Below are 122582 nucleotides of genomic sequence, written 5' to 3'. Positions count from 1 at the left end.
GATAATAGTACAATAATCATAAAATAAGATAATATACTCAATTTGATAGTTTATTGTTATATTTTTAATAAAACATCTTAATAGTGTTTTTTTAATGTTCGCTAGATTTCTTATTAATATTTTTCAAATTATATATATCTTAAGAAACAATTAAATCATTACTTATTTTTAATACTCTCCAATAATATCGAAGATTATATATATGTTATGAATATATTTACTTTTGACTACGCATTCTACTTAAAGAATTGGAAGAATATAATTAAGTTTCCATTGAAGAGGAAAGAGCAACGATTAAAACACGACATTACCACTCTTTCTCAAGACGGCTTCATCTCTAATTTCGTACAGTCAAGACGACTTTATCACTCAAATTAAACGTACCAATCACGTATTCAAAAAGTAAATAAATAAATGAATAGGAGTTTGAACGTCAATTACTATATAGTACAAGAAGAAGCTGCAAATAAACCCTTTCTTTTAACAATAATTAAATCCCTTATATAATATATATATATATATGTAATAATATAAAGACTATATAGCAGTCAATGTTTATTGTTTTATGCACCAGTAACAATACAAGGAAGGTTCCTCCAATAACCAAAAAACAAACCTACTCCTATCAGACAACTTTTAATAAACAAAGAATTACATTTATATAATTATTTAATTCTTATATTATACATGCCAATAGAATCTAGGTTAGATGCTCATGCTAAAAATTTCAACATGATATCAGAACAAGAGTTGCCTCTCTTCTTGTTGCCCCCGCCATGACAGGTTGCCAGATAAAAAAAAAAAATTTCTTATATTATACATTGTAATTCTGTTTTCTTCTTTTAAGTAAGTTTAAGAATCCAGAAAGTTAAGCTACTGTCCGTACCAAAAAATGTAGAAATTGTCAAGGAGGAACTACACGGAATGTAGACATTGGATGTTGACATGCCGTGTGTTTTTTTCTTTTGGTTTCTTTCCTTTTAGAAGCGAATTAATGGTCTGATTTTCATTCAAATTCTCATCACCCACCAAGTACAGGAATGTACGCAGCAGCCGCGTCATATTGATTTCATATCTGTGAAAAGATGTTGGTAATTTTCCAACCCAAGCTAAGTATCAGGGTCAGAATAGAAGTGAAGAAACAAGAGCAGAAAGAGAAGGAGAAAGCCAAAGAAGAGAAGAAGAAGAAGAAAGAAGAAGAATGTGAGAGGAGGAAAGTGGAAGAGAGGAAGAGAAGAGAAGAAAAGGAAAAGAAGAGAAAGAAAACGGAAGAGAGGAGAAGGAGAGAAGAGAAAGAGAAGGAAATGAAGAAGAAACAAGCAATGGAAGAACAGAAGAAGAAACAAGGAAGAAACATGAGATAAGCTTACAAGAATGGAGACTAAGAAATGATCAAGAACAAACAAAGTGCAGATATTGGTCGAAGAAACTGAAGTTTATATATTTGTATTTTCTTTTGTGAAGGTCTTTCTCAATTTGTCATGTCAATAACAAACAATTTAGGATTTGTGAGAGTTAATTTAAATTAAATGCTGTTATTTCTCACATACATATATATTTACTTTAATGTTAGTCCTGAAATGAGTCTTGACTGTGATGTTTACTTTGAGTAGATGGGATTGCTGTTGGGCCAATAGAACATTCGAACCTGGAGTACATACAAGTTACAACGTAAGAATAGATTACAAGGAAGAGAAGAAAACATGCATTGTGAATTATCTTTTACATGAGAGGGAAAAAGTCTAGGCCATCTACGTCCCCAACAACTACAAAGGAGACTTAAGCAACGGCCAATTTAGAAGGGGGACAAAAACGTATGTATTAGACAAGTGGTGCAACAATATAACTAAAAGACCTAAAATTACAATTACTTCGAAAGAGAACTATATATAACTATTTTCATGAACAATTGGCACACCAGTTGACAAGTTGAATTCGGAAGAGCAAGACCATTTCTCTGTCAAAACCAAACCCATGCTAGTTGTTGACTGATCGATAGTTTTTATTGGATATTTTGCTGTCTAGACCTTTTTTTTCTTCTTAAATTTTATGGTAATGGCAATAATATAGATGGTAGAAGTGTAGGAATCTTAACGCGGAGGGACAAGGACTGAAGCATCGACGTTGACATACCGTGGACTTAGACTTTTATTTGTTCAAGTTTTGGAAACAAATTAATGAAGTGAAACCTTATATATTCAGATGATTAGTGAAAAGAAACACATACCAAAATTTGATTCATCTTTGAAATAGTAAGATAAGATGTTGCTGTGTCTCCAACCCACACTGTCTATCAATTTCGGAATATATATTCAGAAACGAGAGCAGAAAGTGGAGGAAAAGGAGAAAAAGATGAAAGCCAAAGAGTTAGAGAGGAGGAAGAAAGAAGAAGGGGAGAGAAGGAAAATGGAAGAGAAAAGAAGAAAAAGAGAAGAAAAGGAGAAGGAGAAGAAGAAGAAGAGACAAGAGGAGGTTGAGAGGAAACGAGCACAAGAAGAGACGAAGACAAGAAAAATGGAAGAGAGGAGGAAAGAGAAGGAGAAGAAGAAGAGACAAGAAGAGGTTGAGAAGAAACGAGCCCAAGAACAGATGATGAAGAAGAAAGAAGACGCTGAGAGAAGGAAAAGGGAAGAGACGAAGAAAAAACAAGCAATGGCAGAGCAGAAGAAGAAACAAGGAAGAAAGAAGAAATGACGAAGAAACAGCGGGTTGAATGAAGAACAAAACAAAATGAGATGTTCTTCTCACTCTTGTCAATTGTAATATTTAGGATTTGCATGTCCCTTCTGCCCATATTTCTCTACGTATATAGTTTGAACATTTTTATTTTCAGTTTCATTATTTTATGTTTCATATTCTAACTTTCAATTATATATATATATATATATATATATATATATATATATATTTTATAAACCTTAAACAAGAATAATCAATCTCAAGAGTTGAAAATGTTAAATTTTTATTTTGCAAAATTAAAGTGTGAACTTATGTTATTTATTTTTTGTATTTTATGAAAATCAGGATAAAATAATTTGATTTTGATTAAGACAATATTGTAATGCATAATATAATATAATAAAATGAATTAAACTTAACATTGTGAATTTAAAAGTGTAAATTTTTATTGTAAACCCTAAATCATATAATAAGCGATAGTAAGAACTCACTATATAAAAGTACCTCTATTATTTACAACAACATTAAAATCACAGTCATTGAAAAGTATGTAAAGAAGATAAAAGAAAAAATCTAGTGCACTGAATCTAATCAGTATTATTTTCGTTCATAAATCATGTATGTTCTAAATTTCTTTTATATTAAATCTTGAATTAGTATAAATTTATTATAAGTAAAAAGTCTAACAGAAAACAGAATTGTGGTACCAAAATGTTCTATTTGCTGAAGCACTTGAAATAAAACAAACCCGTCCTAGAAAAATATTTGGAGAAACAGGGGGGAAATGAGCCGAATATTTCTTGGTATCTTACTTTGGATGCAAAGCCTCCTCCAATCCAAACCTCCTAGGCTGAATTTCTTCATTTATAAAAGTAGCCTTTCAACTCTTAGAAGGATATTCTTCTTATCTTTGACTTAGACAAAATGGCTTCATCCTTTACAACAAAATAAAGCACAAAGCTGTGCCAATATGTACTCTATATATATTGCTATACCTTTCAGTAATCGAAGTATGAAACTGTCAGTACTTTGCTACCAAAATGTTTTTCAACGTGAAAAGAGGATTAATGAAGGAAGCATGAAAGAGAAAGAAGGAAGAAGTAGAGCCAAGTTAAAAGAAAGGGAGAGGAAGGCCAAAGAAAAGGGTAGAAAGGAAAGAGGAGAACCCAAGAAGAAAGAGGTCAGGAAGTGGGGGAGAGAAGTAAGAGGTAAGAAGCAAGCCCCTACGGAAAGGAAAAGAAAAGAAGAGAGAAAGAAAGGCAGTTTATGGAAGAAATTTATGAGTGTTATGAAATTATTTCAAATCTCTTTGGAACTTTCCATGGATTTGTAATTTCTCTTTCTCTCCTTTTTTCTTTCTTATTAAGGTAAAATACTTTCATTCTCTAACTTTTAATCTTAATTCTTCGTAAGTTCATTAGTTTTCGAAATAAATAATAAAATTTAAAAATATAAACACAGTTAATAAAAAATATGAAAAAATTAAAATATTTTTTCTTTCTTTTTTCTATAAACAATATGACTAGCCAGCTGCTTTCCTATTCGCCAACCAACTACTCCCCAAGCACCCAAAAAGGAGCACCAACTCGGTGCTCTTCTATCTTGGGGAGAGAAATTTTTTTTAAGAGAAAAAAAAATTTTAAAACATAAAAATTTACAATTTATATAGAAATAATTTTTAAAATTAATGAAATATAAAATTATATTTTTAATATTGTTAGATCATCAAAAAAACTGTCCATTTCAAAAAGTAATAAATCTATGCGAAATTATAATTAAAAGTTAAGAGAGAGAGTATTCTACTCTTTCACTTAACAATTTTTTTTTTCATTTTATCTCTAAGAACAACAAATTGAAATAGATTGTTAATAAACCACCTTCCACTTTAAAAAATAATATTTCAATATTACATTTCAACTGGTGAAGGATGAATGTGAAATGGGCAAGAATAGGAACATTTACTTGCCAAACTTATTGTCTATGATACAACATGTCACAGCCAAATCAGCAAGGATAGGGAACAACCCATTAGCACACTATTCCCTCAAAAGACTAATGAATTTGCATTCACAAGTAGAATGATTTATCCTTCCCTAGACATTATTACAAAAATTAGTAATAGAAGCAAAGTTTCATGAGATTTGCACCAAACCCATCAAATTGGGCTCTGCCAATGCCTATTGACTACCTAGTAGCACTAAAAATCTAATACTCTTACCAACCTGGACCAGCTCTAATTTACACGTTCAAGAAAGCTACAGATTAGGCCGGGAGTCTGCCTCCAGCCACACTTCTCATGCAGCTTCAGGTAGCTGACAGAATCACTGCAAATAGTAGGTGAATTCTTGCAGAATTTCCGTGCCAGGTATGGTTCCATGATCAACACGCTTCACGTTACCAAAATTTTAATGTAAGCAGCACAAGAGTGAGAAATGTAGGACCTTATTCTCATGGAATACCAACCTCTCAATCATCCAAGCACCTTACGAAGTTCGTTAACTATTTGTGTCCTGCTTGATGGCTCCATCTGCATTGGATTAAAATAATCATCTACAGGTTCCTTGAGATATAGACAAGAATGCTGTAAAAGCAAGAAAGGATAGTTGGATGGTTTACCTTGCTTAGAAGGGCAGCAAGACCTTGAGGTAGAGCTTGCATATCTGAAGCTGAATTGCCAATATTTGTAAGCTGAAGCAATACCTTTTGGACCCGCAGCTCTTGTAGCTTCTCACTGTAATTTCTCTGATCATCCTTCCATGAAAAGAAAGCTTCATCGTTCACCCAAGCATCCTCGCTTCCCTTTGCAATATTTGAATCCAAAAACCATTTCTTGATCAAGTCCATTGCAGATTTATGTGACAGTTGGTCACCAGCAGCATCTTTTACAATTTTGACCAGAGAACTCTCTGCAATTCTCCGGCAGAGCCTTCTATAGAAGAAAGAGCGTGAACGATCCCAGTCCACAACTTCTTTTATTACCCCTTTTGCAGCCATCCTTAAAGAAGTATCATGAAGTTCTGCAAATTTAGTGGCTATTTGGGTGTATACTGGCAAAAGCTGTTTCTCACGTGTTCTTATTTGCTGCTGCAGAGATTCCATCTTTGCATAGGCTCCACTGATCTTGGCTTCCTGAAGGTTTGCCTTCAAACTTATAAGCTGTTGATCAAGCCTTCCCATGCATTCCAGTAGCTCCTTGGTCCTAAACTTGATTTCAATCATTCCTTCTGGCTCAAGTACATTACCCTTAGCAGTGCGCTCAGCATACATTTCAATATGGTCAGCATTGATCCGGCTGTCCACAACAACCCATGCCCCACCACGAAGCTCACCCATCATAGGAATGTACACAAAAACAGGTTGTTTGTACGTTCTAAGATTCTCAACAATGGTTGACCCTGCCTGAAGGATACCCTCAAAAAGGTCCCTTTGTCCACCTGAAAAGCCTCTCCAGTTGGCAAGAATGAAAAGTGGAAGCTCTTCCCTATTGAAATCCATTATTGCTTGAGCCGTCTTTGTAGCAGAATCTGGAAACCATACCTGTCCAGCTTGAGGGACAACCCTCTCATGGGAATCAAGTTGTCCTGGATCAGCTGGGATAACCTGCATCACCGTCTGTGTCTCAACAGCAACTACTCCTACAGGGATTCCTCCAAGCTTTGCCCTTCCTGTCACAACTGTTCTTGCCCAACCTTCCAGTGTTTCCACAAAGCTATCCCTGTCAAAGATACCCCCCTTCCAGTTCCCACTACTTTCTAAAGCGCCACAAATAGCAGCACGAGGATCACATGAATTTTCTGGGAAGTACTCCACAGGTCTTTCTGGAGGATCTGACGGATTTAAAATGGGAAGTGGGCCACCTATATGAGTAGGAATGCAACTTAGCCAGTTCAAAATAGCTGACACCCCTTCGAGATCATCTGAGACTGTAAGATGGACAACCCCATTCGTTGCCATGATTTTTGGTCCACCAAGTTGCATGTGGGAGCTGTAAACCTCACGACCAAGAAGTTTGTTCAATGCAGAGAAACCAGTCAAAATAATTGGTTGATCAAGTCTCTGTATGCACCGCATGCCAAGACGAGCAAGATAAGCACCAATTCCCACAGTTCTACCAGTCACATATGTTAAGGTAAAGGTTTCCTTGTATGCCCTAGAATATGCACCAGCAATGGCCCCACTACCTGTTAAGTTTTCAACCCCCAAACCATCCTCCTTCCCAACAATAGTATCTATCACCCATCTGCACTCTCCACTTGCCAGCTTAATCTCATGTGCAATCACAGATGATCCAATCCTAGCATAATCCTCAGGAGTCAAGTAAACATATTGAAAACCACGCTCAGGGCTGGATTCATCAGACCAACCAACTTTAAAGCAGGCTTTCACTTCCTCAGCTACCCCAATACGGGCACCAGAATTAGCAGCCAAATAAATTAAAGGTAGTTTCTTAGTGCAAGCAAGATCAGTTACACCAAGAAAGAATGCATCCTCTCTTGGGCCAAAAGAACCAGCTTTGAAGGTCACATCATTTGCAACTATCAAAATTGTTCTTCCAGAAGGGAACTCGGGTGTAGACATTTCCATGCACCAGGCTACCATACCAACATCATTGAGTCCAGGCTGGCGCTCAACAGGAACAAGAGGAGTTCCCCAGTTACCTTTTTGGTCAGCAAATATGAGCTCCGTGACCTTAGGAAGAAGTTTATCTTTGGGTTTTTTAATTCCTGGGAACTGGGATGCCCATGATTGTTGCAAGGCTGTCTCAAATGCCTGCAAGTAGTGTCATTCTGAGTAATATAGCTTTATCTGCAATATATTGTTGAGCACAGAAAAGCAAAAGAACAAGCAAATAGCAACATGGTTGTATGCCCCTAGCACTGTACTTACCAATGGAAAGTCATAGCAGTAAGTTGTATTGTTTTTCCTCGCCAGTAGACGTTTCCGGTCAAGAACACCCAAAGTCTGATAGTGAGCATTAACTGGTACACCATGCAGAGGACCCCTTACAGAAAGCGAATGGTATACAACTCTGTGTTTGCTTGTATCCTCTAGTTCTCGGTATATCTGAAAGTACAACAAAGCCATATTTATTTGACCTATATTCATCAAGATTACATTTTCATTGAGCTTAAGGGGTAAACTGGTTCTATTTGGATAGTTATATATAGTTCTAAGTTCTGACACCGTACAGCAGGATATCTTTTGGCAAAATGCAGTGGCATTCTGCTAATCATATTAGGGAAAAAAGACTGATGCATTCAATTTTTTTCTAAAAACTACATATCTCAAAATGTAACTAAGTCGACAAGAGCTCTACATTAAAAAAAAAATCAAAAGACAAATAACACTTTTGGGTCTATGGTTCCTCTCAATGGAACCATTTTTGGTAGTTATAAAGATTTGTATGATATATGATCTCTCTACAAACCAAAAATGTCGCTGGTTGGAGAAAGTTTTTCCCTTTTTCCTCAGTTCCAGAGGAAAGCACTACAGCTAGATCCTGGTGGGAGAATTTTTATAGCACTACTATGTATCAAATAGAAACTTACATGTACAGTGCAGGTCTGACCAGTCACATTTGTCACCACAACTCTCCAAGCACCATTTGCTTGTCCAGAAGATGCCATCCAGAGCTTCACTTCCCACTCACAAACACCTAACTTATGCATTCTTACACCAACAAATGCATGAATTTCCTGAGCCAATTCTTCTAAGATTGACTCTGCTGCCGCTTCTTCTTGTCTGGCATCTAGGTCAACTCTCCTGGTGAAATATATCAAATGCATGAAGATATATACAAAGTCCACTGACTATGCAGAAAGGAGAGGAGGAAAAAAAGATGAAAACAAAAACAAGAATATAGACTTAATTACTTGGGATAAGGCACAAGATCATTTATCTGTTGCTCTCGTAAGATACAAAGATACATCTGAGCATGGTCAGATTTTAGAGTAGCATTGTGCACGTTTAGTTCCAACTCCTCCATTGCAGCCATTAAGGACCTCAAAATGCTCCTTGAAGTAAAAGATATAGCCCATTGACTACGAATCATGTCAACGTCAAGTCCCCGATATGCTGTAAGCCCATCATCTGTTGTTGGCTGCCTGACAAGCGTTCTGAGGAACATCCTCTGGATTGGCAGTGGCTTGTCCACAACAGTGTATAAGTGCCATTGACGGTCACGTGAAGGGGTATACTGTATATTCTCATATCCTTTAAGCTTATCCTGGATTAAGAAATAATAAATATCAGGTCAAAGGTGCATAGTAATTTTTTTTTTAGAAGGAAATCAATGGAGCAGCAGTTAAAACAACAGACCAATTCAAGGTATATGGACAGAGGAGGTTCCAGATGACGCAAAAAAGGTTCTTCCTCATAATAGAGCTTTTCAGCTGACCAATGAAACGAGTGCCTCATAGGAGTTCGTCCTTCATCTCTCTGTATGATACAACTAATGACCCCAACACCTGCAGAGCGTAGACTTGACCCTACCTCTTTATCTTTTAGTATTTTTGCTAACTTATTAATTCTCTCTTGAGCTTGATCCTCATCTCCACTGCAAAGAGTAATTGCCTTTGGATTATCAGTAGTTTGAATTTATATAAAACCAAAATTCAACCCATCCAAGTATAATGAGATTTGAGTTTAAATAGATTTATAATTGCCTCTGAAGTTTAAATAAGTTGTATAATTTTATGCACTATATATGACATTGAAAGTTCAAACTTTCACAGGAAGGATTGTCTTCAGCTACAGATTTCAACATAAGCAAAAGTTCAGAAGCATATACCTATCCTGAAGTAAACTCATCTGATTGTTGATGCCCACCAGTGCAATATGCATCATATTACCAAAGCTACTTGGTTCTGCACATCCATTTGGAGTTGCTTCATGAAGGTTATGAGTTGTTTCCCTTAATGCTGCATTTATAATTGCAGGCAAAAATTGGAGAGATTTTATTATAACCATGGCTCCCCATTTCTTCTCACCGTGTTTCTCAACTAATGGTTTATCAGACATTTTTTCTTCAGACCCATTCTTTCTCTCAATATGCTCTTCCAAGAACTCCCATGAAGCAATAAGACCAGATCTGTGCCACTGCATCCGGACACTCCCCTTTACAAGATAGGGCTGATGACAAATACAAACAGTTAAATGAGGAAATGACAGTCCCAAAATAAAATAAGCTGAAGGTTATGAGAGTTAAGCACTAATACCTGGTATAGCCTACGAACATAAGTCTCCACAACCCGCCTCTGAAGGGTGTGATCACTATGATCAAACAGACCTACAAGAGCATCTTCAACAGCTAAAGGAGCACTAACAAGATCCTCCATTCTTTCATTAATGGCACTTTTCCTCTTCGGAGTATCCATACTTTCACCATCCTCAGTAAACATTTCTAATTCAGAAAGGCTTCTAGCAATGGTAGAGCGAAGTTCGCTCAATTTGGTTTGTTCCAGTAATTGACTTGCCTTCAGTGCCAACTACAGACACACATTCAAAAATAAGCCTTAAAGACAAAAGAGCAAATATCCTCCTTCCAAGGCAGAGAGAATGAATTTTGGAAAGCCAAAAAGAGGTATATGAACAACAGAATACTAAAAACTTGTTATTAATTATAGATGCAGAAATGAGTAACATAATGCAGTAGCAAACCTCGGAATAACTTGTATGGTTCAGTGCAGAGAATCGGATTAGTTGATCTCTATATGCAGCAGGGTTAGGATAAACCAATTGTTCCAAGAGTCTGAGTATCAATTTATTTTTACTTTTGACACCCTGCAAGCCAAAAAAGTCATGTTATATGAACATAGAATAATTACAATAGGAAAAACTGAAAAGAACAAAGAACAAAAAACAAGCCAGTGTTACAAGTTTGATACCTGATGAGATAGCACAATGTCCACAACCTTCAATAGATCTTTCTTATACTGAAGTCGAAGACGTTCAATCACATCAGCCTGATAGCATTGAAACAAAAGACTCGTTCAAGCAAACAAAATAACAATCATTCGAAAATTTGAAGACTGCAACTGGACTTAGAGTTGTAAGTATAATGTTCAAGATTTGCATCTCAATTGATGTCTTAACACTTTCGAAAAGGGAAAATCAGATTGATCTTACCAATACAAATAATCATGACATAAATACCTGGATGTTGTCACTAAATAACTCTTCAACGGATAGATACTCTTCAAAAAGGGACCGCACAATAACACGGGCATGACTTTCTCTTCCACCCTCATAAGACTTAACAAGACTCATCAAAGGTTCAATAAGCCTTTCTAGGGATCCTCTTTCTTTCTCAGGACAGGAGGATAGATGGGACTGTAAACAAAGTAGGTTCCCCAAGTATTTAACTTTCCAGAGGAACAAAAATAGACACAAAAAATGAACTTCAAAATGAGGATTATGGGATGAGGAAACTCACTTCTAGGACTCCCTTCAATAACTTGGCAGGAAAGTCAACATTCTGGGAGCTTGAAATCGCTTCAAACCCCTTGTGATTTGATTCCAACTGATACAATGGCAATAATATAAGTAAAAGGAGATCAAAAGATTCAAGTCTAAAGTCACTATCAGAACAGAAAGAAGAGATAAAATCCGGATTATGAACATTTACCTCATTTTTAAGATTTTTGGGAAGCCTAGTTGCCAAAACAGATAAGCATTCTTGCCATTGAAGGAAAGGCAGCTCAGGACTGTCAAGACAAGTTAGCAGGCTTTGCACTACCTGTAACACATGTGAAACCAATTGATATCAGGATTCAAATTTCAAGAATATCTAACAAAAGGCTCGGACACAGAAAAGCTGAGCCTTTGCAATGTGTTTTGTGTGAGAAGAAAAATGCGCTGAGACACCATTTATCTTTCCTTGAACTTTTTAAGTCTTTCTTTGTATTTTTAAAGACATCATTAAGACCTTTCAACTGTTTCTTATCTTTTCTAATTTCTTTAATTTAATTTTCATTATGCTTACTAAAAATTGTTGGAAGCATATAATAAAATTCCAAATTAAAATTTATTGATGTATAAAGTATAAAGATTATCTCTCCACAAGCGTCAAATGTATTGATAGATATTATAGCATATCAATTATTGATGTATAAATTTTCATTTTGAATTCTATAGTTTCATTTTATTTTCCATATAATATATGACACTTGCAAAAACTTAAGAGTTGAAAACGTAGATCTCATGGTTTCAGAGCTACGAAATTAAGGGCACTTCTTAATTGTTTACAACAGAAACTACTGAAGAAGAGATTTGCTGATTTGCAGTGTAGTTTAATCCCCATGATGAGATTACTATGGTATAGAGAAATACTTACTTCATCAATATTATGCTCATAACCAGCAAGAATCATGCAGGCTGTATTTAAACTTGCAGCACATTTCTGGTGAACTTTACCAGAAATTGCAGTTGGAGGCCCCAGTACAGGGAAGCTCCCATGGAATGGTTCAGCTTTCCTAACAGCCGAAGGATCATCCAGATCAAGCCTAGCGATAAGCTCACCAGCCTGCCAGAAAAACGACTTCCTAAGTTTTCGCAGAAATATAGCACTTGTATTTCTCATATAGACCATATTTACCTGCATTGCTTGACCTTCAGACATTTTGAATTGAATAACTCCCGAAGCAGGTGAAAGAAGAGGCATGCACATTTTCATAACCTCAACCTCTGCATATGGTGTGTCAGCATCTACATGACTACCATCAGAAACCAAAAACCTCAGCAGTTTGCATGGTGTTTCTGCCACTAATTTTGATGGGTCATGATCATTCTGGATAAAGAAAAAAAAAAACATAAATAACCTTATACCTTAATTTAGTGGATAGAAAGAAATGGATGAGTTTTTTTTTTTTCTTTGGGTTTGAGAAGGGGAGTCAGAGCCTAGGAAAGAAAGGAATAACTGGCACCTGTAGCAGGCAAGTCCTTCCATCAATTAGAAGGCGTGTACCAGCAGCTTCTTCCTCTGCATAAATGACATGACTGTTTCCATCCAACTGCAACAAATTCAAACTAACCATTATGAAGAGTCAAAAAAAGAAGAGGAAAAAAACAGTTGTGATTTACAAGGCTAGCAATAGAGAGGTTCAAAGAACAGGGAACAAAGAAATAAAAAAAAAAAAGCAAAAGTCAAACATGTCGAACAATATTTCTGAATATGTTAGGCTAAAATTTCTTGCCTGCATCAATAAACCACCATCTCGTAGTGTGTGTATCTCTGCCTCAATCTCTGACTCATTCATTTTCAACCTATAACTTCCTGGTCCACCCCTAACCATGTCGATCTGAGAACATATTTTTAAAATTGTTTGATGCAGAATCAATCAACATGATAGCCCAAATCTCCAAAAGTTCTTGAGAATTAGAAAAGAAGCCATTACAATAATGGTAAAGTGACATTATCAAAAGCCCATACCGTATATTTGCTTCCTTCAATGTTCAAAGACACTTGAGAATGTACAAGTGATATGTGCTGCAATCAAGATCAACAGACATCAGTATCTTCACAATGACCCACATAACAGAAGCAGCTCAGGCTTAGCGCTATACCTTGGGAGGGATTTGACCCTTTTCAAGATAACCAACATAATCTGAAACCATAGCTGCACTGCTGGCTGCTGCTTTCTGAGATAAACAGAGCGTAAAACACATATTCTCTTACCAGTAAAATAAATTTTGATGCATGAGAACTTACATAGAGAGCTCCTCCAACAACTGAGAGATACCAAGGAGGCCTTTCTGCTCTAACTCGCATAGCAATTCTACTATCCAACCAACCTGTGTGGATTTTATTTTCCCTGTAATCTGAAGCCTGTAGAACATTTTAGCTGTTAGTAGGCAGTATTCTTAAGTCATTAATTTCTATAAAGATAAACAAAGACGGTCCATGTGGAAAACCTACATGTAAAAGGTCAATAGTGTAATCAACATTTGTACGAATTTCTCCCCGGATTTGAATTTCTTTCAACCCAAGAACCATATTTGCGATAGCTAGAGCTCTGGATTCCCCAAAGGCAAAGACATGTCCTGAGGTAAGATTTTGCTCTTATCAGAAATTGTAATGATTCTTGTAAGAAATAACTTGTGTGCATAGAGGCTGTATGTCCAAAAATATTCACAGATTAGTATAATACTTACCAAATTGAGAATCTGAAAATTCATGAATGCCTCCTCCTGACTGCCAAGAATTATTGCAATCATTATATTATAAATTTTGACTTTAAGATTCTGTCAACCAATAGTTTTTCCCAAAAATAAAAGTTTACCTTAACAGAGAAGTAAGCCCAGACATTTGGCTTGCTTTTAAAACTCAACTCCTGTACAAAATCATGTAACTCAATACAAACTTAAGAGAAGAACAGAAAAAAGGAAGTGAAAAAAGAAATGATACTTCAAGTACAATGTTCGTGAACCTAGTTAGTCTAACCTGAACTTTTCCACTTGTAGGCTTAAAACCATCATCTGGATCCTCACTTGTCACGCGCACAGCTACACAGTGACCTTTTGGTCTTGTTGACTCTGCCTTGTCAAAATCAAAAGAAGTGGTAACTACTGACGTTTTTCTCCAAGAATCATACCCTCCACCATGTTCCATTCCATAGAATCGCCGTATTTCTACTCAAATGAAGCACACAAACACATAAATACCATTGCATGAATTAGATGACAATAAAAAAAGTTTTGGAGAGATACTGGATGTTGACATCATACCAGGAATTTGCCAGAGAGGAATACCCATCCCAACTGCAACTTGGGCAGCTGGCAGATTTACTTCAGCAATCCACTCAGTGACAGGGTGCTCCACCTGTTGGAATTGATTTTTTAGATGTTGACGATGTACAGAGTATGATGGGGAAAAAATCTTAAATGGGAATGACTCTGCCATGCAAATCACAAGATTCCTTCTAACAGGTTCACACCGAAAGAAGGTGAGAAACAACCAACCATGTCTTAGAAATGCTAAATTATCCAGCATTTCGTGGTCATGAAGCTAAATGTTTTTATAAACGGACCAATCAGCCAAATACTGTTTCTTAAATGAGCTAGCATTTCTACTTTACATCCACTTCAAATGCAGATATGATTAATATATTACACAACCACAGTAAATTTAAAAAGAAAAAGAGAGCATAAATATGATTGCATGAATGTGACAGCTTAATCCATATGACATGTTCCAGAACTGAGGATAGAATCATCATGACATACCTGTAACCGAGGGTTGAGCTCTAGAAAGTAGTACTCGCCAGTGTCCATACCGTACAGATATTCAACAGTAGCTGCTCCAACATAATTGACACATTTAGCTAACCTTCTAGCTGCCTGCTCTAGTTTTTTGACCGTCTCCAATGGAGCTACGGTGATTGGACCCTCCTCAATAATCTATTTCACCAGGACCATGATGTTAGATCTTGTAGGGAAACTTTCGTCAAATATGATGCAACTGAAGGATAAAACTCATTTTGGCTGGGGGTTCCTATTTGTTCCAGAAAACTAACATTTAAATAGAGCCTCTGAGTAACAAACTTACTTTCTGGTGCCGCCTCTGAACACTACAGTCACGGCTATGCAAAGCTGCAACATTTCCATACTGATCACAGAGTAACTGGACCTCTAAATGCCGACTCTAGTGAGGGTAAAAAATATACCAAACGGTTTGTCAGACTAAGAGCTATACTCCACCCACTTCATTGAAATCAATTGTAGCAAATAATCTCACCTGTGAAGCAACTTTCATTATAAATATAGGTGAACCTGGAACTTCACCCTGCACTTGCTTGAACAGTGCCCTAACTTCATCATCATTGTGAACCTAGAAAATCAAACAGCACTAGGCGTGAAAAAGTTTCCAACCAATTCAGATGATATGAAAAGTATTTAAATCAATCTTACTTTTACCAAAATATGCAAAGTAACTTTAAAGGGGGATTAGCTTAAAGCATTGGATAAGTAAATATTGCTATGGTCAGAAATCACTTTTCAGGAATGAAGCAAACCTTTCTTATGCCTTTACCACCACCACCCCAAGATGCCTTGATCATTGCAGGATAACCAACAACTTGACAACTTAAAATTGCTTCCTCTGTTGTATAAACACATGCTTTACTATATATTTCATCAGGAATAGCAACTAGGCAACTTTCTGCAGGAATTTTCACCTGGAAAACAGGAAGGTAGTATTGTGCATGAGAAACTGCCATGGAAAAGGATCATTTTTAACATTCGAAAGAAAGATAATTACATGAGAACCACTCCATGGAAGGGTGGGCACTTCTGCTGCTTGAGCAATCAATGATGAACCAATCTTATCTCCCAATGCGGCCATAGATACTGCTGGTGGCCCAAGAAAAATGATTCCCTTTGCATTCAGTGCATCTGGCAACGCAGGGCTTTCTGATGCATGACCCCAGCCAGGCCAAACTGCGTCAACATGTGTTATCTCTGCCATCTGAGGTAACCACATAATATAATTTGTCAAAATATATAGAATTTGCAGAATGTTTCATATAATTAATCATAACTACATTGGGGATTAGCTCCAATAAACCATAAGTAGAAAGAACGAGAACAGACCCTCTCTACTTATCAATTTTCTTTTATTGTCCTAGGACTCCACACTAATGCAGTGATGTGCAGCTTATAAAGCACTTGACAAGCAAACTTCTTTTATTGAGCTAATACCCTGTGTTAACTCTAATGTTTCAGAACTTTCTGGACTAAAATTAATTATGTACAGCAAGAACATAGTAAGAGTAATCAAATTCCATTGTAACTGAAAAGAAAAAAAAAACTTCTTGAAAGGGAAATTCGTAAATAAAAGAACAATTCGGAAGCAAGTAAATGCTACAGGAGTTTACTGTACAAACCTCTACAATAAGCTGCACATTGGCATAGTTATTATTATTTGTCCCACCAGGAACTTCCACAAACTGATCAGCAATTCTAATATGCTCTGCATTGATTCTCATGTCCTCAGGAGTAGCCATGGCCACCAACAAGATTGCCTTTTCTGTGCCAAATGTCTCATAAGCCCATGTCCTAATACTACGTATAAATTTGACAGCTGCCATTCCATTGTTTGCAATTAAAATACTATGGATCGGCTTCTTCCCTCCTAGTGCAAAACAGAATTCATCTACTTGAGATATTGTAGCAGGACTCCTCATCAGCAATACCCCATTCGTGTACCCATTGTTTGCACGCCCTACACCAGCCATAGCTGACTTTCTTTGGGCCTCTGACATGCTGCATATCAAGAAATCAAATAATTAACAAGGATGAGGATTCAAATATTAATCAATAATGAAATAAAGTTGTACTCATTCAGTGTGTTCTTAACAAATTCAAGTGGATAACGTTTGAATAGTAGCAGTCTAATTCTGAACTGAGACTTTAAAAATAGGCGTATTTCCTTAAACCTGTAAATCAATCAATAGCTTAATCAAGCAACTCCTTCAAGTTGAACCCCGGCCAAAAAGAAATAGTAATAGGATTAGCTGCACAAACGCACCGTATCTGTACCAAAGCCCTGTTTCGTTGCACATAACTGAATATGATATGACTTATTTTAAAATTTTTCCTGATACTCTTAACTTAGTTTAGATGACATGGTACCGAAAGAATCAGACTTTAGAACAAAAATTTATTAGTTTATTCATTGGTGATTCCAATTCCAGTTCCAAAAAACCAAACATGGCCTACGAGTAAAATTCCCCAGATGCAAGATCAGAAAAACATTTGATTTCAACAAAAGCACTACTTTAGAAAGCAAAAAATAATCATTAAAAACCCTCCAAAAGTTCAAAATTATTGTTTTGAAATCCTTACCAAACCGAAACCTCAATCAACAGAATTACAAGCCCACCCTCAAAAACAAAAACCATAACTTTTCAAACTTCATAAAACAACAAAACCTTTTTCAAAAAGAAAAACGTAGTTCCCAGCTAGAATATCACTTCTTGGCTTCAAAAGAAAACAATGCTCAATTCTGTAAAGAACCCACAAAAAAATATGACATACCTCACAAAAAGAAGAACTTTTTAATCCAGGACGGTTGGGATCAAAACAAAGTCTTCAATTTGATATATGGGAATGAAGCATACTTTTCTAATTTCTTGGTAAAAGAAAACAGAACAGAGAGAAAGAGAGATGAAGAGGGATCACAAGACACAGCCAGGAAGTGCAGAACGTGTGTTTTCGAGTGCACATGCAAAGCAATGTTAGAAATCCTTAATAGTAGAAGTTATGTGTTAGCAGAGAGTTAGGTTTGGGGTAGCGGAAGGGTGGGTCTTTTTTATGAGGTTTTAACGGCCTTTTTAATGACGACCTGCACGTGGTAGCTGCCCCTGCCACACCACCCCTCAAACCCCTTTACCCCTTCGTTTTTCCTTCTTTTTTGTTTGCTGTGACACAGGTTGTAGTAGTTCCCAGCTACCCCAGTCTCTTGCCTTCTTGCTTTCTATTGCTACAATTCTTTTGGAATAATTCGCCATCTTTTCTTTCCGGTTAACCAAAGAGTCTTCTTTGGCTAAAAGACAAAAAATTTGTAGATATGTTTTAAGGCTCTGTTAACGCATTTTCCATGGATACACATATTGGAGGTGGCGTGCCTTGACTGTGCGTTGGGTATTTGGTGGTGTAGTCGACCAACCCTTCTCTTCTAAGATTTTCATTAGATTAGCTGTGCTTTTGTTTATTATTATACTATTATTTGGGTGGAATCATGTTTGTTGTTTTTATTAAATTTTTTTTAGCACCCAACTATTTTTAAATTATTTCTTAATCTAATTTTCGATCTTAAAATAACACTTTGCTCAGAGGTGTTTATGGACCAAAGAGGGTCGAGTCTATCAAGCTTTTTCATTAAAAAATAAATCAAATTCAAACTCAGACTCATTCTTTTAATTATAATATTTTTTAAAAAAAAATTTACACTCAAATATTTAATTTATTAGTTGATACATTATCTCTCTACTTAAATAGTAGAGTTTGAATTTTTTTAATTAAAAAAATAAAAAAAATTTATATTAATTTTTTAATATTAAATTTTAATAAAAATATAATAATTATTAACAAAATAATTTAATCAATTGAGATTAAATTTGGATTAAACATTAGTGTTACGAGTTCACATTTTTTACCTAAAAAATATACCTGTTAAGCAAAAGTCTAAATCTATTCAATTTTTTATTAATATGAATTCCATTACAAGTAATCTAATCTATCAAAATCTCAACTCATGCCTTTTTTTTCTTTGTTTCATTTTATCTCTATTTTGAAGTTGTGGTGCGGAATGCATCCTTGTTGTCAATATATTTTGTTAATTAAATGTGATGAGGTGTACAGGTGCAAGATGAATTGGATTATTCATGAAGAAAACGTGTGGGGAGACATTAATTTTGCATGGAGCTTATGGCTGGTGGTTAGGTCCATCCATGCACTCCTTTGTCACTTCTACCTTTCTATGACATCTCTTCATCTTGGGTTATACTCAGCATTTAATCAATACGATAAAAAGCCCACATCGTTAATATATGATTATCAGTTTTTATTCAGAAACTTATATGGAAGAAAATGGATGGTGAGATTGACTAGTTAATCATGGCGTAAACGAAATTATCAAATTATATTAAAATTCTTAAAAGGAGGGTTTGGTGCTTTAAGTTAATTATTCAAGAACTAGTTATTAATTGCTTATATGTATGTAAGTATAAGTTAAGACGAAAGGTAAAATCTAGCTTGAATAATTAACTTCCATGTAGCATGGGATTATAGATATTATGCGTATCATCGGAAAGGATAATGGTGGCTGTTGATATTTCTTGTACGTTCAAGTTTTCCCAAAAAATAAATATTCTTGGATTTCATTGGTGATATGGTCAATGATTCTTGTATTATCGTGTTTATATATTTTAGAATATTTTGATCGATTGTGCCATATGCTCTGGATTATATTCTTTTATGATTTATCATTATGATCTACGGTATAAGTCCTATAATACATTATGAAATTAACAAAAAAAAAATATGGGTCAATATGTTTACCATATTATCAAATATCAAAAGTGAATCATAAGACACATTATAATAGATATCATAATTGAGGGTCCATTTGTTTTGCAGTAAAATATTTGTCAAAAAATGTTTTCAGGACTTACACTTGTTTAGAAAATAGAAATTAATTCCAGATGTAAAACATTTTACGAGTCAACAGGGTTAATCACGAAAAATGTCTTACACTTTTGAAGAGCGTAAGACATTTTTTAGATAACAAAAAAAAGCACTTGTATACTAAGTTTATTAGTATAAATTTGATGAATATTAATATTTAATTTAAAATATTAATATTTAAATTATACAACACTATTAAAATTAAAAAAATATTTTTTTAACGAAACCATTCAATACAATTAATTTTTTTATTTATAAATAGAATAAACTTTACTAATAATTATAATAAAAAATATTTTAATAATCATCATTTGATAAATACACATTTATAATAGGTTTAAATCTTATTAATAATTATAATAAAAAATATTTCAATGATCGATATTTAATGAATATATATTTATAAGTATAGGTTTTGGATATCTTACACAATCAATAAATATTTGTATTTTTATAGTAATGATAAAAAAGTAATAAGATTGAATTTTTTTTTAAATTAGAGTTTATTTTCATTACAGATATATGATTAAATGCTTTGAAAAATATCATTATTGATTTTGCCCATTTTCATTTCCATTCTTAATTGTAATCCCACATAAGTGAAAATCAAATATCAATATTGTTTTGTAATCAACTCCTATTTATTATTTTTAACACAATAACTTCACCATGATGAAAAATAATTTTTATAAAATGATCTAAACAACAAAAAATATTTTCGACAGATTATCTAAACAACAAAAAATGTTAAATTTTTCTGTAAAACATTTTACACAAATTTTTTTTTTCGAACAAATCATTTTTCGATTACCAAACGGACATTTAAAATCATCACACTTATCATGATAAATATACTTTTAATCTCATTACGAATTCTTCTGTACGAAGGTTGATTTGTTTGTTATTATTATTATTGTTTCCATGGCTTGGATTTTCTTAACAGAATTATGCAAGATTTGCTTCGATTTGTGCAGAGTTAACTAAAGTTTTATAAAACAAATAAAAGGTAGCTAGAATATCAATCCTTTAAAGTTTGAAGTGCATTAAAAACTCAATCAATAGATAATATAAACACTTGAAATTGACTCATAATTAAAAGATTCTTTAGCCATTGAAATGTTTCTTAAATTTTAAAAGAAGGAATGAGCAATAAGGCTTGTGCTTTTATTATTTTTGTTTGTTGAAATTCTTCTTGTCTTCAGTGCATTCTTTTTTCTAGCCAATTGCAAGAAATTGATGGCCACCCAATATAAATCCTCCTTAAATATATAAAATGTTAATAATTTACTTTACATTATATGTAACACAGTAATATATATCACTTGCATTGTTACGTGAACAAAGCATAATTTGATGAGTCCACAAATTTCTTTGGAAAAAAACCAACAAGAAGACTTCTTTCAGAAGAAAGTTTCATTATTAAATTTCTTCTGCATTAATTTTGTACATGAAAAATACTAATAATCCAATAGTTTTAATCTATTTTTCTTAAAGGCATATTAATTTTATTGGGAATTAAAGAAAGATGAAAGATAAAATTCCACAAGTAACAGTAAAAAAGAAACAAAGAAGGAACAATTACTAAATAGCATACCTTTTTTACAAAAAGGATACATACATACTTTATACTTTTAAGAGGTATGTGAATAATCTCCGGAGCTCATCTCTCGAGATTACGAGAATAAATAAACTTGTAAGATCTGACTTACAATCTTAAGATATAGATTAATTAATTCAAATTCATTTATGAAAAAACACTATTCTTATTGGTAAAAGAAATGAATGTTAAAACAATCTTTTATCACCATAGCAGGGTTCTAGTTAATGCTAGCACATGTCTGTCACATTTTTCATGTGATTTAAGATCTCCAAACCTCCAACTTATTAAAAAAGTGATAAAAAGAATTTACACCTTTTAAGTTGAGTATTTTAAATAAATAAATACAATAAAAATCACTTCACCGATTGTCAATTGATTTTGAATTGAATATTCGTTTTAAAAATTTAATATAGTATTAAGCAGGTATTTTCTCTTGTTGTTGACCTCATGCAATGAGTTATCTCGTGTTAAATTCATTTTTTTAAAAAAATACTAAAATAATGATAAAAAATTATATTTATTAAATTAAAAATTATTTCTTAAACATATAAATATAACATGGGTTGCTCAAATTTATTATATAACTTAATCCGTAATGATTCTTGACAGTTCTAGTTACAAGTTGCGTGGCCCAATCAAAAGAAGAAAACGAAGTGATGATAAAGCGTTGGTATGGTATGGCCACAAACTATGGCTTTATAATTTCGTGAGGTCTCAAATGCTTAGGAATTAATACCACTGGCGCTGTGTGCCTTTATTAATCAGTGCAACCTACCTCCCATCCCAACACCTACTTCCAAAGTCAAATTCAATATGCTAAGCTGGAAACTACCTTTGCCATCAATCACCTTCACCTTTGTTAAGGGAGGGGACTGGATTTTTCATTTTCTGTTTCTTTGTTCAGATACTTGGACCATATTTGGACATGGGTTGGTTTACCAAACTTCCTTCCTCTTGTGTACTAAAATTCCAGATTTCTGGAGTGGGAATGTACTCGATGTAGTAACTTCATTTATCATCCTTGATTTATGGTTAAGGTTATGAAATCTTGATTGTTAGGATTAATTCCTGAGGGCGTGAAATGCTATTCAGAGCTATGATATACTAGCAGCACATACCAGATGGCAAAGAGTAGCACAATAAATAAATTGACCCAACACACTTTTATAGAGGCCACAATTTTCTTCCCTTCCAACGGTTCAACCCCCAACGCCCTTTCCATGCTTAATGATGAGCCATGAGCATAACAATGACAGAAAACGATGCACTTTTCGTTGACTCTGACTATCGAACTCATAAGAATTTTCTCACCATTCTGAGCAAATACCTGTCATAGCAAATGCTTTTATCTCTTTCATATGGTCCAGTAGGATGGGGGGGGGGGGGGGAACCAAACCACCCTAGTATTTTGTGGGAATTATGAGCATTTTAATAAAAATAAATAAATTACGAGCAACAAGATAAATGTCTTGATCTAATTTTATAAAGTCAAACTATACTTTTTGGAAGAAGTTAATATTGGCATTAACTTTTTTTGAACATTAAAAGACGAATTTATTATATGAATTAGTTCATAAAATCATTTGCCCTTCTACCTACCATTCTTAGACCTATAAAACAGGCCTCGCCTAACCCATTCGAAACCCTTCCTTACACATTATTCCTACACATGCATGTTCTACATCTTTATACGTTCAACCTTTTTCTTGCATGTTTCTCTTATACTACATTGTTATTACTTTTATGAAAGATATTAAATAATAATACGTGGAGAAAAGGTATTGTACAAGAGCTATTTAACCTTTTAGGCAATGCAGACCTTTAGAATGTACCATAGAGGCACATGTTGGGCTATTGTATCCTGGAGGCGACAGGCTAGCGAAATACACATGTCTCAATCTAAACACTGTGGTCATATTTATGGTATGCATATATTTTTGAGTTATTATTAATCTACTATTTTTGGTATATAACCAACATATTTGACATGGGTTGTTAAGCTCTAAGAGAGAAAAGTGATATTATAATATATTTATATCTTTCCAGCATAATGAAGAGCCCAAATTGTTATCAGTCTCAAGGAAAAATACTGTTAATTATGCATCAGAGAAAATCTAGTATAAATTTGCAGTTGGTAAGTAGGCAATAAGTGAACACTGATCAACGCTTGATTCTAAGGGAATATAATTAATTCCATTTTTATATGGCTGGGTGATGATTTATATGTCATATGGTTTAGGGAATTCAAATCGAGGCCAGGGCTTATCAGTTTAGATGAAGCCATTGTCCAAGAAACAACGACCCAGAAAAGCTTGAAGCTCCAGACTTCGTACTCTTATATTGCGATTTATGAGAACAAATAAATAATTACTACTTTCAAACAAAACTGAAAATATTAAAAACGGCAGGAAATTTATAGACAAAAAAGGGAAACGAAGGGAACTTCGTTTGAGTTCAAAACCTAAAAGACAAAGCAATGAGCTACAGCGCTAGAGAAGTAGACACCACTTAAACCTAAGGATCGATCATCCTGCCAAGTTCAAAACTAACTAGCCTAAGAAACAAAGCAAAGAGAAAGGAAATTAGACTGAAACATAAGAGAAAGAAACCATTAGCATGCTAATGACTGCAAAGAAACTAGCTGATAGAGAGTAGGTTCCTGACAGGGCCGGCGCCGGAGCTTGTTTAGCAACGTCATCACCGTCGTCGGTTGATGGTGCTGGGGTAATTGATGTGCCTGGATCGGCAGGCGCCTCTGGTGTGCTGGGGGATGGAGCTCCATCGGATGGTGGTGGTGGAGGGTTAACTGCAGTAGTATAGCAAAGAAAATATGAGTTCTTTTAAACGAAATATTAATCCTTAATATACTACATTTTGATGCAACATATATAGCAGTAATTAATTTAGCTTAATCAAACTTCGTATTCATGTACTCCTACATGTTAAGCCTCAATGTAGTTCTCAGTATGATAAATTTGATTGATTGTCACAATCTCAATCTTTTTTCAGTCTGCAATATTCTCTCCTTGTAATCTTAATAGGAAGAATGTAACCATCATAATCTGATTTTCAAATCCATCAGTTCTAATCATAATGAAAAGTAAAACTGATCAATTAACAGAAAGATGAAAAGTTGAAAATATATGTCGCATGGAGAAGAATGAGCACGTACCGGGAGCTGTATCAGGAGCTGTACCAGGAGCCGCACCAGGAGCTGTACCTGGTGCCGTACCAGGAGCTGTACCAGGAGACAAAGAAACTGCATTGGCATTGGCAACAGTCCATTGTTATCAAAAAAAGTAATAGATTAAAAACATTTTATGATAATGGAAACTTTTAAATAGGTGATCATTTAGTATTTACCGTTACAGTTGCTAATAGGAGGAGCAGAAACCCCACAAGCAGAAGGCAGAGTGGCAGCCCTTTTAAGATCCACGTCGATACCCAATTCAGCACTGCTCTTCAATGCTTCACAAATGCACTTGGGATCAGTATTCAGCACTGTTTCAAAGCCAGAGCAACACGAAGGTGATGGTTTCTTGTCCTTGCTGCCAACGCTCAAGAACGAGACACAATCCACCATGTCATATATGATTGTGGAGCAACCCGCTGAGGGCGATGGAGCTGATGAAGGTGACGTATTGGGCTCTGCCACCGCAAGGCAGGCCACAAAAATGCCAATGGCAATCGCAAATCTCACCATTTTGTTTTCTTGGATTTGAAGAAAGTAGCTTGGAGTCTAAAGATTGAATAGTATGAAATGATCAACAATGACTGAAAAATTCTAACCCTACTAAGCTCTACTGGGTAAGTTTTAAATAAGGATTAGAAGATAAGAAATCTTGGATTTGAAATTTCCCTGTATTTCTCTTGGTAGTTAATATAATATCCGTTTTAAATGGTGATCTTGTTGATTCTTTCCAACCATTATCTCTAAACTAAATTGTTAATTTTGAAAAATGGTTGCAAAGAAGAGAGTGTTTAATCTTAGCTAGAACTTCTGAAAAGAAGATATCTTTTAGATTATAAAAAGAAAAAAGAAAAAATGAAATTGGGCCGACGTTGAAAAGATATTTGATTTGGCTCAACTGAACAATCCTAACAAATATTCATATCGGGCTTGTGTTTTGGATTTGCTTGAATGCTGATCTGCTAGAATGCCATTGGAAACACTTCCCTCTTCTTTCGGTTGCAGCCATTTGTAAGATTCATTTTACCCCGAGGCCTGGCCTATAGACGACTTATGATGGGACAATCTCAATTCTTAGGCCTCATTCAAGCATAAATAAAATATCTCTACCAAGAGGGAGATAGAATTACCCTTCCATATTGAATTGGAGAAATCTTAAAACAAAGGCTTCTTCTACTCCTTGAAAGATTATAAAGGAGCCAAACCCAAGTGGTACAAGTTTAGATAATTGAATTCAATTGAGTAACAAAGAAAATGCAAAATAAGAGCAAAATTACTTTATATATATATATTTTAGATTACACAAATTAGAGATAATCTTCTCTTATTTTACAGATTTTATCTGTGTATCTCAAAATTCGAATAAATAATTTCCAAATTCTAATATCCACACAAGTCTTATAATAAAATGTCACATTGAAGACAAATGCTTTTTTTTTTTTTTTCAATATATGAAAAGTGCAAAAAGGGAAAGCTGGTGAGGCTCAAACTTGTGCAGCAACAAATCCCAAGCTGTAGTTTCCATAACTTTTTCTTTTTCTTTTATTTTATGAGTGGTCATTGTGGACCAATGGCTCAGCTCACCTGTAGTGATTTGGACATATGGGGACAGCAAGTGTCCTGACATGGCTTGGACTGCCCTGTATATAAGACATGGGCCCTGTCATCAAATTTATGGACTTGTATGTTGGCTGGGGCCTCTTTTGTTTTATAGGAACCATCCACCAATTTCAATAAATTTGTTTCAGCTCCTAGCTCCCCGTTTATTTCTCTGTCCTCCAAAATTTTCTCCCTCCGCCAGTTATGCTATGTAACTCTTATTCCACCTATTTACGTAACTCCTCAAGTTGCTTCACCTACCTGATTGTACCCTAACAAATCCTTATTGGCTTCCTACATGCGGGAAACCAAAATCACCACCAAGGTTATTCTGGTTGCGCTTCCATCATTAATAGTATACTATTATTATTATTATTATTATATAAAAAAACAAGGACTTTCAAAGTTGAAATCTCTTCTTTAAAAGACCTCAGTGTGTATAAACTGTTAAGTGTTTAAGGTTTCTTCAGAACTACTTGACCTTGAGATGAGGTGGACCAATACTAGCAGTGTGCAAATTCAAACCTAATTGAAGAACCAATTTGAATCAAATTGAGTTTGATTTTTCGGTTTGTTTAGTTTGGTGTTTAGTTACAACAGTTTAATTAGTTTGGTTTTTTATTGAGAAAATTTGTAATTGAACTAATCGAAGTGAAAAATGCTTTTATAAAGAGGGATAATTTTATTGATTACACAAGTCTTTCTCCACAAAAATTCTAATTTTTATTATAGCTAAGTTAAGGTGTGAATCATGTGGATTTGAACTCAAGCAAGTAAATCAAACGTTATTTGATATCTAATATATATATATATATAATTTTAGCATATTTTTCATAAATTCAAACCGAACCAATCGAAATAGTTCAATTTTTAGTTTTTCAATCATCAATATTTTTCAATTCGATTTCAAATTTAAAAAAATAAATAAATTTTTCGATTTTGAAAAATCTAAAATCGAACAAACCGTTGTAGGCGTCCGCACACCCCTAACCAATACCATGCCCAATTTCCTCTGATGGGCATAACCTAACTGGCTTGAAAAATTAAGTTCAGAGTTAAGGTGAAATTATAGATTCAATCATGGCGGTTAGGTTTGGTCTGTGGCCATTAAAATCCCTACTCAATCATTGTAGGGGGCCAATGAATGGGCATTGGCATTCATAAAAAGAGCCCTCTTGGAGACAAAAGAAAAATAATGAAAGACACTTGAAACCTACTATTAAAGAAAAAGTAAAGACACATACATCGGAACCCTTTTTTTTCATATTTGCGATTTTCTAATCAGGCAGGCTCCTCGATCCCCATCCATTGAAATAATTAGTGGTTTTAAATCCTGAACATCTTCTTTTAAAGTCTCTCAGCGACAAACATTTTTCTTAAGTGTCCCTTTGCTTCGTGATGGGACTCCTTTCTACCTTAGGAAGGGAAACAAATTTGTTAAAACGGTAAGCACCATTTCAAAGTCATTAACATTGATTAGGGCTTGGCTGTGAAGTGGGGAGTCGATGGAACTTTGACGAAACTCTTTAAAACGGGAAAAGTCATTTGGGGATTAGAGGAGTTGCTGTCCGAAATGGTGGGTCGTGTCCAAACAAGTAGGAACCCGAAAACAACAACGCAAAGGAGGGGGGAAAAAACAACCAGAGTTAGACATTGACAATTAACCTTGCAAAATCGTGAGTATTTAGTGATTATTAGGTATGCAAGTTATCAAATATTGTGTGTGGCCATGGACGGCTTGGACTGACACTGGGTTGATGTAAAAATAATGTAACAAAGAGTTGCACCTGTGAGTTGACCTGTGGGGTTGAGCCTCTAGATCCGTTTGGTTGGAAGCGGGGATGGATTCTGCCTTTCTGGCGCCTAGTGGCTAGTTGGCTCGTCTTTGCGAGGCCATCTCCTATCCAAGGGAAGGAAATTATAGAGCAATATGCACCTTGATTCCCAACAACCATATAGCCAAAAAAATGGCTCTCAACAGTTATGTGTTGCATCTCATCATGTAAAAACAAACATCTCTCTTGCATATTTTAAGTGGTTCATTGAATGGGTTTCTCTGGCATTACATCTTGCATTTACCACAATCAATTGATTCAACCATTAAACTGTTGGAAGTAAATTGTAGAACAGCATGTGACATGCATTACACTCTCAATTAAAACCAATTAGTATTTGAGGTAAACCTATGCATGTAGATGTAGTAATTAATGGTTACCTTTCTCTTGCTAAAGATAAGCTTCTAACTAAAAATTAGAACCACGGGTACTTATCTAGTTCTCAACTGGACAAAGGATAGCAAAATCATCTTTAATAAATTCATTATATATATTGAGAATGTTTAGAACATGTAGGCAGGGCAGGAGCATCGGTAATTACAAAAAAAGATTTTACTCCCTCAGTTTCAAAGCCATGAGACTCAGAAGAGACATCTTTTGCTAAAGGACAAAGTACAATCGACAGGGATGGATGGTTATTGAATTTGTGGTCTTCCACTGAGGCATTTGGAATCCATTAATTATCCAACAAATTAAGAATGGATTTCTGCGGCAAACAAACGCGAGATACACCTGTCTCACTTAACCTCGATGAAAAAGAGGATTCGAGAGCTAATCAAGGATCATCAATATTGTACAATATTCATTGTATACCTCGTAGCTGCATTTAAGTACTGAGGCTGCTTGGTACCTGAAGAATTGAAAGCTTGAATTATACCTGCAACGTTTTTAACGATAGTTGAGAATCAGATTGTAGTATTAACAATGCATTTATCAAAACATAAACCTCTATTTGTTTATTGATGCACTATCACCCTCTCGGATTATGGCAACGTAAACGGCTCCAATGGACCATACATAAGCCAAAACCCAAATTAGAAATCTAAAAGTTGAGAAAAGAAATTGTACTATGTTTAACGTATATTTTAATATGAGCACTTGTTTAGGCCATTAATGAGACCGGCAAAATCTGATTATTTATCACAATCAGGGTGGATCAAAACATAGAGAAGGAGGTGGAAAAAGCTCGTGGGATTGGTTAGCTCTGACCCCACTTGACAAATTAGGAATCACTTCGAGTCAGAGACATGGCACACCTGATATATATATATATATTATTTGTTTTTAAGTGCATTGACACCCGTAATTAGCATTTGATTAAGACACATGTCCACTTGCTCAAGTGGTGTTAATTTTTTAAGGAACAAGAATTGCTCCAATGTTTAGAGTAAGTAATTGAGAATAAAGTAACTTTCACTAAAAGTTTGTGTGGGGAAGGTAGACTCAAATAATTTCACCTTTTTTTGTTTTGTTGATTATTGTGTCGCTGGTTTCCTGATTCTCAACACAAGGGGAATTGGTGCAACTTGCGTCCACACTCCCGAAAACCTCTTCAACCAAAGCTATACAAAAACTAAAACCCTATTTCCCAAACCTGTTTTACAATCTCCCAAACCTCGTCCTGTTAAGGAATCAAAGCCGCTCCTATGATGTCTAAGCCTTTAACTTATCAATCGGATTTCAGATACCCCTTGAGAAAATGTGAAGTACGTACTATATTTAATACATTAATTTATCATTATCGTTGAACCCTTATATATACCTAGATGACATAAACAATAGTGCAAGTACCCCGGTGCCCTAAAACTTACTACTATTAATTTAAGCATAATGTACAGACACTAGCAAAACATGAAATAAAGCAAATGTGATGGTTTGCAGCTTGTATGAATGTGATTAAACATACTGGAGTATTAAGTGGTTTATGTTTACAAGGGAAGCCAGAAAAAGCAAAATATATTCCGTAGAAAGCATTAGATATTATTCTATAGCTTTAATTCTCTTCCTCAATTGGCCAATTTGATCGAAACCACTGACCCTTCCAACGAAATTTAGCCATATCTTTCCCACTGGTTCTACCCTTTTTTATGGAGATTTTATAATTTAGGTTAACCGTAACCATTTTTTAGAAGACAAAGAACATCATAGACAGCGTTTTTGTTACATTTTTAATGTATTATTCATACACCTGAATACAAATTTACAATATCAAAACATAAAATGACAATCTTAAAATCTCATTTAATATTTTTAAGAATTATGAGAATTAAAAGCGAATAAGATATATGTACTTTTATTTATATAAAATCGATTGATTTAAATGTTTAAACAATTACAAATTTTATAACTATTAAAGTTTAAGTGGAAACGTGATAGAATTTTGAAAAAAAAAGTGAATGAGGTAATGTATTGTCTCTTTAATTAGTATAAAAAATATTTAGAGTAAAATTATCTAAACAAAAACAAATATAAGCATTTAAAAAGTGTTAACATATTTCATAAATTTTTTTTTTTTAGAAGCCATTTCCACGACACAAAAGAACCCTACGTGGTCCTTTTATGGGTGATTGGTCCCAAGTGGGGAACTTCACTGGGGAGCCATAGGCTACAGCTCACGTATCCTTTTAACCTATCATCATTTCCTCATTTTCATTTTCTTCCTTGGTGTTTTTTTACCTCAAAGAAAATGAAAAATTAGAGAGGTGAAAATCTAGTGGCGTAGATTTCGTCCAAATCACATGGCGGGAGTTAAAATCAGAAAGCCATGTGGAGCCACCAGCTGGGCCCACGTGACAAAGAAATAAGTATGTGGGGACATTTCTAATTCATTCGAGTGGGCCCACATTCACCCCCCCCGTCCGAATCAATCAAAACAACTCCCCGTCCAATATTCCAAATGAATCTCTTGCCTTTGTTTCTTTTTCTCCCCTTTGATTTATTTATTTTTTTTCACTCTGTACTGTGCAATTCGGGACCCACTCCATGCAAAGCTGACTAGGCCACATATTCCCCTTCTTCTCCCAAATTTGCTTTCATGAGCACTAATCATGGTCAATGTCACATTAACGGAATCGTCCTTTTTGGGAATTTAGTTATCAAAATTAAACCAGCTCGGTAATTTCCTTTTTTTTTTTTTTTACTTTTTATTGACTTAAAAATACTAATCACAACAGTCCCAATGTCATTCTCATTGCAATTAAATCTTGGATATTGATTAAGGAGAAAGTCTTTTCTTATTCATTAAGAACCATAATGAGAACAATTTTTTTTTTCTTTCTGGGATCAGTTCTTGCTATAGATATATATATATATATATAAATATATTGAATCATGCTTTGCAATTGCAAACAATTCTTTTAAGCTGGCTCTTCATGAATCAAACCCTATAACACTTAAAAAACCCATTAATTTTTTGACGAAATTAAATTAATTTCATCAAAAAAATCAAGCCAAAAATCCTGTAGAACTTCTATCGAAAATAGTTTTTTATTTAGTAGTGTAACCAATGGAATAAATTGAAGAATACCTTCAAAACCAAATGAATTAAAGATCACAATGACAGAGTGGAGATGTAAGAAATTTTGTGAATCTGCAATTTTTCTTCCATTACCACTGAAAGATAACAAGGGATAAAAATTAGACAATAGGAAGAAGTACAGATTTCCATTTTTTTTGTATAAGGTTTTTTTTTTTTTGGATCCACATAAAATAACATGTCAAAAACTTGCCCCATTAGCATTACAAAGTTAAACTTGGACTCCCCACCCTTATAGCTAGATATATTAATTCCTTTGAGTACCGTGGAATTTTAGAGCTTGGGTAAAATCCTTTTGGGACCACGGGTGATTTATTTCTATACGGCCGCAACGGTCTCGCCTTTGGCGGAGACGCCGGATCTCGCAGCAGAAGAGGCAGCGGCGGCTTGTTTCTTGGATGCAATCGAACATTTCTCCTTTTTCTCGTCTTGGTTCATCTGCTGTTGCCTGCACTCTAGGCTGCAAAATGCAGTATCACCCCTGCAATGAATAAATAGTTCACATGAGTTGATTAATTCCAAAGTTAATCCTATAACAATTAATCAGGAAGAGATATGCATTTGGATTGTCCAACTAATTAACGTATAAAGCTCAGACTTTATTTTATTATAAGCTAGTAAAGATCAGATAAAGATGAATTCTGGGATTTAAATTGGTAAATCATTTTGGTACCATATATACAAGGTTGTAATTGTAAAGGAAAGATGTTAATTTGGAAAGCTGCAAATCCCTCATAAATTATAAGCTTCCAAAAGAAAATTTTGAAAGAGATGAAGAGAAATTGAGAAGAAGACAAGAACTGGGTAAGAGTCCGTGTAAGAAAGTAAACTTGAAATTCCTTGGTATGACAAAACAAAAACATCATTAGCAAAAGAAAAAATCAAAAGGGAAAATAAAACAAAACCTGCCCCATAGGCCATAGCAAATTCTCTTTGAGAAAATGAAACCTAAACAAGAACCAAAAACAGAAGGGTGATGAACTTAATTGACCCCAATAATCAAAACTCAAAACCTCTCAAAAAATTAAACAAAAACCATAAAGATATATAACACAAAAACAAGGAATCCAAAAAAAAAAATTTAAGGCGGCAAACCAGGCAATCGAAAAGTACCTATACATGTAGATATCACGGCCAGGAACAAGGCGACGTCTGCAAAGACCACAAGCCCTTAAGAAGTGGGCGGTTTCTATAAAATCAGCCGAATGCCTTCTATGAGCTCTAGGTGACACCGTCACCAACAACCGTTGATCGAACCCTTCAAGGCCGCTACCACCACCAGCTGCACCACCACCACCATTAGCCTGGATCTGTGGACCCCAAACACCACCAAAGGGGCCAGCAGCCTGTTTTGGGTAGTTGTTTAAAGGGTTGTGTCGATCAGACGGTGGAGCTTCAGCGTTGCTTGTGTTTAGATCAAAAGTGATCTCTTTCATGCTTGTCGTTCTCTTCATTGGTGGCCTTGGCCTCTTCCCTAGCAACATCTTCGTTGTCTTCTTCTTCTTCTTTCTCTGTTTTTTTTCCGTGGATACTCTTCGAAGGTCTCCAAGGGAAACCTTGAGAGAGCTAAGAAGGAGAGAGAGGGGAGAGAGAACTGAAGAAGAAGTGGAGATGGGGGAGATAAAAGAAGAGCCAGAAACCGAGGAATGAATCTAACCCGTTCATTCATTATACAATTATTTTTTTCTCCGGTTTAGGGTGTTTACATCATATCATGGGAAATCCACGTCATACTACGTTACGTTTAATACGTATTTAATTGTCTTTGGGGGTAAATGGTATTCTTCGCTTACCATGCTCTAATTCCCCAATGACAGCAGTCAATTGCTTTGAGTTTTAACCGCCAATTATTTGTTCACACATCAACATGAGGTTTTAATTTTTTTTTATTTTCTTACTTGGGTAGAGAGAGCTTTTGGAGCCTCCTCAATTTAGTAAGTCATCATGTCAGCTGTCCTGACATGAAATAATTTATTGCAGCAATGTTGGAAGAAAAATTATATAAGGAAAGTTATCATTAAATGTCCAAATTAGAAAGCAAACTCACTTTGAGAAAATTATTTTATTTTCTTAGCAAAATCTAAATATTTAAAGATATGATAAAAACATCATCAATTAACTTAATTTGTAGAAGGAGTTGATACATTATTATTCACTCCCAACTCCAAACTCTGGCTTTTCCACTTTTAACTTCTCCCAACTTTTCAAAGGGCAGTTCTTTCATGAAAGTAGAATGGAAGAAGAGCTTAATACTGTATACCCTAATAATGAGACATGAAATCTTCGCAGTACTAAAGACATAAATGTATCACAGGAAGCAAGGTCACCTGCACTGTACCAGCTAAAGTCTAACAGGAGCTCCCCCTCCAAGCACTCTTCCTTGGAAAGGCCCATCTGTTTCAACTTCCAATGCCAGATAGACTTGCTGCTGCCAAAATAGTTCCCTCTCTGCTATCTGTATAGTTTGTCCACAGTCTAGAATTTATTTGAGGACTGGCGAAGTAAATTCTCAATAATTTTTTTTAGTATTGTGTTTTCACTTTTCCCTTTTCCCTTTTCCCTTATATACCTTGTTTGCATTACCCAAAAAAGGTTCTTTTGTTTTTTTTTATTACCACTAGTAGTGTTTTAAGCATAAAATTAAACTATGTTACTAATGTGGCACTTCACATTTGGTGAAAAATGCCTCTGGTGGGGATCATGTTGTTACAATTTCATGATTACAACCTTTTGATGTATTGTCTACATATATTTGAGTGTGATTAGATTTACCATTTCACGATCTCAGAACCATTTTTGATTGTTCATAAATTTGAATGTCAGTCAGGTAGCATTTTTTAGTATAAAGAATTGGCATTATATATGCTTTATTTTATGCTGTTCTTCCTTTTTGGTATTAAATGAGAAAGGAAAAAAATAAAAACAAGTGGTAGCAAATCATGCAACGTTTCAATTGGAACAATGTGCATTTTGTGTATATGGTGTGTGAAAACTAGAGATAAAACAAAATCAGACAGGAATACAATTAGATGCCTCCTCCTTTATTCATTGAGGGAGAAAAAAAAGAGTGGGGTGTGGGGGGAAGGGGAAGAAAACCAGGAGAAAGAAAAAAAAAAGCTACAGATTTTATACATATATATATATAGAGAGAGAGAGAGAGAGAGATAGATAGATAGATAGATAAACAGTGAAAAACCTGAAATCCAGCTAGCTAGACCAGTTATTAGTGGATCTCCCAAGTGATAAGTCCTTGTCTAGACCTTTGCTTGCACTGTGCATCAATGATTTTGGAGGTCGGGCTGAGCCCCGGCCCCCGGGGGTGGGGGGGAGGGGTGTGGTTCTGTCCACTTGCTGCTGGCCATAGTGAGAAAAATATCAAGTGGTTAAATAATAATAATTTCCATGCACATGCAAAAGCTGCTTGTTAAATGTTAATGCCCTAGGAAATCCAAATTAAACCCTAGCGAGTGTATTGTTTGGAATAATGTTTTATAGTACAAGCTCATGGTTAAAAGCTAAAAAGGCAGTTGCTGTGACATATATCTGTGCAAGGCTAAGGTTTTATGACTTATCAGCATCCCTTAAATACTTCTATATTTGGATTATTTATGATCTTTGGTTAAAATTAATATAAATCTTTTGCTGAAGAATTAAGAAATCCCAACTGGGTATACACTTAGCTTATCTTGTATATGTAAGATGTTCAAACGGAGATCTTAGTGGTCCCAAATGCATCATCAATTAGAGATTTTAACTTTAACATTCAGTTCCTTTTTGTCTTTATATTTGCAAATACTTAGAAGTAATGAATAGTTCCTTAGAGTCAATGAAGTTTTGAAGAGAAAGAAAAATAATGCAACTGAATAAATAAAACTATACTACTAGCCACATAAAAATACTCTTAAAGCTCTAAAATTATTCTCTTTTAAACATTATAAAGGACAAATTAAGTGTCTCAACTCTTATGTTTCCATATATTCCAAATGAATGTCTGAAAATTTATTTCTCTAATTTCAAATTAAAGAGTATAATGAATTATATATATGTACATGTGACATTAATAGGAAAAGAAATAAATAAAAAATTCTACTAATTCATCTGTTGTGAGAGCTTTAAGAATCTCACGTTGAATGACTTTGAAAAAGTTCTTGTTCTGAATGTGTGAGAGGTTTTAGAACCAAACATTAAGCAAATAATATTTTCCTGGGTTGAGTAGATATGGGGTACATCATATACATGACTTTGGAATTTTTTACCATTTATTGGAAGAAGAAGAAAAGCGTCAGTCACACCATGATCACGTATAGAATTGGTTGAGAGTGCAACATTATTGAGGGTAAGAAAAACAAGGCTTGTCTTTTTGACTTATTATTTTCCTTTCATAGCAACTAGCTAGGTGGGACAACCTGCAGTTTCTCATTGTTGTGCCCATAATTCAGCTACGAAAGCCTTTTTTATATATATATATATAAAGCTAGCAATATTAAAACAAAGTCTAGGCCTAAATTATGTTTGCTTCCTAGAGTAGCTTCTTAGGGGAAAATATCACACCTACCATGTTTGTTAGCATAGTTCGTGTTGCATGGCTGCATGTGATCAATAACATAATCGTTATTACAATATATGTCAAAGCTAGTACCGTAGTAGGATTACTTACTCTAATTATGCACAAGAAAAATATATCCTTATTAGACTTAAAAATTAGACGGTATCTAAAATTATCCGCAAAAGATTCATATATATATATATATATATTCTCCTCTTTCATTTGTACCTAACTATTTATTGCTTGATGGCTAAAAGTCTTAACTAAAAACTTTCTTGACTTCTAATATTGGAAGGGAAGATTATTTCACCCTTTTTTCTGCCGATCTTGAAGTTTAAGTGTAAGAGTTCTTGTCTAACTATGAAAAACTACTTCTAAAGCAATCCTTTTTTTTGGTTTACATGGTTATTATTAATTATCTTATTATAGCACCAATGCTTCTAAATTTGATGTAGATGCTCTTACAAGTACATGAGCAATTTGAGCTAATTAATTACAATTAATAAAAAATTTGGAAAGTAAATAGAAAAATATATTCTAATCAAAAGTACATAAAGTTGATTAAATATTCCTAAAAAGATTTGAAGAGTTTAAGCAATATTATATATGTAGTTGCATAAGCAAATATAATTAAAATATTTTCCTTAAGTCTATGTTTATAATAGTTGTCAACATGTAGAGATATGTAATGTTAATTATTCAGAATAGAATATTAAACTCTCAACAATATAAATTATATAATACTAATTAACAATCAACAAAGCTATATTTTATATTCAACTATATATAACTAGCTAAGATATGTCAAAATATACATTACATGTATATAATTATTGTAGCACCAGAGCATCAATTGGTTTATTAGTTGTTGTATGATCCATTACTTAAAGAGTAGGATTTAAATCTCATTTCTTTCAATTAAAAAAAATGCATATAAATATTGTATCTTACTTGTACGGTTTTTGGGGTCTATCATGCGCAAGTGAGCTGATGAGCAAAGGAAATTAATAGACTTAACTATCTGTTAGTATATTATTCTTACAGCATCCATGATAGTGACTAGAAATGCGTTCTTGAAGTGGAAAGTTGGGGATATGAGTAAGATCGATTATGAGATTTTGAGCTATCAAAATCTAAAGTTACATTTTTTTTTCTTAAAGCATTTGGTTCTTTTAATGTGGAGAATATGCCAGAAAATAAGTAACAAAGAGAAGTGCATATTCTTATAACACATCTAACTTTTTATCTTAGAGGGGATATAACTGTTTTGCTTCAAGTGTGAGATTTTCCAGCACCTACTTTTGAAGATGCAAATGGGTTGAGGGGATTGCAAGTGAAATATTTGCAAGATTACACAAGATTTTGCTGGATATTTGGCTTCCAAAACACAGTTGAAATCTTTAATAGTTTTACTTTCTATTATAATCTGATGTATATGGAGTCTTTTCCACTTTCTCTTTCAAAAAACAAAAGATAACAAGATATTCTCAGCATTTGTAACATAATAAGTTTTGGGGCATTGTTCTTTCTTTTAAAGTGAACCCACTTTTCTTCATGACAATGACCTAAGAGAGAGATGGAAAGGAAGGCAGAAAGAGGACAGGAAAAAATTTTAAAGAATCCATCCTGGTTTTTGTGAAGCTCAATGCAATGTGAGTGCGCAAAGTGCCTAGTCTGTCTCTCTCAAAATGCTAATTGCTTGTTTTTAATAAGTTTTAACCAAAGGGCTTTGAGACTTTAATTTAATCAAAGGTCAGAGCAGCAGCCAGTCATAATGGAGCTTGCTGCAATCCAAGTCACTTCAGTGACTTTCCCCAAATTAAATTAAAAAAAAAAAAGAACTTTATTGTTATTTCTATATAGCATCTTTTCTCTTAGCCCAGCATAACCCAAGTACTTTTATGCTTCCTTTGGGAATGGTAATGCTTTCTCCAAACAAAATGGGAAAAGATTGTACTATATGAATTGTTATCTTAGCATGAAGATTTTCCTCGTCTGTCCCTGCCTACCAAGCGGCACATACATCTTTAGTTCTTAATTTTAGACTTCGGAGACTGCTTTTGGGTTAAAACATATTGTGGATCAAACTAAATGATGATTTAAGCAGCATGGTGAAAAATTATATATTTTTTACTCAGATTCCAATTTGAATTGAAGAACATCTGGATCGTTTAAGAACCCAAATGCAATGCCAAAACCACCCTTGGTGAGCTTATATAAACATGTTGATCTTGAAAGACTGTAAGCTTGGTCGGATTCAACATCGGCATAAAAGGGCTCCACACTTGCTGATAATTAGTCTGACACCCTGGTAAGTAATAAAACGATATGGACCGCTGAGTAAGAGAGATTGATTCATGGCTAAAATAAACGAGGTTTCCTGTTTTCTGTACATTAACTTCCCAATTCTCGGCTATGATGCCATTCCGATGCAAAAATATCAAATGGATGAATCAAAGATAATGATTGCTAGATGTAGCAATTACTTGGAACTAAGGAGTTTCTTTCTGGGGTTGGACCCATTTTTATCAGTGGTCCATATCCTTGACGTGAGAAACAACACATGTGAACAGCTCATTTGAAGTTGAGATGTCCATGTATGTGTTTTCTTTAATAATTTGCCAGTGAAATTGTTAAGCAAGGTGAAGTTTTTTCTTGTGAGCTACGTTTACCCACTCTAGTGGGAGATTTCTGAGGGCGTCATCACTTGCTTCTGCAACAATGATCAGTTATTGTTTGGCACCCACCATCACAACTCACAAGAAGAAAATCTACTCCATCTTCTTCAGTAATGTCTCTTTCTGAAAATGTTTTTTTTTAATCAATTATCAACGTCGAAGAAGAAAAACCTTTGCATAATTACATCCAACTTTTTGGTGTTGTTTTAAGCTATCACTAAGTTGATGTAATTTTCATGGATGTAAAATATCATAAAGCTAGATATACAATTATAACTGGTTTTAGTGGCTGAACTATATGCTTAATAATACCATTATTTGCATATAATCTCCTCCTATAGTAGGGCGCCCACCCAGAAAACAAAATATCTTCATAAATCATAGGGCTGTTGCTAGAGTGCTGGGGATAGATAGAGATTTCAGATGAAAAAGATTTAACCAAAGGAAGAAAGAAAATCTAATTGGTAAACTGTGGGATGACAGATTAATTTATGATGTAATAATTATTGCCTTCCACTGGCATGGACATGATAGACAAAAACCTATGATGCATTAATGTATGCATAAAGGTTAGACTGTCACTTCTTTCTTCCATGGATTCCACTCAAGCTTGATTCTTGGGTTCCATTTGTGGGGTGTAAAGAAAAGAAAAGAAAAGAAAAAATTTGCTGTTGTGCACCCAGCAAAGTGCAAAGACATCATTGGTAGCAAGACGCAGCAATTAAAAAGACTTCCCTCATATCACTGTCAGCTTTTAGGCCGATTCATCCCTGTTGTTTCACTGGCTGTTTCCAGCTTGTTCAAGCTGTTTAATGCAGTTTTGTAACTTGTGAGAATTTCAGGTTTTCCCTGTCAAATGCTACATTCGTATCAGTTTTGGACAGTTTCTTACTACATACTTTGCTCCATAGCCTCAAGTTGGGCCCCCCCTTATGGATCTTAATTGTCTCACTTCTTTGGATTACAGCTCAGAACAATTAGACTTGATGACCCAAAACATTAAACTGACCTAAAAGACTAAAAAGTGCACACACACACAAAGGACATAAAACATGAATTGTGCTACCTCTAAGGTACATATTATTAAACTATGGGGACATGTTGTACTCTCAATTGTGCAATTATATCTGCCCATGGAAAGAGGACAAATTTCAGTTCAGAAAAAGCAATAGAAAAAAAAAAGTTGGGAGAAAAAATATATAGAAAAACAAAAAAAGAAAATTTGAGTAGTCCACGTGTTTAATTTAGATAAAATTTGTGAAATAATTTGTTGAAAATTAATTAAAAAATGAAACTTGTGAAGGATTGTATGTGCTCTGTCATGTTAATGGAGGAAAAAGCAAATCAACATAGACCCACAAGCACATACATAAAATCTATTCGACCAACATCGAATCATGAAGCACATGTCATTAAATATATAGTTATATAAAATACTTATATTTATGTATTTATAATGTTATATTTAAACAAAACCTATGATACCTGTCAATTGATGAACTTTTGTTTTTAATAAAATAATAATCAAATGAAAAGAAAGAATATATAAAAACATATTGATACTTTATTGCTATTCATAAACGGAAATAATTATTGTTTGCAAATTGATACTTTGATCGACTATCATTGCCCTCTTATAACCGTTTAATTTAATGTTGTTAGTCAAATGTGTTTTGACTTTTGAAGGTCTCAAAACCTTTTTAATTTGAGATAATATCTAACAAAATTTCTGAATTATTTAAGAAAAATCAAATAAGTTCTTATTTTTTATTATATTTAATTCATTATTTATATTTTTATTTTAAATCAAATAAATTTTTATAAAAATATAGAAATTTAATTGACAGTTTTAAAAGAAGGAATATTTATTTGAAAATTTTAAAATAGTTCAGGAACTTTTTCAAATATTATACTTTTTAATTTCTATTGAAAGTGTCTTTTTTATACTGATTAACTTAATTGGACAATTCAATCACTATATATTTTTAGGAAAGAAAGGAGAGAAAGAGAATTGAGCATTACGTCGATTGTTCCTGAGTTACAAAGTTGGCATATATTGCGTTATTTAAATTTGACTCAAATGATAAAGTGAGGTGAGATTTGGATAAAGAATTGAAGTCCAAATTTAGTATTTTTTTCCTAAAAATAAAAAAGTAGTTGGGGTGTCTATAACCATGCTACAACTTTTTTTCTTTCCTTTATTCTTTTTTTTTGGGGGGGGGGGACATGTTGCACCCTTTATTTACTTGCTAGATGCTCATATTGCAACCTAAGGGCTAACTAAAGCTTGATATAGCCGTTGTTGATCATCCACTCGAGGCTCCAATGTCTGTTGACATTCCTCAGAGTCCAGTAAGCCCAACCAAAAGTCGCCCTCCCGTAAACCTCTAATTGGGCCTTGGCGAACCTTTGGTAATCCTCTTTAGTAGCTCCACTAACGTTCCACTCAGCCACCCATTCACCTGAATCAATTGTCATTGAATTAACTCACCAAATCACCATAATTTTCATCAAAAAGTAATGAATATCATAAAATTTGCAGGAGGATGATTCTTACCAACAAAAGTCAGAGGACCATTAGATGTAGTAATATGATTCAGCTGCGAGGACCGGTTGGTGTAGATAAAATCAATGTTCAGTTGGACCGTCAAGTTGTTGAACATGTCTTGGAAAAGATTGTAGTAATGTACATCGATAACGGATCCCCTTAAGCCACTGGCCATCGGGAATAGCTCCCTTGGCTCCATCGGTCCTAGCCTATTCGACAACACTACAAAAGCGGTCGAAGAGTGCCGACGGACGGCGGCGTAACCGGCTTTGTAGTATTTGGTCACGCTCTCCAGTGTTGCTCCTGGGGAGAGAGGCTCGTTGATCAGCTCAACTGCATAAAGGCTTGGGCTCTTTGCATATCTATATTCAAGGACCAAGATAAGGAATATTAAGTTGGAAACAGAAGGTTAGAGTTGGTTTGTAAAGGAAGAGTGGATTGCTTTGCTTTTACCTGGCTGTTAAGAATTCTATAACAGCAACTGTTTGGTGTATGTTTTCATCTGTCTTGCCCCATTCCTGGGAGCCATCTCTGGAAGCGCTGTGCTCCCAGCCATTTTGTGAACCAGGTGCAGCATGTAGATCAATTATTACTTTTAACCCATATTTCCTGCGAAAAGCACAAACCACAAGATCAATGGGGACAAAGTTTCGGTTTCAATATTTGGTAAATAGAGGTTCTTGCAGGGAGGAAAAAGGATGAACGTACTCTGCCCATGAGAAGGCATGGTCTAATGCTTGCAAGGAGCCCCCAACATAAGGCGGGGGTGGCGTTGGATCGCTGGCTATCCACCAACCAACCGGAATTCTGACAGCATTAAGTCCATTTTGTGATATAAATTTAAAGTCTTCTTCCACAATGAATGTTCTCCAGTGGTCCTGAGATATGCAATGACACATCAAATGATTTGTACTATGATTTACGCTGTTGGTTAGAAGCATTATCAAATTGCTTATCAAGGTTGCTGTCTAAAATAATATTTTGAATTATTGATCAATATCCAATAATTGAATCCCAAGAATATACGAATATAATTCATCTTTTAAGCAGATATAATGTACTCTCCTCGAAGAAGCATCTGTGGTCAACATTTATTTCTAAGATAGATGTGGTATATAGGTATCATCTGACTACGAATTTTCAAAGAGTAATTAACCATGATTGGAGCAAGAATTGTTGCAATAATTAATTGAGGTATATTTACTGGGATGCAAGCATTGCCAGTCGAAAGATCAGAAATCTGACACGTTTAGCACTGTTCCATCTCTCTCTCTCTCTCTTTGGAGGTCATCAGGTCAACAGCCAACCTCCATTATTTATTTTAAAGGTCAACAAGTCTTGTATCTTCTAAGTCAATTTTATCATGCATCACACGGTATAGTTGGCCAAGCAAAATCTGCATATAGTTGAGATTACAATTTGCATATACATGAACATGATTCCCTTTGTGGTTGACCCCATGTAGATTTGATACCTTAAGTTATTGATTGGTTTGACTCTTTTATTTAGCAAGAAGTTTGAAAATCAAATTTTTTTTTTAAAACTTGTCAATTATAGTAATTACTTTGAGAGGAAAGATTCAACCCCAAACTTTCATTTTTTTTTTATAGTTATGTATCTTTTAAGATATTATTAGTATTACATAAATTTTTTAAATATAACAGACTTTTTATGATATTCCATGAAAATATTACTTTATATAATAATTTTAAAAAAGACCATTAAGGAACTCGTTAATCTGATTTTTTTTCTCAAGCATGACAGCTAATTAGTTGAAGAAGGTTATCATGAAGCTAACTTTACATTGATAATGTCTAATTAAATGACCATCGCATTAACATTATTTTTAGTAATTAATCTTACTATTAATTTAATTTATGTTTAGCGGTACTTACCCTCATGACTTGTGGGGCTCTGTCCGGGCCATAGCCATTAGTTACTTGAAACTCGCCCTCAAGCCGTCCGGTCATCTGCATCACAAATACTGATGGATCATCATCTCCCCACCCACTACCCCCCTGCGAATCAGCTGTCACCAGCTCTTCTGTTTTCGCCTGCGAATTAGATTATTCAAAGGGTGCTTCAATATTTTAAGAAAACCATGAATTCATCTTTAATCCATGGAGTAGGGGAAGACCTAACAAATATATAATAGTTTATTAAGATGCCAATTGAACTTTGCCTAATTCGTCCCACCTCAAATCATGGCCATATAGGAATAATTAATGGATTTTGTTTAGTGGGGGGTAATTAGAGTATTTTGATTAACCTTACTATTATGAAATGAGAGCTATCTCAAGGTATACTTTAGACTTTTAGAGTTACAAAAAAAGAACATTCTAATTTCAATTGCAATTGTTTCAATGAAAAGTCACTCAAGACTCCCAGAGAAAGTTATAATTCTACTGCATGTGCTAAATTAACAGTAATTATTATCCCACTTGTGAAATATGATTATGTTATTTTGAATTTTCAATTTTGTTACTATTAGATTATATTTAGAAAAGTCTAATTTATTAAATTCATCTTATTTTATTTATTACAAGAGAAACTTTCATACATATTAGATAACTTTTCACACTAATCAATAATCATTAGATTAAGATGAGATTTTGAATTTTCTTGAATATTATTGACTTTTATTTTCAAGATTAATTAATTTATTCTTTTGTATAAAAAATGACTATTTTTTTATTTGGCCTTCTTGTTAATTGCGGTAACGTTCATTACTTTGCTAACTTATGAATGATAATATAGCTACTAGTTTATATAGAAAATTTCGATATGATGCTCCAATGGCGCCATTTGGTACGGCACAAAACTTCACCATACAATACAAGCTTAAATGATAAGAAAGACTTCTAGCTTATTTCCTCTCTTGTTAATGACTATGCCAATGATTGATCATTCTTACAAGATATTACTTAGCCAAAATAATAATAACAATAATAACAATAATAAAATCCAGAATGCTAAGAAGAATGGTTTTCAGACTGATATAAGGTAAAATTACCTGTAAGTAGTACCCATTTGGTGCTTTGATTCGAACCCGGTTCCTATCATTGGAGTCCCTCACAATCTCGAAGGTCTCCGAATTTCCAGGAGTTTTTGAAACAGCTACCATGTCGATCCCATTTCCATTTGTGTCAAGTCCAATGAATTGCTTCTCAAAGACCGTAAAATTAAGAGCTGTCCCATTGATCCTCCACAACTATCCATAGCAAGGGGAAAAACATAATAAGATGAACACTGAACTTCTGAAACAACAGGAAAATTACTTGTATAAAACTTCAGAGACAAGGGTAGCTTGAGTTTACTCTAAAGGTTTCCCAGCCAGAAGCAGCAGTCCGGTTGGCAACTATGATACTTCCTCCACCTAGCTCGGCGCAAAGATATTTTCCGGTTGTTACTGACTTGAACTGAAGCGCAGTTCCATCCTGATGATCATATCAATGAAACAGAGAAAATGTAACTTGAGTTAATCATATGGTTTCATGAATAGTAGCGATAAAAGGGACAGACAGCTCTAAGAAAAAGGTTGAATATCCAAACCAAGAAGTCCTTGTTCAAGATGCCATCAAAAAGAGTAGGCTTAATCCAACCTTCTGTCACAAGCCAACCTCCTAGATTAACTGCTCTAATCCGGAAATTTGGGTCTACCCTCCCCTGACAGAAAGATAAAACCAATGACAGGAGGACACAAATGCTCAGTACATGCCTTGTTGAGGAGACCAACATTTTGATGTTTCTTTTGTTTTCACTTTCGTATGCCCGCCTCTAACGTGCAGCTGCATATATACACACACACACACATGGCAGAGGTTGGAGCTGGGAGTCATAATCTAGAAGAGCTGAATGTTGACCAAATAGACGAGTTGAAAACGGCTGTACCTGTATTATATGGATCAAGAATCTCTGTATTGTATCTTTTGCCAATGTACAGGTCGCATTCACTTAACTTAGTCTAAGAAAAATTATGTTTAATTAGTCTCATTTTGTTATTAGTCCACATCAAAGCATTCTAAAGGCTGATATCCAAGTTTTTTTTTTTTCCAGTCAAATCCATACATAATAATGAAATGCAATAACAATATTTTTATTATGTCAAAAAGAGATGCTCAATACGGTATATTTTGTAGCATTATAGACTGACGGCTGCTTGATCATAAACGGCTGTTTTGAACTGAATTTGTATATAATAACATACATTAGACGTGACAGTCATAGCTGGCTAATGTTATTGCTCTTTCCCCAACTCACCATTCTCATGGACTGAATGCTTAAAATATTGAAAGGGGAAAAAATTATCAGAAAAGATGAACAAGTACTTTGACGACGTAGAATGTTTTAAACGTCAGATTATATATTGATGATAATGCACGGTGGCGGTTCTGATGACAAAAGCATGCTTCCATAAGTTAGCTTCTAGTTACTAGTTATTACTTCCACAATATCTTATCAGCCGCCAAGGATGATTCGGAATGAGAAGAACAAAGAGGGTTGATCACTGGATTAATGGATATGGTGTTAGTGGAAGCCCGCATGTTCATTGTGGGGTTCAAGATGAATGAATGGTGACAAGTTGACAACCTCTGGAAGAGTTGCATTTTTTATTTACAACACTGAATTGGATCATCTACCGACTAAAATCAGGGGACTTTAGCCACTAAAAGAATAGCAATCATTAACCTTCTTAAAAACTACTGCTTTGTTTGCCACTGTTGCCTAATTTTTTTTAATAATTTGGACTTTATATATGCATTAATTAGCTATATACTGATATTGATATCTCTTCCAAGATTCATCCATGTTTTTCATAGAAAAAGTCCATTTATTTATTTCGGTCCACGTTCCCTCGCTAATCCGGTGAGGTGGTACCAGTGCGTGAAAGAGCAATGATTGAGGGAGAAAAGGTTGACTCAAAAAAAAAAAAAAAAGTGGAATTCAATGGTGAAAGGTCAAATAAGGGCGTTTGAATGGTTTTATTGCATAGTTGTAACTATTGTTGGCTTTACAAGTAGTCGGTCGCAAGAGTGAAACAATCTTCTTCGTCAATGAAACTGACATTAGCTGTGGAAAGAAACAGTGGCACAACTAGTCTTATAGGCTCATTTTCATTCCCTCAAAACAGTGGCTGAAAGAAACTGCTGTTTTTCCTTTCTTGACCAGGCAAACCAGTGAAAATGAGCATGACCATTTTCAGATATCGATTTGAATATAGGCCTTACAAAGCAAAAAATCACATTGTCCAGGCAGACGAATTTTGAGTTTTTCTTCCCAGTTAATATCTATGTTTGGCTGAAAGAATAACAACCGGAGAAGGCCCGAAAGTTGTGGAAGGAGTCCAATTATTGATGTTAAAAAGCTAGAGTTTGATGTAGCCATTCTTGATCATCCATTCAAGACACCAATGATTGTTCACATTCTTCAGAGTCCAGTAAGACCACCCAAATGTGGCACGCTTGTACACCCTTTTTTGGGCCTTTGCAAATCTCTGGTAATCCATTTTAGTTCCTCCCTTGAATTCCCACTCTGCGGTCCATTCCCCTGGAAAACAAGATAGCCACAAACAAGCAGCAATAAAATTTCCATTTATTGGCATTACACAACTTTTTTTTTTCTTTTATGGGATACTTGGGAGAGGAGGGATTTGAAAATAAAGATCATCCAGTTAGTAATTAGAATGCGAGTGTTATCAGACTATAACTCGTGAGAATTATAGTTGCATACCTACAAAAGTGAGAGGGCCATTAGATTTGGTTACATGATTCAACTCTGTGGAGCGATTAGTGTTGATGAAATCAATGTTCTGTTGGACAGTCATGTTTCTGAAGTTATCATTGAAGAGACTGTAATAATGGATATCGATAACGGATCCCTTTAAGCCACTAGCTAGCTGGACCAGCTCAGTTGACTCAGATGTTCCTAACCGGTTTGACAACACCACATAAACTGTTGAGGAGTGCTTGCGGACAGTTTTATAACCGGCTTTGTAGTACTTAATCAACCTTTCTATAGGCACCATTGGGGCACGTGGCTCGTTGATCAACTCTACTGCGTATAGGCTTGGGTTCTCCACGTACCTAGATGTGACCATGATAATGTCTAGAGCCGAATAATTGCATGCGTAATATAGCAGATTATGAATTTATGACATATATATCGTGGAGGTTTGATTTTCACCTGGCTGTGAGAAATTCTATTACAGCTATTGTCTTTTCCAAAGTATCATCTGTTTTGCCCCACTCGAGTGAACCATCTCTGGAAGAGCTGTGTTCATATCCATTCTGAGAACCAGGTGCGGCATGCAGATCGATTATAACCTTCAACCAGTATTTCCTGCATGCAAAACACTATCGGATATAAGATATTACTAAGAAGATGCTTTTCTGTTACTGCACTGATTCTGCTTAGAGTGATAAACTTACTGAGCCCAAGAAAAAGCATTGTCCAACGCATTCAAGGATCCCCCAACATAAGGCAAAGGAGGCGTTGGATCACTAGCTATCCACCATCCAACTGGTATTCGTACTGCGTCTAGTCCATTCTCCACGATGAATTTGAAGTCATCTTCAACTATAAAAGTGTTCCAGTGTTCCTGCATGCAGTAAGCCATTAAGTTTTCCATGCAGTTGACATATGATTGAAAGAATTTCACTTTATGGAGAGTTAAACAATGTCATATATGCCGCAATTGCACTGATCAAGCGTTCAGTATTCTTGGTAGTCCATCAATTTGATCCCACCCTCATAATTGGTGCAGCTTTCTCTGGTCCATAACCGTTAGTCACTTGATATTCACCATGAGCTGTTCCATTTACAGTCACTATAAAAACAGAAGGATCATCATTTCCCCACACAGTGTTGCCTGCATAATCAGCTGTCACAATATTCTCCTTGTTCACCTGAAAATTAGAGAGACAGAAATAGTCAGCAGCAATGGGCTGCTGTAATGGCTATGCACTATTTTGTATGGATATAAGTTGAAAAACTTTTCTTTCAGAGTAATTCATGAGAATACAAAAATAGCATTAAATTTAGATTATCAGCAAATAAAGTCATATACAACTGCGAGTGATATGTTAGTTATCAGCATCTGGATAACATTAATAGCTTTTTCCTGATCCAAGACTAATTAAGCAACTCAACTTGCTGAACTCGTGTCAAAAGTCAGAAAACAGTATTATGTAAAGCTCTCAAGTTGCATACTAATTACCTGGATGAAGAACCCATTCGCTGCTTTAATCCTTACAAGACTTGAATCATCAGGTTTCCTGACAATCTCAAACGTTTCAAGTCTAGCAGGCGTTTTTGAAACAGATACTACATGTGTTCCGTTTCCAGCATTTTGTAGTCCCACAAACTGGTTGTTGAAGACACGAAACTGGAATGTACTCTCATTTACCCTCCAAAGCTGAAGAGCATATGAGTATTGCTTTTATCAATCAAATCATGTACTGTTATTAACTATTAAGCACATGGCATTGGCAAAGTTAACTTACTCTAAAAAGCTCCCACTCCGAAACAATTGTTTGATCAGCAGCTATACTTGTTCCTCCACCAGACTTGGCACTAAGATATTTCCCATTTGTTACTGATTTGAACTGAAGTGAGTTTCCATCCTAGTGAAACAGCGACCAAAAAGAATGAAAAACATAATTCATAAAAAGAACAGTGCAACGAAGGATGGTTGCACATTTCACATACCAGAAAATCATTGTTTGGAATGCCATCAAAAAGAGAAGGTTTAATCCATCCCTCTGTAACCAACCAACCTCCAAGATTAACTGCTTTTATGCGAAAATCTCTAGTCCTTCTCCCTTTTGAAAGACATAGCATACAAGAAGATAAGATCCAGAGAAGTAGCAGCTTCCTTTTTGAGAAAATTGCCATTTTGGTATATGCTGGTTTATTCACTTGCAGCATACATTGATGGTCGTCATTGTATATACCATGTGTCTTGAAGTTGAAGTGCACCATATCTTCCCCAGATATCGATATACCATTGTTTTAGATTGAAATAGTCGGTTGTTGATAAAGTGGAAAGCAAAAATTTGTCTTGTCCTTGGATTAATTTATTCAATCTAGGCAAGAAATATTTTAAAAGAAAGACTGGATAACATATCACATGGGCAAAGGAGAGGAGCAGTAATGGTTTGAGGAGCTCCAGCTCTTATGAGCTTGAACAATGTCATGCCTTGATCAGTTTTAGAAGTCGATTTTAACAGTCTTAGACATCTTTTTGGCCTGATTGCCTTAAAGGAAAACTTAAAAAATTGACTTAAGAAATCTTACTTATGTTCTGTCCCATTTTCAAAGATCATGTACTCAAGCTCAGCTCACTGAAGTTTTCTTAGTTCAACTTGTTCATATTTTTCTTATTTTCTACACACAAAAAGATGATTAGAGCTGTCATTGACGTTCATGCTTAGCTGTTCCCTGTTGCGTCTTTCTAGTTCTTCTAACTATATTATTTAGCTCATGGCTCGAAACAATAATGAAAAAAAAAGGAAGCAACACATTGGATCCATTTCCTGCTTTTATTGATCTTGATATCTCGGAACTTCAACGTTAGACTTTAACTCATGTACCCGTCCTTCTTGGGAAGTTTCTTCCTTCTGAGTTATATACAAGTAACCTTGAATGGAGAATAACATAGTGAATTCAATAAACAATTTCAACAACAAAAACTCTACCCGGTAAGCATTTTTTGTGTATAACACTTCACCAGGAGATTGAATAAAAATTTCGGATGCTGTCTACCATAACAAACTCACGTAGGAACCCAGCACTCAATTTCAATATACAGAATGTGTGTCTATGCTAGTATAACTTTTACATGAAGATAATGATAGTTCTACTTTCACTCCCAAATTTGGCTCTACTCCACACTTGTGCGCTACAATCACATCAGTGAGCTAAGTTCTTTGAAGAATATTTGAAGAGATGGAGGAGCAAAGGAGTATTTTGTGAATTCATCGTAAAACTGGTCCCTGAGAGGCTTAAATCGCAGTCTCTGTCTGGGCCATTGTCCAAACTGCAAAGGAAGAAACCATCACTTTACGGGCCTGTCTAAAGGAACTTGGGCACTTGGCCCTAAGTCCATATCATGGATTCACCTCGTCATGTATGAACACAAATGGACTGGCTTCACGAGCGTGATTGGTGGTGGTGATTGAAGAAAGAGATGAAAACAGTTGCCTAATAATAATGCTACTGCCATCCCACTCCCAGCCCTCAACTTTGCTTGCCTTGGCATCCTTCTCAAAGACCCCATGTGACCACCTCCCACCGACACATGCCAGCTGCAATCAACCACGACCCGTGTCATATCCTCTACTTTCTCCCTCTCCAATCCGCTTTCCAGCCCCCAATAAAACCTCCCCACCTCACCATCCTAAACCCATCTAATCCACCAAAACACCCTTTCTTCCCTTCAATATTACCCAAAAGCCACCACCGCTTTGACGTGGCATCTAGAAACAGCAACTCTTATTCTCTTATCGACCACACCTGGAAACACTCTCTTAACGCGGCTTAGCCAGTTTTCAATTTTTTCACTTTTCTTTAATTTCCCTGTATCACTGCGCTTTATCATCACCCTCTCTTTATGCCTTTTAATTTGTTGCTAAGAATTTAATCTCCAAGCCCTCTCTCCGTTTCTTCAGCATATTTCGAGAAAAACCCAGATTTCAGAGAAATAAGCAAAAAAAATATGGCCAAAGTACTGTTGCTCATTGCACTATGTGTGCTGCCAGCTCTGGTCAGTGCAACACGAATGGTGAAGAACCCTTTGGTGGTGCAAGGACAGGTGTACTGTGACCGTTGCCGTGCTGGTTTTGAAACCCCTAAGACTAGAAACATGGCTGGTACTTTCCGTTTCTGTCATTCTTTTATGCTATCTATGTTTCCTGTGTCAGTTTTTGTGTGTTATGTTGGTGGCATTGTTAGATCTGGGTTCTTAGTTTGTGAACAGGTAGATCTGTGGACTAGTTTGAGGCTTTGATGTTACATGAGTTCAAGTAAATAGGGGTATGGAACGTAAGATAATGTTGGACTGGTCGTCAACTGGTCTTTTACAGAACTAGTGAAAACCACAAAAGTTTACATCTTGTAGAAACGGCAGAAGGCAATTAGCCTAAAAATATTGAAACTACTTTTTCTTTTACTATAATTTTGCAACTGACGGATCAACCCTTGTCGTGAGGGTGATTGTGTCTCTGGGCGATATAAAGATGTGATTTTAACCAAAAAGGGGAAAGCTATAGGTTTCCAAAATTATACATTTGGTCATAATTTTATTGGACCAAAATTGCTGGTTTATGGAGATGGAATATAGTTTATGGTTCTCCGATCAAATCCGTTGGCTTTTGGTATTTTGGGAATTGAATTTTTTTTATTAGATTTTACTGTTGGGTGATTAATGGTACAATTTGTTGTTTTTGGTTCTGAAATTTGGTTTATTGTGTCTTTGTGCTTTGTAGGTGCCAAGGTTAAGGTGGAATGCAGTGACAGGAAGACCGGCCAAGTTGTGTACAAGAAGGAGGGATACACAGATTCAACTGGACATTACAAGGTTGTTGTGTCTGAGGATCACTTGGATGAGATCTGTGATGCCATTCTTGTTAAGAGCTCCCAGCCTGACTGTGCCAAAATGTCCCCAGGTCGTGAACGTGCCCGTGTGATCTTGACCAACTTCAATGGCATTGCATCCAACACCCGCTTTGCCAATGCCATGGGCTTCATGGCTGATGAGGCTGATGCTGGCTGTGCTGAGATTATGAAGCTATACCAGGAAGAAGATGTGTAGAGTGTGGTCTCGAGTTTCTTGCGAGTCTAATGGACTAGTCGGCATATGATGTTTGTCTGCTCTTTGTTATGTGAATTGTTTTGTTATTTCTCTGTTTAGAGGACTTATAACTTGTCATCCTTGAATTCTATTACAATTTTATAAATATGCTAGCTTCTGTCTCAGAAGTATTCTGGGTAATCGCTGTTCTTTTTCCTTGATGAATCTACCTTAAAATGATATCGTTCTCGAACCTATTAGTTCTAGAAGCTGCACACTGGAACCAACCGGCGCCTGAACCTGCCCTGGCCGAACCTATTGGTGCAGGTTATATCCAAGTATCTGCTTGATGGTGTGGCTCACAGAGCAACGGATCAAATCCAACTAAATGGAGTGGAATTGATTCCTTCACTAACATGGGAAAGAACAATCGATTCTATTAGCATGGAAATAGATAATGGCCGTTACTGGTTGAGTGTCGATGCAGATTTCTATCTTTTTCTCTCCTGTTGAGAGATGCTCACTCACTTCTAAATTCTAAGCATATGTTTGGCAAAGAAAAAACAATTGTATAGGAAAGGAATGTATGTTGTCATAAAACTATTGGATCTAAAAATTTTCACTTCCAGAGAACTGACTCAAACTGTCCAGGGCCTCTAGGCCGCGATTGGCAAAGTAAATCCAATGGACTCTGTTTTAAGCCCTTGGGCCACTAAGGAGTCCAAACTTTTTTCTCCGCTTCCTTTTCAATTAATGAAAATTTAAAAGTCAATTTGAAAATTTAATCTTTGTATCGTACTATCTTTTCGTTATAATTTATGTAAGTTGATTCTTTGTATTCTCAACAATTATCAATTTCAATTTAAAAGTTAACGCACCATTAAATAAGTTGATTTGATGTTTTGGCGAAATTATTATAACGTTATTAATTATTGGACTGAATTTAACAATTTTTTGAAGCGCATGGATGATTATAATAGAGGGATTAAATCAAACATTTTTGTTAAAAATTTGACCAAATATAAAATTTCCAATTTCCCAAAAGTCAAAACTTTGCATTGTGCACGAAGAGACTACTTCTAAGGTACGGGGGAACCATTTTCAAAGATAGACGTGAGTTAAATTAGTTTCACCTTAAATATTTATTTTCTTTAGCAAAACAAGAATAAAGCATCATCATCTGTTAAAAAAGTGGAGAAGCAATATTTTATCTATATGAATGTTACAGCTTATAAAAACCAATTGGAGAAGCAACTTAATCAGGTGACATGGAGTTGTGTCAAGTATTTGTCATTGAATTATGCTTATTTGTCATTTTCTCTTTTCATTCATTTCTGAATTTTACTTGGACGTATAGTCCGCATGACATGTTTCCTTTCCTCATTCATTTAGTGCTCAACGAGAAGCTTGAAACTTTTACCTTTTATATTTAGAAAGCCTTTTAAATCTTGGAAATGGGGTAGGGTTTATAAGGTAAATCAAAATCATATTCTCTTGATAACCCATTAACTTGTTTTTGACTTGCTAAGAAAAGTATACACAAAGACACAATCAATGTTACGGTCCACATTAATTCTTTTGAGATATTTTTTACTTTGACTCATTAGTCTCACGATTTTATCTCATAAAAAACTTCTCACAAATTGAAAGTATCATTCTAATACATAGTCCATGTGAGATTCATAACTTCCATCTAGGAGCATGATATCTTCCCTTGCCTCCTCGCTAAGAGCATATCTCAAGGATGTGAGATTCATATGGTTACACGATAACACCGTGATATCCTCTCTTACTCTAACAATGGCTTATTGTCTTTAATAACACATCATTAATACCTCAAAGTTTGCTTTGATACTACCAAATTTGTCACGCCCCAAACACAAGGATTTAAGACATAACAAACACCACATACTTATGAGATGAATCTCATGTAAAGTAATAATATCATACTTAGTGCTTGTTTGGCCTAATTTACTTTTAACTTATTTATTTTTTAAAAATAAAAGTTGGGTCAAATAGTATTTTATGGAAGCTCTTAAAACAATTAACTTTTTTTAAAGAGCAAAATTTTAATAAAAGAGCTTAAAAAAATCCAAATAGGATTTTTTTTTAAAAAAAACACGTTAACTTCTTAAGAGAGTTATTTTAAAAAAAAAATCCTTTTTCAAAAAATACCTCCTCCTTCTCTTTGTCGATCTCCTTCTTCTCTCCCTATCTTTGCAAATCATCTTTCTAAGTTTTTTCTTTGTTTTTACAAAAATTAAAAGAAAAAAACATTCAAAATTCAAAAATGCGTTCAAGTACTATTTCTTCTTTGTCTTTCTATTTTGTTTTTCATTTTATTTTCTATGGTTCTTTTTTTTGCCTTGAAAACTCTTTTTACTGTTTGAAATTTCTAAATTTATTATTTGATATGATAATTATGTGATATTATTTATTCTTAACTTCTTTTGGGTGTATCTAATTAATCAAATAAGTCAATTATTGTTCTTAACATCAATTTTGTTCAACTCCAAATGTCATAAATTTCAAGTCAATCTTTAAAAAATAAGAACAAATATTTTTTTTAGTCTTCTTTTATCTTTTAGCAATTCATAATATTATAAGAAAAATTATATTTTTTTCACACTCATCTTTTTTTATTTGATTCAATTTTTTTCCTGATTTATTAAATACCTTTTATAATAATTTTAATCAAAATTAAAATTTATATAAGTTGTTTTACCAAACAGCTTATCTATAAAAAAAACTTATAAAAAGTAAATTTACCAAATAATTTTAACTTAAATTTAAAAGCTATTATTTTTCATAAAAGTTTTATAATAGTTTTTAAGTTAAAAAAAGTCAAATCAAACATGCTCTTAATAAAATATAATATCTCTAAAATTTTTTCAAAAACCTCAAATCTCAAAATATCATATTAAAATACAATCATCTAATAACATCTCCTTTATCTGCTTTTTTCTTAAACGTGTAAATAATGTCATATTTTGTAACTGATATTAACTAAACTACTCTATTTGCTTAAACATCCTTTCTTCTATTTTTTCTTTCTTTATTAATAAACCAAAAATCATATTCTCAATTATAAAAAATTAGACTTGAATTATATTTATTTATTTAATATAAATTATAACTTAATAATTATTAATTTATTTTTTATATAATTAATTAAGTAGAATATTTTTGTGAGGTATTACAATCAATTAACACAAATCCTTGCTGCAATTCAATTCATCCTGAATCCAGAGAAGCAGAAGAACAATGCCAAAGCATATTCTTTCAGACGCCAGCAAGACTCATTAAACCTTGCCTGCAGCAATTGCCGCATACCAAACACATGAGACGTCCCCCTTTTTTGACCCTTAATCCAGGAGAGAGTCAAAGACTTCAATTTTTGAAGGCAGACCTTGGTAGGTGAGTTCTTTGGTCTGAAAAAACATGCATGACCCAAGCACGTGTAAGATCAAACCGCACAAGAAGGAAGGAAGAGTTAGCAATGGTGTTAGGTGGTTTGAAGCAATGGTGTGAGGCCTTGAGGGTTGCTTTTGTTTGGTATTTGGGTTGGGGTTAGGAGGGGTTTGGTCCTTACAATCCCACGAAGGGTTGTTACCATTTCTTCCCCAAGCTCTCAAAATTAAGCCTCATGTTTTGTCATACAAACAGTCATTACCATTTAAAAAAGGGTCACGTAATCATTGATTATGTTCTCCATTTGTAGTCATTCACTCTCTACGGATATTATCCAAATATTAAATTAGCTACAACTTGGCTCAGATCTTCAGAAATCCAATCCCCAAACTAAACAATTGTAAATATTTTCAACGTGGAATTAATACCAACTACTAATACATTTTGCATCAAATTTGGCCCATCATACAAAAAACAATTCAACAATTTTACACTCCAATTTAGCAAATCGATAGTTAGTCTAAAAATAGCCAGGGCTGGACGTACCTTATAACTAGTGACACCACTCATTCCAAAAATTTCTACTTAGTTATATTAGTTAATTTAGAGTTTATATAGTTAATCATTCTAATGGATTTATTAATTTTTTTTATAATTTTATAGGAAAAAGGATTAAAGATTTCAAGTCAAATTAGATTTATTAAAAAATAATTTATATATTAATATTTATATATTATATTTAAAAGTAAAAAATTCTCTCTATAATTTAAGATTTTATTAAAAAAGTCAAAACTTAAACTACTCTCGAAACCTAAAGTGATGCTTTCTCTTCTCGATCTTTGATTACGTTCTTCATCCTCTCAAAGCAACTCATTTAAACTTCAATTGTAAGTAAATTTTAAGCTAATTAAGTTTTTAAATACTTCAAATCTAAATATTTTTTAATTAATTTGATAGTTTGAGTTTATAATTATAATTTAGTTAATAATAAATAATATTACATATCAAATAATATTTTAAAAATATAAAATTATTTATTTATTATATATATTATTTGATTGTTTAATTTTTATATTTACCTTGTGATGTGTGAATGTTTATATTTATTTTTTATTAATGAATATAAAGTTATCATATTATTAATGTTTAATAATTAGAAGAGAGAGATTCGAACTTTATTCTTTAGACAGGAGATCATGCATTAATCAATGAGCCAAATACTCGAGTGCATCATATTATTAATGTTGAACTTAATAATTTGTCCACTCAAAAAACAATTTTCGATCCGCCTTAATAAAAAATTACCCTGACTGAATAAAAACAAAGCAGAACATAAAGGAAAAACCCATAAAATTTGTGTCTTGTTATAAGAAAAAAAGGACACTTGGTCGATTGTCATTAAGCTGCTCCAATTTCCAAATATGTCCACATCTAAAGAACGAAACAGCAACGATGGCAACATCAACGGTTGTTCCTATAAAACCTGAGAGTGTTGCATCTTACAAATGCTAAAACAACTCAAGAGTTTTCCCTCTTTCTGATTTGTTTTGGGCTTCTTTGTCTGTTGAAATTGACACGTAAAAGCTGTGACTCGTTATTAACCAGGCCTCCATCTCCTTCTCCGTCAACTTTTCTTTCTTCTTCTCCTTGTAATAAACTCTGCCCCATATTCGCATTTTTTCTTTGCCTCGGTTTCTTCGCTGTTGGCCTATATAAACCCGAAGGTCAGCTTTTTCGTGTACCCAACAAGGCGAACAACCTCTTTTCTTTTCTTCTGGGATTTTCATTTTTGGTTTCTGGGTTGTTGTCTTTAAGGTTTGGTTCCATCTTGTACACCATATTTGTCTCATTTCCTGGATTCATGTTGTCTTGAAATTTTAATGTTTATTTGATTTATGATAGAAAAGCCCACGCCGATAATGTTGAATTTGCGTCTTTGACTGGGATACCTTTTCGATTCTTGGATCTGCCTGCTTATTTTTCAATATAGGTTATTTGCTAATTATAGTGTTTATGATCGACTTCCAGGTAGACAAAAATTTGTCGTTTCTTCATTTTTTTCTTATCTCAAATGAATTGACTTTTCTAGTGTTTTGTGGTGGCGTAGTGATCCTAGAGAGGTCGATTGTGTTTACTGAGCTTGTTGCCTCCCCTTGAATGTTGTTGGAGCTTGTTAAATGATTAGGTTGTTAATCTCTCCTAAGTCTACTTTAACTATAGATTTAGAATGAATACAAACCCTTAATGGCATAATTACGAGTTTCCTGATAGCAATCATTTGTTCCAGCCTCCTTTTCTCATTTGGTAGGATGGAAGGGCAAATGCACTATTCTTGAGCAAAACATCAGTTTGTCAATAATGAAGACTTTCTGCTGTATATTTGTGCTTCATTTTGTCAAGTTATGGAAGGTGTTCTTCTTACTACCTGCTTATAATGAACTTTCAGAATGGCCAATGCTATGTTGCACCAAACAGTTGGTAGTCTTCACCTTCTCAGCAATTCTGGAATTCATTGTGAAGTTGGGAACAATTCAGTAAGGTTGCTTCCCAAAGGTTTTAAGGTGGACGTTGGGTTCTCAAAAAGAGGGACTTACAGTTCTGGAGAGAGGAAATTCAGTGTTATTCAAGCCTCAGCTTCCCAAACTTCTGTTTTTGATCCTGTTTTATCTCCCTCAAAAATTGGCACCCATGAATCTCGCAAGAAATCAAGTAAGCCAGACCATTGTAGACATCGTTTCATATTTAATTTGCATTATAATAGATCAATGCACCATTGTTTCTTCATCACTATAAGCTAGATCCAACTGCACTTTTTAGCCTTTCTTCACAAGTTGTTTGGGTAGCACAAATCCTAATTTCTCAAATTGCAATGGCAGACTGCATAAGCACATTGATTCCCAACTGATGTAAGTGATTTGGTATTTCCTCATAACTTGGGGAACAAAGTTGGGTTCATTTTTGTTAAACCTTCTGATTTTTTCCCCCTGATATTCATTGCAGATGAAGCAGCTTTGATACTGATTCGCCATGGTGAGTCTTTATGGAATGAGAAGAACCTGTTTACAGGTTGTGTTGATGTGCCATTAACCAAGAAGGGGGTGGAAGAGGCAATTGAAGCTGGCAAGAGAATCAGCAACATACCTGTCGACATGATATACACATCGGCACTAATTCGTGCACAGATGACTGCTATGCTAGCCATGACTCAGCACCGCCGCAAGAAGGTAACTTGAGGAAAAATAAATTATATTGCACCTAAAGTTTAGGTGCTAGTGACTGCTTGGTGATACTGGGGACTTGATGCTGTCATCATTGGTCATTGGTAAAATCATGGACGTGGTTAAATGGATTTGAAGTTATTTAAAACCCCATATTTCCTTCCTAACAATCCAAGTGTGGTGATTTTATTGTTCGTCTATTTATTAGATTGATAACCTTTTAACATTGACTGTTGGCAGGTGCCAATTATCATGCATAATGAGAGTGAGCAAGCAAGGGCATGGAGTCAAATATACAGTGAAGACACCATGAAGCAATCAATCCCTGTTATAGCAGCTTGGCAATTGAATGAAAGAATGTATGCACTTTGTCTTTTTCTCTGTATCAAGAAGGATGAAGTCATATTGCTCGTGCTTTTGTGATTGTCCTCTTACTGGATGTCTCAAATTTTCTCAATTTTATTTCATGAATGATTCATAAAGTATCCTTCCTGTGCAGGTATGGAGAATTACAAGGTCTTAATAAACAGGAAACTGCAGATAGATTTGGGAAGGAAAAAGTTCATGAGTGGCGTAGAAGTTATGATATACCTCCACCCAATGGCGAGAGTTTGGAAATGTGTGCTCAAAGAGCTGTTGCATATTTTAAAGATAATGTAACTTCTATATCTGGCTTTATCTGTTATCTAATGATTTTGTCAATCTGTAAGGCCTTAGATAACTTTAGAGATTCAAGTTCTTTAATACAATTTATTAGCACCTCACAACAAATATATGATTTTGCAGATTGAACCCCAACTCCTATCTGGAAAAAATGTTATGATTGCTGCCCATGGGAATTCATTAAGGTCCATTATTATGTATCTTGACAAATTAACCTCCCAGGAGGTATGCACCCTTTTCTTTGTTCCATTCAGGATGTTTTCAGTTTTCCTGGTTCTCTTGTTTTAACAATAAGGCTATATTTGAATTCTTCATGAGACAGGTTATCAGTTTAGAGCTATCAACTGGGATTCCCATGCTTTACATTTTTAAAGAAGGAAAGTTCATTAGGAGGGGAAGTCCTGTAGCACCAACAGAGGCTGGAGTCTATGCTTATACTAGAGTAAGCACCTTTCTGTCTGTATTATTCTTGATCTATTATGGACCTGTATGTAAGTCCATTTACTCTGCTGCTTCTATTTATATGCTTTTGCTTCCGTAGCATGGAATTGATAGGTCAATTCAAGGTTATAAAAAGACTCAGTAGGTATTATTTCATTAGTGTTTTAAGAAGGAAAGGAGATAAAAAGGGGCATGGAAAGCATGAAGCATTTGGGCTTTTGGAATATTTCATTGGCTCTTGCTTTAAAGTTTTGGAGCATCAGGAATAACCTTGGAACTTCTGTGCAGAAACTAAGGAGTTAGCTGTTCAGACTGGTCATACAAATTAAAAATGCTTCTATCATACGATATGATTTCAGGAATAGTGACTTAAGTTTTTTTTTTTTTTTTTTGAAAGGTAATTGTGACTTATGTTGTCTTATAGGGAAAAACATTTTGGGTCATATTATTATAGATAAGAATCATGATTTCTTCCTCTTCTCAACATTTATTGAATAATCTTTTGTTTGGAACTAGTAGTCTTATGAAGCTGATGTAAAAACTATACTTGTTTTGTGAAGTGACAGACTGAAACATGATGGTACATGGAAATTAACTGATTTATATGAAAGGAGCTTTTCTGGTTGAATTCTTAGGGTTGACATTAATCTGGAAATTATGCTTTATGTTCTTACCTTTGGTATTATGGGTCTTAACCTCAAAAGGAAAAACTAGAAAAGTTTCAGTAGAATTAATTATTACTAGTACTATCTATATCCTCTTGTTTTGAGGGACTTATTCTGACCTTATTAGCTGGAATTATTAAGCTTAATCGAGGAAACTAATCGTTCTGCCAATTGAATTTCTACAGAGGTTGGCTCAATACAGGCAGAAATTAGATGAAACGTTGCATTGACATTTCCTGTAAGTATAGGTAACATCAAAATCTGGCTTTCATTTTTACTTTCTTCTGTGTATTAGTATAGTAGCCCCCTTTGCAACTCAAACAATTTTACACATTTTTTTAATCTGTTTTCCAGGGGCTTCCTTTTGCATTACCATCTACAATTAGTGTTGGTTATAATGTTGGACCAATAGCTCAGAAGGTTAGCTGCCGTCCCAGTTGATTTTTCCTATGGATGCGCCCAACCTACTAGTTGCAAGTCCCTGCCTACGTCCTTAAAAGTTCTGGTTAGGTGTCTGTGTCGAAGATACTGAACATTCATACCCTGTAATAGATATACTGAAATAAGCCTTGTTTTATTTGATTTTATTTTTTTCAGTCTCTACGGTGCTTTTAATGATTTCAGTCATTTGTGCTTGTATCGAGAAAATATGGACTGGAAACTCGTCTTTTTATCCAATTTGATTACTTTCTTCCAAGTGCTATTGCATCAGGTTTATCCCTGGGCTCTCTCTCTGGATGGAATGTAAAGAAAGAAGGGAAGATGGTTCGTGTATGTAAAATCCAACAAGACAAGCAGTCAAGCATTATTCCAATGCCAAGGAAACCTAAGAACAACAAAAGCATGCTTTGTATGCATCCAACCCATCTTCCCCAAGAGTGATGAGGATTTTTTTTTTTTTAATTATTTTGGTTATGGTGATCTTGTCGCGACAGAGTGAAGCCCATCCCTTTCAGGATGAAATGCCAACAATTTTCGTTTAAAATAAACCTCATTTATGGCGGCTGCTGACTAATACTAGTAAGTGAGAATCAAACAAAGTTGCATGCCTGAATGCCATCTTGATTTGGAAAAAGCATAGGCTAATTCTGCTCAACTGATGCATTAGCTCGGAGCAGATGTCGGTGCTATGCCCAAATGGGAATGGACGATCCGAGACGCAGCCTAATTGAGCTTATCCAGCTCCAAAACCATAGCTGCGGCACAACCATTTTCCAACTGCACCGACATACAGCCTTTAAAATAATGGGCAAAATGAGCTCTAAATAGCTATGGCCCCTCATAATTAGTTATTATTTATATAAACTTTGATATAAAATATTATAACATATAAATTATATATTTAATTATATATATATATCATTATGAACGAAGTTTGTAAGTTTTAATATTATATTTGTAAAAAAAATAATGATAAAATTTTAATCCATTAAATCAAAATCGAACCAATCAAAAAAATTCTATATTTGATCGGTTTAATCTTTCTTTATATTTGATTAATTTTAATTAATTTTTAAAAAATAATTATCTATTTAATCTTTAAATGTAATGAACCAAACAACTCAATTCACCCATTTGCTCACTCCTACCTTATAGGAAAGGAGAGGCTTTTTATAGATGGAAGCAGGCAGTGCCCACTGCCCCTCCCACCTTTTCTAGTTTCCCATGTGAATGTGAAATGGGGGAAAAAGACAAATCTCATTTGTCACACCTTCTCCGCTTGTTAATCTTGGACCCCATAATAATTGTTTTACGGCAAGATCTCAAAAGCTAGTGGATAGATTTTAATCTTTGAATGATATGAATATTCTAATGAAAAATATTGGAACTCGGAACAAATACTACGAACTTAATATTAGTAGATTAATAATTAGGGATGTGCATTATTGCGTCCATATTTGAAGAACCCACATTTTATTTTGTCAAATGTTAAAACAAGCTCACGAGGCAAGAACTTTCAGCTAATCATGAAGATCAAAGAGTTGGCTTAAAAGGGATAAAAACAAGCTCTTATCCAAGGAAATTCATATTTCTAACTAAAAAAGCAGTCAGTCAGCGAGGCCGCATACAGTCAGATCATCATAACTTATTACCTCAGCCAAGACAGGCTCAAGCTTCGATCCTCCTTTATCTAATGAACTTCCCTGGAGCCATTATCACTGCCCTCAGTAACCAAGACTCCTTTATTGGGAGGGAGGCCTTCTGAATCTGAAACATGACTCAGGGAACTGTCTACCTTGTCATTGTCAGAAGCATCAAAATCAGAGTTTAAATTGACAGAACTCAAATCAACCGAACACGTTGGTGCAGGTTGTGGAGCTGCTGATTGAGGATTTTCCCTTGTCCAAAATGCGGGAATCCTCTTGTCATCTTCCCTCATCCTCTCGGCATACTTATTAACGTCGAAACCTGAATCATCATTCCCGCCAAATGCAGACTCTAGCTTCTCCATATCAAAAAGATCCTTCACTATTTTCTTGGTATTGAGATCATCAGAGTAGGCAAATTTTACTTTGTTCTGAGTCTTGGCCTCTAAAAACGGTTTGACCACCTGCAAAGGAACAAAGTCCCATTGGCAAATCAAACTCACATATAAGGCAGAGACTAATGGGATATAACAGCATAATAAGCTGTCCTTAAAAATATACAAAACGAAACAAAAAAATGGCACTGAACAGCATCAAGAGATATCTTGGATAGTCAAAGACCAAAAAGGCTTGCATAGTGCCAGGGCTAAGTGTAGGAATGAATTTAAATTTCAGGTTTATATTAACATGAAAAACAATTGGCATAAAACAACCAGAGTGCTGAAATGTCTCACACTAGCATGGGCTGAAAACCAAAAGGAATCATGTATCCAAATTCCATATGAAGATATTAGCAACCATCATCTATGCTTAAAAATAAATCTTTGTACACAGTGCATATTTGTGAGAGAAATACAGAGAACCCAAACTCACGGATATGATTTATGTTCTTGAAAAGAAAAAGCAGGGGAAAAAAGAAAAAGAGCCAAAAAGGTCAAAATGGGTTACCGTCCAGAATGGTTCAAAGAACTTGGGAGGGTTGTATAGTATTGCCACACCCAGGCGCTCTGGATAATGGTCTTGTAAAACATGTGCTGTTTCCCTTGTCAACTTCACTGATATGTGTGACATGTTGAAGCCATTGAAATCTATCAACCAGACCATCTGCTCCTGGTCTGGTGGAAGATTTACAATTGCATTCTCCATGCAATAAACCAAATACCTAATCTGTCCTTTTGTCGATTTTGAGTTCTGCAGTCAAAACAAATTTAATTAAGTTGTTAAGGCTAACCAATACATGGCTAAATGGTATGCCTTTCAAACTTGAATCTTATTGGCAGATATGGTCCCAAGAATATGAAATGAAAAAGTATCTTTTCACTACTAGTTGCTTCATGGTTGACTACACAATAATACAAACCCACTAATCTGTAAGACAAACATGTCATCCCACTAATACTGTTGGCAAAGGACAACAGTGTTCTTATTAACAGCTTAAGAGGCATTGAAACATCCTATGGTTGGGACAAAGATGAGACACCATCATGACCAAAAATCTTAAACTATTAGATTGGGGTGTATCTTGTATATATGTCCTTTGTTCCTTTATTTTTTTTCTGTGATGCAGGATATCTCCAAACATGAACTCTAACACCTTTCGCTCAAAATTGCTTCAATATTTATGTAGTACCGATTTACTAATTCCATAGATATAGAGGTAAGCATGTGAGACATAACCTGGCAACTGGGTCTCATGACAAGAACCGTTCTTCCATGCTTGTCTACATAATTTGATCTGTAGATCTTCCCCGTCTCTGCTTCATGAGCAACCTCCTCCTACATCAAACAAAAAGTTTAACATTGTAAAATCACCATATGTCAAAAGAAAAAGGTTTGACCTGAAGCAGCTGTATATTCACACAGAAAAGGACAAAGCTCCTGCCAAATAACCAGAGTTCAGTCCTAAAAGTAGATTGGGCTTGGGTTACTCTCTAAGGGTTAAATCCAGGGCACTTATGTTCCTAATTCAAGGAATTATTCTGTGTATGAAAACAAATGCAAAGAATGCTACCACTAAGAAAGATCATCATGCCTTAACTGATTATCAATAGCGCAGTACACAACCCTATATTTAAAACTAAAAAGGATAACCTGTCACAAGCAGAGTGAAAAGGTCAAATCCTTAATGCATTTGGTACTTCCTATTCAAAACTACAGCTAATTTATAGGAGAATGAATTGTGGCATACCCAGCGAATCTCTTCTGGTTTGTATTCTGCTCTCCATTTTAAGGTCTCTTTAAGCATTTTAGTTGCCTTCTTGACATTCCAATTCTGTGCCCTTAAATATCTTGCAATGGCTGCATCAGAACAATAAATGGCCAACTTCTCAGGCAATGGTCCTACCAACCTTCTTATCTCATTAATCTGCAAATATCAAAAGGTTCAACTTTACTCTCCACAACATCCAAGTAGCATTTTCATGCTTCAACTGTCAAAATCTGTCTAGGCCAAAATGAAACCTATGAGATACTAGCGATAGGGGATCATATCAACAGAAGATACCTTTGACTGCTGCTCTTCAGATGTAAGAGACTTCTCGCAGCCATTTGAAGAAGATTTCTTTAAACCCGCACTCATAGTTCAATAGATGTCTCACTGTATATTTACAGTTAAATGCTTCAGAATTGTAGTATCATCAATCTCAGTCTCACTACATCCACAATTTGTGTTGCAAGTGCAAGCTTGTGTAAGAAAAAGCAAAAATCATTATCTTATTTTCATGAAAACGAGAAATTGCATAAGATCATGAAGGATGCAGATGCGTGAAATAACTTTCTTCTCCCACTAAAGCTGAATAAACTTTTCATATTCCATCATTTTTGTATATAAATGAAATGCGAATTCAAAATTATCAGATACGCTTAGCATATATTTCTTCGTTTGCATGTGTTTGTCAACCCTGCCTTAACTATTTATAACAACAGTTAGCATAAGACTGCTTCTTACTACAGCTTTTCTTTTCTTTTCTTTTTTCCTTTACATCCTTAAGAGACCATCTCTGTCACAGTGTGAAATAGCTGACAAGATTGCAGTGCTCTTGCCAGAGATAGACAAGTGGAACCATTTTTAGTTTCTTCTCTCCCTTTCTTTCCCAATTAATTGCATCTAGGAATTGTTCTGTAAGTTCTCTTTGGATCATAGCAATTTCTAGCAACTATCCATAATAGGAAACAAAATTACTGCAATTAGTGAATGATCCGTTTGATCAACCAAGTGACTTTAACCACACTCTACTTCTAAGTGCACTGGAACCATGTAAAATGGATCGACTTCTAGATTGCAAACCCAAAAACGTTGAGCCCTTCTCTAAGTTAATTATCTTATATAGCAAGACATAAACGCGAAGGTACTGGGATCGATTTCGATCGACATTAACATAAGCTTTGCTAACTTACCTCCGCCTCCCCCCCCCCCCCCCCTCCCTCTCTTTTTTCTTTTGTTGGTCCAAGCAAAGAAGAAAATATTCTAATGTGGCATAGAGTTGTGCATCTGGGACTGAAACAATTCAACGAAAACATTTCAAACCAACCATAAGCACAGGGTTCAAGTCACGTTGTTGACAAATCTAACCCGCAGATTTAGTTTATTTGATATGAACGAGTCCAACCAGCTTAAATATGAAGGAAAAGATAAGAGAAAATTTCTGCAGTTGAAAGTAAACAAGATGTCAAGATCCAAAGACCAAAAGTATGTTGCATTTATGGTAAATAAAAACGGGTAACGAACCTGAGCAATTCAAGGAATAATGGAATAAGGACGGATCTTCAGAAGGCAAATAGAGAGAGAGAGCTTGGGAGGGCGCAAACTGAGATGGTAAAAACCATACAGAAAGAGTCAACTCAAGCCCAGAAGAGGGTATCCCTTAGAAATAGGAATGGTGAGGTGGTTGCTTAGGAGAGTTTTGGTGGAATATTACTTGGATCCACTCATATGCAATCGAATCAAGAAACCGGGAAATTTGGGTTCCTTTTAATCCCCCTCCTTTTGTTTTTTTCTGGCTTTTGTGGAATAGTTGTGCAAATTTAGTGAAATCGTGATTGTTTTATGGTTCGGACTTTCTTGGGTCACCATGGTAGAAAACGGGGGTGTTTACATTTAGGTGAGTGGTAAATGTCAGAATCAACCTTAGGGAGGCCAAGAAATATGACCAGTAACTAACTTGTGGGAAAATGTAAATGGGGGTGGAATTGACATTTTGTGAGATAATATAAAAATGTTTGGGAAAGCAGACAAAGCAAAGCTCAAGGATACGATCATAGATTTTATCAGATAAAAAAAAGGGATTATAATAATAGGCCACGAATGCCCTCTGAAAGATTTCCAGATCCCATCGGACCCCTGTTTTTATCTTTAGTATCCACAAGGTTTTTTAAGGCCGCTGGGTTAAGTCGGGGTATTCATTTTTTCTTTTTTTGGGTTTTCCTTTAATTTTGACAGCAAAGCTTAGAACATTGAGACATTTTCGTTGCCCCCACCCGCTTTCCAGTCCTGTCGGTAAGGCGTACAAAGCACGTGCCTGAGGAGCAAGAGGACAAATAGTGTCCAACAGAAACGAGGAAGCAGCTATCCTAATTGTCTAGTGCCTAGTTCGAACTTTTAAATTTGAGCATGCACTGATGCTGTTCATTGCTCATAATATTATTAATTTTTCCCATTACCTTGGGCTCACCCACCCTACACTACATCATCCCAGATGGAGATAAATCATTTTATTTTTTTGCTCCATTCTTTATCGTTTTCAACAAGTTAGAGAACAAAGATAGACAGAGGCGAGACATGAGAAAGAATTCTATGATTCCACAGTTGAAGGTGTATGTACAAAGTCAGTTAACGTCATAATTGAGGAAATACCCCTATGGTATGAGATTTCCTTATACAAATTCTGTACTATTCTTCCTTCTCTCTCTATACAGAATTTTGGAGGAAAGTGATTCTACCTAAGTCTTTGCCTCAGACAACAACGAACAAGGAAAAACGAAAAAAGGAACAAAAGAAAGAATATTCAGTTAACCAACCCCGTATGAATTTTGCAGACCTCAAAATAAGTCACCATAGTGCACCTGCATGTTCAAAGAATGTACACAGCAGCTTCCAACTGTGTTGATTCTACAATAAACATCCCCTTCCCTAGTCGTCCTCAAGAATTTGCAAGCATTTGCAAATTTAATCATATACAAAGCATCTTTCCAATATGACTGATCTGAATGAACACATCCCCAAACTGACGAGTCAGCTGCACATTGTGGAGAACGATATTAGTGTCAATGGGCACAAAAAATTTAGGATGATTTGCCCAACTGTATCAATCAAAGACTTCATCCACGTAATGGCAGAATGGGACAATTTGCTCTCCATTGTCTAGTTTAAAGATCTTGGAGGGGCAGAACGATCCTTGATGCCAGCATTCAATTCCTGGATTACACACCATAGATTATATGTAAAACAACCCTAATGATCACAAATGAAACTTTAGATTAAAAGTTATGTCCACTACTTTAGCCTGATGATAATGATTTATTTCTTACCTTTGAGGCCTGTATGCTGGTGGATCTAGGGAATGACACATCCTACCCCAAAAATTATCCACCTCCTTGCAAGAAATCGCAGGAATCAATTTCACATACACATTTTTAACAAAGTAGCCAGAATTGAGCAAAAGTTCATTGGTGCCCCTTGCGAATCTGCTCATTTTGTTCATCCTACGGCAATTATCAGACACAAGTCCATCACCAACTTGTAATGATGTGAATAGCTGAACGGATCAAGAGCTAATGTACTCAATCCTTGTGGAACCAAGAGCAACCATCACAAGGATTAAAAATAAAGTTTTTCTCCAAGGCTCTTCTGTGCACAAACAATTCGCAGACAAACAATCAATGGCTAGGAATCTCTTTTTCCCACAACACCAGCAGAACTTTGCTTCTTCTGTATACCATATTGCCAGGCCTCTCTAGATTTATCACCTGACTGATCAAAATCATCCAAAGAAGTCTCCATTGGTGGCTTAAATGGCCGATAATTCCCGTTCCTAGAAATTACAGATGTGCCAGACTTATCTTCATCTTCTGATGGTGTTCCTGCCCTGGAGTCCATATGCATATCTAATGATCTGTGTCTTGGTCCAGCAGATCTTAAACCCCTCATATTAGAAACCTTACCTTGGGATGGAGGATAACCAAGTCCCCTTGGCCCTGAAAAATTGGAGAGTAACTCTTTTGGGAAGTCTTTGGGAAGAGAATCCATGTCCATATAACACTTCCTAGCTTTGGCATCAGCAATTAAGGCTGCCCAGTCATCAGATTGCACCAGAGCATTGGCATTACCCATAACCTGTTCAAACACTAATGTTAATACAAGAAAATAAACACAACATCAAGCAGTTGGAGAATGATCTGAGCTAGAATGTGATAGCATAGAAAATTAGAAGAAAGAACTCATACCCACAAAGCCCTTCTAGCACGAGTAAGAGCAACATTCATTCGACGAATGTCTGCAACAAAGCCCACCCCATGACTTGAGGCACGCACACAAGACATAATAATAACATCACGCTCCTGGCCCTGGAAAGCATCTACAGTATTAATATATAGATCCTTTCCTTCCTCTGATTTTATAACACTCTCAAACTCACGTTGTAGGCATTTTAGTTGCAACTTGTATGGTGTGATTATACCCACTGTGATTTTTGGCAAACCCAAAGATTTTACAGTTTTCTGTAGGTGCTCGTACAAGCGCAAACAAAACATTGCTTCATGCACATTCTGATACGAAACGGATCCACCTCTATGGGATTCCCGGCCATGCATAATATCATAGAATAAGTAAGGTTTAAGTAAAGGGTCCTTGTAGTAAACCTCGTCAGGTAACTTGGCAACACTTTCACTATCAGTAAGACGTCCTTGGTAAAAATACCTAGAAGGAAAATCCCTAATTTGCGGATGCATCCTATATTGCACAGATAACAACATAGTTGGGCATCCTGCTTGCTGGAATCTTTCAAAAAGGCTTCTACTGTATAAGAGGGTCCCAGCAGCCTTACTGATGACTGTTGCAGGAAGCTGCTGGGGATCCCCAACAAGTACACATCTTGCTGCACCGAGAGACAGGGGAGGAAGTACTGCAACTTCACTGGCTTGAGCAGCCTCATCAATAACAACCATATCAAAACCATGGGTAAGGCGAGAGAACAACTTACGACCACTACTTGAGACAGTAGTGAAAACAATCTCAGCCTCATTGGCAAAACTCGCCTCAAGGTTAGCGCGGGCTTCTTCTAAGTTGAAGTTACTACCAACACGGAACCTGGCTTCTAAAATGAGCAGGCGAGACATCTCAACTAGAACCTTATCTCTGTTTTCAACAGCTGCTGCCAGGTTTTGTAACAATACGTCACGGTTCTGGTCCCGAGCAACAAGAATATCAGGGTCAACACCTACCGATCCTTGGGACCGAACAGCAGCAGCTGCAGCAGTAAGTTCCCTTTGAAGAGAAGCTATCTGCTGAGATAACATAGCTTCACGACCCCTTAAAGTGTGCATATGCCCTAAAATTTCTTCACGACTCTTGAGCAGAAGTTGTTCGGTTCTCCGCTCAACAGAAACTGCCTGGGCAGCCCGTGTTTGAGAGTCTACCCCAACTCGGGCCACATCAGGACGGTAGATTTTCATCTCACCATCAATAAATCCTCGATCAAGAACACGTGCAAGAAGCTCATCAGTTGCAGCATTAGAAGGAGCACAAACTAACATTCTGGGTTTTGGGCAGAGTTTTGGAAGGGTGCGGAAAAGATTCTGGTCCATGTTCTGAAGGACTTCATCAATCGATCCCATCGCAACATTGTCAGGATTGCTCTCATTGGCTTGCTTATAGCTCTCAGGTGCTAATTTCTTAAGCAAAGAGGTATAGTACTGTTGATATTGAACCAGATGGATAACATTTAGCATCCCCCAGACTGTATGTGTCTTACCTGTTCCAGGAGGCCCTTGAACAAGAGTAAAAGGCCATGGCTCTTGCCTCTTTGTGACCCCACTACTTGTTCCCGCAGCTGTATGCGTAGCAGCCCACTGGATTGCTGCAAGCTGAGGCCCATTAAAGGTCCTATGCAAATAATCCACAAAATTTGGCGTGAAGCATTCAGGCATAGCTGGAGTTTGCTGTTCATATTTTGGAAAGTGATCTCGACTTGGTTTAAGGATTGCATTTTGCATCTGTGCACAAGAGAAACTTTGTTAACCCTAGTAAGACACATCAAGCAACAAGGACTACATCTAGCTGCACGAATCTTAAAAAAAAAAAAATAAGTACCTGGGAATTAAGACGGCAAAATGCATGCAAAGCCACATACTCACGCTGGGTAGTTGCAAGAGATCCAAGTACAGTTAGATACCAGATAGCCCTGGATTGAAGTTTCCGCAGAATATGATCTTCATCAACCTTGCTGTAAAAATTAAGATTTTATTTTGACATTAAAATACAAAATGGGGGAAAATTAGTGCTCGTGGAAATTTGGCTAATCTTTGCATTAATCAAAGGTAGTTCAAAAGCCTTAGGACACAAGTACTTTCAAAACCACACAATATCAATGAGGAAGTAATATTTCTCTAATTACCTGTTTGAATCATACGAATCTCCAACATAAAAGTGAAGGATTGCACCAAGAGGATCACGAGTATCGATGGGTATGTGTCGCCTAACAGTACCAGCCACACGTCCAATGACCTCAGCCTCCTCATCTTCTTCGATGGATGAGCTGTTGTTCCGCTTGGTTCTAACTGCTTTATACAAGAAATAGACATTCCTAAGATATACATGAATCTGTAATTTATTCCTAAATAAATCTGAAAAGAAATTAGTCATATTCCACTATCATACCTGATCCAGGTCTTGGGGCTGATAAAACTGCAACATCACCCTCCTTAAATGCCCACTTGCACTCATTAGCAGGAAGAACTATCACATCATACCATCCTAAAACAACAAAAGGAAATTTTCCATCAATCAATAAACCAGCAGAACATTTACTCTCAATCCCAAAAGTACTTGTCAACATTTCTACTCTGGAACCAAAAAGTTATCCAGAATCACAAGTCAAAACTAATGGTCAAACTTAATAACCCCATTACCTACAGTAACTACTTTATCAACTACAAATAAAGACTACAAAAATGTATACTAATAAGTGTAATGACTAATCAGGCATCCTTACCTCTTTCTCGCCTTTCAATGTTTTTGATACGGACCATTATATGTGTGTCTCTTGAAGCTGATTCAGCCAACTCTTCCCATGTGCTGTACAGTTGTGCACGGCATTCCTCAAAAAGCAAAGGCTCAAATACTCTGACATATTCTTCTACAGATTCAAACCGCCCGGGAACACACTGGAGTTCAGTATCCTCTGATGCAAAAATTTAATAAATCAACAGATGAAAAGATAAAAACAAACAAGATAGAGACAAGTACAAATTAACCCTCAAACCTAACAATACTATCATGGCACGGTGATTACTACCATTGTACCTAGAAATGATCTAATACAATCTCGAAACTGCCAACCAAAGAAAAAAAGATCAAAGTAGAAATTCTTCAATTGCTTCACAAAATCAGTTATGTTGCTTAAGGAATCCATGAATGAATCTTCAAAAGGTACCGGGCCAGAAACAAAGAAAGAAATAGTTATGATCACATATTTTACATAGCATTAACTAAATATGCCTTCTTTTAAAATAGTGTATCAATGGCTTCAGAAGTCCTACGAATTATTGGGGCTCAATTTAATAATATTCAATTTCTAAGGCTTAAAAAATAGTAGTTAAATCAAGAATATGTACCCAGAGAAATCTCTTACGACATGCATGTGCCCAACTATAAAAACTTCAATGGCTCTTCAATTACAAAAAATTCCATTAAACACAATTCCACTTCAAGGGTCAATAATTGAGTAAATGAGTAAACTAGGAAACCCCGCAGATATGCAACATGAACAGTCTCTACAACAAAAATTCTCTCAGAAGTAACCAGACCATGAGAACTACTGCTAATAGATATTGCAGATAAATCAGCAGCAACAGTACAATTCAAAACCAGCTTTCAGAATAAAAATATACATCTCATCACCTTCCATGTCCTCTGAGCGTTACCATTCTCATAGAGTGATAATTGGAAGGACATGGATAACTGGCATGAGAAAAATAATAAAAAACTGTAAAAGCAAGCAGGAGGAAAAAAAAGAATATGAATATCTGGATTCAAGAAGTTCAGAAGTAGTCAATGGCTATCCATAAACATATATGTTACCTGGTACATGCCAAAACTTTTCATTGGTCACCTCTCGTATAAGACGTTCCACAGATGTGTCTTGATATGATGTACCAGCAGCAGTTGCCTTTTTAGAAGGAAGATGTTTCTTGTTTACTATCTTTGAATCCATAGAGCTTTGGCTGATTGGAGCTGGCTTTCTATTAGAAAACGGTGAATTCTTGAGCTGCCTTGAATCTATAGGTTGCTTCCATGAACTCTGTCTTGGAATGGGTGGTTGATGAGCCTCTGAAAGATCACTGTCACTATTTAACCTCCTAGGCCTGGCAAGTATTCCAGAATTTGTATCACCATTACATTCAGATAGAGGATCACATGACTCCACTGTAGGATTGCTTCCTTCAGTACATGGTAAATCCACTTGCTTCTGATCCTCATTTATAGGCTGACCTTGCTTTTCTCCAACACGTTCACCAGGTGGAGGAATAGAACGGACTTCTTTCACAGTACGAGTAGTAACTGGCGTTGGAAAGTTCTGCCTCCTTGGAGTAGAAGTTTTTATGGGGCCAGCTTGTTTGACATCTTCCAAATTAAGAAACATGGTCTTCCTATTGCGTTTCTTTCCCAGCATTGCTTCTTTCTGTTGGTCTATCTTCCTCTTTCCTGGATTATTTGCACACTTAAGTGCATGACTAGCTTCAATACCTTTAACTTCTCTTTGTTTTGGCACCAAGCCAGGATCTTCTTGACCATCAATGGATATATCACCTTTACCATTGCCTTCTGAATTTCGACTGTTGTTGCCTTTCTGATCATTCAGAATTTGATCCATTCTTAATGGAGAATGACTCTTTTCAGTGGCACTAACACTTTCAACAGTCACACCTGAAGCACTAGAGTCCATCACTTCTGGTACACCTTGCTCTTGTGAAGCTTTTACCTCTTCAAGCAAACTACTATTTCCATATGCATCAGCAGAACCCTCAGCATCAGACCATTCACCTTCTTCTCTTTCCACAGCTTGAGCATTTGCAGGACCCAGAACAAAGGAAGCTGCTGCATGTGCTTTTGTCTCACCAATGTTATTTGATTTTGACGATGATGATGCCAAATTGGAATTCTGATCTCCTGCCCTCTTGGGTTCAACACCTACTTCAGGGTAAGGAGAAGCTTTAGGTCGAATAAAAGGCTGAAAACCTGAACCAGATGACGCATGTGAGAAAGCATTGTTATTTACTATTCCTTGAGGACCTGCTGGTGTCATAAACATGTCAGAAGCATGGAGATTTGCAGATGGAAGTGCCTTTTGTGGCTGGAAGCAGGCAGAGCGGTCACTCTCCTCATCGTCTTCGGCCGGGGGTTCATTAAGATCAAATAATAGTCTTCCTCGGGAGCCCATTTCATATATAAATGCATACAAGCTATATGACTATTCCAACACAATGTAACTGGGTCTACTTGCGTTTTCGTTTCAGCAAAAAATGCACATGACATACCAAACTGTACATATAGTAAAGAATCATCAGCAAAACTAATAAAGATACCTCTAAAAGCAAGGTAGCTTAAGCAAACAAAGTCCAGTTAAGAAACACAAGTTGCACATCTGGTTAAAAAAACAAAGAGACTAGATTTAGGAAACAAGGCAATGTGTACTTGCAAGTATTTCAAACCAAAAAGTATGCAAACCTTCATAGTGAAACAAAAACCAAATGACAGCCAGTTTGACTGCCAAATCAACACATCCAGGTACATATACATAACTTTTATTATCAATAAAAAAAATAAAAAAAAAAACCTACCAAATCTACCATTATTGTCTAAATCACAATATGCATCAAAATCATTCAAAACAATACCTAACAAAAAATAAAACGTAAGCAATCGCAATAAGGCAACAAAATTACTTTCGAGGGCGCAATTAAACTCAATCAATAACAATAGACAATCTATAGTACTCACACCAAGCAAATAATTTCACCTAATTGTATGCAATGTGAACATTACAGTAAAAACTGAAGAACTTCACCCCCCCCCCCCCCCCAACCCTAACTAACTTCAAATTTTAAAAATAACTCCAATCCGAACTTAACCAGAATCATAAGATCCCTAAACTTAGAATAACCTAAGCTTAATCTCGATAAGCACATAATAGTTTCACCTAATTAACCCTCAAATCACCGCCAGATCGAAACCCCTAGTCCAATAAAAAACCTAGGGTTTTAAACAAGCATAACTTTTAAACACTCAAGCTCCATTTTCAATCATCTCCTTTTAAATCCGCTAATTAAAAAAAATCCATATACTTAACCCTTTCGCAGATCAAAATAACAAAACCTAATAACTTGTTAAAACCCGTCAAAGATAGGTTATCCAAACAATGCATTAATCCAAAGGTCAAAGTCTCTGATCTTCGATTCAACAACGTCTAATTTCGTTCCTCCAACATTTTTCCAATATTCGAAATAAATAAATCCCAAAAACTTTAAAAAATAGGAAAAAAATCAGTTGAGAGAGAGAATTTCCTTCTCTGTAATTTTTTTTTTATTTTTATTCTTTTTACCTCTTGAGAGCTGCAGAGAAAGTATCGAGCCAAAGAAAGATAGAGAGATTAGAGAAAAATTCGAGAGAGAGAGAGAGAGAGAGAGAGAGAATGAGGGAGAAGTTCTTTCTCTATTGGAAATGGAATGCAATATGCGACGGGAGAAAACGGGTTTATATAGGAAATAACGAGCCCATCTACCCGGCCGGTTTTTTCTCCGTTCACCGTTTAATTATTTCCCCGTCATCTTTTCATAAAAAACAAAAAAAATAAATCCCACGCCTTTTTTTTCTTTTTTAAAAATTTACTTAATTTTATTCATCCTTCCTGTGAAACGAATTTACTTAAAAAACCCTTTATTTGAACCGACAGACTAGAAGATCTTGAGATATGGATTAGGGGTAATGTTGGGAATTGAGGAAGAAGCCTGGATTTGTTGAATTAACTGCGTAGTTTGCTTTGCGTGTATATCACTCACAGGGAAGAATCCTGCTCTTTCCTGAGCTAACGTTAGTTGATATTACACAAATAAGATGGGGTGCACGGGGACGCCATGTGATCATCGGGACAATTGTACCAGGGGAGAAGCTTTATTGTGACACGTATTTTGGTGACGAGAACCTGCCATTCGAGGGTTAATTTCGTCAAGACGGAGTCTGAGCTATGGCAGCCAATTGCACTCCCACGTGCGTTCGTAGGCGAAGGGTTCGTCACCGTCCTATCATATGACACCTAGGTGTTTTCGCGGTTTCTCGCATGTGCGGCCGATAGCGACCCATATTTACGAAACTGCCACTATTGATTGGGTCGTGGGGCACGCGATGGTCAGGCGCGTGGGAGTGTGGGACTTTTGCTCAAATTTTCAGGAAAAGAATCGAAGAACAATTTACAGTTTACTTTCTTTTCTCTCTAATCCCCTTCGCTTCTTGGTAAAATTACGTCCCCTAAAACACTAATCCTTCCCCCCTTTTCTACTGTATTTATCAATGCTTGCCTACACCATGAAATGATTCATGAATCTTTCAAGTAACCCAGAAAAAAAAAGGGGAAAAGAAAAGAAATAAAGAAATAAAATTATTAAAAAGAGAGGGTAAAAAGAGTTTAATGGTCATGAATCATGAGTCATCTGCCATGACTTGAAAAATCAAAAAGTGACCATTTTTAATGCATGTCAATCAAAATTACTATTATGTCCTCATTTGATGTCAATGTTTAGAGAATCATTTGACTTTTTCATATCGATAAACTTACTCAAATCATAACCTTTAAGATTCAAAGCATGAAAACTATAGGGCTTTGTTCCCTTTATTTGATAACAAAAAGAAAAAGAAAAAAGAATCCTTAACTACTAGCTATATTACTAGTTAATGCATATAGACTACAGTTGCTTAAATAACTTGGAGATAGAAATTGACCCATGAGTTGATGTTGATGGCTAAAATTTAATATCCATGTAAACAAAGTACTGTAGATAATCTTTTTGTTTTTGTCAACTTTGGTTGAATTCAGTAATTTGACATTTTTTAATTAAAAAAAGCTAATTTATTAGTGTTATCATATTCTATTACCCAAAATCAAAATTATCATTAAAAAAAAAGTAAAGAAGAAGAAGAAGAAAGACGATGCCTTTCGAGTTTCGAAAAGGAATATAAGTTGTATATATCTGACTATTTTAGTAGAGGCAAAAGGGAATAATAGATCTTCATTAGGCAAAAGAAATGAAGATGACAATGCCTAATGTGCACTATATGAGAAATAAAAGGGTATTTTCGTAACTGTAAAACTTTTCGAGGCATGAGATTAGCAAACCTTTTTTAAGCAGATAACAATCAATGCGAAAAGGATAAGCATATTGGAATTTAGCTAAAAGAAAGGAGTTTAAAGGTTAAAAAAAGTAAATCATAATGACAGACTCCCACTTAGCAGTAAAACTTTTTAACCGCTAAAAGATAAAAAAAAATTACAGTGCTCCGCGGCGTGACTAAACTAACCTTATAATTTTTGGTGGGCCATGCTCTGTTTGGTAAGCGTCTATATAGTATATTTATTAAGAATCAGATTATTAACCAAACAAAAGCTCAGAAAAAAAAAAATACAAAAAGCCAACCCTAACCTTGCCATGTGAGTCGAGGTTTGGAGTTACCACCGACTCGGACGAGTTGACTGGGTCAGCATCCATGATTTGATAAAATAGAAAACCCATAGAGCTTCCGAGTCTTGGGCCTGAGTTCAAGCCCTTAACCTCTCTATGATTCATAACCATCAAGTACATCAAAGAAAAAATGGAGCTTATACCAAAATTATTGGTCTGTAAATAGTTTGGTCAAGGTGATGACGTCACAGCCATTACCTTTTTTCTTTGTCTGTATAAATAAAAAATGTCAAAACCCATTCCTAATTTGAATTAATTGTACTGAATAATTGTTGTTGCAAAACGATTTGTCACGTGCAATTACTATGCAAATGCACTCTCTCGTGAGCAGGCTACGCCCTGTTGTTTATAGGTTCCCTGGAATTTCAAACTGGTGGCCAGAATTAAAAAGAGTTGGTGAGATTGGCCAAATTTTAGCTGAAGCCCTTGACATTTGTTCTCGGGTACTGCTGATAGTACTGGAGTTTGACACATAGTTAGATTTTGCTTCAAAATTCGGTAATGTACAGTGTTTTTCATTAAGTTCTGAGATTAATGTTTTGAATTGATCTTTGTACTTATCAATTATTGCAACACGTTGGCTAAACCAATAAAAGAAAGTACTGATTAATAATGGGTTTGTAATCATAAAAATAGATTAATTTATCAGAATATTTCATTATTTGCTCACGAAATAATCTTTTTTTTTTTATTAATTTTTAACTAATTTAAAACAAAAATTATATATAGTTATTCAAAGAGGAATGATGAGATAAGAAATTGAAACTTTTATCATATAGTTAAGTGATTCCGAGGAGGTAGAGGTAGAACCCCCCAACCATGGACCAAGGATGTGGATAAATAAATAAGAATGGAGGCTAAGACTGGAACAGGTGTGGTAAGGTTGAGGAAGTATAACAAAGTACCAGATTGAATTGACGTTGGCGTTGCTAATAAAGTAGTTTAAAGCAAATCCCCTTTGGTTTTATGTGAAACAGACACCAATCATATTCTCCCAAACACATCACATGATGAACAAAGGAAGATGCATGCTAGTGCCTTATTTTGACAAAGATGTAGTTGGTAGTTGTAGTTATTGCACCTCACCTTCAGCCCCGTAGTTTCCTAGTTTGGCTACCAAGTCAGGACAACCAAGGAACAACAATGAAAATAAAAAAGGTATATGAAGCACAATAAAACTTTAATTCAAGCTAAGAAGCAATACTATTAGTAACTAAAATTTAATGACAAGTCTTTTTATCAATGGAAAGATCTGCCTTTATTTCTTTAAAATTATGTTTGGTAAAAAAAATTGAAATGAAATGAAAATCGATTATTTCTTTTCTTATATTTCTTAATTTCTTTATTTAATTCTAGTATTTATTTTAGGGTCTATAAGGGCCACGTATTAGTGTACAGACTTGGGCCTAATTTTCATGCTAGTCACTGGTCATGAAGGGTTTTTTTTTTTTTTTTTTTTTAATGTTTTGTGGTACGCACCCGAGTTGTAACCCTTTGAGGGTTTCTTTGATTTACTGTTCTTAGCAATGAGTTCCGTGGTCAACAACAGTAATAATGGAGAACTCATATGATATAATCCCTTCACAACAAAAAAGAACCGAGGACAATGGTAGCAGTTGCTTGGAGGTCTTTGTTGCCTGTAATAATAATCTCTGCTTTTATAGTCTATGAAGAGCGGGTCTCATTTCCTTCTTGCAAGCACCTGCCTGACACCACCAACCATCCCGGTGAACATATTGGCAACGAAGATGGTTCGCCCGAGGATCTTACGGTTATGATGGTCGCTAACTTGCTTTTGCTCGGCTCTGATGCTGGTTTTGTCAACCTCTATTTCAGAGATTATTACATGTCCAAGTTTTTCATGGTCATTCATCCTTTTTTACCATGTTTCCTTTAAGCAGTTTGCAGTTTAAGAGTTCTGTCTCTCATACATTTAGTCAAAGTGGTCTTGTTTATTGAAATTGTTTTCTGGGTGCATCGAATTTTCAAGGGAAATGGCAAATTTTGTTTTGAAAAATGACATGGCCTTGGATTGGGCTTCTGTACTTGCCATTGATCAACAAACCGCAGTCATCTCTTGTTTGAAGTGATTCTAGATAGAGAGAAACAGAATGTGTGTGACGATAAGTTCATTACAATAAGACTTTGTTTGATTGTTGCTGTTGTCATTTGCTTTTGCAATTGATTTTTTCCTTTTTTTTTTTTTTCTGAAAGTTGCTTATACACTAGTAAAATGTAAAATTATATTTATTAAAGATTGGAAATAGTTAAATTGGAACATACATTCAAATATAGTTTTTCTATATATATATATATGTAAAATTATACATTTAGCTGTTCACAGAATTAAATTTTTTTATTTTTAAAAGTATTACTTGGTTTTGCATCTGATCACATTTTTTGCTTCCGCAAGCAAAAAACAAGTAGCAGAAGAAGCAACCCATAGAGGCTAAAGTTTTGTATTTATAATTTTGAAACTTTGAATGAAAAGATAATATTGTTTACTAATGTGCAATGCAGAAATCTTTCCAGAGTTTGAAGCCTGATATGCTACTAGTCTTAGGAGATGTTTCTGCTAAAGGGTCGGAGTTGTCAAGAAGTAAATGGTTATCGGTGTTTCATCAGTTTGATCGGTTATTGGGACCGTTTCTTGAACTCCCTTTGCATGTTATTCTTGGTGACAGGGATGTTGGAGAGTGTTGTGATCTTGATGCAAAGTCTGTTAATTGGGTAGCTAGGAATTTTCCAGGATTGGATTCATCAGGATGTGGTGCTTTTGAAATTAGCAATATCAGCTTTGTTTCACTTAATGCTGTGGCATTGCTTTGTGGTAATAATAAGCTTAGGTTTGGTGTTGAGAAGGTAGTAGAAAGGGAAAGTGTAGATCTACAAATGAAAACAAAAAGCACAGCTGAAACAAAGGATGAGTCTGGCATGTCTAGGGAGCTGTCCTATGGCTTTGGGTGGAGAGAAAATGCTATGACATCTGGTTCTGGACCGGTGCTAGTACTTCATTTTCCCTTGTACCGGCCAGGAAACACCTATTCTAGGGAAGGTAGTGCTTTCAAGTCTACCATTCATCCATCAGGACATAGTTTAAATTTCGTAGAGAGCAGGTAAATATATCTTATCAGTCTGCACTCTCCATATGGCTTGTGTATCATGGATTTAACTTTACAAGTTTCCTTCTATTTCTTTAATGAAATTATTCCCTACATGTTAAAAGATGCATTTCAGTTGAATTGGAAGATAAGGGCATGGTATTGAACTTACTGTCTTTATATTTAGTTCCCATGGCAAAGTTATTATGGACTGAAACCACATCTCTCTACTACCTAGTTGATCATGTTGGGCCAAGACCATCTTTATTGATGGGATCCTGGGAGATCAATGGGATGAATATTGTTGTTACATAAAGAATATAAGTATAGTTTTACCCATTTTTCTGAGATCTGGATTATCATGGTATTTATTGATCCTGTCAACAGTACAAAGACTTTCTGGGCTATGCATGTAAACTGAATTTTACTTTGTAAAGTTTATAGTTTTTCACTTCTGCTGCCAAACAGTCTGCTTAAAAATTGTTGAATCTTTTCCTTCAGCAACTTATCTGGGAGTGGGCCTTATGATCTATCACAAACTGTACCACCAAATGCTACTGAATACATTTTTCAAGCTCTTAAACCTAGGTAAGCATCCCCTACAGAATCTGCAAATAATTTTTTGCTTGCTTTGTCTTTGCACTTTCTATTGTCACCTAATTGTATGTATGCTTCCTATTATTTACAGTTAGCAATTGTGGTTGAACTTCAATTACTGATAACATTTCTTTTTTCCCTTTTTCCCTTTTGTTGGGGATTATTGTATGCTTGGAACAACTCTAATGCCCTTTAAAAAGCTTGTTTGGTGGATTACGTGTTGACTAACTAAATTCAGGCAAATTGAATATGATACAATAGAACTCATTATTCCCTCCAGACATCTGTGATATTAGATATGGCTGCTGGCATGAAAGTATTGATGATAAAGTAACTATCTTTTAAACTTTGGCAGGGAAGCATATTTACTCCTATCCTCTCATTGCAATCTATGATTTTTCCTGCTTGAGTTTCTTCGCTTTGCATGCTTGTTATGGCATTGTCCATAGCTTAAGGAGACTGTGTTCCAGAATTTGCATTCAAGTTCATTTTATGTTGTGATATCAATTGCTCCCTTCCCATTCATTTGTAGGATTATTTTTAGTGCTCACACACATGAATTTAGTGATCACACTCACCCAGATGGGACCCGTGAGGTAACAGTCCCAGCCATGACGTGGAACGCAAGGGATGACCCAGGTTTTATTGTTGCAACCTTTCGAGGGAACATTAGTGCAGTAAGTGTCACCTATTGCTCTGTCGCTAGGGAATCTGATATATTAATAGTCTATACTTGTACTCTGGTTCTGTTTATAATCCTTGTCATTGTATCAAATACACCACAATTGAAAGATTTTTAAGATGATGATTGTGGCATACCTCCCAAACATTCTGTGTTGTGCATTGTTCACTTTGGGCATGTGGTTAATTATTCAAATTGATCAGCAAAGAGACTTAATAGAGTTTGGTGAAATGACTACATAATCTAAAATCATATCAGGGGTTCACATGGAAGGAAATTTCTGTTTAGAGGCAAAATAAAAAAATCGAATACTAGTTCAAGTGCCATTAGTTTCATAATTCCATTATCACTAGAGCTGATTATTTTTTTGGAAATTGGAATGCCTGGATTTGCAACTAATACATGAATGACTCAAGTGCTCTGGGCAACATGTATTTGGCTAGTGGCTAGTTGGAAATTCCTATCTAGTCATGCTTGGGTTGTTTCTACTCAAATTAGGTAGCGACTGTTTGTTATCAAACTGGCTGAATTTGCCAGCCCCCCTTCCCTGTGGTCAGACGATGATTGTGATCTCAGACGCTTTGTTTTCCACAATCTTTTATAACCCTCAAACCATCGTCATTGGCTCTGCTAAGGTGCTCACCATGGCTACGTTCAGACTCAATTTCAGCCCTTTCTCCTGCCTTCAGATTCACTTTGTGGAACCCAATCAATTGTTTCATGGGATTCCCGCTTCCCACCCTTGCCTGCCTAATAAAAAAGCAACACTTATATCAATAAAAGTGTGTAAACAAACAATTTTTGTTGGCAAATACGATAGAGAGAAAAAAAAAAACTTTGATAATATGCTCTAATAACACTGCGCTCATTCAGATATGCTTCTTTAACGACAGGATCCACACCATTCGCCACAAATCTTGTGACAAAATTATGGTAATAAACAATTGTCCGATTTGACTCGTGCTTCAAAACATATTACAGTATTTTAGAAAGACTTAAGCTGAAGGATACGTTGAAAAAAGAAACGACACATAGATTGTACATGAGAAACGCTTTGATGGAGGATTGATTTCTATAGTTTTTGCTAACTCCCACATAACCTAAGCCTGACCCTGTTTAAACGTACCCATCCTATGTTAGATACGACAAATACAATTATGGTTCTAATTAAAGAAGATAAGTATTTAAAGAGATAAAGAAAGGTTGATGCAGGCTTTAGCTTTACGTTTAAATCTTACCGGCTAAGTGCCATCGTACATTGCGTCAATTCTTCTTCTCCTTTGTTGGCAGCTTTGCAAGGTAGTATAGTGTGATTCTTAGAACGTAGAACGAATGAAATTACGCTGAAACCTTAATGAACTGTGTTAATCAAGTTTTTGGATGATTGCTAACACTGGCATCTGAGTTATAACTAGAAATTGAATCGGGGAGGTCCATTAATTCATTTCAGGAGATATACTTCAAAACAATATGCATAGTAATGTATATATGTAAAAGAATTTCAAAATTCTTGGGAGGACAATGGCCCCCTCCTGCCATGATGCGGCTCCGCCACTAGTATCAGATGAGAAAGCGACTGTTATCTCTGATTCTTTGTCTCCAATGCTCAAGAAATGGGACCCTTCATCTATCACCATCAAACCACCTTCATTTGCACTACTAAGATGCTCACAAGGGCTCAACTCAAATTTAATTTCAGCTCTTTCCCCTGCTTTCAGATCAACACTGTTGAATCCAACCAGCTGTTTCATTGGTCTCCCATTACCAGGCTTTGCTTGCCTCACAAACAGCAGCACCGCATGCTTACCTGACATTTCACCATTGTTTTGAACTCCTACTGTGACTGGGAACTTGCTCTTTTCACAGAGCTCTGGTCCCATCTCTGAAACTGACTTGTATGCCACAGCCATTTTGTCGCTTGACTGATTATTTAGATAGACCTTGTTTTGTGTTACAGGGAGAATTTCATAAGAATAATTTGAGTAGCTAAGCCCATAGCCAAATTCAAAAACCTTTGGCCCTTGGTAGAATCTGTAAGTACGTCCAGGATAGCCTGAAGATGGTTCAGGACGCATTCTCATGTCTGTCATTGGTATTTTAATGAAACTTTGTGGATACCAAGTCATTGGCAATCTCCCTCCTGCATGGAAATATGACGCATACCATAATTGCATTATTATTTATAATGCAAAGGAAGACAAGTAATATTATCCCACAAACTTTATAAATGAAAGTTCACCTGGGTTGTGATCACCAAAAATAATTTCGGCTAACGCCTGTCCTCCAGCTTCACCTGGATAGCCAGCCCATATAATGCTTCCAATGTTTTGATCATTCTTGGCAGAGGATATGTCTACTGGACCTCCACAAAGAAGCACCAGAATGACAGGCTTATTTGCAGCCCTTACAATGCTAGAAATCAGCTTCTGTTGATTTCCGGGAAGAACCAGGTCTACACGATCATGAGCTTCCCTCTCTTGGGTTTGATCCAATCCCATTACTAGTACCACCTGGTCTGCTCCTGCCGCTATCTTTACTGCTTGATCAGTCAAATCAGAAGAACAATTAACTGTACTACAACCTGGGTGATAGTTGGTGTTCTTGATATAACTTTGCAATCCTTGCAATGGTGTAATAGGTTCGCAAGGAGGGCCAGCATAGTTGCCAACAAGTGTTTCTGTGGAATTGGCATCAGGGCCTATTACAGCAATAGAATTAGTTTTTGTTTTTGAAAGTGGAAGGAGGTTGTTAGTGTTTTTAAGAAGGACAATGCCATTGCGAGCAGCCTCAAGGGCAAGATTCAGGTGTTCTTGGGAGCAGACTTGGTCTGAACCAACGTTGCCGAAAGGCTGTTTAGTTGGATTGCCGTTGAAAAGCCCCAGCCTCATTCTAATTGAGAAAAGGTTGTGGAGGGCTCTATCTATTTCAGTTACAGACACTTTTTTCTTTTTGACAGCTGATTCGGTGTAGTTCTTCAAATATTCACCACAGTCAATGTCCATTCCTGTAAAATTCATTGATTAAAATTTTCAGATGCTGTTATCAGCATTCATAAAACTAGGATCATAGCTGGCGTACTTAATCTATTTCTTGAGCATACTCTCCTAATTTTTAGTACCAAATTGTCTTAGCTTCTGATGTTCAAAACAAGCATAATCAAGATGATGAAAACAATAGCACTAGCACAAGTTTAGAATACAGAGTTGATGTCACAATAAAATGCTGACTCCTTACATACCAGCTTTAAGAACATCAGCTACAGCGTCCTCCGGTTCTTTAGCATATCCTTGTTCATCATAAATGATGGAGACAGCATCACAGTCTGCGGTGATGTACCTGAATAATTTGAAACCTAACACAGAATCATCTTTCTGAATGACCTTGAATAGTTTTCTGTATTATTGTCATTGTTATCTCTAACAGGAAAGACTTCTCATTAATGTTATTCCATTTTATTACCCATCGAAACCCCACTGTCCTCGAGCTGTTTTGGACAAGAGATTGTAATCTGCACAGTTGGGAACGCCATTAATACGATTATAAGCACACATTACCCCACTGGCTTTCCCTTTCTGTATGCAACTCTGGAAAGGAGGCTGATATGTATCTGCTAAATCCTGTAGAGTTACCTAAAATCCAGAATAAAAAAAGCAAAGGTAGCAGATCAATATTCAATTGCTAATGCACTTAAGGCCAGAATGGAATCCAGCAAAACAAACAAATACTAATAATAAAGTCAAAAATCAAGTTAAAAAACTTTGGAAGTCACACTTACATTTGCATCAAAGACAAACCGGTTGATTCCTTTCCAGTTATCCAAATCATAAGCTGTAAAATGCTTACAACAAGCTGAAACTTGAAGATTCTCACCAAGCTTCCCTCCTTCAAAAGAGTCCCCTTGTATTCCTCTTACAAATGACACTGCATATTTCCCTGTAACCAATGGATCCTCACCAGGCGTTTCTTGCCCTCTTCCCCACCTTGGATCCCTATATATGTTAATATTTGGCGTCCAAAATGTCATGCCTCTTGCTTGTCCAGCATTATATATTCCTCTAGCTTCTATTCCAATGGCCTGCTAGTAGTCATAAAATGAAAATGAATAATGCAAAGAGGAAAAAACAATTCGTTTCTTTTAAGTTATGCATTTCTAATTTAACTAGTCTTCTTATTAAAAAGATAGAGGTGATACTGAAAAAATAGATAGATAGAATGTTAGTTATAGGACTTGCCTGACCAATGCGGTACCAAAGATAAGGATCAAAGGAAGCAGCAGTGAGGATGACTTGCGGAAAACTGGTGGCAGATTGAATTGTTCCATTGAAACGGATACCTTGGCTTATGTTGGCCACAAAGGCTACGCCATGCAAGGCTTCAGACCACCATTCATAGCCAGGGATGCCCAGTCTTGAAATAGGGGGAGCTGAGTTAACAAGTTGAGATATCTTCTCATCTAATGAAAGTCTGGAGATCAGGTCTTGAACTCTTTGGTTAATGGGGAGTGTAGTTTTGCAAAAAGGGTAGGATTTGGTTAGCGGATCAGATGAGTCACATGAGAACGGAGGCTGATCAGTGGACTGAGCTGAGACGAGCAGCAGTGAACTAATGTGAAAGAGAGTAAGAAGAGGCAGTTTTTGGAGCTTCATTTTGTGACTTTCTAGGTGATGCATGCACTTCTTCTGGGGATCATTGTAGCTTTCCGATTTTTCTGGTTCTCATTCTATTATAGCTTATTGACAAATGTTCTAATTATTTTCTACCTGAAGAAAAAATAATTGCAGGGAAAACGAAATTTTACTTGTATAGTTTGCAACTAAAAGCATCATCAATTTGCTTAGGAGTAAAGCATCAACTTGCATGCAAGGCAAACAAACTGTAGGACCAGCAAGCATGGTCACAAAAAGACCGAATTCTATTGGTGTTTCAGTCAAATCCACACAAATGACCTTATCTTGTGATTTTTGTACATTAAAAAGTATATGTTTCTTATTGCACTATCAGAATTTTCACTCGTTATTGACACTCTCAGCTTCAAAATGATACTTTATTGTATTATTTCTTGATCTTACAGATAATACAGTAAACCTGCAGGTAGCCAATCAAAATTAAGATATTTTTTCCCTTTTTTTACACAGTTTAGGAGTTAGGACTTATAAATGTAACATTTGTAAATTGTCCTTTTAACCTGACCTGGTTCACATCAGATGATTTAATTATGAGCCAAAGTTGTCCAGATTTAGGGGACCATTTAGTCATGATGTTCTGTAGTTTGGTTAACCAGAAAGAAGAAAGCTATTAATTCAGCCTCACGTTTGCTGTGGTTTTGAAGGGTTTTAATTAATGAATATGAATATATCACAAATCAAGGTTGACAGGATATTGCACCTTGATCATAATGGACATGAATTCCGTGAACCCTAAGAGAAGAGCATGCATATATCACATCTATTAAACCAATCAATCATTCAACCACTTTATACTCTACTAATAGAACTCGACGTGCCATGTTTCTATTAATAAAGTGGTGATGAAAGAAGGCAAGTACCAAAATAAAATGTTTCCTGAGCAAGAATTCTTGATGGAGGGCGCTAGCTTAATCCGAGTGGTGATGTGAAACTATCAAGCAATATAATTATAATATGTATCGTTTGCTTTGCCATCAAAAGCAGTATGCAACTTCCGAAGTGGGTTCAATTTCAGATGTACTATGTTTTTCTCTAGGTGCTACGACTACTACGAGGGAAGATAGCTATGGAATGATAATGTCAATATTAAAAAGGATCAAGGGTGGCCAAAAGGTTAGAGTCTGCTTCCCTTAATTTTTTTATAAATATACCATCAGCAAAAAAGGAAAACATAAAATGGTCTTCCCTTAACTACCAAACATGGGATGTTAGAAGCATGACCCTGTTAAAATTCCTGGTCCTATGTTTTGTGATTGGCAAAGTACTGCTTGGCTGACCATTATACTTCATGTTTATTTCCCTGTGTATGCAAGGACTAATAGCCTGAACTCCAGTTTGATTCTGGTTTTTCCTAATATTATGCTTTAACAAGGTCTCCCGTATGACTCCTTATACTTGGAAAGGAACAGAATTATGCTAAAACCTTAAAGAAATATATGGATGGACCCGGAATTTGCAAACAGTGGCATCGACGGTACAAGCCAGAATCTCAGAAAGGAAAGGAAAATTAGCTTGTGGGCTACAATTATTTGTCTCCAGGATTACAATACTTCAGAATGAGAGGCCATTGCCAATAGCGTTGGTTAAATGGCTAAGCCTAGAACTATTTCATGTCAAAGAATCCAAATTATAATACAAATGAAGAGAAACAAAAAAAAAAAAAAAACAAAAAAAAGGGAGGCAGATATGAATGCAATTCGATCTCAGTGAAGGCAAAATATGATATGGACTATACTGCCAGTGCTACATGTTAATGCTTCGTATCATTGCTTAAGGGTTACTCTGGTTGTCTTTTTGCTTATAAGTTGTTATTTTGTTGCTGAAGAAAAAGAATTATTGGGAAATCAAGATTTCACTCATATCATATGCAGCTAAAGCTTCAATTAGCAAGTGAAAACGATTGTCAAAGGAGACAAGACAGCTTTTTATTGGATAGCTGAATTATAGATAGAGAAACATGGTTCACTAGCTGTAAAACTTCCGTTATTTGGAGAGCTGGTCTTTTGTATCATATAAAAACTGTAATCTCTGATTCTTTGTCTCCAATGCTCAAGAAATGAGGCCCTTCCTCTATCACCATCAAACCATCTTCATTGGCTCTGCTAAGATGCTCACAAGGGCTCAACTCGAATTCAACTTCAACACGTTCCCCTGCATTCAGATTAACACTGTGGAATCCAACCAATTGTTTCATTGGCCTCCCGTTACCAACCTTTGCCTGCCTCACGAATAGCAACACCGGATGCGTACCTGCCATCTCTCCATGGTTTTGAACTCCAACTTTGACTGGGAACTTTCTCTTATCACAAAGTTCTTTTGCAATCTCTGAAACTGGCATGTATCTGACAGGATTTGAGTTCTCAACCATTTTATTACATGACTGATGATTTAAATAAACCTTGTTTTGTGTTACAGGGAGAAATTCATAAGAATATTTTGAGTAGCTTAGACCGTAGCCAAATTCAAAAACCTTTGGTCCTTGGTAGAATCTGTAAGTACGTCCAGGATAGCCTGAAGATGGTTCAGGACGCATTCTCATGTCTGTCATTGGCACTTTAATAAAACTTTGGGGATACCAAGTAACTGGCAACCTCCCTCCTGCATACAAATATGATGAAGCATACCACTTTAGTAATTTTATCTCCAGTACAAGAAAGTTTTATATTACGCCTTTCATTAATCATGCAAAGAAAGGAAATTAATTATATCCTACAGGAACGAGACTTCACCTGGGTTGTGATCACCAAATATAATTTCTGCTAATGCAAGTCCTCCAGCTTCACCTGGATAACCAGCCCATAGAATGCTTCCGATGTGTTGATCATATTTAGCAAAGGTTATGTCTACTGGACCGCCAGAAAGAAGCACCAAAATGACAGGATTCTTCGCAGCTCTTGCAATGCTAGATATCAGGTTCTGTTGCTTTGCTGGAAGAACCAAGTCTACACGATCATGATCTTCCCTCTCTTGGGTTTGATCCAATCCCATTACTAACACCACATGGTCTGCGCCTTTGGCTATCTTCACTGCTTGATCAGTCAAAGCAGAAGAACAATTAACTGCACTACAACCTGGGTGATACCTGGTGTCCTTAGCATAGCTTTGCAATGCTTGCAGCGGTGTAATAGACTTGCAAGGTGGGCCTGCATAGTTTCCAACAAGTGTTTTTGCAGAATTGGCATTAGGGCCTATTACCGCAAGGGAAGTAGTTTTCGTTTTTGAAAGTGGAAGGAGTGAGTCAGTGTTTTTTAGAAGGACAATGCCATTGCGAGCAGCCTCAAGGGCAAGATTCTGATGCTCTTGGGAACAAACTTGGTCCGAACCAATGTTGCCGAAGGGCTGTTTAGTGGGATTGCCGTTGAAAAGCCCCAGCCTCATTCTAACAGAGAAAAGGTTGTGAAGGGCTCTGTCTATTTCAGATATAGGCAATTTTCTCTTTTTGAAAGCTGATTTGGTGTAGTTCTTTAAATAGTTACCACAGTTGACATCCATTCCTGTAAATTCATTGATCAAAAGTTCAGATCAAGCTATTAGCATCCATCAACTAGAACCATTTCTGGAAATTTAACTTGGTTCTTGGCATACTGTCCTAACTTTTTGTTCTAACAATGCCTAGCTTTAGATGACAAAAAACCAGCATATTGTAGATAAAAATGACGATTAACACTAACAAAAGTTCAAAATATAGAGTTGATGTAGCAGCAAAACTGCTCCTCAATACCAGCTTTAAGAACATCTGCTACGGCATCCTCTGGTATTTTAGCATATCCTTGTTTCTCATGCATGATGGAGACAGCGTCACAGTCAGAGGTGATGTACCTGATTTTTTTTAATCAATAAAAGCTCAGAATCATCTTTCTAGAAGAACATGTTATTTGTATAATTAGTATTGTTATTGCCAAAAGGACAAACAGCCTTGTCATGATTACCCATTGAAACCCCACTGCCCTCGGGCTGTTTTTGACAGGAGATTGTAATCTGCACAGTTGGGGACGCCATTAACACGATTATATGCACACATTATCCCACTGGCTTTCCCTTGCTGTATGCAACTCTGGAATGGAGGTTGATATGTATCTGCTAAATCCTGTAAAGAGACCTGAAATCCAGAAAAAGGGAAAAAAAAGGTAGCAGATGAGTAATCAATTTAATGAAATCTTTCAACTTAAGCAAACGCAAATGAACAGATAGAAACACTAGATCAAAATAAAAATTTTGAAACTTATACTTACCTTTGCGTTGAAGACAAATCGGTTCACTCCTTTCCAGTTATCCAAATCATATGCAGTAAAATGCTTGCAACAAGCTGAAACTTGAAGATGTTCACCAAGCATCCCTCCTTCAAAAGAGTCCCCTTGTATCCCTCTCACAAATGACACTGCATACTTCCCTGTAACCAATGGATCCTCACCAGGCGTCTCTTGCCCTCTTCCCCACCTTGGATCTCTATATATATTAATATTTGGTGCCCAAAATGTCATGCCCCTTGCTTGTCCAGCATTGTATATTCCCCTAGCTTCTATTCCAACTGCCTGTATGTAGTCATAAACTGAAAAATGAATAGTAGAAAGACCAAAAGAAAAAAAGTGTTCTTGTCTTTTGAGTTATGTACTTTAGTTCAATATAGAACAGTACTTATAGGACTTGCCTGACCAATGCGGAACCAAAGATGAGCATCAAAGGAAGCAGCAGTGAGAATAACTTGAGGAAAACTGGTGGCAGATTGAATTGTTCCATTGAAACGGATACCTTGGCTTACGCTGGCCAAAAAGGCAACACCATGTAAAGCTTCGGACCACCATTCATAGCCAGGGATGCCGAGTCTTGGAATGGGAGGAGCTGAGTTAACGAGTTGGGATATCTTCTCGTCTAATGTAAGCCTGGAGATAAGGTCTTGGACTCTTTGGTTGATGGGAAGTGTAGTTTTGCAGAAAGGGTACGATTTGGTTCGTGGGTCAGATGTGTCGCAGGAGAATGGAGGCTGAGTGGAGTCAGCTAAGACGAGCAGCAGTAGTGAACTGATGTGAATGAGGGTAAGGAGAGATAGCTTTTGGAGCTTCATCTTTGTGACTCGTTTGAGTAGAAACGAGTGCAGAGGCAAGGCAAGTGTGGGGGGCTTTGGAGCATGTCTTATAGGACCAACAAGGTCGCTGTTAGCTAGACAGGTCCGACTCTTGCTGTTTAAGTCAAACATCGCAACAGACCTCAAATCATGATTTTTATGAAAATAAGACAAACTCAAGAATTTCACTCTCAACTTTAAAATCACAGATCCAGTTGTAATGTTTTAAGAAATGATATGCTGTATTATTGATCGATCTTACAGATGATATATTAAACCAGGTTAGTAGTCCCCAGTACGCAAGAAATTTTCCATTTCTTATACCCAGTTTAAGATACGTAATGAAGATGTAGCATTTTTGAACTCGATCCAGCTTTAGCTCTGATTTATATTGGATGCTTTGCAGTGTAAGCCAATATTGGTCCAGGTCCAGGGGACCATTTTGTGGCTTTCTTTAGCGATTATGCCTCTCTTATTTAATCAGAAAAACAAAAGGCTGTTAATGCAGTCTCACTGTTGATAGCAGTAAAAGAAGGCAATACCATAATAATACCTGGAAGCAAATGCCTAACAGAGGATTCTTACTTATCCAGTGTTGGATGTGAAAGCATCGACTATAAGGCCTTCACTAGAGAATACATCGAAGTTAAATTGCCAAAGTGAGTTTAATTTCAGATGTATTATGTTTTTCTGCGCAGTAATACTAAAAATTTAGACATTAGTAGTAAATAATATTTGATCAAGAGTGGCCTAAAAGTTAGAACTGCTTTCTTGTTTTAAGGTTGCTGTGCTTAAGTTCAGGCTAATTACATGGACGTACTGCTACTCTTAACAAAGACCACTGAGCAATTATTCTAGTCCCATTTGTATCTAATCATTGTAAACAGAAGTTAAGTCTTCTACTTTCCCTTCACTACTTATGGTGTTACAATTTAAACTTCAGATGAAAAAGAAACTGGATTACAAGCACTATCATTGTCTGTCTTCCAATTCCATACAAGTAACCCTTCACAAAATATATATATATATTAATTCCTCAAGTAGAAGGCATCCTAAGCAATTGTTTGGTCTGGAAGATATCTTTGTGCATCTTGGAAGGTCAAGATGAGCTTAATCTGAAGATTGGCTTTTCTGAGGGCCGGCCAAATAAATGTGTGATACATTGCATTCAACCGACACCTAGAAAGTAAAACTATTATAAACAAAGTTTCTTCCTAGAAATACATAATCCATATTTATATCTCATGTACTTGATAAATTATTATGGGAACTTGAGGCCCACATTTTGGGGTTGATCAATATCAGAAGAAACCTTTATCCACCTATATCAAATTGTAATAGTAATTGGGTGTTTATCATCTCCTACAACCAAGAAATGTCTGCCTTCTTCAATTACCATCAGACCATACTCATTGGCCCTACTTAGATGCTCACAGGGGCTCACCTCAAACTGAATTTCAGCCATTTCCCCTGCACTTAAAATCACACTTTGGAATCCAACCAATTGTTTCTTTGGCCTCCCATCGCCATGGTTTCCATGCCTCGCAAATAGCAATACTGGATGCTTACCTGCCATCTCCCCATGATTTTTCACTCCAACACAAACTGTGAACTTCCTTTGATCACAGACTTCTGCCCCCAACTCTGAAACTAGCTTGTATCGTACAGAATCTGAGGTCACAGTTGTATGAAAACTTGAAGAATGATTCAAGTAAACATTATTTTGGGACACACGTGTGAACTCATAAGAATACTTCGAGTAACTGAGGCCATAACCAAATTCGAAGACTTTGTCTCCTTTATAGAATCTGTAAGTGCGCCCAGGATATTCTGAAGATGATTCAGGCCTCATCCTCATGTCTGTCATTGGTACTTTGGTGAACTCTTGTGGATACCAAGTTACTGGTAATCTCCCTCCTGCATAGCAACATGTAGTGAATCATCATTTTAATCATAATATTTCTTCAGGAATAGAACAACATTGGTTCTTTCGCATAGACAAGAGAAACACCTTCTCCTTTAACCATGGTCAATGGCTTTTTACCTGGGTTGTGATCACCAAAGACAATTTCTGCAAGTGCAATACCTCCTCCTTCTCCTGGATAACCTGCCCAAAATATGCCCCCGATTCTCGGATCATCCTTGGCAAAAGATACATCAATTGGACCTCCAGAAAGAAGCACCAAAACAACTGGTCTCTTTGCGGCTTTTGCAACACTGGTGATGAGTTCCTGTTGCCTCCCAGGAAGCAACAAATCAACACGATCAAGCTCCTCTTTCTCTTGAGTTTGGTCCAATCCCATTATCAACACAACATAATCTGCCTGTTTTGCTATGTCTACTGCTTTGTCAATCACACCAGTAGAACAAGAAACTGTATCACAACCAGGGTGGTAAACGGTGTTCTTGACATAGCTTTGTAAAGCTTGCAAAGGAGTCACAGACTTGCATGGAGGGCCTGCATAGTTTCCAAAAAGTGTTTGTGGGGAATTGGCATTAGGGCCTATTACAGCAAGGGACATGGTTGCTTTTGGAAGTGGAAGAAGTTTTTCTTCGTTCTTTAAGAGGACAATGCCATTACGAGCTGCTTCAAGTGCTAGAATCTGGTGCTCTGGGGAGCAAACTTGGTCAGTCCCAATGTTGCCAAAAGGATGTTGTGCTGGATTTCCATTGAAAAGGCCTAACCTCATTCTAACAGCAAATAGATTATGGAGAGCTCTGTCTATTTCAGATTCAGGCAGTTTTTTCTGCAGAACTGCTGATTTGGAATATTTCTGCAAGTAGGATCCACAGTTGAGATCCATGCCTGTAAATGTTTGTCAAAGAAAAACATAATTGCATCTATTTGTTGTATCCACAAAATTCTCCTGATTGAAAGGTTAAATGAAATTCACCTGCAGTACAAATCCATCTGACAGAACAAAACTTAAACATTTTCTTGGGATGCAGTAGTTGGTTTCTAATTATGTTTCATGCTATTCCGATAAGCCAGGGATCAACAAGTAGTTTACAACTTCCACCTAAGAGACTGCCTCTTTGTTGTCTTTCACAAAGGAAAAATGAGAAACTAAATAATTTGTATAAAATGCAAGTTTTCAACTAAATCACATTAAGCACTTCTAAATAAACATTGTCACAATTAGCATCGTCCTTCTAAGATCTCAGTTTGATTGCAGAAATTACGTATAACAAGTATCACCTTTTAAATTCTCTTATGATGCTTGTCATAGAAATGATCAAAGATGAATTATCAAAATTTCATCACATTTTTTTAAATTTTATCCCTACACATTTTTCACAGCAGCATTTCCAGCTAGAACTCAAGGTGAAGAAAATGTTAAAAAGACGATTGCTAGTCATTTCAATATTTTTAATTTTCCCTTCTTGGTAAAGAATTGCAGCAGTCTAAGCATCCAGAAGAAGAAAATAAGACAAAAAGTATTAGAAGGCTGCTGTGAGCAAAAGCCCCACTCACAAGTATTCGAAGGTATGAACCCACATGGGCATCACATTCACAGTGGTCCACTATCTAAGATCCAAAATCCTAGAAGATACAGTAATTGTGTGATGACGATGAAGAGGGCCACAGCAAAGAGAAAAAATGTGAAAATACACAGGAAAAAATAAGTAGAAACACAGGCACATGCTGCTGCAACAATACAAAGGATGACATTACAAGGGCTGAGGTCCCACATACCAGCTTTAAGAACATCAACGACAGCATCTTCGGGTGATTTGGCATATCCTTGATCATTATGGATGATCGCGACTGCATCACAGTCCGATGTGATATACCTGATTAAAATTTTAAACCAGTGGCTAGTGGCCATTAGAACAAATCATTTTTTCTAACCTATTAAATTGTCATTGAGGTCTTGACAAATGACAGGAAAAGAATATGCACTTTATTGAAATAAATTACCCTTTGAAATCCCATTCTCCTCTCAATGTCTTGGATAAGAGATTGGAATCTGCACAGCTTGGGACTCCATTCACTCTATTGTAAGCACACATAATGCCACTGGCTCGCCCATCCTGCACACAGCTCTTAAATGGTGGTTGGTATGTGTCGGCTAAATCTTGCACAGTAACCTACAAATATCCAAACAAAAGAATTACACCTCATGCAAAAGTTAAATGCTTATCTGCTTCAGCGAGTTTATGAAATTAGAGAGTAAAGTAGCTTTTACTAAAGTGAAATAACAACCGCATTTTCCTCCACTAGAACAACTTGCTTCAAGAGTTTGTCCTCCAACCAAGGTAGGCAGACAACAATGGAATCAAGTTCCAAGGTATTTTTTTTAAAATCAAATTCCAACGTACTAAAAATCTATCTTTCTAATTTTTTGATCATGCCTTCCTTCTCAAGGAAATATGATTAAAAACAATACCCATGAATCAACGCAAAGCCCAATAAAGCACATCCACTGGTCTTACTGTCTAATTTTCTGATCAAATAAAAAATTCATAAAGCATACCTAAAACTAGAAGGAATCTTTGAAACATGCCGCAAAAATACACAAAATCAGAAAAATGAAACAACATTGGCTAAGACTTACACGAGCATCAAAGACAAACCGGTTCACACCCTTCCAATTATCCAAATCATAAGCCGTAAAATGCTTACAACAAGCTGAAGCTTGAAGGTGCCCATTGAGCTTCCCACCTTGAAAAATATCCCCTTGAACGCCTCTCACATACGACACTGCATATTTCCCTGTAACAAGTGGATCCTCCCCTGGAGTCTCCTGCCCTCTCCCCCATCTGGGGTCCCTAAATATGTTAATATTCGGTGCCCAAAATGTCATCCCCCTTGCTTGCCCTGCGTTGTATATTGCTCTTGCTTCTCTTCCAATCACCTTCGTTAACATCATTATGATAAGCAAACTTATCAGCGTTAAAAAAGTTAAAAGTATTGAATAAAATTAAACAACTAAATTTTCATTGAAGTTTCTAGACTTACTTGACCAATGCGGTACCATTGATAAGCGTCAAAAGAAGCAGCAGTGAGAATGACTTGAGGGAAGCTAGTGGCGGCTTTTATACTACCATCAAATTTGATGCCAGGGCCAACATTGGCAACACCATGTAATGCCTCCGACCACCATTCGTAGGCCGGGATACCAAGCCGTGGAATTGCAGGAGCTGAGTTAACAAGTTGAGAGATTTTCTCATCTAATGTCAGCCTGGAAACAAGGTCCCTAGCCCTTTGACTGATAGGCAGTGTGGTTTGGCAAAAAGGGTAGTTTTTGGTCGATGGGTCCGATGGATCACATGAAAATGGAGGCTGAGTGGAACCAGCATGGATGAAAAGTAGAGTGAAACTGATTAAGGAAACGAATGAGAGTTCTTGCAACATCATTTTGAGAACTGAGAAGTGAGTGGTGAAGCAGAAGCTGAAGCCGAAAGTACTTGGAAGTTCTGTGAGAACTAAGAAGTTGCTTTAGTTTGATCATTTGTCAGAATTGAAAGACCTGATTGCCCTTGGCTAACGGAAAACAGTCGAATTGTCCTGTCATTTCGCTTGTTTCTACCTTTTTGGGTCACAGTTAACGTTAACATCTCGAAAGAGGGTGCAGCTTTTGGTCTCTCGATGTTTAATTAGGCCTTGCACTCGATTGGGTGAATGGTGAGGCAAAACTTTTCAGTTGAGCAGTCATAAAAGCGTGACCTGTAAACGTTACGGCGTTAGAATGAAGAAATTCGCGGTTGCTTTCCTTAATAATTGGTTGGAGCCCATCATCTTACAGAGTCTAAATTCGTACGACATTTGGGAACAGAGCATCATCCAAAGTCCAAACTCACATCAAACGTCTCGTGGAATGAACAATCAAAGGGTGGTTTAGGTTTTCCATCTTTTACCCCCAACACATTAGTAGGATTTAGGAAGTTCATAGTATATGATAAATGTCAATTTTCCATTGTACAATTTTCTTTGAGATGAAATTTGTTGTATAAGTATTAGAGATAATGATTTATTAGATTAAAATGAGAACCTACGACAAGGGATTCTTTACATCTGCTCGATAGTTTGCACATACATGCATTGTTTCATCTTTCCCTCGTTTAGTTTGGACAAATTTGGTTTAAACCCATACATATAATATTTATAATAATAATAATAATACTTTTTCTTTTTTTCTTCAAGGAAGAAGACTACATTGATTCAAGTTTATATAAAAACACGAAAGTTAGAGGAAGGTAAACAAAGAAATATGAAGAGGATCGTCTTATAGTGTAAAGTCCACAAAGGGCGGTTCCTTTATTGCACAAACTTTTTTAAAAGGTCAAGAATCCGATCATGGGCGTTATCATGATTATTTCAACAAGACGAATGGTTTATATGGATAGGGGGACCCCAAATTGCAAGTGATTTTTTATCGTTCATGGCTGAAATTGGCCATTCCATCTACCACCACTCTTATCTTAATTCTTGTTTAAAGGTACAATTGATACAAGTTTAGTTAAAATAGTCACATAAGAAAAACTTCAGAAAAGTTTAAGTTAATAATATTTGAAAATCAAGGTTAACTTGGTTCCAATTTGATCAAACTTCATTTTTTAAATCTGAATTTAGCATAAACCATGAAGGAAACCTTTCCAAACTAACTCATCATGCATTCAAAGTATTTTTGATAGGATGTAACCCACTTTCGGATATCATATCCACATTTTGTTTTTCACAAAGATTGAATTTTGATTGATAAAGAAAAAAACTTCTCTCTTTACCAATTGGATTAACTCGGATGGGTAAAATTTATTATATTGAACATTTGTCTCCTTTGAAGCCTTGACAACATGAAAAAAAGCTTTGATGAAGAGAACATTCAAACAAAACCAAGCCAGAAATGGATTTTCGTTGCATTAGTGGTCAAATCTTCGATCTTCAATACTTGAAATTCTTATGTAATTTTTGGATCCGACGTTGGCCCAATATGCTGGCCCTTCATTTGAGTTGGCTAGGCTAATAACAGGACTTGTGGCCTAGTAAGCTTGCCTTCGGTTCGTGCTTGCTGGTCCTCTAAAAGCCCGCACACGGGCAAGGCTTGGTGACCAGAGCCCACCTTTTTCTTCTATCTTTTTGGGCTTTAATTATGTAATGATCATATTTAAATTTGTATTATTTTTTTTGAAAGACGAATTTATAAAAAATAAAAAAAGGACCTAAGTTAATTAGCCTCTTTCTCACAATACACCAGTAATTTAGATAATGGTATGGTATTGCTCCACAAGCATAAAGCCAAGAGATTCCTCCTAGTTTTTCTGGTCCACTCAGACTGATGTAAGCAAAGAAGATTTAGTAAAATTTGATTAAATGATGCAAACTGCTATGTTTGTATGCTGTCATTTTGAAATTATCCTTCGTTGCAAAAGCCAATCCCGTCATTACAAGCAAACTTGTGTTGTATATTTTTGCCATAATTTAACTTATCCTATTTGTTCCACCTACTTTCCTTTGCTACATATTTGAATGTCGGCAATTGAAAAATGGCAAAATGTTGAGCAAGTTATTGATCTGGTATTAATCTTGCGTAAGATTACTGAGTTAGTTGATCCTCAAACTACACAAAATCTTGCTATTTGTAGAACTGGGGCTAACCCTTCAATTAAGGTAATGCTTGTTGAACAGGCTGCCTGCTAGAAGATGGATGCAAGAATGTTACCAAGGCCTTTGAGATAGGAAATGATTCCTACATTGATATGCTCAGGCCAAGAGACGTCAACAACAAGTTTTTTTATTTTTTGGTGGAGCGAATACTAGATGCTTTAAGCTAATGCAGTAAGCTTGGGTTATAGCTCCTTTTGTGTAATTTGTAGTGATATTAGATCTCTTTTTATTTTTGTGTGATTTTGATGTATGTTTTGGTATTAGGTTTAGAATTAGTTGGTATTTTAATCAATGGGTAGGTATATTTGGATTAGAATTAGTTGGTAACTTGATGAATGGAATAAGCTTTTGCTCATGGGTTGGATCTTCTCATGATAATGCTTTTATCGGTTTGAGTAATTAAGTTCTTTTGTAATTGTATTATTCTTTTTCTCTTCATAGCTTGACTTCTTATACTCTTTTTCTTCTCGTAACTTGACTTTTTACTCGACTTGAAGGCTTTTGTCAACAAAATTCAAAACTTTTTATGACATGCAAGCTTTTGAAACTAATAAACTTTCTATTTTTCAAAAAAAAAAAAAACAATACTTGTACCTTAACTCAGTTAATTTTGGAATCTTTTGCCTCACCCACATCTTTAACTTGAGATCAATAAGTTATAACAACAATTAATTAACAGCTATTAGTGAAGGTTTGTTTAGAGCTCGTTTGGACTTATGAAAAATAATAACTTTTAAAATTAAGTTAAAACTGTTTAGTAAGTTGTTTGGTAAAATAAATTATATAAGTTTTAATTTTAATTAAAATTATCTTAAATGGTATTAATGTTATCTTCAATCACGAACAAGTCTGTTTGAAATTTATATACGATTTTAGATATTAAAATCAAAAAAATTCATAAAAAAAGTAATAGTACTAGATTTTTTTTTTAAAAAAAAAAGAGAAAACATTTAAATAGTATCTAAACGCAGTTTTGAATTTTGGAGTCTTCTTTTCTTTTAATATTTATAAAAACAAAAAAATTCTAAATTTTGCTATTCTGTTACTAAGTTTTCTTTTTTTTTTTATAATTTTTGTTAAGAGAGGTAGAGGAGAGGGAGATAGTAATTTTACGTTGGAGAATGGTAATTTGCAAAGAAAAGGAGGGGAAAGGAAAATTGATTGAGAGAAAGGTATTTCTTGAAAAGCTGACGCATTGTTAAAAGAAAAAAAATTTCAATTCTTTTTTTTTTAATTTTGTTCTTTAGAAAAATAATTTTTTTTAATAACTTCTTAAAAATCTTGTTTGACATGATTTTTACTTTAAGAAATAATTAAGTTGAAAAAAATCACACAAAAAAAGTAACTTAATTTTTTAAAAAATTAATAGGTTTTTTAAAGCATTACACTTATATTTAACAACTTGACTTTCAAAATTGGAAAGGTCAATGAGGAGAGAATTATTCTTGATAATCTTAAATCTTAACATCAATTAAAAAACTTGTAATTAATATATTATTTTTAAAATTTTGATATAAAATAATGCATAAAATGAAAATATTTTTTAATAGAACTTTAATAATCGCTAACAAGTATCTATATACATAAACGGGAATCTTTTCCAAAAAAAAAAAAAAGGCGACATTAGCAATATCTTATGGTATTTGACTAAGAAACATTAACGGAAACCAACGGTGCTTGTAAGATTTTGATGGGCCAACCCTTGAATGTCATTAAGCTGATTAATTTAGTCGGTGTGAAAACTTTGGAGCTTCAACCTAAATCTTGAAACCGTGTTCAAAACTTAGTCCCTATTGGTCCACTTGTCCAACTGAAAATTGACTAAAATATCGCCATCGTGATCCTTAATTAGCCTCTGGCTCCAATATTTTTTTTTTATATACAGGATTTCAATCTATATATCTCGTCCCTTTGAAAATATTAATTACTAGAAGATAGTTTTGGGTAATGAAAACGATGTATTTGGAATAGTTTTTCCTGGATATAAACCACAATAAGTTATTAGTTATAACATTCTTGGATTTGGTAAACAGCCAGCATGCATGGAATGTCGACAGGGACTCGAGATGATATAATGTGTGAATGTAGTATCTGCATATGTAGATATGTAGATATGCATACACAAGATGATAATCTACTTTGGGTCGATGGCTAGGATTAAGATTTTTCTTGCTGGCTTCCTTTAGTTAAGATATGATTAGTTCGGAATCGGAGTTTAGCTATGGAAAATGGGCAAAAAAACTATCAGATTTGGAAACCAGTGAATCAGTTCACAGCACCATAAAGTTTTGAAGAGAACTCGACCTGTGAAGGTTGACATATTCTGAAGTTTTGTTTTGGCAACAACAAAGAATGTTTTTAGTATTCTTACCATCACAGAATTTCATTGGCTGAATAAAAACCATTGACATCTCAATCAAGGATCTCCTTCTACAGTTACTTGTGGACAAAATTTATATTTCATGATAGCCTCCAGCAAAAGCCCAATTTGCTGATTTTGATATCACTTCCTGATCCTATCCATATCAATTCTATTCTTAACATTCTTAGATTTTTTTTTTCTATCAATAACTTTTTAGATGTCTCTATTGTTAGACAATGGTATGAATTATGTGCAGACATAATTATACCTCTCCCCCAGCTAATGTTTTTACAAAAGTCTCCAGTCAACCCTCTTTAATGTGCATATATATATATATATATATATAAAGAGAGAGAGAGAGAGAGAGAGAAAACGAACAATATTTGCCACCTTGCTACAGTTTCCATAGCAAATTTTAATTAAAGATTCTGAAGATATTTTTTTGCCAGTTTCAATTGCTGCTATTACCGGTTTGCTAATTTAAACCCAAACTTAAGATGATGTTTGGTACTTTTATAATATAATGTGATTATAAGTAATATGATTGTAGAAAAAATAACATTACTGTATTTGGTATACAAATAAAATAGTGATTAAAATGTATAAAAGATAATATTGCGATATTTGATTTATAAGTATTTTGTTAAGAATATAATGTTAATTTTCAAAATGAACCTTGTTTATTAAAATATAAATTTAATATATTTATATTTTTTATTATTAATTGTTATATAATATCACTTCTTAAATATATTTTTAATGTTATATATTTTATTTTCATTTCTTTAATATAATTTTTTATATTATATATTTTATTTTAATTTTTTACCTATATTATATAAATTTTATTTTTTATATTTTATTTATTTTAATTTTTAATTCATTTATTAAATATTTTATTTTTTACTTTTTATTTCAATTATAACATTATAAAATATTTTTAACAAAATAATAAAACTGAAGGGTAAAAATATTTTTAATAATATTGCAGAGTGCAATGTAATGTGATTGTATTGGTTTGAACTGTAATCACATTACATCTCTTGACTGTAATGTAATTGTATTATAATTTTACATTGCAGTGATCTATTATAAAAAAAACGCTACAATATAATTTAATTAAATATGTTACAAAAAATGTACTATCATTTCTCTTGTATCACACGCCACTTAAAATCTATAAAACTAGTTTGAAGAAACCATCATTGTCATTGGTTAGTAATAATTACATATATTAATTCTCTGGTTAAAAGAGTGATTATGGTAATTGATGTTGACATTTATTTCAAAGATTTAACTTCATATATATACACTGAGCCTAGCTTCCTTTTTTTTTTTTTGACGTGAAATGTACATTTCCATCCAGGGAGGACTCATAATTGATCTTTATAAACAAGGCAAGCAGATAGCTGGGTAGCCCTCCAGGTTACTACGAATTGATAGCAGGGGAACCAATCGGATTCAACCAAAGTTGGACTGTCACCAAAACACTCATCCATTAATGGTTCCATTCTCTCACAACCATCATTTTCTTTTTATCTCTTCTTTGACAACAAGCACCTTATCTTTGAAGCCATCGATCATTTGAGTATGCGTGTATGGTTTATTTTTTTCTGTTTTAAGCAGCTAGAACAATAGTAAAAAGCATGATTGTTTTCATAATTTACAAAAAGAGAAAGGCCCGCGTGGAAGAAATTTGTGATTCGTTCCGTAGGAATCAATTATAATACAAGACTTTGAGGTAGGATGGCTGTCAATTTTCCATTGTCATGGAGTTTCCTAGAAAAGATTCCGATTTCAAGTTGGTCGGAGGTGAACATGGAGAATGATGCAACGGAATATTGAATGATTGGATTTTACTACAGGAAATCTCGGTTGAGTCTTTGTTTGGGAAGTAAGAAAAAACATCTTCCAACTTCCATGACAAGCAAATATCTAAGCTTTTGCACAGCAATGTAAAGGACATGGATCACTTAAGGTTCAGGCCAGGTAAGCGAAGGAGAAATTTCATGCAAGACCATTTCATGTCGACTGGACCTTGAATTTGATATAAAACCTTTCGAGGATGGGATTTTTGTTTTGAACATTTTAGGCTTGAATTGATTCAATTGAATGCTCCACACCGACTACCAGCATTCAAATTCTGTAGGCATTAACTGCATGCTTGTCTCTTGTAAGTCAATATCAAAGATAGATAGTTTGTAATTAATTTTTCAGTTTACAGTTTCTTTTTTTTTTTTCCCTGAATGATTTTATTTGTCATCTTGAATAGCTGTCAGTCACAATCAAACCTGGCTGGAAACTCTTTCTTCCATCAAAAATAAAGCCAAGAAAACAGCAGATGATATTAGCAATGGTTCGTCACATTTCTGTATATTATGTTAGTATTGATTGGTCCGCAAAGAGGATTAATATTGACCTATTGTCTTCTTCTGTTCTTTTTTAACGGGTTCCCATCTGATATATCATATGAATACATGCTCCTAAATGGGTTGATCCCACTCTGATGGTGGCTTTTTCTAGTGTTTTTTTCCCCTAAACCTCGCTCGCCAGCTAGATCTTGATTGAACCTGCCGAGCTTTTTACTGTCTCCTGGACCCTGCTCCTTGATAACTAAGCTTGGTATTTTTCTTTACTTCTCCTCAGACAGTGTTACACCATAAGTTTGAAATCAGCTTTGTTTTCAGTGATGGTGTAAAACCTCAAAGGCCCCACTGATTTGGTGCACAACAGCACAAGGCACTAGGCTGCCCCATGATCCATTTTCTGCCATTGCAAAAATCCTGTGGCTCAGTGGGCACGTACTGTTCTCAATCAAGAACCTTTGAGAAATCAAGAAGCTCGATATAGTGCTTGCAGATAATGGGCTCTGAACCCCCACTCTATATGTTTGCGTGCATCGACATAAATTAAGGTCCGAACAAGACATAGTTCCCAATTCGAATGATTAAAAAGGGGGGGGGGGGGGGGGGGGGGGGGGGGGAGGTGATTGGTTACCTAGAATATGAAAGTACAGCCACCAACAAAAAAGTAGAAAGTTTAAATTCTCGATTATGACAGAAGAGTCTTGCCCTCATAATGGTACTAATCTTATAGTTTAACGCAAATCTACCTTTTTTTGCTCTTAATTAAGCTGTGATTCCCTCTTAAAATATGTTCTATTACCCTTCTTTAGAATTATATATTGTCCTCTACCAAAGCTTAATTGATATTTTAATGTTTCGAAGTCTCGAGAAAGGTTGATTTAATATCAAATCGTGTATATATATATATATATAAGTTAGATCCTCAGTGAGGTTACTGCTTAACCAATTATGCCATATTAAACAATGACAAGGAATCACAAATAAATATAATAGAAATATTTTGACACGTTTAGCAGCTCCTCGATCAACATAGAAAACGCATCTCATGACCTAATTTGAAAAAGCAAGAACCACTTTAATGCACAAATCATATTAAATTAGATTAGTAAGCTGTAAATGCCACGATTTACTCGTTGCTGATCACTCCTAAAAAACAAGAAAAACTATCTTTCTTTTCCCCCTTTTCTATATGATTTTTTTAAAGAAGATTTTGTATAGGACTTCAATTCTTTTTGATGGGCAAATTTGGAAGTTTGAAAGAAAACGATAGGCGTGGCAGCTAGATATAATTAGATAAAGTAGATATCTGATTTTTATTAATATTTATTTTTTTACAAAAAAATTATTTATAATGTTGTACTATATATAAAATAGTAAGAATAATTAAAACAAGTGAAGTATAATTTCACCTAAAATAAATAAAATATTATTTTACGTAAAATAATTAAAATAAGTGAAATATTACTTCATGTAGAACAAATAATTTAAGTGAAACAACTACTTTATACAAAATAACCACTTTACACATATGTTAATAATAGTAACTCAGAATAAATAGCAGAGTTTATAGATTACTTTCATTCTGAAATGTTCCGGAGTGGCTTAGATATGGAAGTAGTTAAGAAATGTTTTTCTTAATCTTTTCTTGAAATACAAGTGTTTTCTCTTTTTTGCTTTATTATCATATATCTATTCACATACAACTTCTAATGTACTTGTTCACATACATCTTCTTTTGTACTTGTTTAATAGCCTGTTTGGCCTAATTTTTTTTTAATTTAAAAACTATTATTAAGTTCTTATGAAAAATAATAGTTTTAGAATAAAGCTAAAACTGTTTGGTAAACTGTTTAACAAAATAAATTATATAAGCTCTAATTTCGGTTAAAATTACTATATAGGGTATTCATGCTATCTTCAATCACCTAATAAGTTATAATGTAATGCTTCAAATTTATATATAATTTCATATATTAAAATCAAATAAATCAATAAAAAAGGAATAATTTTCAAACTTGTATAGTAGTAATAGTATTAGATTTTTGTTGATCTAACAAGCAATCGGACCATGATGTTTCAATTCTCAAAAAAAAAAGAGAAAAGAGGAAACGATGTATTTAATATTAAAATTATTTTTGGTGAAAAGGAGAGAAAATCTTTAAATAGTATATAAATACAGTTTTGAATTTTAGATTTTTTTTCTCTTAATCTTTGTAAGAACAAAAAAATTTTAGATTTTGATATTCTGTTGTTGGGTCTTCTATTTTTTTATTAGTTTTTGTTGAGAGGTAGAGAAAAGCAATATCGTTATTTATGTTGAATAATGGTAATTTGTAGAAGGAAGGAGAGGAGAGGGAGATTAATTGAGAGATGGGTATTTCCTGAAAATTAATGTATTTTTAAAAGAAGAGAAAAAAAAAAGCTCATCCTTGGAGCTTTTTTTTAAGCTCTTTTTTTTAAATTTTGTTTTAAAAAAAAGTTTTTTTTTTAAGAACTTATTAAAAGATCATGTTTTGCCTGACTTTAGCTTTTAAGATGTAGATAAGCTAAAAAAAACTAAACCAAACATGCACTAAGTATATTTTTTTCTCTTTACTTGTTTTCGTATAGTTTTTTACACTTTTTTTATTACCTTCTATTCGAGAACAAGTATTATTACATCCAATTACTTCAACAATTATAAAATGAGTTTTTAATTATTACTCATTATATGTAATAAAATTATTTTTTTTATATTTACATAATGAGTTATAATAATAGCTACTAACATTAAACCTTTTCATAATAATTTCATTCATTACGTGCATTAAAACTTATTTTTTAAAAACTATTACTTTTGACACTATATATAAAATCTTCATAATTCATTTGAGAGATTTTAACTTTTTCAAAACTTTTCTCTAACTTTTCTTTAATTCTCTTTTATTTTTTAATTATTTTTTCTTATTCTCTTCTACTTATCACAATACTCTTTGTAAGTAACATAATTAATTTAAAAATTAATTAAAATTTTAATATCTTAAAATATAGTAAAATTGTCTTGTTAGATAAGATCAGCAAGAAGTCATCGACAAGCTCCACTTTTCCTTCTTTCTCTATTTAATTTCTCTCTCCCCCATTTTCTTTTTCTTCCTGATTTTTTTTTTAAATTTCTACTTTATATTTTAATTTCAAAAAAAAAATTCCTTAAAAATAAAAAAAAATGGCTTGACACTTTTTAGACATATGATAATTATCGTGGCACTTGTAGGACAGTTGGCACGTCTTCGTTCACCATTTGAAACGCTTCGATTAACTGAGTTAATAAAGTATTCAATTTTCTTAACGTGATCAAAGTTAAAATACTTAATTACGATTTGTTTTGCCGATACCAAATCACACTTAATTTAAAAGCATGATTTAGTTTTTAAAATTTATTTATGAGTGCTTTCATGCTCTTAAAATTTAAATAAATCATATAATCAAGATTCAATTTTAATTCTTGCAAAAAATTAAAATTCGATTGTAATTTATATGACTTATGCATTTGTAATTAATAAAACTTGATAAATTTTATAAGGAATATAATACTACTATTAAGATTAAAAAAATGTTTGAAAACTTATAATCAATCAAATGTTATTATTTTAAAAAATCAATGGTAATAGTTATAAGCTCTCTCTCTCACAGTTGTTTTGGATGGAAATTGTTTATTGTTCAACATGTTAAAATAATCTTGTTAACCAAAAACCTTTTATAATTTCGTCATGTTGACAATGGTAAAGTTACATCTATTTTAAAAAAGCTAAAAAAATAAATAATATAAATTACAATTGGAATAGTTAATTAACTACCTCTGCCACCTTGTACAATTTTTTGTTTTTAAAAATAAAAAAAAAGAACAAAAAAAGAAAGAGGTATCTACTTACCCAACCTTTAATTATATTTTTCAATAATTAAAATAGATTTTTCTTATTATTAAACTTGTCAAGATCACGAAGACTTTTAAAGTTAATCAAAAAAGAGGAGCGCTTGATCGTAAACGGACAAATGAGACAAGGTTTGAATAACGGAATTCTAAAAAGGGCAGTAGCATTGAGGAAAATATAACCTTGTTTTATTCTAGGAGAATATTGAGCAGTTAGGCATGAATATTTTTACTTTAACAGCTATGCTTTTGCGGTTGACCAAGTGATGGGCATTTATAAGCAGAAGTTTCTAGGTATACTTTTTCTTTAACAATATTAGGTAGTCTACTTTCCAATGCTTTCGGCTGTCTCCAAAGATGTAGTGAAAATCCATAAAAAAGCATATACTTCTCCAACTAATGTGTATAATCCTTATATTAATATAATTACATGCCTTTATGTTCATTGATCCAAATTTATGAAATTTTGGAAACAAATAACCCAATTGAATAGGAGATAAATATAAGTGATTGCAAAGAGTTCTTATGGTAAAGAGAAGAATATTGGAATAGTTCTTAGTGTTTTTGTGATAGGTGGTGAAGGATAAAATAATATGAAGGAAGCGATGGATTACGATGAATGAGAAGGGCTAAATAGAAAGAATATCTAGAGGAGCCTAGAGAGAGCTTTCAGGATAATATTTACTAAGTTTCTAGTGATTTCTGAGTGCTTCCCAACTTCCAAAACTCTTAAATTTATATTGAATGAAATTATTTTCTTAGGAATAGTTAAAAGAACACGTTCAATCATAAGAGAACATATTTATCATAGAAGAGCAGTTAAAGAATTACCATGTTACATTAGGTAATGAGTATAAGTTTTAGGTAATAGAGTTGTGACACTTGATAGTACACCACGTGTATTTTTAAGAAAAAAAGAAAAAAAAAAGATAAAGCACATATACTTCAAGAAAAAATTAAGAGAAAGTTCTCATAACTATCTTAATATTTGAATCACTAAGCCAAACTCTCTAAAACATCCAAAATGCAAATGTAACTCATTAGCCCTGCCACTTGTTCCGAGTTACTTTTATTTCCTTGAATAAACAACTATTCCATGCTTACTTCTGGACGCTTTTGCGTTTGAAACACTCTTGGGCATTTCTGCGCTTGGAACACTCTTGGGCACTTCCACCTGTGGAACGTACTTGGGTGCTTCCATGTTCGGAATGCCCTTGAATGCTTCTATGTTTGGAACACTCCTTGAAACGCCTCTGAGCACTTCCGCAATTAAAACAATCTTAGGTGCTTTCGAGTTTAGAACATTCTTGAACACTTTTGTGCTTGGAACACCCCTAGGTGTTTCTGTGCTTGGAATGCCCTTTGACGCTTCCGTGCTTGAAGTGACCTCGAGCTTCTACACTGTAACGCCTTTGATGTAATTTTTACTGTAACACAATACTTCAAAAATAATAGTTAGTCAAAATTGAGCATCTACAGTGATAATTAACGTGAAACCAGATATAGATTCTCCCATTTAGATCCCTTCCTTTAGTAAAGAAGAAGGTAAATTTGGCAATTTGTATATTTGTGTCTTAATCTTGTTGTGTAAATATAAGATATTAACAGTTACATCGGTAAACATGAATATGTCATGATTAAGGAATCATGTCAGGATCTTAAACACGTACATGAATATATTTAATATATATATATATATATATATATAACACGACATGAGATAACTAACACGTTTATTAAATATGTTGGGTTAAATTTTATATAACATGACACGATTAACACAATTAAAATAATTAAATTGAAATATGTACAAGTAAAATATTATTCTATGATTCAAATTTATAACAAAAAATTATAAATATTATAATATATACTAAATATAATAAATTTTAATATTAATAAATTTTAATTATTGTAAAAATATTAATATTTATATGCATCAATAAATGAGTTTTAGTTGTGTACTAAATGTATTTGCATGACACGTGAACACAATTAAATAAATAAGTAATAACCATGTTACAAGTTATACAAATACATAATAACATGATTAACTAATCACAAGGACAAACCTACATTCATGATAATTGTGTCACATGACACCACTCAATTAGAAAAATATTTATTTTAATATTATTTTTTAGAATTTTATATACTTAATAATATTAATGAACTCATTAATATTTTATAATTTTGTAAGGAGTGGTCAAAAAGTAGATTTTATTAAAAAATCTATATATTAATAATATTTAAATATTATCAAAAAATAATTTATTTATTAATATTAAATACTACATGAAAAGACACAAAATTTTCTTTTTATAATTTAAAATTTAATTAAAAACAAGTCAAAACGTAAACTACTCCCTCTCCAAAAATTCAAATCTTACTCTTCAGATCAGCAGTGACGTTTCCTCTCCTCAATTCTTAGTTGTGTTTTTCACTCTTTTAAAACAACTTAACTAAGCTTTAATTATAATTAATTTTCAATTCAAATTAAGTTTTTAAATACTTCATGTCTAAATATTTGATAGTTTAAGTTCATAATTATAATATAGCTAATTGAAAATAATATTGCATGTCAAATAAGATCTGAAAATTATGAGTCGTTTTTTTATTTATTTTGTAGATTTTGATTATTTGATTTTTATATTTAATTTTATGTGGTTTGTGGATGCTTATATTTAGTTTTGATCAATGAATTAAAAATTGTCATATTGTTAATTGTTAAACCTAATAATTGTTATGTAAGATCATATTTTATTTAATTCTAATATTGTTAGATGTATTTTATATTGTTTCTATTGATACTATTATGTAACATTTTCAAAATATGAAAAATCGTCATGGACAATTATAGTTTTCTTAGATATTTTTACTTTGAACTATTAAATGAATGTACTGAATTTACATTTTCTGTAATTTAATGTTAAAACTTCTAGTTTATGAATTTTAACATATTTATTTTTTAATTATTATTATTATTATTTTAATTATGACATTACTTAAAAAAATTTTAATTCATCCTTGATTAATCATGTCTTAAACAAGTTAAACGAATTTGATACAGTTAAAACACAATTTATTGATGTTTTTAATTATATAGATACAATTAATACATAAAACACGATTAACTTAAACTTAAATTTATTTAAATAAATCCATATTGTATTTGTATCGTGTACAAACTTCTCAAAATCTAAAAGAAGGTTGAAGGAAGTTGAGAGGGTAATAATTCAAGGGGACATTTTAAAAAGTAGTCCTTAAAGATAAGATATTTTTAAAAATGACCATCTTTATAGTTTTAACTATTTGTAACCAAGTTGGACAAAATTATCCTTAATGAAGTTATACGTTATGATGTTACACGCAATGTACAAAAATCTGTAACAAGTCATGATTAGCGTGTTACACGCCATGTACAAAAACCTGTGACAAGCCATGGTTCGCGTGTGACACGCCATGTACAAAAACGTGTGACACGTCATGTACAAAAATCTGTGACAAGCCATGGTTAGCGTGTGACACGCCATGTACAAACACATGTGACACACCATGTACAAAAATCTGTGACAAGTCATGGTTAGCATGTGACACGCCATGTACAAAAGCCTGTAACAAGTCATGGTTAGTGTGTTACACGCCATGAACAAAAGTCTATTACAAGCCATGGTTAACGTGTGACACGCCATATACAAAAGTCTGTGACAAGCCATGTACAAAAACCTGTGAAAATTCAAATCCTCTCAACTTTTTTCTTTTTTTTTTGGTTTTTTTTTTGACAATTTGGCATAGATTAAAGTGTTTCTAACATGTTTTCATAAATCAAAATACAAATATTTTTTTATCTAAAGCACCCACTCTGACTAAAAATAAAAAAAAAATTCTTTGAAAACCTAGATTTATAAATTTTAAAATTTTGAGTTTATTGATATCTAGGTCCTGAATTGATTCAATTAAAAGTTATTTCATACATTTGTGATTATTTCTGCCGTTTTAGTTTTATCCAAAACACCTAAAAATCGAATCTCCCAAACAACCACCCATCCAAGTATGTCAAAACTATTGTTTGGTGTCTTGAAAGCGTAAGAAAGAGAAATATGAAAACGTAAGAGAGAGAAATCGAAAGTATAGCAGATGAATGTCGAACAGAGAAATTTGATAAAATTTGAGAAATTGAGATGAGAGAGAAATTCGAAACACAAATGAAGGAAAATGAGAAAAAATTATGATGAATGGTTTAATTTATTTAAAATAATTTAAAAAAGTATTTCTGTCAAATCATGATTAAATATAATTAAAAATAATTAAATTTATTTTAATAATTACTTTTAAAATATTTTTATCAAAAAATATCATTTTCCACAATTTTTTCTAATTCAAGTGTAGAGTTGGCACCTCTCCAATAAAACCACGCAAATTAAGCCCAAAGTATCTCACGTGGTTGGCCTCCCAAGAAGAATGTAATTTCATTTCACTTTGAAAGCGATGGTTTTGACCCATGTTTAGGCTTGTAACAGGTCACCTGGATCAGTCCATTTACATGGGCGTGGCAGGAAGTGAGATATGGAATAATGCCTTTCAATGTCCTATTCAAGTCAGGCTCGCTTTTAAAATGTTCAGATATTAAAGATGGTTTTTAGCCTATTAGGCATATTGTCTTTCTTGCCAGCTATGTCTGGAATTTGGGACTTTGATTTATACTTACCGTTCACAGCTTATTTTCTTTGATATACAAGATGTTCACTGTTTTACAGTATAAAAGACAAATTTTTATAAAAAATAAAATTGAAAATTGGAAAGAATTTTAATTCTAGTACCCTAAAAATTACAATAAAGGAAAAAAAAAACACTAAAATTTAATAAAAAGAACGACGAGCAAATACAAATTAGGTGCGGGTGTTTTCCTTTTAAGTTATACCGAGCTGTCCTACGGTTCTAGATTCTAGACTCTGGAAAACACCAAAACACCAAAACACCAAAACGAAAATAATGCTAACAACAAAGAAAAGGAGAGGAGCCTTTAGTACACAAAACTGAAAAGTAGACAACCCAATGACATGATCTGCATTTTTGGTTCTTTGCAGTCACACTGACCGTCATCATTATTCCTCAGCCACTTGTTTTTCTTTTATTCTTTTAAAAGATTATTTAAATTTTATAACTTTGAATTTTCATTAGCGATATATCTTATTAGAATATATTTAAAATAATTAATAATTTAATATGATAAATAAAAAATATAAATATTTATTTGGTATGACTTGTAATGAAAATGAACGATGAAAGAATAATAATTTAATTAAAATACACAACTTTTAAGCCAAAAATTGGGTTAGCTCTTATTAAATTCTTTTTCTGTGTGTAGGACACGATAACCATTAGTTGGCGGAAGGGACAGTAGACGTGTGTGGCTTAAGAGTGACACCTATCGATTTTAATGTAAAAAGTGTCACCAAATACAAACGCAGCCTTATCAAGACGAGCCAAAGGTTTCGTCCTCTGAGGTGAAACCCTGAACGTTACCCGAAAGCGCGAACACCCTAAACGGACCCCACCTTTTAGGCTTTGGAAAATGACAAAATACGGATCAGGAACCTCACCCAGGGGTGGGTCCCTATTTTTAACCGACCCAAATGGACCAAAAGCAAGAACGAAGGCGGTGGACGATAACCCTTCACCAACCAAACCACCACTGTTTTCTAACCCTGGTTTAGACTTTTTATTTATTTATTTATTTTCTTTTACTGTAACGGCGTTCAAAGACGGGAAAATCGAGGGATCCGTCCGCTGCGCTAAGCCACGTGGTGGAACAGGAGGGTGCCAAGGTTCTGGACCTCGTGCTGTGAACCAAACACGTGGACACACCATATCGTAGCTCGTGGATCAGATGGAAGATGCGCCCCACCACGCCTTTGTTTATTTAATTAATTATCGTCAATTTATTTGGATTCATTAGTTGTGAAATGTAATTAATTAATGAGTTTTGCTAGGTGAATTAAGGATTTTTTTAAAACTTATGTTACATTAAATAATATGTTTTAATACGTTAAAAATAATTTTTAAAGATACACTAAGATTTTTCGTTAGTAAAATTTTTAGTTAATTAATTTTTACAGTTAATGCAATTTTTTTATCAAATTTTTAAAAATAATACATTAATAACAATTTTTTTTCTTAAATATTAACTTAAACAGTATCACAACTGTCAGGTCAAGGGGCTTTGTTGGGAACGGAAAGTTCTCAGCAACCGACAGTTGTGGGCGGGCTTCTGTCTGAACAATCAACAATTTAACATTTGGGAAACGAATTTACAGAACTATCCTTTTTTTAGTCTGAAAACGAGGAAAGGGAAGTGGCTTTGAAAAAAATTGAAAAGTGAAAACAAATGCGAGGGACATGTATGAATTGACACTCTGTATATCCGCTTCTGACTCAAATCTGCAATATGCACCAAACTAATTCGTCTAATTTATTTTCTAGCTTAGCTTGACTTTGACAATTGGCTTCCAAAGATGGGCAAAAGTCTTGGGACAATAGTGGCAACGATTCATTGGCAACTTTAGATCATTTTAGTTTTCAGTTATTCAAAATGGATCCCAATGGATAGTCTATTAGTTAAAGAAACCAATTACAGCACGGTGTTGGTTTGAGATGTTAAAATTATGTTTATTAAGCTAGTTTGTTTTCAAAAATTTAATGTCCGGAAATATCATAATTTTTTATTTTTCAAGTATTTTTCATAATTAATAATATTGTTAAACACGCATAATCTAGAGATTTTGAATAATTATTACATGGAAAAATAATAATTTCTAATAAATCACAATAACAAATTTGAGCTTCAAAATTCTAATAGGATGATTTTATTCATTTAATTTTGACATGTAAGGTTAAATGAAGAAATCATAATAAAGGTGCTTCCTCATTTAAGTGGCAATTTTACGCATGGAAATTAACAATAAGTCACCAATCACGTCCCTGGATTCATTCACTTATTTTGGTAAAGTGGAAAATATAAAATCTAGGAAAAGATTACACGAAACTTAAAGGGGTAGTTTGGGAAAGTCAAAACAGGGTAAAAAGAGAGAACTCGAGTATCCGGAAAAGGCCAGACAGAGAGGGCATCAAAGATCTATTCCCGTAAAAAACAAGGCCCTAAATTCATGCTAATTACAGCTTAATTCATTTGTACCTTTCTACCACGGCAGTGATCCACCTGTTTTAAACCTGACGGTTGAGAGTGGACCCTACAAAAGCACACCGATTCCTTTATTTAATTTTTTTTTTTTTTACAGTTGGGCCCCTCACTCTTGGGTCCACTCTCACACTCCCCCGCTATAAGTAGCGCGATGGGGAAGGGCTTCATTGCTGTTTTAGCAAAAGCCTCTATAAAACTTTCTTCTTCGTTTTCCTGTTTTTTCCTCTGTTGTTTTGCTTAATTGTCTATAGCATTTTAAACGAACCTCTTTCAGCTTCTCCACTGCTCGAGTTGTAACTGTAATCTTGGCCGTTGAACTGTTTCGGATTTTCTTTTTCTCTCTCTGATTGTTTCCCGGTAAACCGTTTAGATTCCCGTTATTTTGCGCTTGTTTTCTCTGTTCTTCCCTTTCTTTTTGCTTTTAAACCTCTTTGTGCCTTCGTGATCTACCGTCTACCACTCTTTGGAGGTAATTTTTCTCTTTATTCGCATTTTCTTCTTTGCCATTTTTTCTTTATATTTTTGAATGGTTTTTGCAGGCCATAAATGAACCATTTTATGGCTCCTTATTTCTTTTCTTTTTTTAATTTTCTTTCTCCGAGGATTGTTTGTTTACGTTGATTTTGCGCTTTCCGTTCTCTTTTGTTGTTTTCGTAGCATTTTGCCTTCATACTTAACTCAATTAGCTATTAATATTTTAGTTTTTTTATAAGGAAAAAGTTATGTTGCTTTGTAAAATTCTCTTCTCAATTTCCTCATTCAACAACTGTTTCTTATGTTTTTTTTTTTTTTTTTGTTTGGATTGATGGTAAGTGATATAGGAGTTTAAGGCTCTGTTTTGTTTTTTCTTTTTTTTACTAAAATTGCTTGTAACCTGTTCCCCGACTGTAGAAAAATGGAACACTTTCAAAACGACGATCTCGAATACGTTGTTGATGACTACTACGACGTCGATGATTTCGAGCACGACAATCCCTTCGCCGAACCTGAGCCTCAGAGAGACACCGCCGATTTGGACTCCTTTGACTCCGACGTTGAAGACGATTTGGAATCAGTATGTTTTTATAGTCTTTCACGATTATGCTTGATTCTCACGATTTGGATTCTAGAATCTGTAGTTAACTTCTCTTTTTTTTCCCATGTTTGCTGTTATTTGGAAACAGAGTAAGCCGAAAACTGATACATCAGCTATGGAAGCAAGAAATGGAAAAGATATACAAGGAATTCCTTGGGAGAGGCTTAACTTCACTAGAGATAAGTATCGCGAGACGAGATTGAGACAGTACAAGAACTACGAGAACCTCTCTGGTTCTCGTGAAGAGATGGAAAAGGTTAGTTTCTGTATTTCTTGCTAAATCTAAAGCTTTTTTTTTTCATCCGTTAATTCTAATTTCCATAAACTGTAAGGATGTTTTAGCCCTGAATTGCCCATATACCTACGGAGTCGTTTCCAAAAAATTTTTTGCTAAATACGCATATCCTGTTGACAGGAATGCTTGCAAGTAGAGAAGGGAAAGGCCTTTTATGACTTTCAGTTTAACACAAGGCTTGTCAAATCGACAATTGTGCACTTCCAGGTAGAGAATTTGCTCCTTACTTTTAATTCTAGTGTTGATCTACCGGTTGTTTGCAATTTCGTTCCCATTTTAAGGCATCGCATTGCATTTATTTGAGTGGAGGTTTCAACTCTTCATCTTTTATGACAAGTCCGTCTAAGCACAATTTGGTTGATTTTTAAAATGTCATGGTTCGGCATGTTCAATGTTTTGAATGCATATGAATTTTAAATTCATTCTGCACATAATTATCTGCAGTTTATAAGAGGTGCTATCTTGGAGTCTTTAAATTTTAATTTATTTGTTAGTTTTTATATTCAGCACTGCTTCCCACCATCAAGTTTTCCATATAGTTTTGCATCCTCTTAATTTTGGTCTTGTTAATTCACGTAGTTATCCTTTGCAGGTTTGAACTTAAATTATGTGCATATCACTAGTCTCATAGTTTTGCAGGTCTTGTTGTCATATTATTACATTTTATCCATGTTATTATTTGATTATGGCTCTCTGCCTGAACCATTCATTGGAAGGTATGGAGTTTACATCTGCTTTGTTAGACCATAGGCTTCAGTAGCTTTTTCTCTTTTTGTGATAAATGTAAATTATATGGCTTTGTAGTTAACTTACAGCAGCTAATCTAAGCATGCTAAGTTCCTGAGATTAATTAGGGTTGAGTGAGGCCATATTTTAATTCCAGTTTGACTTAAGAGTTTTTTTGTCAACTTTTTCTTGTTCTTCTGTTAGTTTGAAATATTTAATGTACCCCACTTAAGGAACCAAGATGGGGTTTGTATTCACATGAATCCTTTTTGTGCAGATTTGTGAAGGATGCTTTATTTTTACTTTCACATGCTAACAGTTATACAAATTGTAAAAATTTAAAAGCAATATATGCAGAGGTACGGGTATTGATGCTTCATGGCTGTGGTATGACTTGGGTTTTTTGAAATTTTGTTGAAATTTATAGTTAGAACGTTACATTTGTAGTTTTTGACAAACATTCACAGATTCAAACACTTTGAAGGCACAATCACACACTCCCACACCCCATACTTCTGCTTATATACATGTGCTTGCACACGAAACTGCTACAGCATCTAGCTGCCATTGTGAAGCTTATGATGTTGATGATTAAACTTTGAACTATTCCCTAGATGTAGTCTTTTCTGACACTATACGAGCCATGGGTGTAGAGTTGCCACAGACTTTACATTTAACTCCACTGATCTAATCAAGGTGCTAAGACAGCTTTATCATAGTTGTTAGTAATCTATGTCTTGACCATTTAATTTTCCTTTACTTCAGATTCATTCTCATTTCTAGGGGCTACTATTTGATCCTTGCATTTAGATATATGATTTACCATTTTATTGTTCCTGTAATTTGTGGGTTAGGAATATATTTGTTACCTGTTAATTTTATGTAATTAACCTCTGTGGCATTTAGGAATGCTATTTCTCTCTTATTTCAGCCTTTAAAGCAAGTTGGGAGTAATTTCTGAGCAGCTGGCGCGATAAAGATGCATTGTTATATGGTATGATGGGAAAAATGTTTGAGCATTTGAGAGGCCTGTGTAGTGGTTTCTGTAATTTGAGTAGAGCAATGTGTCCTGCACTTGAAGGCCAATTAACACTTTGCATTTTATCATTGCTAAGAGTATTTTTAAATTACTAGATGCACTCATGGTTATCAGAATGTGTTAGTTTATTATTGCTTTTGAGGGACCATCTGCATTTTTCAATTTACATTTGAGGGACCATCTGCATTATTACATGCTTTTGAGATACTATCTGCATGAGTAATCCAATTTGCATTATCTGATTAATGTCCCATATTATTCTTGGATGATCTCCTTCATGTGCATGCTGAAATTGATTACTGGTTGGGGAACCAGTTTCCTTTCTCAATTTTATTTTTGCATATTTCTTTCTGTTATCAAGTTAGAGGAAAGTCTTAATTGGTGCCAAATTCCATATTTCAGTTTCCGTTGTTGTGAATGAGCTGTGTATTTGTCTTAGCCAATTGGCTTTTGAACTTCAGTTGGAGGGTAAATGTGTTTATCGGATCTGTGTAGATCTATGAATGGTGCCATTTAGGTTTTTCATTGTTGGTTTATGCTTCCATATCATTTTTCCTACCCCTTTTCTTTGATAGAGGTCTGGAGTTGTAGGTGCATTTGTAAACAATGTCCTAACCTCGTTGATTTACTTCTTGAATAGATGCTGGGTAGTTTTATGTCATATGAGCTGTTAAGGTTGGGTCCGCCATCCTTACTTGTGTGATAATTTCTATGCATCATGCTTCATAGTAATTAGTCCATATAAATAGTTCCAAGTTTTTAACTGTGTGATGATCTTTCTGTGTTATGCTCTTGAGTGCCACAAAAATCAATGGTGGTTTGTGCAGGTCCACTAGTCATTACTTCCAAGAGATCGTGAGCTTTTCATTGTGTTGAGTCAACCCTTTTATACCTAAATAGGGTGGGTCCTAACCAGTTCACCATATTGAAGTGTGTGATAATCTTTCATGCATTCTGCTGTGTCATTCTAGTAATAATCACTTAATTTCTTATCTTTTATCATTTTCATTTCATGTGGCAAAGTTTCATGCATTAGCCACTTTCCGGGAATACTTTTTCCCTTTGCCTTTTTTATTTTGCAGCATATGCATTTGTACTGTTTTGTTTTGCTTGTGATCCAAGTGAACTTATGGTGTTATCATCCTTGCTTGCCATTGTGTTGAGTCCTACTTCTATAGGTTAGATAGGGTGAGTCATAAATATTTTGCCATCCTTTACTGCATGATGATCTTTCTGCATTATGCTCCTTGAGTTGCACAAAAAGTCAATGGTGGTTTGTGCAGGTCCCCTGATTCCAAGTGATCATCAGCATTTAATTGTGTTGAGTCAATACTATTATAGCTAAATAGGGTGGGTCCTAACCAGTTCACATACTGAACTCTGATAATCTTTTATGAATTATGCTTTGTTAATTGTCACGTAATTACCTGTGTTTTATCATTTTTGTTTCATCTGGCAACTTTTTCATGCATTAGCCACCATTTGTGAGTACTTTTTCCTTTTCTCTTTATTATTTCCATAGTGGGTATTTTGAGCAAAAGTAAATTGGGGCTTGAATTTTGTAGGGGGTTACATAAGGTCAATGAAGGGTTATTTGACATATGCATTTGTAGTGTTTTCTTTTGCATGTGATGAAATTGAGCTTGTCTCTTATCAAAAATCATTTGGGTGCATTTATGGGTTTTATGGGTGTGAACTGTAATTATGGGCTAATTAATATTTTATTGGTAACTATTTTCAAAATCAATGATCTGCAAAAGAAAGTCAATGGTGGTTTGTCTCTCTTATTTGCTACCCATTTGCACTAAGCATAATCTTGAGCATGATATTGTGTTGAGTTGTACTTTTATATAAATGATGTTAGAAGACAGTAGTTTTAGTCATCCTATTGAGTTGTGAAGCTATTTGTGAGTCTGTAGTTAATTGCTATCCCTATTTTTGTAGGCAAAAGGATTATGTGGTCATATGGTCTTCCACAATTGCACTCTAACAGACATGCATTTTGATTTACTTTTATGACTTTAGTTTCAAAGTGCATTCTAGGTGATGGATGATATAAATTTTGATCTGCTTTTATATATGGCAGAATGTTGTTATTAGTTTATGGTTATGAATCTAATTTATTTTTCTTTGTAGCTGAGAAATCTGTTGTGGGCTACATCAAAGCATGATGTGTACCTCATGCAAAATTACTCAGTAATGCATTGGTCATCACTGCTACACAAAGGCAAAGAAGTGCTGAATGTGGCTAAGCCAATTGTTCCCAGCCTGGTTAGTAAGGATGGCCACAATTAAATTCGACTTCTGCTGTTAACTTACTTCAAAGAGGTCTCGAGTAAAATTCCTTCTCTTGGTATCTTTGTAGAAACGTCCTGGATTGCTGTCTCAGCAACTCTCTAGAGTGCAGATTAGCACTATGGCAGTTAAAGAGAATTTAATGGTGGCAGGCGGTTTTCAAGGGGAGCTTATTTGCAAGGTATGTGTTTGGTCTGACAGATGTTTATTGATTTGATATTTTATTTGCAATTTGGCTAATGTTTTTGAGTTTATTCTTTTGCTTGGTCAGTATTTATATCAACCAGGGGTAGCATTCTGCACAAAATTAACTACTGATGATAATGCAATCACCAATGCAGTGGATGTGTACCGGAATCCTAGGTGAGAAATATTGATTCTCTTACAGGATAATATGGACAACTTTGATAACTTTTTGAAAGGCAAGCAACTAAAATCTTTTGTATCTGCAGTGGTGCAATGAGAGTTATGGCTGCAAATAATGATGCTCAAATCAGAATTTTTGATGCTGAAACTTTTGCTAGCCTTAACTGCTTCTCGTTCGACTGGTCTGTAAATGTAAGTGTTGCTCTTCAGAACCGTGCTTTAGATTTCAATTTGTCAATATTTTTTTTAATGTACTTATTACCTGTATGGTTTTGTGTTCTGTCTAGAATACCTCTGTGAGTCCAGATGGCAAGTTGCTTGCAGTCCTTGGAGATAGTGTGGAGTGCCTGATTGCAGATGCTCAGTCTGGCAAAGTATGTTAGTCTTGCTGGGACTGTACATATTTGGTGCATTTGAGGTTTTAATTCTTCGTATGTCTAATTTTTTGGTACAATGCAGGTCACTAGCTGTCTAAAAGGGCATTTGGACTACTCTTTTGCTTCAGCTTGGCACCCAGATGGGCACATTCTGGCTACTGGGAATCAGGACACTACCTGCAGATTGTGGGACATAAGAAACCTATCCAAGTCCCTTGCTGTGTTGAAGGGAAGAATGGGAGCAATTAGAGCTGTCAAATTCACATCAGATGGTCGGTTTTTGGGCATGGCCGAGCCAGCAGATTTCGTCCATGTTTTTGACGCGGAGTCTGGGTATGTAAATTGCCAAGAAATTGACCTTTTTGGTGAGATAGCTGGAATATCCTTTAGCCCAGATACAGAAGCTCTCTTTGTTGGGGTTGCGGATCGGACTTATGGCAGCTTGTTAGAGTTCAATCGCAGGCGATATACTCATTATTTGGACTCCATCTTGTAGAATGCAAGTCGGCCGATATCTATCAGAGGCAGATTATTGTGAATATTTAGCACAGGATTGGATTAATATATTTAAGGGGCCGTTTCAAAAGTTCCTGGATAATTTTGGGTTCTAGTTTTATGGCCAGAGGAGCAGAGTTGGTCTGAATTGGCACTTGGCAGTGACTTGTTTCTGTGATGGTGAATTTTTTTACTGGCAGAAATGAATGAAAATTTTTGTTTTTGTAAAGCTGTTGGTGGTCGTATGTATATGTGAAAGACTTTGTAAGTTTCAAATTCTTTTGTTAAAAGCACGTCTACTACCGGTTCTAGCTCTTATCTTGCTTTGCAAATTCAAAAAGATTTGGGTTGGAGAAATTTTTTTTAATTATTTTACAAGAAAATTAAATATTTTTTTGTTGTTTGAATTATTTGATGAAAATTATTTTTTACCAATTGGAGTTATTTAAATGTATATAAGAGTTATTGTAAAATAATAATAATATTTGATTTTCATTAATTTGATATTAAAAATAAAAAAATGAATAAAATTAATATTAGTATTTTTCAAAATATTTAATCATATATATACATTTTAAAAAATTTTTATCTTATTAATTTTTAACATAATATTATAAAAATATAAGTATTTATTAATTAGATAAAACATTAAAAGTTTATATTTATGAATGTATATTTAGTAAATGATTATTTTTTAAACATATTTTATTCTAACTATTAGTGAGATT

General features: G+C 34.9%; 13 protein-coding genes and 1 non-coding gene across 28 annotated transcripts; 4 read left to right on the top strand and 10 right to left on the bottom strand.

The window, feature by feature from the left end:
- Positions 1-4537: 4537 nt before the first annotated feature.
- Positions 4538-18381, bottom strand: LOC18592201 (acetyl-CoA carboxylase 1-like). Of its 2 annotated transcripts, XM_018125818.2 has the most exons (33): positions 17713-18381; positions 17112-17221; positions 16560-16938; positions 15935-16141; positions 15690-15851; positions 15413-15505; positions 15224-15319; positions 14902-15075; positions 14404-14497; positions 14120-14307; positions 13959-14009; positions 13831-13870; positions 13595-13719; positions 13388-13504; positions 13243-13317; positions 13109-13165; positions 12873-12977; positions 12603-12689; positions 12275-12466; positions 12014-12202; positions 11306-11416; positions 11114-11200; positions 10834-11010; positions 10566-10643; positions 10339-10461; positions 9897-10166; positions 9470-9810; positions 8998-9235; positions 8553-8905; positions 8229-8442; positions 7567-7743; positions 5296-7449; positions 4538-5206 (listed from the first exon to the last, which is right to left on the bottom strand). In XM_018125818.2, exons 3-33 carry the CDS (start codon positions 16935-16937, stop codon positions 5150-5152), a joined length of 6810 nt encoding a protein of 2269 aa, XP_017981307.1. In that variant the 5' UTR covers position 16938; positions 17112-17221; positions 17713-18381; the 3' UTR covers positions 4538-5149. The 2 variants fall into 2 exon arrangements, with proteins under 2 accessions (XP_017981307.1, XP_017981308.1); XM_018125819.2 differs by lacking the exon at positions 17112-17221.
- A 5678-nt stretch (positions 18382-24059) lies between these two features.
- LOC18592200 (uncharacterized) lies at positions 24060-24914 on the bottom strand. Its single transcript, XR_016027838.1, has 3 exons — positions 24827-24914; positions 24636-24722; positions 24060-24269 (listed from the first exon to the last, which is right to left on the bottom strand). It is a non-coding gene; the product is annotated as an uncharacterized LOC18592200 (transcript).
- Positions 24915-31723: 6809 nt separating this feature from the next.
- On the bottom strand, positions 31724-33260 carry LOC18592199 (senescence-associated family protein, putative (DUF581)). The gene is made up of 2 exons (XM_007018786.3): positions 32736-33260; positions 31724-32103 (listed from the first exon to the last, which is right to left on the bottom strand). Exons 1-2 carry the CDS (start codon positions 33104-33106, stop codon positions 31941-31943), a joined length of 534 nt encoding a protein of 177 aa, XP_007018848.2. The 5' UTR covers positions 33107-33260; the 3' UTR covers positions 31724-31940.
- A 7693-nt stretch (positions 33261-40953) lies between these two features.
- Positions 40954-45153, bottom strand: LOC18592198 (putative glucan 1,3-beta-glucosidase A). The gene is made up of 8 exons (XM_018125388.2): positions 44947-45153; positions 44712-44831; positions 44408-44605; positions 43290-43448; positions 42103-42272; positions 41848-42003; positions 41404-41756; positions 40954-41308 (listed from the first exon to the last, which is right to left on the bottom strand). The coding sequence occupies exons 1-8, from the start codon at positions 45130-45132 to the stop codon at positions 41127-41129; spliced, it is 1524 nt and encodes a 507-aa protein (XP_017980877.1). The 5' UTR covers positions 45133-45153; the 3' UTR covers positions 40954-41126.
- Positions 45154-46475: 1322 nt separating this feature from the next.
- On the bottom strand, positions 46476-49287 carry LOC18592197 (putative glucan 1,3-beta-glucosidase A). The gene is made up of 8 exons (XM_018125482.2): positions 49102-49287; positions 48897-49016; positions 48611-48808; positions 48141-48299; positions 47823-47992; positions 47578-47733; positions 47125-47477; positions 46476-46941 (listed from the first exon to the last, which is right to left on the bottom strand). The coding sequence occupies exons 1-8, from the start codon at positions 49285-49287 to the stop codon at positions 46760-46762; spliced, it is 1524 nt and encodes a 507-aa protein (XP_017980971.1). The 3' UTR covers positions 46476-46759.
- Positions 49288-50977: 1690 nt separating this feature from the next.
- On the top strand, positions 50978-52384 carry LOC18592196 (major pollen allergen Lol p 11). Its single transcript, XM_007018783.3, has 2 exons — positions 50978-51263; positions 51879-52384. The coding sequence occupies exons 1-2, from the start codon at positions 51110-51112 to the stop codon at positions 52202-52204; spliced, it is 480 nt and encodes a 159-aa protein (XP_007018845.2). The 5' UTR covers positions 50978-51109; the 3' UTR covers positions 52205-52384.
- A 4685-nt stretch (positions 52385-57069) lies between these two features.
- LOC18592195 (Phosphoglycerate mutase family protein) lies at positions 57070-61278 on the top strand. 3 transcript variants are annotated; one of them, XM_088809322.1, is made up of 9 exons: positions 57070-57318; positions 58041-58303; positions 58595-58818; positions 59053-59171; positions 59312-59468; positions 59599-59700; positions 59798-59917; positions 60767-60829; positions 60936-61278. In XM_088809322.1, the coding sequence occupies exons 2-8, from the start codon at positions 58042-58044 to the stop codon at positions 60809-60811; spliced, it is 1029 nt and encodes a 342-aa protein (XP_088665448.1). In that variant the 5' UTR covers positions 57070-57318; position 58041; the 3' UTR covers positions 60812-60829; positions 60936-61278. The 3 variants fall into 3 exon arrangements, with proteins under 3 accessions (XP_088665448.1, XP_017981849.1, XP_017981848.1); XM_018126360.2 differs by having other exon boundaries at positions 57071-57409; positions 60767-60819; XM_018126359.2 differs by having other exon boundaries at positions 57071-57409.
- A 1158-nt stretch (positions 61279-62436) lies between these two features.
- LOC18592194 (Sec14p-like phosphatidylinositol transfer family protein) lies at positions 62437-66657 on the bottom strand. 4 transcript variants are annotated; one of them, XM_088809210.1, is made up of 7 exons: positions 66396-66657; positions 66199-66312; positions 65172-65350; positions 64857-65033; positions 64346-64444; positions 63617-63859; positions 62437-63132 (listed from the first exon to the last, which is right to left on the bottom strand). In XM_088809210.1, the coding sequence occupies exons 3-7, from the start codon at positions 65244-65246 to the stop codon at positions 62713-62715; spliced, it is 1014 nt and encodes a 337-aa protein (XP_088665336.1). In that variant the 5' UTR covers positions 65247-65350; positions 66199-66312; positions 66396-66657; the 3' UTR covers positions 62437-62712. The 4 variants fall into 4 exon arrangements, with proteins under 4 accessions (XP_088665336.1, XP_007018838.2, XP_007018839.2 ...); XM_007018776.3 differs by lacking the exon at positions 66199-66312; XM_007018777.3 differs by lacking the exon at positions 66199-66312 and having other exon boundaries at positions 65172-65319.
- A 789-nt stretch (positions 66658-67446) lies between these two features.
- Positions 67447-75695, bottom strand: LOC18592193 (P-loop containing nucleoside triphosphate hydrolases superfamily protein). Of its 3 annotated transcripts, XM_018125947.2 has the most exons (10): positions 75484-75695; positions 74175-74423; positions 72963-74072; positions 71875-72063; positions 71541-71636; positions 71278-71443; positions 70974-71106; positions 69110-70876; positions 68195-68999; positions 67447-68081 (listed from the first exon to the last, which is right to left on the bottom strand). In XM_018125947.2, the coding sequence occupies exons 2-9, from the start codon at positions 74320-74322 to the stop codon at positions 68550-68552; spliced, it is 4059 nt and encodes a 1352-aa protein (XP_017981436.1). In that variant the 5' UTR covers positions 74323-74423; positions 75484-75695; the 3' UTR covers positions 67447-68081; positions 68195-68549. The 3 variants fall into 3 exon arrangements, with proteins under 3 accessions (XP_017981436.1, XP_017981435.1, XP_007018836.2); XM_018125946.2 differs by having other exon boundaries at positions 72963-74423; XM_007018774.3 differs by having other exon boundaries at positions 71278-71440; positions 72963-74423.
- Positions 75696-79207: 3512 nt separating this feature from the next.
- LOC18592192 (uncharacterized) lies at positions 79208-82139 on the top strand. Its single transcript, XM_018126162.2, is given in 5 exon segments — positions 79208-79478; positions 80135-80730; positions 81217-81303; positions 81845-82007; positions 82009-82139. Coding segments are annotated over 5 exon segments (1131 nt in total). The 5' UTR covers positions 79208-79220; the 3' UTR covers positions 82036-82139.
- A 167-nt stretch (positions 82140-82306) lies between these two features.
- Positions 82307-86717, bottom strand: LOC18592190 (putative beta-D-xylosidase 7). Of its 2 annotated transcripts, XM_018126161.2 has the most exons (7): positions 86227-86717; positions 85770-86069; positions 85454-85623; positions 85233-85330; positions 84234-84998; positions 83233-84134; positions 82307-82744 (listed from the first exon to the last, which is right to left on the bottom strand). In XM_018126161.2, exons 1-6 carry the CDS (start codon positions 86662-86664, stop codon positions 83455-83457), a joined length of 2451 nt encoding a protein of 816 aa, XP_017981650.2. In that variant the 5' UTR covers positions 86665-86717; the 3' UTR covers positions 82307-82744; positions 83233-83454. The 2 variants fall into 2 exon arrangements, with proteins under 2 accessions (XP_017981650.2, XP_088665287.1); XM_088809161.1 differs by lacking the exon at positions 86227-86717 and having other exon boundaries at positions 82307-82740; positions 85770-86071.
- Positions 86718-88529: 1812 nt separating this feature from the next.
- LOC108663135 (putative beta-D-xylosidase 7) lies at positions 88530-91801 on the bottom strand. 3 transcript variants are annotated; one of them, XM_088808801.1, is made up of 6 exons: positions 91315-91801; positions 90912-91228; positions 90609-90778; positions 90401-90498; positions 89409-90173; positions 88530-89274 (listed from the first exon to the last, which is right to left on the bottom strand). In XM_088808801.1, the coding sequence occupies exons 1-6, from the start codon at positions 91739-91741 to the stop codon at positions 88688-88690; spliced, it is 2364 nt and encodes a 787-aa protein (XP_088664927.1). In that variant the 5' UTR covers positions 91742-91801; the 3' UTR covers positions 88530-88687. The 3 variants fall into 3 exon arrangements, with proteins under 3 accessions (XP_088664927.1, XP_088664926.1, XP_088664928.1); XM_088808800.1 differs by having other exon boundaries at positions 88530-89277; positions 91315-91796; XM_088808802.1 differs by having other exon boundaries at positions 88530-89277; positions 90912-91207; positions 91324-91794.
- An 878-nt stretch (positions 91802-92679) lies between these two features.
- Positions 92680-97166, bottom strand: LOC18592189 (putative beta-D-xylosidase 7). The gene is made up of 6 exons (XM_018126165.2): positions 96705-97166; positions 96301-96600; positions 95664-95833; positions 95439-95536; positions 93786-94547; positions 92680-93658 (listed from the first exon to the last, which is right to left on the bottom strand). The coding sequence occupies exons 1-6, from the start codon at positions 97101-97103 to the stop codon at positions 93069-93071; spliced, it is 2319 nt and encodes a 772-aa protein (XP_017981654.1). The 5' UTR covers positions 97104-97166; the 3' UTR covers positions 92680-93068.
- Positions 97167-115355: 18189 nt separating this feature from the next.
- LOC18592188 (putative WD repeat-containing protein C2A9.03) lies at positions 115356-122172 on the top strand. Of its 4 annotated transcripts, XM_007018760.3 has the most exons (10): positions 115356-115655; positions 116078-116240; positions 116350-116517; positions 116677-116763; positions 120458-120592; positions 120687-120797; positions 120888-120979; positions 121069-121174; positions 121270-121356; positions 121442-122172. In XM_007018760.3, the coding sequence occupies exons 2-10, from the start codon at positions 116082-116084 to the stop codon at positions 121853-121855; spliced, it is 1359 nt and encodes a 452-aa protein (XP_007018822.1). In that variant the 5' UTR covers positions 115356-115655; positions 116078-116081; the 3' UTR covers positions 121856-122172. The 4 variants fall into 4 exon arrangements, with proteins under 4 accessions (XP_007018822.1, XP_088665133.1, XP_088665132.1 ...); XM_088809007.1 differs by lacking the exons at positions 115356-115655; positions 116078-116240; positions 116350-116517 and adding an exon at positions 118214-118276 and having other exon boundaries at positions 116675-116763; XM_088809006.1 differs by lacking the exons at positions 115356-115655; positions 116078-116240; positions 116350-116517 and adding an exon at positions 118189-118276 and having other exon boundaries at positions 116724-116763.
- The last annotated feature ends 410 nt before the right edge of the window (positions 122173-122582 follow it).

This window comes from Theobroma cacao, chromosome 8, assembly GCF_053813885.1.
Source record: "Theobroma cacao isolate CCN51 chromosome 8, ASM5381388v1, whole genome shotgun sequence".
Classification (NCBI taxonomy): Eukaryota; Viridiplantae; Streptophyta; class Magnoliopsida; order Malvales; family Malvaceae; genus Theobroma; species Theobroma cacao.
The sequence above is the reverse complement of the archived record's forward strand: the minus strand, read 5'-3'. Positions and strand labels throughout refer to the sequence as shown.

Coding starts and splice junctions, on each gene's coding strand:
- LOC18592201 (XM_018125818.2), bottom strand. CDS start 16,937: ATGTCAGAGGCCCAAAGAAAGTCAGCTATGGCTGGTGTAGGGCGTGCA. Junction 13,166..13,242: donor AGGGTCAAATCCCTCCCAAG/GTATAGCGCTAA, acceptor TCTTGATTGCAG/CACATATCACTTGTACATTC. Junction 11,417..12,013: donor ATGAGCATAATATTGATGAA/GTAAGTATTTCT, acceptor CATGTGTTACAG/GTAGTGCAAAGCCTGCTAAC.
- LOC18592199 (XM_007018786.3), bottom strand. CDS start 33,106: ATGTTGCTAGGGAAGAGGCCAAGGCCACCAATGAAGAGAACGACAAGC. Junction 32,104..32,735: donor CGTGATATCTACATGTATAG/GTACTTTTCGAT, acceptor TATTCATTGCAG/GGGTGATACTGCATTTTGCA.
- LOC18592198 (XM_018125388.2), bottom strand. CDS start 45,132: ATGTTGGTCTCCTCAACAAGGCATGTACTGAGCATTTGTGTCCTCCTG. Junction 41,757..41,847: donor ATAGAATTCTTAACAGCCAG/GTAAAAGCAAAG, acceptor CCTTGAATATAG/ATATGCAAAGAGCCCAAGCC. Junction 41,309..41,403: donor TGGTCCTCTGACTTTTGTTG/GTAAGAATCATC, acceptor CAATTGATTCAG/GTGAATGGGTGGCTGAGTGG.
- LOC18592197 (XM_018125482.2), bottom strand. CDS start 49,287: ATGGCAATTTTCTCAAAAAGGAAGCTGCTACTTCTCTGGATCTTATCT. Junction 49,017..49,101: donor TTCCAAACAATGATTTTCTG/GTATGTGAAATG, acceptor CTGTTTCACTAG/GATGGAAACTCACTTCAGTT. Junction 47,993..48,140: donor AAGCTGCACCAATTATGAGG/GTGGGATCAAAT, acceptor TACTGCATGCAG/GAACACTGGAACACTTTTAT.
- LOC18592196 (XM_007018783.3), top strand. CDS start 51,110: ATGGCCAAAGTACTGTTGCTCATTGCACTATGTGTGCTGCCAGCTCTG. Junction 51,264..51,878: donor TAAGACTAGAAACATGGCTG/GTACTTTCCGTT, acceptor TGTGCTTTGTAG/GTGCCAAGGTTAAGGTGGAA.
- LOC18592195 (XM_088809322.1), top strand. CDS start 58,042: ATGGCCAATGCTATGTTGCACCAAACAGTTGGTAGTCTTCACCTTCTC. Junction 58,819..59,052: donor CTCAGCACCGCCGCAAGAAG/GTAACTTGAGGA, acceptor GACTGTTGGCAG/GTGCCAATTATCATGCATAA. Junction 59,172..59,311: donor TGGCAATTGAATGAAAGAAT/GTATGCACTTTG, acceptor CTTCCTGTGCAG/GTATGGAGAATTACAAGGTC.
- LOC18592194 (XM_088809210.1), bottom strand. CDS start 65,246: ATGAGTGCGGGTTTAAAGAAATCTTCTTCAAATGGCTGCGAGAAGTCT. Junction 65,034..65,171: donor CTGAAGAGCAGCAGTCAAAG/GTATCTTCTGTT, acceptor TGATATTTGCAG/ATTAATGAGATAAGAAGGTT. Junction 64,445..64,856: donor AACCAGAAGAGATTCGCTGG/GTATGCCACAAT, acceptor TGTTTGATGTAG/GAGGAGGTTGCTCATGAAGC.
- LOC18592193 (XM_018125946.2), bottom strand. CDS start 74,322: ATGGGCTCCCGAGGAAGACTATTATTTGATCTTAATGAACCCCCGGCC. Junction 71,444..71,540: donor AGCCCCAAGACCTGGATCAG/GTATGATAGTGG, acceptor TCTTGTATAAAG/CAGTTAGAACCAAGCGGAAC. Junction 69,000..69,109: donor GTGCTAGAAGGGCTTTGTGG/GTATGAGTTCTT, acceptor GTGTTTGAACAG/GTTATGGGTAATGCCAATGC.
- LOC18592190 (XM_018126161.2), bottom strand. CDS start 86,664: ATGCATCACCTAGAAAGTCACAAAATGAAGCTCCAAAAACTGCCTCTT. Junction 84,999..85,232: donor AGCTGATGTTCTTAAAGCTG/GTATGTAAGGAG, acceptor TGAATTTTACAG/GAATGGACATTGACTGTGGT. Junction 84,135..84,233: donor TTTTGGTGATCACAACCCAG/GTGAACTTTCAT, acceptor ATTTCCATGCAG/GAGGGAGATTGCCAATGACT.
- LOC108663135 (XM_088808800.1), bottom strand. CDS start 91,741: ATGAAGCTCCAAAAGCTATCTCTCCTTACCCTCATTCACATCAGTTCA. Junction 90,779..90,911: donor GATTTGTCTTCAACGCAAAG/GTAAGTATAAGT, acceptor TCTGGATTTCAG/GTCTCTTTACAGGATTTAGC. Junction 90,499..90,608: donor GGGCAGTGGGGTTTCAATGG/GTAATCATGACA, acceptor AAAAAAAATCAG/GTACATCACCTCTGACTGTG.
- LOC18592189 (XM_018126165.2), bottom strand. CDS start 97,103: ATGATGTTGCAAGAACTCTCATTCGTTTCCTTAATCAGTTTCACTCTA. Junction 96,601..96,704: donor AATGGTACCGCATTGGTCAA/GTAAGTCTAGAA, acceptor ATGTTAACGAAG/GTGATTGGAAGAGAAGCAAG. Junction 95,834..96,300: donor GGTTTGTCTTTGATGCTCGT/GTAAGTCTTAGC, acceptor GGATATTTGTAG/GTTACTGTGCAAGATTTAGC.
- LOC18592188 (XM_007018760.3), top strand. CDS start 116,082: ATGGAACACTTTCAAAACGACGATCTCGAATACGTTGTTGATGACTAC. Junction 116,241..116,349: donor TTGAAGACGATTTGGAATCA/GTATGTTTTTAT, acceptor ATTTGGAAACAG/AGTAAGCCGAAAACTGATAC. Junction 121,175..121,269: donor CGTTCGACTGGTCTGTAAAT/GTAAGTGTTGCT, acceptor TGTTCTGTCTAG/AATACCTCTGTGAGTCCAGA.